This window comes from Cygnus atratus, chromosome 1, assembly GCF_013377495.2.
Source record: "Cygnus atratus isolate AKBS03 ecotype Queensland, Australia chromosome 1, CAtr_DNAZoo_HiC_assembly, whole genome shotgun sequence".
NCBI classification, from domain to species: Eukaryota; Metazoa; Chordata; class Aves; order Anseriformes; family Anatidae; genus Cygnus; species Cygnus atratus.
Window position 1 is genome coordinate 130,090,858 of NC_066362.1, and position 144,179 is coordinate 130,235,036.

General features: G+C 39.0%; 1 protein-coding gene across 1 annotated transcript; it reads right to left on the reverse strand.

Annotated features, from left to right (window-relative positions):
• Window positions 1-829: 829 nt before the first annotated feature.
• FRMPD4 (FERM and PDZ domain containing 4) lies at window positions 830-121,626 on the reverse strand. Its single transcript, XM_035542213.1, has 16 exons — window positions 121,574-121,626; window positions 72,288-72,448; window positions 69,876-69,978; window positions 32,515-32,560; window positions 23,475-23,579; window positions 22,177-22,284; window positions 18,916-19,047; window positions 16,661-16,780; window positions 15,801-15,937; window positions 14,529-14,655; window positions 10,873-10,962; window positions 10,116-10,298; window positions 6,654-6,792; window positions 5,004-6,065; window positions 3,413-4,684; window positions 830-2,175 (listed from the first exon to the last, which is right to left on the reverse strand). Exons 1-16 carry the CDS (start codon window positions 121,609-121,611, stop codon window positions 830-832), a joined length of 5,169 nt encoding a protein of 1,722 aa, XP_035398106.1. The 5' UTR covers window positions 121,612-121,626.
• Window positions 121,627-144,179: the final 22,553 nt, after the last annotated feature.

Here is a 144,179-nt window from a genome sequence, read left to right on the forward strand (position 1 = left end):
CCAGGGAAAGGAATGTGTAGACCCGTCCTATACGTTCTGACCTGATAAGTATGGCATCGAATTCTCATTTCAGAGAACATCACCACTCTGGTTTCTATGTCCTCAGTCTGTCTTCCACAGTTACCTTCACTGTCTGAAATGCGACACTGTAATGTTCAATACATCAGGTACCTTCTAAAGTTGGTATTTTTAATACTTTTTTTTAAATATAGAACTTCCTAGAAAAGAAGAATCAGGTAATTCAGGCAATATGAACAAAAGAGTCATTTATTATATATATATTCTCTAGTAAGTTATAATAGTCTCTTGGATTTTAAATGTCTTTTTGCTATTTTCAATGCTTAAAAATTATAATTTTAAAACATTAAATATTGTATTATATACATTATGATTTCATTTCTCATTTCTAAACATGGAGCATTCTCCAAGTGAAAACTTGGATGAAACAGAAAACAACTTCATTGACATTAACAGGCTTTAAAAGTTCACTTCATACAACCATAGATTTGACTATATGAAAAATAGCCAAATGTCAATTTGCTCCTGTATGGTTTTTTTTTTTCTTTGTCTTTCCGGTCTTGGGGAGAGGGCTTTTTTTGGCTTTTGTTTTTGTATAAACGAAAGGACAGATCTGGTCAGTACTGTTGTCAGTGTTCAGTATTTTATCTTTTTTTTTTTTTTAAATCTCATACTTATTTTATATAAAATAACAAAATATACAGAGAGAGTTGAGTTTGTTACATTAGTTCATACACATACAGTAAATAAAAGTGTTTTTTTTTTTAATGTATGGCTTTGCAAAGGTAGATTATGAAGTGACTTTTGTATTTTATTTGTTTAAAAGCATTTTAAGAGAACGTGTTAGTGTGCTTACAATAGCGGCCATGGTAGTCGAATGTCGAGCCAAGAGTTTAATGCTAGGATCACTGGAGGTCTTGCCTGATACTGCTTCTGCAGCCTTCAGAAGACAAATGTAGTTTATTACAACCTCATCTATCTTAGCTATAATTTCCTGCTGCTGTGTTTCAGAGTTCATGACTTTAACTAAACGCATGCAGGCTTCTGTTAAGCAACAGAGTACTTGAAAGCTGGAAGTCATAGCTAAAAGCATTTCCTCAGGGCTTTTATCAGCCATGGCCATTTTCCTGCAGGCACTTCCCAACTGTCTTGATTCCATAGATAACAGTTGTTTGTACTTAGAAAGTTTAAGGTCATATGTTTCTGGATGTAAATCTTCTCTCTTGCCCATACTTGCTCGGACCAGTGACAGTAGCTCACTGGCATCCTTTTGCGCTGCAATAAATCCATCAGGCATTGCATACGTCTTCTCTTTCATCACATTTATTTGTGTAATTCGTGCATCAAAGGCCACATCATTGAGATTCACATCAATCTGGCCACCTTGGATGTCAGCACTGCTCTTCTCATGTGCATTAACTGCCTCACCTTGCAGGGTCTCAGCAGCTTTCGTGGACTCCAAGACTTTCTGCTCATTTTCATTGGAAAAAGATTGACTGACTGGTTCTGCGAGCTCGCACGGGTTCTGCGGTTCGAAGAGACATGAGAGCTGATGGCCATCTCCATCATCTTCATCATCATCGCTTCCTCTGCTTAGGAAACAGTAGCTAAAGGGGCCACGACACCTCCAGGCGCTGGTGTCCAGCTTCCGCAAAGGCAACGTTCGACACTGCTTGGAGTCCTTCTGATTGACTCCTGTGCCTGAACACCTCTTACTGTCTTTCCTATCAGTGCTGACATACACACAACTCTGGGAGTAACTTTTTGACAGCTTTTTGCCCAGGGAGAGCTCCACCCTTCTTTCTGACTTGGATTCATCCCTTGGGGTGGTGTCCAGACATTTCAAGCTGGCTGCGGCTGCCTTCCTTTCAAACAGCATCTCAATGTCTGCAGATCCTCCAATGATGCTGCTGCTGCGTCTCAGCACTTTCCTGTTGTGCGGCATCCTGAGGCTTCCTCCTATCATGTCATATGGCCGTAAACTAACTGTTGCCCCACAAACCTGATTTACTTTGGGAATGTCACAAGAGTCTTGATTTTGACTTGGCACCTTTGATTCTGATAGCATGGATGATAGCATGATGGAGTCAGCTAGAGGCTGTCTAGGAAAAGCTGTAGGCATGCCTCCTTGTCTTCCCTTTTCAGGCTCTGTGAAAGCTACACTAGGGGTAGTAGAAGAGCAGACAGAAGAATTAAGCATCACCCTGACAATATTCACAGACTAAACTTTTATATATCTGTAATACTCAGGGCAAATGGATTCCTAGTATATTCCAGAGGTCTCCATTCCTCAAAATATTTCACACACAAAATACTCAACATTGCTAGCTCCTCATGTCTTTTGTATTTCACTATGATGCTTTTTAAAATCTATCAACAAATTATAACTTTTGAATAATAAACTGTTCCACTACAGAACACGTTGAAATAAAGGAATAGAAAATCATCTATAAAACTTCCTAAATGCCCCGCCCCCAAGTATGTGGATTGGATGTTTACTATAAAATAATTAGATGAATATTTTCAGATTAAAATACCTTCTTTATCTATGCCTGAGAGAGTATGGAAAGATGCATTCATGGTAATTTTGTTTTGGTTATGTGGTTGTTTGTTTGTTTTTCTCATTCTTTCTCCTAGTCTGCTCCACTTTCAGATTTTCATGCATTGCCACACTACTGGGACATGTGTGTTGCTACCCAGGAAGAATGAAATGTTTAAAACCAATCGAAAGCATTTCCAATGCTATCTCTGAAAAACTGTGCATTTTTTTGAACAGAAAGTTCACAAAGTCACTTGAAACTGGAACTTCAAAATGTGGTAATGATTCTATATGTAAATTATTCTTAAAGGAAACACCTACAATCAGATGGTGAAGTAAAAACATATAGTGACATTTTCTCACCTTTACATTTAGAGCTTTTTATTCATAGTGGCATGTTTTTGACAATCTGCTAAAATAGCATAAAATATATAATAAATGAAGCACTTTTTTTTTTCTCTCCATCATTAATATACCTTCTTAAGTCATCTTATGATCTAAAAAGAATCCTGGAACTCAAATGGCTATGAACTTTGGAGAGGCTTCCAAAGTTTACTTTCTCCCCTAGGCCTCTCCATCAATGTCCCCCAAATATTAGATCTAAAACACAGGAGACTTTTTTTTGTTAAACTGTAATGAGAGATCTTCCAAAAAAAAAAAATTTTGTAAGCAGCTCCCAAGAACATCTCAACACAAAGAAGTAAAATGAATAGATACACTAAGGTCTAATCCCACGGCCTGCTGTAGATTGATGATGTGCTTTCATGTAAAGAGAATGCAAACTTCATACCTAGCCTTCAACCTTAACATGCAACTTTAAAAACAAACATAAGAAACACTTTATTACTGATGTACCTGTAGTTTCTTTTATCTTGGGGATCCGATGACATCCTTCTCTCAAAGTGCCAAACAGTGGTTCAGCATTAATTGCTGAATGCACGACAGGCACCGTCATCCTGTGACACACAGCTTCTGGCTGCTGATGCAGGTCTTTGTATGTTGTTCCATGGTTTGGAAGAATGGCAGCTCTTTCATCTGCTGGAATATAGGCAATGCCCTTCATTGATGGGTCAGAGATAATGTGCTTAACGTCAGAGGTACAAAGAGGAGATTCAACAGGGGTAGCACATGTGCTACTGCCCGTGCTGCATCCTGCATCCACTGAAGAGCACTGAGAGCTTTGCAGTGAGAAATGGCCTTCACTTTGCAGAGATGACATGCGCTTAGCCAAATGATATTCACAAAGTCTAGCCACACTCTGCTCAGCTTCTGGAAGCTTTGAAGGATGGTCATCTGCAGATAAATCGGTATCTTCTGCATCATTTAGGTCTTTGGCTGAAGACACAGGAGTCATATCTGACAAAAAGTTTTCACCTTGTCCAAGCCCTGAAGTATCATCCTGATCCACCTCAGGATCTACTTCATCCTTACAGTCAGTTTCTGTTTTGCCAAGGACAGGAACTCTTGGAAATGTCTTCCCGTTCACTGTTTCTGGGCTTGGCTTATCTGCTGCCCCATCATCGGCAGCATACCATCTTTGGCGAAAGGCAGTTCTCTCCACATTAAAAGTGCTTAGGCGTTGACTGTCTCTTGCTGAAAGAGTTCCAAATTTAGCTTTTAGGTCTTCATCAGCCTCTGCTTTTTTAGTTCCCTGTTGCTTTTTCACAGTAGCATTGCCATCAGAAGGTGCTTTTACTTCGCTGTCTGTCATCTTAGTTTTCCTTTTACTAGTGCAAGAATATACCAAGGATCCCATGTGCAATTTGCTAAAATAATCAGTGACAGATTTTGTTTCCATGGTCTCTGGCTCCATTTCCATGTTATCTGAATGAAGAATCTGCTTCGAAGGCACAACTTTTGACTGTAGCTCCGCAGCCTGACGACCAGACAAAGGCTGAGAGGATTTCATGCCTGGCACTCCAGCCTGACTCTTAGCGATGGGAAATTCAGTCTGCTCTTCCACAAGGGGTTGGTAGCCTTCGCTTGTGGTCAAAAACATGCGTGCAGTGTTTTCTGTCTGTTTCTGTGCTGCAGCTAATTCAGAACTTTCAGTCATTTCAGAGGAATTTGTTTCATTGCCAGAATCTGAAGATGACTCAGGGCTATATGCTCGCAAGATAGCTACACCTGCAAGCCACAAAAAATGAGAGTCAATCAATGACAGCAGCTGAAGCACCTGGACAAGTGACAAGCAAAGGCATGTGTTAGAGACAAAAATATCTTTTGTAAGAATAATCTGACTTTATTGCACAGTTCCCGGGACAGGTAGCTTAATAACATTACAGTAGTTCCATTACATAATATGGAATATGATGTATGGAAAATGATGGCAAAAAAAAGCAAAACAACAAAAAACAAAACCCCCTCACAAAATGGAGTATTTCCAAAGCTAAATGGATGAGATGGAATGATTTTCAATGAATAAATGTAACTATGGTGAAAGAACCTGAGTTGTCATTCGTCTGCTGTTCCTCTGAAGCAGCCAAAGCTTCTAGTGCTTGAAGTGTAGAGACTACAGCATCATCTAGCCCCTTTTCACACTTCCCCTCTGTATTAGTAGGGACAGCATCGATAAGCGACACTGGAATATCATCACTGCCTAGATTACTGGCTTGCTCCTTGTCGTCTCTAGGCTGTGTTGCTTGATTCTGAGAGTCTTCCTCATCTGAACTGTCCCTGAAGCCAGGTGGAGGAGCAGCAATGGCCATGTTTAAGGTATGCAATAGGAAATCATCTTCATTATCATCACCTTCTGGAGGTGGAAGTGAAGTCAAATCAATAATGTCATCACTAGAACCAGAAAGGCTGAGAAGAGCAGGCCTATCGATTTCTCCTACCATAATGTCTTCTTCACAGCTTACTTCATCTTCATCTTCAGCATCATCTGTGTTTTCTGCATAACAAATATCATGCAGCAAAGGCTCTTCTATTCCTTCCGCAGCTCCAAATATTTTACCATCATTTATGGTTGCGTAAACAGAATTTGTAGCAAACTGAATGCTTTCAGCATCTGGTGACAACTCCAGACCTTTAATGTCATTGGCATTACTAATATAAATGGCTCTTTGTTTTTCTAGTACTTCTGGACTTTCATCCAAAAGCCTTTCATAGCCAAGAGTCTGAGGATTGATACCATCCAAGTTGTGATCTCCAAATATAAAGGAAACTTTTGCTCCCCTGGGAGAATCCTGTGCTTTCTTGCCAGATTCCAAACCTGAGAGTGACAGCAGTGAAGACTGATTAAAATTTCTGCTTTCTTCTGCTTCAGTGGGGTCACTTTGCTTGGCCAGATGCTGATCAAATCCACCTGAATTATAGGTATTTTCTATGTACAGATGCCTGTGCTCTTTTTGACATAACAGACTTTCAGAAACATCTACAGTCTTCTGTTTAGGATCAGCAAAGGACATTTGAGTCTCTTGATCTCCTTCAGCCAGGAAAGTGGTAGTTTTTGGTACACAATTCCACTCAGAAGCAAGGAGACTATGCTTCCCTCTATTTTCAATTCCTGTAACACAGGGAAATAAAAAAAAACATTATGAAATCACAGATTCATATAATCACAAGTTCATGCAATTTTTTAAACAATATCTTGTTAATATTGAGCAATGAACCCTCTGAATAGGACAGCTGGGTCATCAAACGCTTCAGAAAAGCATTTTCAAGCTTACCTCTGCTCTGAATTAAACAGCTGTTGATTTAATAACCTAAAGTTTAACCGACACTTTTGTACTTTAGTGCAAAACCAAACCACAGCTAGGTACAAATGCTATTCCAAAAATAGTAACAGAAAATCAAATTCCCAGCTGGTTTCCACAACACCATATGTATTCTTATACAAGATATATGCGTATAACGTAATAACACTCATAGGGAACATGCATCTGTTTCAATACAGTTATGAAAGAAATTCAAGCTATCAAAGGCTGAATATTAGAACATTATAAAGCTGAATTGGTATACCGTAGAGCCAAGTCTAAGCCAGCAATAAAATCTCATTTGGCATAGCCTTGTATTTATCTGGAGATGCACTGGGGCTTAAGCTGGCTTCTGCTTTACACCTGTGACCATCAATAACATACTGTGCAATGAATACCTGTTTCTCTGCTCCCTGTATTTTTCTTGTTGGCCATGTTGAATATTGAACGCCTTGAGTCGACCAGCAGTCTATAGTACCCAGCTGTTAGGCAAGCAAGATTCATTGCATCTGATGACTCCATCAGTAGAGTAATAGGCTAAGAAGAATACAACCAAGTCTTGGTTAAGGCTGTTACTTCTCTACTTGTTTACCTCCTGACAATACAACTACATGGAATCAAAAGGAATTACATCAGAAATGCCACACTGAAAAATATACATGAGAACTTATTTTCCTCACTACCAACATCAAGCAATATCAAACATTTTCAGGGGGTATCTTATTAAAATATATAAATAACTGAAAGGAGGGTGCAGGGAGGAAAAAGCCAGGCTCTTTTCAGTGATGCCCAGGGCTAACAGAAGAGGCAATGGGCACAAGCTGAAATACATCAGGCAGCACTTTGGTGCTGTGTGGCTGACTGATCACTGGCACACGTTGAAGGCTCTCTCCTTGGAGACATTCAGAAGCTGCCTGGATGTGGTCCTAGGCAACCTTCTCTAGGTGGCCTGGCAGGGGGCTTGGACCAGATGAGGTCCAGAAGTCCCGTCCCTTTCTACCTCAAGAATTCTGTGATTTACAAGATTAGAGTTGGAATAAGAAGTCCAACTGGGCATTTTTAAGGGCTGAGTTTGTTCTCTTTCTGAAAGAAGCTAATTACTTTAAGACTCTTGCTCCATCTTTCTCTTGCATAGATACATATATATATTTTTTCTCCTAAGCACTGTTTACTGCTACTCTGAAACTGCCAAGGGCTAAAACTCTGGTACATTAGGTGCTGGAGTCTTACAGTAGTATGGGAATCATTGCAGCTTGCCAGAAAATGAAGTGCCCTAAGCTCATGTAAAGAAGTAAAATAGGAAGCAAACAGGGACGGAAAAAGTTCAGGTTGAAAAAATACAGCAGTGAGGATAAAGCTATCATTACACAGCAGCAGCAGGGAATATTAAAATGAGAGCTTAAAAGATTTCAGTATTTGTGGCCTGGCATTGCTTAAAAGACGTGATGAAAAAATGAATAGACAAACAGAAACAGAGAACAGAGAGAGATCCTCAGAAGAGAAATCAGCACAGAAACCAAACTCAAAGCCTTTAAAGAGAACAGTTAGACTTAACAGAAAAATGCCATAGTTCTGAAAAGCTGTCTTGCAGGCTAGAGAGCATTGAATGTAAGAAATCCATGTGAAACACACTTTCTTTTATTTCCTTTTGCTTTGCCACACTATACAAATTCCTTTGCCTAAAACTTTTGTTCATGTCTCTGTAGCTTATAACAGCAAAAGCTGCTCTCCTCAAATTCATTTTAAGGTGGCTAGCCTCTAGAGCTCCCAAAGAGGAAAAAAAAAATTACCAAGTCCTTACCATGATACATAGATAGAATTTACACCATAGACAACCTATCTGGTCATTCACGTAGTTTGTAGTGACTTATAGCCACGTGGACATTTGTGACCTGAAGGCAACTGACTGTGGTGGAAATTGTGGCCAAAACATAATTTATGTTCATAGCTTACTACCAACCTCAAAACTGTTGTATGAACAGTTTTCGGCAACATGTAAAAGTCTATGCACTTTTTTCTTTAAAGTATTTTATGCTATATATAAAATACTCATCCTCAGTATGAGGTTCTACTCAACACATGCTTCTTTCTAAAGGATTCAGAGATATAAAAATAATTATAAATTATTAATTCTACAATGAATTACTTAATCTTTGTTCTTTTGAGTCACAAATAAAAAATAGCATCGAAATGCCATGTTGATGTCAAATTTTTCTGCGATGATAGACAGAAATGGACAATTTCCAAAGAAGTCTCAGATTGCTGAAAACAGTGCTGTGAACTACTGTTAATCTGATGAACAGTCTCGTGACAGCTAAATTTTACTGGCTGCATCTCCCAAGTGATTTATGCTTGCGAAGATATCAAAAAGAACCAAAAATAAAAGAAGAACACTGGCTTCTTATTCATTCATTTGTTACAAAAATGGCACTTATTGGCATATTCAGAATCTAGATATAGGAACCTGCTACCTTACGATACGCCTGTGTTTGCCCACATCTCCAACATCTCCACAAGAAACTGTGACAGTCCATACTTGTGCCCCACATAGAAGTTTTTTGTTGTTGTTGTTGTTTGTTTGTTTGTTTTGTTTTGTTAAAGTCATTCCACAGCCTTCTAGCTTTGTAATTTTAATGTTAGGCACCCTGTATTTAAGACTGAATGTGTTGAAAGGCAAAAAGATAGGGATATACATGGTTTGCAGTAAGTCAGTAACAGTATTATAAAACAAAACAACATAAGACCATGGTAATATAAAATATCATGACATACAGTGCTGCATTTTACATTCAAGTAGATGGGAAGTATTTAATTTCTGGATTACTTTCTCCATCAGAAAAAAGAGGATAACAACTTTCTCACAAGAGGGCTACAAGTTTAGCACAGTAATACAAGTAAAGTAGACTGAAATGCTCAGATTGCTAAAATGCTGTATTCACCAACCTGTACATTTTTTGTGATATTGCTGTCAAAGGGCACCTAGATTAATTTACAGCAATGTTTTTTTTCATTAACTTAAATACAAGGAAACACTTTCAGGTCAATAAGCCTAAAGCATTCAAAGCAAAAGTTTAGTAAAATATCCCTTGTGTATGTTTTGTTGTTGTTTATTTATTTTTTAATGTACATCTGTGTAAGCAACAAGAACTGTTAGGCTCCATTTATTTTAATAGTATATTTAAGTTTCAAGTATAAGGAGAACTCTTCCTTTGATCTCTGATTGTCCTGATTAATGTCCTAGACAGTCTCTGAAGCCTTTCACTTTAAAATCTGATAGGAAACACACCAAGAAGAACCAGGATAATATAATGTATAAAACTCCATTCATTGCCCCCCAGATGCCACAGACGCAAAGTGTTAAGCAGGATAAAAGAGAAATTAAATTACTATAGGTAGAAGAAGAGCATACAATAATACATGATATGGGACAAGGAACTTAACTGGAATTATAAGGTCTAAGAAAAAAAAAAAAGCCTTTTAACAGGTTATTTCACTGGTAAGAACTATATGGTTACTTGCAGTGTCCTTTGCGGATAAAACACTGGGCTACTTGAGACACTGATCTGATAGAACTGGCAATTCTCTAACAGTAATAACATTGTCTATTATACCAAAAGTGGCTTATAGGAGCTCAAGGAACTTCAAAAGAAGGCCAATTTCATCATCAACCTCTTCTCACCATGGAAATCAAGGGACACAACAACAAAGCAAATTGCCAGAGCTAAAAATGCACTTCCAACAACATATCATTGTCATGAAAACATTTGGAACAGTTAGCATAGTTTGACCAAATATTTAAATAAAAAGGCAAAAACATTATTTAAAGACATTGCATCATTGCAGATCAACAAAAAACTTACTTTTACATCTAAGACATGTAGCTCAACTCTAACACTGCTTTCATCTTCTGTAAACATCTCAATCCTGTTCACATGGCTGAAGTCTGCCAGGAGAGCTACCAGGTTTGTTTTGGTGTTTATCACATGACTGATGCCATACCGTGGCCCTACTAACAATGTCACTTCTGAACGCTTTTCTCCCTGCTTTAGCATAAAAAGGGGAAGAAAAAAAAAAGTAAAACCCATGAGAAACACTGCACAGTCACTGCCTTCTTTCATCTCCATGAAGCTTCATCTGCATTATTAAAGATTATCACATTTTTCTGAGAAGGTGAAATATAGAAGAGCATACTAGTTTGATAATTAATTACAAAAAGTAAAGGAATTTGATCATGGATATTGGCTGTACTGCAGTTTTTAGATGGATAGATGGGTGGACAGATGGATGGATGGATGCTTCCTTTAAAAGAAAGTATTTTTCATCAAGAGTTTTCCAGAGTAATAATTTAAGTATTCTTCAGTTAATTGGATGGCACTATTTGCCAAATAGATGCTACCTATCTCCAAACCCTCAGTAAGTATTCAAATTACACTAGGAATGTTATTTTCAAGATGAAAAGAAACTAAAAGTGATTTGGTTCAATTTAACAACTATTTTTTTTAAGTGTGTGAATAGAACTTAAACTTCTAAAGAAAATGTTACGGTCCAGTTTTTGCAAACAGACACTTGGATAAAACCATCAAGAAAAGAGAGAAACTTTTTCAAGAGAATTATTACCACTAGTGTTGCCTTGAAAACACGCCCTCCATACAAGCGTAGATCACTGAGGAACTTTAGATAGTGCACCTTGGCTTGCAGAGCAGATAGCTGAAGAAAGAGAAACAGGGGTAAGATATAGTGGTAGAAATCAACATGTTACTAATTTTATTTAAAAAAATAAAAGGTATTCATTTGGTGTAAAGAAAATGGACTGCAATAAGAGCTCATCAGAGTCTGAAACCAAATCATCAAATGCTTGACTTTCAGATGAGGACAAACAGTTTCATTCTTAAAATTCGAATTGTGCTTGTTTAGTCAAATGCACTGAGAATTTGGGTATGGGCTATATCAGGGCACTGCAAGAACATTGTAACTGCTCCAATGAAGGGAAAATGTTAAACTACTCAAATTAGACATCTGTTCATTGAGGGATTTCAAGGATAGTCAACAGCTTTCAATTCATAATCACCATCAGTTCTTAAACATTTATGGACCAATACAGAGAAAGAGAACAAAGAATTTCATTTTGTCAGCTATGTGCATTACATTTTGCAAGGTACTTGCAGCATATGGCATATTATTCTGCCTCATTACTACAACTCCCATTTTTTAAAATAAAATTCCTCTACTATATTTAGTAGGGAATAAATCTGGAAGCCAAATACAGTACATAAATACATATGATTGTATCATGCAACCCAATCCATAATTTATCTCATTTTTCCCCTACCTTAAAATACCTACTTAAAAACATCAAGATTGGACATATTTTATGAGATTGAATGGAACCAAGAAACAGTTCATTTCACCCAAAAAATCTGAAGCCAGAACTTACACCTCCCTTGTGTAAATCTTTGAGTGTGGACTTTATCGAGCTCATCCCATTTACTATTCTCTCTTCAGCCACTAGATTTCTAGTTCAAAAACTTACTTGATCTTGAACAGCATTTTAAGAGCCCCTAAACTAACGTTTTCCTAGACTCTAAGGAGGAAATGAATCCAAAGCAGAGAGCCAAGAGGGAATGAAGTCCCCTTCCTTTAAGTAGGTGTTAAGTTGGATATAGAAATACACAGGACTTATAAAAAAGGAAGGATCCTAAGAGTGACGGCCTTCCCTTCACAGGAAGGGATACAAGCTCCAGAGGCTTGTCCTGGCTTAGTACCTAGAGGTGAGACAGAAGGTGACGATGAGCTCTGATGCTTTGTTTCTGATGACTGCCTGATAAAAAAGCAGGCAGGCACACAATGAGTTTCCAAAGCTCAAATCACAAAGAATAAAGCAAAAATCATGGAATCACAGAATCATTTAGGTTGGAAAAGACCTCTAACATTGTATAGTCCAACCTTTAACCTAGCACTGCCAAGTACACCATTAAACAATATCCCTAAGCTCTACATCTACACGTTTTTTGAAGACCTCCAGAGATGGTGACTCAACTACTCCCCTGGGAAACCTGTTCCAATATTTCACACCCCTTCCAGTGAAGATATTTGTCCTAATAACCAACCTAAACCTCTCCTGTTGCAACGTAAGGCCATTTCCTCTTATCACTTGGTGCTTGGGAGAAGAGACCAATCCTCACCTCACTATAGCCTCCTTTAAGGTAATTGTAGAGCATGATAAGGTCTCCCCTGAGCCTTCTTTTCTCCAAGCTAAACAACCCCAGCTCCCTCAGACACTCCTTGTAAGACTTGTTCTCTAGACCCTTCACCAGCTTCATTGCCCTTCTCTGGACATGCTCCAGCACCTAGATGTCCTTCTTGTAGTAAGGGGCCCAAAACTGAACGCAGTAGTTGATGTGCAGCCTCACCAGAGCTGAGTAGAGAGGGACAGGCACTTCCTTACTTCTGCTGGCCACACTATTTCTGATACAAGCCAGGATCCTGTTGGCCTTCTTGGCCACCTGAGCACACCGTTGGCTCATAACCAGCCAGATATTGACCAATACCCCCAAGTCTCTTTCTGCCGGGCAGCTTTCCAGCCACTCTTCCCCGAGTCTGTAGCGCTGATTGGGGTTTTTGTGCCCCAAGTGGAGGACCTGGTACTTAGCCTTGTTAACTTCATAGAGTTGACCTTGGCCCATCGGTCCAGCCTATCCAGATCCCTCTGCAGAGCCTTAGTACCCTCAAGAACATCAACACTTGCACCTAACTTGGTGTCATCTGCAAACTTACTGAGGGCACACTCAATACCCTTGTCCAGATCATTGATAAAGATATTGAAGAGAACTGTCCCCAGTACTGAACCCTGGGGGACACCACTAGTGACTGGCCTCCAGCTGGATTTAACTCCATTCACCACAACTCTTTGGACCCAGCCACCCAGCCAGTTTTTAACCTAACAAAGTGTACACCTTTCCAAGCCATGAGCAGCCAGTTTCTGCAGGAGAATGCTGTGGGAAACACTGTCAAAAACCTTACTGAAGTACAGGTAGATCACATCCACATCCTTTCCCTCATCCACTGAGCATGTCACCTTAACAAAGTCTGCTGCGGAAAGGCATTGTTGCAACCTCTGTTCTAACCAAGAATCAATACCGAATGCCCCTGCCATCACCTGTGATTCCTTCAGCAGTGATAGCTTCCAAAATAAAACCTAAGTTACGCTACTATGATAAATAGTAAGTAATTGGCATTATTCAGGTTTAGCTTCAGCACTGCTGGAGACAAGCAGTACTTCAGTCAAAAAGGTGTCCCCTTCCCCTGAGCATTCCAGGTCAAACACACAGACCTACATTCACAATCATGACAGGACCTGAAACTCACCTCCTCCAAGCAGGATTTTTGCTGATCCCAATGAACCTTAGCTCAGGCACCTTAGTCCTGGGCTTTTCCCATTTGGAAAAAAAAGTGTCATGAACCAGGATTCAGCTAATTTTATGTCTCAGCTACTCACTCTTAGGTTCTGTTTACTGTCAATGGAGAGAAATGGGCATTTCTAGGACAAGTCATCTGACCTATTTTTGGCATCTAATATGGGATGGGATGAATTGTTCCCTAGAAGTGCCTGTTTCTCTCTGTTGACTACAAAGAGAGACTAGATGACTTACATAAAAAAAAACACTCATTATGGTGTCTAAAACCAGACACAACTGTATGCACGCAACAATGCTGTGTGCATTTCTCAGGGACATTGTCTTCTACATTTCTTTCCATCCGAACTGAAAGCTTAGTGCTAAGAAAAGCATTTTACAACAGCAAGGAGGATCAGTTACTATAAGGAACATTATCTATCCAATTAGGCCTTGGACAGTGAAATGTCTCTATCTACAGCTTAATGGAAAACAATCCTGAAAAACAGCATTTACATCAGGCCCATAGGTTAATATAGTTCAGACCAGAGCATCAGAGAGGAAACAATAACTTTCTAACAAGTCTGCCATTAATATGAAGCGCTAAATGAATTAAAAAATATGTATCTTTATAATATCTGAAATACTAATAACCACCTTTCTGGCATTCACAAGTTAAGAAGATAGTTTAGTTGGGATATAATTAATTATTTTATTTGTTCTTGGCTATGTTGTACTGATCACCAGAAGTTAAATTGTCTATATTCTCTGAAAATATAATGGCTAGGTATTTCTCCAAAGAATTAATTTAAAATGTTTCCCATGCATGCCACCCTTTCTGTTCTTTAAAACATATTTTCTATTAAGATGCAAATGTAATACCTTTTTACCCGGAGGAACTACGTTTTGATTTGCTTTGACAAGGTGCGAAAGTGCTTTCTTTATGTTCTTTTCTTTCATGCTTTGCAGCACAGCAGATGGAAGAAAAGTCTCTAATCCCCATTCTTTTCTGCAATAAAAGGCATATATTTAATTTCACATTCCTGTGATGATTATTTATCTAAAGACTGGTGACTATGATGCCAAGTGAATGAACTCCTACAAACAGAGAAAAAGTTGATAAAGTCCAGAGTTTTGCAATAACGCATCATTTTCTATATTCGAACTATATGAAGAACTATTTTCTATATTTGAACTATATTCGTACTTATGAAGAAGATGCTTTAAAACTATATTCAATCATTTCTTCTATCTCTTCCAACATACTACACAGCAAAGAAGTTTAAAGTGTGTATGTTTAAAATTTAGGCTTGTTAATCCCCACCTAATTACACAGGCAAGCACCAATATAGAATTAAATTTGCAGAAGATTTAACAACATAATATCAGATTAAATTTTATTTTCTAATTTTTTTTAGGACATGCAAACCAGCCAATGATTGCCTTCGTAACTTTGCCAACCCGACAACCTGTTCCCCTCCTTTTACCCAAAGTACTTTTCTTCTTGATGCACCCTTTTTGACAGAAGACTGACTCTTCGCTTGTAATTTTTTTTTCTTGTTGATTAGGATAAAATATAACAACATAGAAAAAGCTGTTTTTTTGTTTGTTTGTTTTTGCTTTGTTTGTTTTTTTTTTTTTTTTTTTTAATCCTAGCAGATATACACAATGCTGCATTTTGGATTTTTAATTTTCCTTGCAGTTACATATATATGTTGTCTAACCTCTCCTAGAAAATCATACGGACAACATAAAACAGGTGCTTACTAGATTCTTCTGTACCTAAGAAATCTTTTAAAAGGAATCTTAGACCCTATGGTATTCTGAACCAATAAATCAACTGAATCTTATTATAATCATCTCTACTAAAACCCTAGGATTTAGGATATATAGACTTAGATCTGATCATTGAAAGCAAGAGAATTAATCTTATTTACATTTATAGCCTATTTCACATGCCTAAACACATGACCAAAAGGTAAATGTATTGTCCATACTTAAAGTTCTTAGCTCACCTGAATAAATTTCAAGTCACAAATAATGAAACTAAAGCTGGTGCACACATATAGGCATATTAAAGAACCGACCTTAAAGAATCTATAAGCTTATCCAAATCTTTCACTTTTTAAAGAACACGCTGAATCCTCAACTTACTCTATGTATTTGAGGGAGATTTTCTGAGTTTGCTTGGTGGTCACAGTTGCAATATACATCTGTAGTGCAGCCAACCGCAGGGCAATGTCGTATTTCAGTTCTGGTCCAAATCTTTCCTGAACCACATCATTACAGCTCTGCCAAAGAACCAGTAGAGGGAGTTTCAAGTTCAAAAATCTTGTACTAAAATTATATATATATATATATATATTTTTTTTAATGACCATTGTGTGAAGAGTAACCCTGAACCCAGAAACAGGACCATGTTGAAAGTAGAACTGCTGCTCTCAGAGATGTCAGATGCTCACCAGGATATGGGTACTTCTGGAGAACACAAGGACTTCTGCCAAGAGCAGAAGGCATGAACATTTTGATCTAAGCTCTCTCTCCCTTCATCCTTTCCGAGGAAAACAGTAATCCTCTTTCATGAGCGCTGGGAGGGTACTAGGCTATCTGGACTCAGGACAGCAGAACTCTGCCTGGTGGGATGCCCAGGAGGAGAATCACATTGTTCTCACATCAGTTTTCTCATCCATTTTACTGGAAGTCCCTTTACAGACATCATTTCTGCCTGATATTACAGTACCAGAATTAAGTATAAGCCATTATTTTGGCTTCACTGTTTTGTAAAGCCAAATATATTTTGGAAAGGCATCAAAGCATCACTATTTGGCAGGACTTATGAAGGAAGGGAACTTTGCAGATGATAAAGATTTGCACATTCCCCAAGTGCACTGGCTTTATGCAGCAGAAATAAAACCCAGGACTTACTGTGGCCATACTTTTCTATCTGTGTATATACTGAATGCAACCAGCTTTTTATTCTCCATTTTGCTAACAATGGCCATGCTTTCACTTACCTGTACATAGAGATATTCAAACGCAACTGGATCTCTTCTTAAAAGATCAATGGGATCCTTTGGGACAAAGCTAATCCTGAAAAGACATCTCATCTTATGTGAGCTTGGTCTCTGGGTCACCTAGGATAGTGCAATAATTATATCAGAGCATAGCAAACCTGTTTGTGCAAGAGTCCGTTGTCTCAGGCATTGATCCTGCTCCAGAGATACATGGTAACAAGGGAAGTAATTCTTTCTAACAAAGTGCTTTTCTGTGGGCTCCTTAGTATGTATTGCACATAAGAACATCATATATATAGTCTTGTGGAAAGAATTCTAGACTTACATAGGCATGACTGCCCAATATAACTCATTCTCAAAGCAGAGGAATTCATTCATTCAAACCCAGAGAGAAAGGACGGAAAAAACAGACCTTAATGGAAACCATTCAAGTGAAATACAAAGTGAGTTGTACTTCCGCAGGACCAAAAGACGTGTAAGCTAGAAGGGTGGTAAGGCTTCTGGGGAGAGGTCACATTTTGCTTCTTAGTTTGATTGAGAATACCGATGAAGTACAGCTTGGCAGCTATTATTCTCACTTTCCCTTCATTGCTTCAATAAATTAGACAATTTGCCAGAAATTGTGTCTTTTCAGTTTTCCTGGTTTGTTCTGGATTAAGACACCTACCCCTAGACTTCTGACCAAGATAGACTTCTCCCAATACTTTAAAAGATCAAAAAGACTTCTTTGCTTGTTGGTCAGCAAAACACTTCGCTAAGAACATAACACAGTAATCTGGGTATTTTCACAAGGGACCGACACAGAGTGAATAAATAATTGGATGAAAGAGTAACAATCCAATAACTATTGTAAGTCATGGTCAGCAGCAATGTTATAATAGCAAATTAAAGAATTGCTGATTTTACAGGAACTTCAAAGAAGAAATTAATGTAGTTTATGTAGTTTATTCAATTAGGCTAATGTAATTAGACAGTTAGTGTACTTTATAATCAACATCTTGAATTGATAAGATTATACTTACAAAAATCTCCAGTGGAGTCTCTGTCTTGAACGAACAATTTTCAGAATGTATTTTTATCTCACATTCTTTTTGACCCCATTCCTAAGTATCTAGGCATACTCTGTATGTATAAATAAAAGCTCAAGATGGGATTTTCAAAAGCTCTCTGTGTTGGTTTGTTCTGATCCCTCTGATTTCAATGGGAATTTTATCAATTACTTCAAAGAGAGACAGCTAGGCCAGGAGAGCCAGCACTGAATATTCCTGGATATTGTGCATTCATTGGGAAGCTTGCACCCACACAATAGGAACGTTAACATGGCAAAGTCAAATGCTTAAAAGTTGGAAAATACTAGAAAGACCACTACTGAGTAAACTTATTTCCTTCATATCACTACTCAGACTTGAGTTACATGAGCAAGGGAATTCTGGCATTTGTATTAAATTACTGTTCCCCTTCTCATTTAAAAATATATTTGTACTTCTTTGAAAATTTAGGTAAAATGTGAAAAAAAAAATCACACCACAAAACCACAAATATTCTCCTGAAACACAGAAATAGCATGGAAAATTTCTGGCTAAACAGCTTGGTAAAAAGGATAAGCACCTAAAATCAGGGTTGTCTGCTAGGACTTGTGAAACAACCTTACCTCTAATCAGAACTGGCTTGTCAGCAGCCTGATTTGCCTCCCTGATCTAACAAAGAAAGTCCTAACAGCATTTTCTGGGTCACAATTCATCATCATAGAAGTGAGATAATGTATCACTGCATAAACAAGCCAAACTTGGCTTCATCAGAAAGAGTATCATTTCCTGTTATCTTGATACAGATCTGTATAATCAGATGGGAATCAAAAATCAAAATGTATTTTTAAAAGGAATTTTGACAGACTGGGGTTCTCTGAACTGTTATGATGGATTTCCCAGCTGTTGAGAATGTTCATTAACTGCACCACGTATGATATGAAAAATGGATTTGATAAACATTTTCTAGCTTTAAGTCTGATTTATAATGAACTTTAAAATACTTCTTAATGGCCCAGTGAAGCAATAAAATGTGATGTCTATACAACAGAAGAACAATTATTCTGTGAGAACTTGATTTTTACAACCACATCTAAATACTGCTACTATTTGATAGACTGTATCAAACTATAAATCTTGCAGTTAATTCACTTGACTAACTAGAAGGATGGACAATTTACTGATTAACCAGTCTCATTAATATTTGTTTTCACATATAATTACACAAACCTGAGTTAGAGTCTCCTGTTCATGTAGCAAAAGGAGTTTTGTTCCAGATCCTTCAACCCTCTGCTCCAGCATCAGTGAAAAGTGTTCAATACACTTGATGGAAAGCTTTTCTTGCAGTGTTAAGATGACATCCTAATTAACAAAGGATTTATAAAATGTGCTTTAATTTATGAAAGCTTGGGACCGAGTTCTTCGCTGCCACGCATGCTGCACGTGCACAGCGCAGGGTGGAAGCCCACTGGTTAAAGGGGAGGATGGTTGCGTTTCATGCATGTTCTGTAAAAGTATACAGGACAACACACACATTCACATGGGAAAAATCAGTGCCTTTATATTCAAACATCTCTGAGATGGTATCAGACATGCATGTGAAAAATACATACGTACTGTGAATGGATATCTTTCTATGCAGCTTAGCATGCAAATTATATATACTTGTGTGGCCCTTAAATTATCTCTCTCAGTCTCTCTGCAAATAAAACCCCTCCATGCAAAAATGAGAGAGGGTCTTGCTACTCTTCTCTTTACTTATTTTTGGGTCAGGTCCACCAAAGATACAAAAAGAATTTTAAGTTCAACATAAAAATTAAATGAATGGCCATTTTTTTTTCTTTGAAGTTCACTTACAGATACTTGTGTTTAATGAACATACTTGAGTTTAAAACACTAAGAGGAAAGTCAACAATGATGATACCTGTGCCAAGCAGCAGCTCTAAATTTGGGGATCCGTTACATTTATAGTATAAAACCCATTTCTAAAGATTTTAAAAATATTTTTTCACATTGGTTTATGTCTAAGGGTAATCAGCTTGAGAACAACTGTTTCTAAAATAACAACTAAACAAATCTCAAAAAAACATTCAACCAATCTGTACTTTACTTTCATACAATGCTTTGTAAATATACTGAGTATTATCTTCTGGCAAGGTATTTCTTGCTTTAGTGACTGTAGTAACAAAAAGAAATATACAATAACCCATCACTTAAAAATAGTTTCACGTTATCTTTGTGAAAGATTAAAGCATTTCTATTCATTTAAGAGATTTTTAGATATACGTAAGCATCCAGATGGATAGGACTCACTAAGGAGATCATGATGAATTGTAATCCAAGTGTTTTAACATAATTTAGGAAGATTAATTGATCAATTACAGTGTGTTTATGGAAAATCAACACCAAATTGGTGGAAGGATGAAAAATGTATGTAGGAGGATGGGGCCAATTCTGTATGCTGTAAAGAATAAAAGACAGTATTAATGCACTGCAAGCAACCACTCTAAATAATGGAGGTTAATATTACATTGTTTTGACTAATGGGGAATTTATTGCTTATACATTAAATCTACTTTTATTTACACTCCTAAACTATGCTCAAAGACAAGGGACATAACAGTAACAGGAAGAAACATAATATTGAAAGTAATATTGTAAAAGCAGGTAATAAGGCAATATAATGGCACTGTCTGCTGCAAGCTGTCTTTAAAATATGATGCTAAAGCACATAGGCACTGAATTACCAGACTGATTTTTTGCTAACCTGTCTAGTCTTATCTGATAACCTAGAATCAGCCCAGGTGTTGCCTGCCAGCAATAAGGAAAGTGAGGACTGCTGGTGAGCCACCAGTTGCACCTGCGTTGTTAAGTGGTGAGTTACTGGACTGCTAGGGGCAGGAAAAAATGCATTTGCCTTTACTCAAGTGGGGCATGTCTCCTTTACCTCAATTTCAGAAAAGCAGCAGAACCCACAACCACCCATCCATAATTAGCAATATGCACACACATTCTTGCAAGAACATGTAATATATAGCTGTACAGGCTATGGAAGATATAATTGCCTGAATTAAATGAAAAGAAAATTATTCCTACAAAAAGGCAGAATGACTAAGGTCAAAGCAGGCTCACAACATCATTACAGCTAATCGCTGAGCCCATGCGGGTATCTTTGCAAATGAGTGCAGGTTAGGTATGTGGTCTTACAGTACGTGACACAGCCATGACAGAACTACCAAAAACCCATGTAATGTGATTGCCAAAGACTGTTCTTCAGAGGCAAAATATCCTGGAACAGGTTGGTTGGTTTTATGCTCATAGAATAAAATATTGGAAAGTACGCTTGTGGGCCTTAGAAGGGTACAGAAACCTCAGTATCTACATGAAGCATGTCTCCTAATTCTTCACCCAACCAAATTCTGAAACGGGCTGAAGAATGTCAGTATCTTACAGCTGTACAGTGGAGGCTGTTATCCATTCCTTGGATTTCAACTACACCTTAGGGATAGACATGAACTATAAACAAACTTGCAGCCCACTCTTACATGTAACCTCAATATCTATTTTGCCCTTTCACCTGCAGACTGGAATAAATGTCCCTGTGTTGACCTTAGTAAATTGCTTTCCTTGCAGTTCCAATTGATTAGGCATACTGTATAATCAATCACAGTGAGAAGAAAAGCAGCCTTTCCTCAAATGTGCATAGCTTTATAATCCTTAAAAGCCAGAAAAAGTTGGCACTGCAGCTGAAAATTGCATTCCCAGCCTTTGCTGCTCATTCCCATCCAAACATCTCCCTCGTCTCAGTCTCACAAGATGCATGCTACCATGCAGTGACCTAGATTTGGTAACCGATCTGGGTTAAAACTAGCTCACCCAAACAAAATTCTTGAGAGAATAGTATCATGCCCAACAGTGCTAATCTTGCTGCTTACTATGCTACTCCAAGGCACTCACAGAGAGCGATGACTGGTTTAGGAACCTACATGAAAGAGTGTCACAGACACTCCCCAGCAGCCTTGACTGCATGCAAGGGCTTCACCACTTTCTTCTCTGTATGAAAAGTGTTATGGAAAGTATAGAGGACATTACACTGAGACGAGCAGTATATCACCGACATAACCCTACAAAATCCCATCCCAAATTCACTGGATGACAAGCTAGATGATATTGAATTAGCAACCAACATCTTAATCTGACTTTTGCTGACAAATCATACTCCTTTTTGGCAGTGTATCAAAACTGTAGGTCCATGTAATTTTAATTGGGTTCTAGTCACATTAAAATGATCACTTCTACTTTTTCTTCACTGACAATGCAACACATTTTTAACAGTAGAAAAATGGACCAAAACCTCACTATTTCTTAATCCAGCCCCAATTAAATACACCAGCAGTTTTGTTCTTAAAGCATTCAAAGTAAATTATAATTACTGAAGGTCTTGTTTAAGCAGCGTTCTTGGCATTGCATGCCAAGGTACGTCTAGCCTACCTTTATTGAAGTGCTGCAGTCAAAACGGAAAGATTTGGTTTGTCCATTTTCCAGATACACCTTCAGAACATTTGGCATGAAAAGAAGTGAATTGTCCTTAACTGTTTCCTGCCAAGCAAATTAGTGAATCATATTACAACACGTAAGAAAGGAAATCAAACTGCTGTTCTATAAAAAAGGACATAATTCATATGTAAAGGTAACAACTGAAGATGAATTTATTGGCTTAAACTAATAGCAGAATTAGCAATGTCCTGCAAGCGTGTAGTCATACTTGTTACAGCTGTACTTTATAGGTCTCATTCCTGGAAAAAGATAATTGTTCACTTACATTTTATGCCTGACTTGGAATATTATCTTTTCCTAAGTACTGTTTCTCTGACAATAAATGCTACCTCTGATGTCGAAATATTTTCAACGAAACAGAAAAATACATTACTGTTTCTCTGAATACAGTGAGCCATTTAGTGCCTTTACAAAACAGGAACTGCAGATTCATTAGAAAAAATTACAAAAAAAGATGTTTTGCATTCTCTTTATAGATGGATAGTAAGTGCCTATGTCTGTCATCACTTAAGAGGAGTAACATACAATACTGCTACTTAATCATGACAACTCATAAGAAGGATGGTAAAATAAACATGAAAAAGGAACGGAAAAGGCTTTTTTTTTTTTTTTAAGCAAAAACTGCTTTTGAAAAAATGCAGTATCATTTTCAGTTTGGAATAGAGTTGGATAAAGACATCAGTGGGGAATGATGTTCAGTTAAATTATGAAAATGAGCCAGGAGTTCATGTCCGGGGAGGAGTTCAGTGCCTCTCAAAGGGAGGCTGACTGCCTGAGGGCCGGAAACAAGTTCAGGTAGGTAAAACAAATTTTAAAGAGGTTTGTAAGGTAGTGTTGATCCGTTTTCCTGAATAGTGTTAATGTGTTTTCCTGACATGCTGCTTTCCTTGAGTTTATGGTTTTCCTGTTATAAAATTGCCCTGGGAAAAAAACAAAAAACAAAAAAAGCAAGCATTATAAGGACTATAAAGAAAGACATATATGTGCTATCACCACAAAATGCCTTCACTATCATTTTAATTTTATTTTAAGAAGGGACATTTTTTTCACAATATTATGGGCACCATGGACTTTGAAAACAGACCTCCCTGAAACTTCAGAAACAGAAAAACCATTCCCTTCACAAGCCTTTCACTCCTGTTCCTACCATGTTCCTACCACTTTCCAGCCTTGTGGCATACTTTTGGATGAAATGCTCAGTCCTTCCTGAACGTAAATAGTTGAACACTCACCGACACCTGGCCATTGATTATTACTTCTTCTGAGAAGCGCACTTTGACAGGATTGGACTTCAATCTTGCCTTTTTTGCAGCACTAATAAAAGCTGATTTAGGAGACTGGAAGGGAAAATGATGACAAAATATATCACATACTTTCAAGTTAAAACCTTTTTCATTTTTTCACATTTTTGATACATTGGGAACTCCATGCATATAGCAACACTTTGCAGACTGTTCACTGAAGAATGGAAATGCAGTTGAACCATAATGCTTCTCGAGATAATACATATGTACATACATACAAGGAGTCAGTGACATACTTCATGTTCTGAAAGTTATCCTACAGTCAGACTGGAGAGATGAGAAGGGCTCTCAGTGCACATTCAAATTCCGTGTAGTGCTCTCATGATGATTGCTGTGAACCAAACTAACTTTCTTCTTTGACCTGACTTTAATTTACTACATTGGAATCACCTGAGATCCAAGTGTTCAGCCCTTGGAAAAAAAAATATCTCCGCATGGGAGGAGTTTGACTAAGAACTGGGCTAGCAGAGCCATTTTTTGTATATTTACAGTAAAAAGGATTTTTGTTTTCAGCAATAGAATCAAAGCAGTTTTATTCTCAGGTCAGTTATGAATACGGGCCTTCTGGCATTGCCCAACTCCATTACCATCGTAATGGGCAACGGAAGAAATTCTAGCTTGGCTGAAAATCACTGCGTTCCTTGGCACCAGGTTTTGGTGTATTTGTTTCAGTAAGATATGAATTAGGTGTTTCAAAATCTTTTTCTGAACTTCTGAGGAGTGGCCTTATTAGTTCTGGATACTGGAAATACTAACTCAATACTAACTATGAAAAACTAGTGCAGGCATTAGTGGTGATGATCCTGGAATAACTTCCTATTATCAATGTAACATGACAGCAGTTCTTGTAAACATAGAAAGTCTCGTCACCATCATTCAAATTTTGACTTGACTAGCAATCTGCAGGAGTGATTGAGTAGTTCAAGGCCCCTTGCTCTTCTCATCCCTTATCTCTGCTGAAACTGCTGAAAAAGTTTTGTTGTTGTTGTTGTTATGAAGAAGCCGTTTGTCTAGAAACTGTCAGGAAGAAGTCTTTAGCTTATTTCTGTATGCCACTGATGTTAGCTACTACCATAGGCTCAGTATCAGCCATTGAACAAGCAATGAAAGATGCTACATTCTCCCACGAAATATCAGAGCCATCCAATAATTCCTGGAGTGCAAAACAGAACCAGGAATAAAATGAACAGTTCTTCATTTTTACTGTTCATTTTTACTTACCTCTTCTTTAATAACTATGACCATACATGTTTTTATCCAGCAAGAGTAAATGACAGAAAATTCAACCCCAATATCAAACCAAGTTCAGTTTCCAAAACCAGTGCTAAAAATGCAGGACACCAGAAGATTAGAAACACAAACAGGAGAAAAAAAAAAAGTTAAAAAAGTTTAAAAAAGCTAATGCTTCAGGATGGGGGGGGCAAAAAAAACACACAATACACTTCTTCAACAAGAAGGGACAACACAAATGCTGAAGTAGAGTGCATACATATTGTACTTTAAAGATGAATTCCTAGAAAGACACAGTATACAGTAATACCATGATTAATATAATTGTACACACGCCTTGCCTGATTTCCCTCCCTCCCATACAGTCCCTTTCAGTGTGTAAGGGGGATATTCTACATGGCGTCCAAGTAATGGACTGCACCCTGTCCATTCCTGCTGTCATGGGACAGTACGGCTATCGGAGTGGGCTGACTGGCTCTCCCTTGCAAGGGCAAGGGAAAAATGAGTGGCTTTCACTTGCTGGTCTTACTGGAAGGGGCTTTTTACAGCTGTTCACTCTTATTGCAGATGAGTCACTAGCCTGGCTTCTCTTTACAGGCAGACTGACAAATTTTCTTCCAGATTCTGGCAGGGTTATTCCCATAAAGCAAATACGGCAAACCAGTACATGGTGTTGTCATCCTTTCCTCTACAACCTCACTTGCCGGGTGCCCACACACTTACATTATTGCAAAATTGTGATAGCCCAAAAGGACCGAAAGGTTTAAACATACGTGCATTCCAGGCCATGAGGTTTAATGTACACTATTGCACAGCCAGGGGAGTGCATCATGGCTGGGTATGAAATGTGCAGCTTTTCTCCCTTCTCAATTATGCTCCTATTTCCTTCTTCACACGGAAAAGGGGCTGGGACTCAGGCCCTTTCTGGGTAAGCTTGAAAGCTGGTTGCTTGCTAAAAACCTTTGGATGGTGTAAGAAAAGCTCAAACAGCTGTGCCAAGTACTTAGGGGAGTGTGGGGGGCATTCTGTGTTAGTTAGAGGTTTGTGTAGTATTACATCTTTTGCATTTAATTACACAATCTCATTGTCTCTGCATCAACTTGGCATTTGACATTTTCTCTTTGAGAAAGGAAGCATTTCTAAAAAGTGAGACAAATACCTAGGAAAACATTTCCTTTTGATTATTGAAACTTGCTTGTCTAACAAAACATCAGCAAAATAGTGTGCTGCTCTATTATATTTTAATGCCTTTGGATTTGTTGGTGAAGAATGCTATCAATTAATGATTCTCACAGTGCCATGTTCATTTGTTTCTGATACCGTCTTTTAGCCAAATGGAAGCCATTATCCTCAGTTAATGACCTTAAGCAGGAGGTGTTTACACTAATGCATAACATTTATCACTGCAAATAAAGTATTTGCATTGTCACAGACAAAAACAGCTTAATTAGAGTGACTTTTGCAAAATGAGGGGACACATTTTAACAAGGAGTCAAAATACTTCAAAAAAGACAAACTTCACAATATGTAACCTAAGCAGCGTTTCCTGTAAAAAGTTCAAATTTATCACAAATTTCAATAATTTTTACTTGTTTACACAGAGCTCAGCAAAAATTCAGCTGATCATTTCAACACTCTTTAGAGAAACTGCTAACGAGAGACGAAGCACTGCATAGAGGTTTGCTTTCAGGAAATGATAGTGAAGACTGAGAGCCTCCTTTAAATGCTGCTTACTTGGGAGAACAATGTATGGGTATCCCATCAGCAGGGTCAAAACATGAGAGATTACTATAACAAGAGCAGACTTTCTGGAAAGTTTTTTTAAATTCTTTTTAATTTTTTTTTTATTTTTCAGAATTCAAAATTAGATCTTATATTTGACAGCAGCATTATAGCAGGTCATTTTTGGAGAGCTGTTTGCAACAACACCCTTCATTTTGAGGGAAACTGTTTTTCAATGAAAATAAGAATGTCTAGTATTTTGTTCACTTTTGCAGGTAAACTGTAATTTGGGGAAGATTCCAGGTGAAATAGTCTTTATTTGCTGAAAAAGCCCCTTTGAGTGCTCTTGCTGGTAAAGGTGCTGCAACAATGAAACCTTTACTCATGCTCAAGAAATAGAAGGATTGAGCACTTAGAAGGGGATAGTGTAGTACTGAGCTACCATAAAGAAATCAACAAGGCAGCAGCATGGGGCAGTCCTAAAGGTGAAGGGAAAACCTGCTTCTTGACAATGAGTGTCAAATCAGACATTCAAATCAGAAATAAGGTAGTTTTAAATAGCCGCAGACTACATACACAATCAATTTTAAGCTTGTTACCTAAAATTAGTCACTAGTTTAATATGAAATACTGTATTTGTTAGGAAATGGGGAAAAATTGCATGACTGCAAAAATGTGTTGACTTTTTGGTCCATCCCTAAAGGCAATTATGTGACAAAAATTAGCAAGCAAATAGTATGTGAATAAGAGGAAGTATTAAATTTATTAAGTGGAACAGTACATAATGCCCAAAGGCAAACTAAAAACCACCATTCATGGCTGTGAGGAAGGCTGAAACAACAACACTTGCTCACAAGAGTATTGTAGAAGAGCAGATAGGGACATGTATGTAACAATGTTGAGAAGTTTTACTATGTAGTAATTTGTTATCACCACAGGCCACTGACAGATCACCATCAGGAGTATTTCTTTGTTAAACTCTAGGCACAAATTCAATTGCTGAAATAATGGTCAGATTTGGGTTCTTTCTTTAAAAAATGTTGTTGTTATTATTCCTAAACAATGTGATCTACCAGGGACAATCATATTTTACCATTTGCATTATTTACATTTTACTATTGTTTGATGATAATCACCATCTGATCTTTAGTCTCATACAGTTGTAACATATAACTGCAATGTAGAGATCAGCCAAATCTTACTTTAATCTAGTCATTGCAAAAATTCAACCAGCTACATCTACATTAAATGTCAGCCTGGGTTTCTCTGTCCCAAATTCCATGGGTAAAACCACAGATCTGATTCAGGCTTTGTGAACATGTAGACATCAAAACTCATTTCATGACTAGACGGGCCTGAACCACCTATTTCTGCATTTACAAAATGTGGAGATCCTCTGAGAAATTCCCTCCACTGGCCTTTTTGGATACTGCCCTACAATTCTTCAAGGAGAAAGACCTTTGGGAATGAAAGAAGCCTTCACACCATACAAACCCAAGCATTAAAAAAAGACAAAGTGCTTGATAATGCACCAGAGATGGTAGAAAGGCATAATGAAGAGGGAAAAGAGACCTAATGGCAACTGTGGGGGAGAAAGACAGGAAGAAAGAACTAGAAGGAGAAAGGGGTGGACAGACTGAGGAGGGAAGGGGCTTTCATTTTGCTGAAACAACATGGAAGTTCACACAGAATTTTCTCATAGTCTTCACTGCTAAGCAGACTGCATATTTTGTACAACTACACTCCATAAAAAATCATATAGCCATAGAAGAGGCCTTCTGGAAGAAAGGACAGAAGCAATAGTGCCCACAGGGATTTATGCTACACAAACGTGAAAGATGAAAAGGTTGTGCAGCACAGTTCTCACATGAGAAGAGTCTAGTTCAAACAACAAAGGTGTTGGGAAGTGGCCATGTATCAGTATCAGTGGCCTGTACATACAGGAGTCAACACAGTGATAGTGGTTGTCAGTAGCCACACCATGATCCTTTGAGTGTAGAGTTAAAGATATGTATGGAACTGACTATACTAAAAAAGCTCATATGGAAGATATACACTAGCTCAGGTATTAAGGATGACTGTGAAAAATGCTATTATGTGAACATTAAAAAAAAGAGTCATCATTTTTACACTGTCTTCACAACTTTAAGTAGTCAAGTATTGTCCTGTTCAACATGCTCACATCCGTCTTCTAAATGCTTCCTAAAACTACACCTTGGTATTCTTTCTCACTTTAGATTTTGAAGTCTTTGGGACAGACCTGTTTCTCTTTTATACCCTTCTTTGCAGCAACGATAGTAGATATGGTAGTTGTTCCTATTACACGACTCCATATGGCAAAGCAGCATGAAAAGTACTGTGAGACTCAATAAGATGTTGCCACAATCATTACAAGTCAGAAATAAGTGTTATTGACATTTTTTCTGTAAACATTTTGTCTCAGACATGTAACTATGTTATAAAAAGAAGCATCTCTTTCAAACAAAAGTAAAACCAAAAAAAATCCCCAAATCTTATCCTTTTCTCGTTCCAGAACTTATGCACAGTAAAGTTGTCATAGACTTCAGTTGTGCCTGGACTGTATCCAAGAAATTTAAGAGATTAATCATGAAAGCAACCTATCAGATTATCTGTAGGCATAAAATCTGAAGAGATAACAAAACAGGCAAGTTATTTGTTTTGAGTAATGCTTAAAACTTAATAAACCACCAATCAGAACAGTCCACTTACAGAATAAAATTGTCAGAAATGATAATCAAATGTCATAATTTCAAAAATCTAAACTTTAAACTGCTTCAACTGCTTCATCTGTTCAGCCACCTTCTTATGAGCAGCAGTGATATTAACATAGGAGAGATTTGTAGATTGTTGGAAGAAACAAGGAACAACTAATGCCTTGGTTTGGTCATAATTAAATTAAATTTTAAAGAGTTTAAGCATTAAACAAAACTGAATGCACTTAAGCAAAATGATCTGCAAAAGCTTTCAAAAAGAACTAAGTGAGCTACAGAGTACTATAAATCTAAATTACTTCTACTTTCACCTGCAGTCATAAAGAATGGTTACTTGAAAGTATGAAAACAAAACACTCTAAATAGCGCAAATAAAAACAATTAAGAAACAGCACTCCTGTAATCCATCTTGGCAGATAGTTTTCATGCAATGATAGAAACAAAAAGGTTCATCATCATGAAGAGAGTTAGTTGAAATGTTTCTAAAGATGTATTTCTGCCAAGAATGGGGAAGAGGTTCAGTCTTTATTTAAAAATTCTTACTTTTCCTTTGTCTGGTTTCTACTTCATCTTTCCAGTTTTATGGGCAAAAGAGTAAAAGGAAAAAGGGAGGGAGAAAAAATTAAAGAAAAGGGGAAAACAACTTTTATCATAATTTTTGAAGACATAAATATTGTTTCCAAACTGTGAGACAAAATATATTTGCCAAAGGACCCACTGCACCCGCTACATCTGCTTCCTGCACAGAAGACCACAACAGGTAAGCAACCAGAGTACAGCAGTACTTAGGATGGAGAACCTAATGATGAACATCACATAACAGGCTCAGGCACTACTAAAGGTGACATTGAGGCAGTATGACGTCCAGCATGAGCCAGATACTCAGGGTGACTCAAGAGTCCTCAGCAAACTTTGGAGCCTTGTATAAACTGACCCTGTACTGCTTCAGAGGTCAAACTTGGCTGGACACACTGGCAGCATCTCAGCTGGTCCCAATCCCACAGCACACTTTCATTTCCACTGCAAGATAACTTTGGCTTAAAAGTGGTGAGGGAAAGATGCTACGAACCAACGTGGCCCTGGTCTGGACATGTAGGAAAACACAATAGGTGTGGGGAAAAATGAAGATCTGCCTGGTGCAACAGTCCTGCAGCTGAGGATAACACCCACTAAGACCGTGCCGTTGAAGCATCCCGACTTTGAAATAAAAATGAATCAATTAAAGCCAGCACTGATATGAATACATCTGCTGTTCTGTGGGCATTCTCAGGGAGACAATCTTCATACCTACATGAGATAAAACTTCCATCACCCCCAAAAACACGAGTGCCTCATCTGCAGAGGTAGAGCTGTGGGACTCTAACAGACCTACCAGAGAGGGGCAACACAACTACATTTATAAGCTGGGCACATGAACCCAAATGGCTGACACAACAGCAAATGTCATTCAGTGGCTTAGTGACATCTGGAGGAGGCTTAGTTATTGATTAGCATAAGGTGCTATGTATGAGAGGAGCAAATTCAGCCTTGTCAGTCCTCAAACAGGGCTTGGACTCAAAGAGATGGGAAGATATCAGGTCATGATGTAAGTTCTTCTCCAGGTCAAATGCTGGAAGAAGACTGCACCTTCTCCACTGAACATGGAGTGCACAGTTCATTTAGGTTTCAACTTCCATTACATTCACTACATACGGGCTTGCCCTCACACGAGCATCACAGCAACAGGCCACAACACCTCAAAGGTATACTGTCCACTTTTAAGGGCTACATATAACCAGCACTAAATCATAAGCCTTTTTGTCACCAGACATTTAAAGAAAAGAATGAAACCTGTCAACAGATAAAATAAGACAACCTGTATAAAAAAGGGAAGTGCGTGAGGATTTTTTCCCCCTGTATTATATACATTCCCCATAATCAAAACAACTGGCTGTAATCCAGCTAGCTTTAAAAAGTTACATTCCTTATTTAGCCAGGCAACACTGCTAGTGATCTTACTGCAGTGCAGCAGCCCCTGCCTTGTTTTGCTGGGGAGCATGTGCTTTTTCCCCACAATTTAGCTGCTGTGTGGACTGGCTTCTTGAAAGTGAAGCAATGACGATATGACCTCCTCTAAACTAGTCAGAAAGGCTAACCAGTATTACAGGAGCCACACAGCAGTGATCAAATTGCATTTCTAAGATGTATGTTTTGGCAGTTTCATCAGATAAATTTGTTTTCATACTTTTCTGTCAAATCTGTTATTCTTGGGGAAAGGGATGCAATTATCGCTTATTAATCAAAACGCTTGTGCATCAGGCTAGCAAAAAGGGAAGTGACTAGACCTGTTGAATTTGAAATCACTCCTGATCCATGGTTGAGCCCCCACTGTGGTCTACAAGGTGTGTGTGATTGTGCATGGATGTATGAAGGGAAGAGAGAGAGGTGCTCCATCACCTGACTTAGCTTCACTCCTTTTTCATCTGACCTTCTTCAACGATGGGTTTGAGCTGAAGGACCATAAACCCACTTCCACAAACCATTAAGTGAGGTGCAAAGGCACGTCCCATCAGCCAGCTGAGAGGTGGGCTGCAACTGCTCCCAGTCCCTTCCAGCCAGCCTCATGTGATTGCCTTTCTGCCTCTCTTCTCCCCTCATCTCCACACACTCTGCCCTGGAGATGCATGCAGATACCTCCCTTGCACAAGGTATAACCAGTTTGATACTGAAGTGCAAGTCTGTGGAACTGAGGCAGAATTACAAAAAGAACAGGAGCTGCAACAGGTTTAGAAGAGGGGCAGCCCTGTGCTGCACCTCCCCTGTCCCTCGCTCCACTGGTGGGGACTCCTCGGCCCTAGACAAAGCCCTGCCTGAGCTCTGCCCATTGCTGCAGGCACCACCTTCCACCAGCCAACAGCCAAAGGCAGCGCCGTGCCCACTCCCCACTTCCGTGTCAGGCTCATGAGGGATGAGCAGTTTCCATTTGACAGAGACAGAAGCAATGCGGCGGAGGGGACTTGGCCCAGGCCATCTCCCAAACCTCAGAAGGTGCTGGAAGCAGAACTCAGCATCCCCCTCTGTGCATTCTCCTGGCAGGAGTTTAACAATGCTGTTACTATTTAACTTGCTAATATATTCTGCGGTATGCAGTAATGCAGTCCGAAACACCACCTTTAAGAGACACAGCCCTTATCTCACTTATTTCTTTTTATTGCACAGATGAGGTAAAGACAGACAGAATATAGGCAGAGAAAAAGCTGCTATGTTGCTAGGAAACTAATTCAGAAAACACTACAGATACTTACAGGGTAAGGTTGAACAACAGTAAGGAGGATTGATTCTTTGCAGCTTCTATAAAAAGAAAAAAGAAGTAAAATCAAGTAGAGGTTCATACATTTATGCACTACACATAACCAGCTTATCTTTCTAATGGAGAAAACTGCATTAATATGGCAAAATGTTTATTACAATCACATATCAGAGAATTACAGCGATGAATACCAAAATAACAATGAATATTAAAAATAACTTTTTTTCTAATATAACAAACTGAATTAACTTAATTTTGCAGCTCATACTATAAAATATTTGCTCCATTAGAGACCTGCATACTCCAATGATGACTTTCCCTAATAAGAATGGAATAACATTTGATTAATTCTATCAATGCGGTATCTATAGACTACACATTTATTTTGCCTACTTTACAAACAAAATTAATTTTTTATATCATCTAGCTCTTGTACACTTAATGCAAAATTTATCTGAAGATAGCTGTGTTTTCAGAACAAGAATGAGGACAAAATTTAGCCCCAGACTCTTCTCTAGCTCACCTTTAAAATCAGTAGATGAAGATTAGTATTTGGTGAATATCTCAGTTAGAATTTTTAGTTTTTTTTATAAAATTGCTAAATAAAGGTTCTTCTTTAAAATTGAACAGCTCTTATTTAGGAAGAAATGAGTGAATGGAGAAGAAATCAGCAGCTCTCAACCCCTTCCCCCCCCCCCCCCCCCCCAAGAGAATAAATTATTAGGAAACTTGATAAGATCAAATGGTCTAGACAAATGACAAATAAATACATATTTTGTCTATTGACGGGCAGTTCAGACTCATGGATAACGGGGGAAAAGTAAGGGCAAAGTGGAATAATGGGGAAAAAATGCCAATCACAGTCAATATCTATTGTGTTACATCATTGGACAGAGGGCTTCTGAGGGCAATATTAGCTGTGAAAAAGTCGGGTGCCATTTTGTTGAGATGGAGTTGATTTTCTGTTAGTTTTACTACTTTCAAACACAATTAATTGCTTATTTATGTGACTTATTGCTTGGCTAACTGAAGTACAACTGATCTGGCATGCCTGAACTGTTCAACAGTACAAACTAAAATAAATCACACTACATTGGTCTTACTCAGTGTCACCTTATACTGTATATTCACACCATTGATGTGCCATTTAAAAGGCAAAAAGCAAGGAAAATGGAGGAGAATCTACAAGCCCAGTTAAAAAACTGGTCTGGAAAAGGGGCATACTTGATAAAGCCGTCTCAACTCTGAAAGCCAAGTGAGATAGCAAATTCTACCTCTGTCAAAGCCATCAGTCATGCGAGCAGCAAAGTTTGACCAAATATCCCCTAACTAAAGTAAAATTTCTAAAGCTTCAATTTTTACTCCTCTTATTAGATATTTGTATCACTGCATGAAAAGAGTATAGAAAGGCTTTTCTAAAGAATGTATTGAAAGTTTGGGTTGCCTTTCTGTGCTCAGAACAACAGAAATAAAATCAGGTTACAAAGTTAAAATACTATACTGAGGAGCTACATGTGGTGAAAATTGAATAATCTGACACAAAATAAAATTATTTTGTCCCCTTTATATATAATCATAAATACTTTAAGGAATTTCCCACGATTAATTTTCATTTTAATAAAACATTCCAAAGTTAAGCTCCAGAAATGACTTATTCAATCATGAAACAGCTTTTATTTACAGTGTTCATATTTGTGAACATTTACATTCTGTTTTTAAGATCTGTAAGCTACTGATAGCAGTTTTGGAAATCTCTGCAATTATTCTTTATCATTCTCTGTTGTTATTCTTGAAGATTTTATAGCTCATAGTCTAAAAGTAGCAATCTCCATTCTGTTTTGCTTAACAACAGGATTCCCTCTACTTTCTTCTGTTCTACCTACCATACTTTTGGGATTCTGAAAATACGTTATAAGAAATGTAATTTATTTCACAAATCTCACAGTTCCATCTATACTGTCCACTTCTATCCAATTTGTCACTGCCATATTAATCTAGGCATATGTGTAGATGTTAAAGTACAGAGGGTTGTTAGCTACAGGATAAACCACATCCCTGGGATAAGTACTCCATGCCCAACTGTCCTCTTCAATTACTTTCAACACACTGATTTATGTTTCTCATGAAAAGCGAGATTACTTGCATGCACTACCTCCTGCTGATCAGTTAGTTACCCTAGAGAGTCACCTTTATGAAAGAAAATCGACTTCTAATGAAAATGTTTTTCAGCTGTTCATTACTCTTGGATCAAACCAAGTGCCAGTGTAGGCAACATTCAGCCTAGACTAACAAGGTTTTTAAGCCAACGGGTCATCATATTAAAATTTATTTTGGGTATAAGACTTGCTTACAGGTCCCACTTGCACTAGGAGGATGCTAGACCTCAGAACATTCACTCAACATTTGAGTCTATAATAAGGCCATTCAGAGTATCTGGAATCATGTATGTTACATATACACAAAGCAGCTGTCAAGCACCATTTATAGCCCTTTCATCATCAGACAAAACTTTTTATATAAAACACATATAACATACAAAACACAGCACAGTTACAAGATAAATACATATTTAATCTGCAGCATTTTGATCTTCAGTACTCAGCCATGACTACACCACCCATTCTAAAACCTTCTAAACACATGATAACAAAACTTCACATCACTTTCTACTTCCATTATTGTTAGAAAATCATATATACCTAAATGATAATCCTTGCATTGCACCGGAGACTCTCCATTGTGACACATATTGTTTCTAACACAACACGGGAAAAACGATGGAACCAGTGACCATGTACTGTGCTCTGTAAGTTTTACAGCTTAAATGTATGTGTATATATGTATGTTCATATTAACAGCAGAACACACAAACAGCTTAGACTAAATTACATAAACCAGGTATATCACCACACTTAAGCTACTTCTTCTAAGCAACTTCGGAAAGATAGTGGTAAAAACTAAAGGAACAACTGCAGTCTTACTTCCTCTCTGAATTGGCTTTTTCGCTTTCAACAATCTGACTAAAGTAAAAGAAAATAGATATGCATATATTTAACCTAATTATTATTTTTTTAAAATTCAGACTCTTGTCTACATATTGTTTTCGAAGCCAAACCTTACTCAAGACCAATGATATGCAATTCCAAGCTTTCACAAGACCTGTGGACTTTCTGGGTGCCCTACTATCTGACCAGCTAACAATGCAAAAATAAATTACCATCGTGTTTCTTTCATTTCCTGATGTTAGAATCAAATGGTGAGAACAAGGCTAAAATATCAAAATTGCAAAGGGAATTTCAGTGATTCATCTATTTGTGCTTTCCAGGGCCCTGCACAATGATTGTATTTGTCCATTCTGCCTACTCCTTACAGATACTTAGGCTGCAACACGGAGAGAATATAGATGGTTTGAGAAACAAATTACAGCACATTATAAAGGTTAAAGTTGTATTACTAAGTATCAGGCATCTCAGACTACATGAGGCGTTAACATTCTGCTACAATACCAGCCATTGACTTTGACATTGAACTTGCAGGTGGAAATTACCGTCTCTCTTCTGCTTCCCTTTGAGCTTGAAGTGGGGAAGGAGAGTGGGAAGGAGGGGGGCGAAGGAAGTGTGGGGAGAGTGGGGAAATTCCCAGTATCTGAACCATATGGAACAAGTGTTTCTGTTCTTTGCATGTGTCCTGCAGCAAATATTGCATATGAGCATACATAGGGCATACATTAACTGTATTCACTCTTAAGAAATGAGAATGGAAAATTATTGCTTACACTAATCTAAAAAGCTTTTAGTAATTTTACATATTAGGGGTATACCAGGTTTCTCTCCCAGTGAAGATGTACACAATAGAAACTGACATATAATAAATAGTATAATTTACAGGGAATGTAATTTAAGAAAAAATCTAAAACTTGTTTTGAAATGCTATCCTTTTTCTTTTCTATTTCTGGACCCTCCGCTGTGCTTTGGGTCTTACTATTGATGAGAAAGGTCTGAATTTCACAATTATGGAGTAGGATGCCGTGATTTGCAGTATGTTTCACACTATGTTTTTAAAGTAAGGAAAGGGATGCAAGGAAGTCAAAAACTAACTACAGAATGTGTCAGGCTACCTGAAATACCATACTCAAAGCTAAGGAAAGTAGAACTTATCTCAACGTAGTATCTAGGCTAGAGAAGAATTTTTCAGCATTTGAATGTCTTTCATTATTTTGAAGACTAAGGCAGTAATAATGAACAAAAGACTTTTCATGAGAAAACTGAAGTCACTCTATTGTAGTACATTAGGAATGATTTCAAAAGGATCATTTTGATTTGAGCTGTATATACATTTTTACATAAAACCTGTTCTCTTTACAGTAGTTATCTTCACCTGAGGGAGCTCCAAATTTCACTTCTCCAGACTTCTGTCATGTGTAATGGCGCCTGTGGAAAAGAAGTTTGCCAGAGGTATGCCTGAATTTACCTCCAGGGCTAGAGATTTCTACTGGAGGGAACTTGGTGGGACAGAGTAGACTTGTCTTAGCCTTGTGCTTCTTCATTCTTTGCTTTTATCGCAAAGCCCCCCCAGTGTGCCTCCAGGTCATTCAGTGGTGCCAAACCCCCTGGGTGGTCTGGGGAACCTTGTCAAGTTGGGGAACAAACTTGTATTCATTGAAACCCATGAAACAACACAGAGGAATGGAGGAAAGAGGCTTTAAGAAGAAGATAATGCCCTTCCTGAGGCTATTTTTTGTCACAGGAGAGGCAGCATTGTGCAAACATAAACACACAGGCAAACATAGAACTCCTCCAGCAAACATCATGGTGTGTATGGTTCTTCTCTCTCCATTTCCGAAGGCAACACAGCAGCATGCAAACTACAGGCAACGTTTCCATGATTCAACAGCTTCTAATTAAGAAGTACAATTAAAAAAACAAAACAAAACAAAACAAAAACTGTACTACTGTGGGAAGACTGCTTCTGGCCTCTGGATTACATGAACCCATAGGTGAACGCTATTTAGTAGCAGGTGAAGAATCTGACCTCTCAAACCCTAAGCAGATGGTATTTTCCAGACAAATTTTATGAGTGACAATGGGATTTCAGTCTGTGGCCACCCAGCTGGCTGCACTGACCTCTGGGGAGTCTCTCTTAAGACCCTGTACACAGCTAGAGATAGGCATTGCTGCCATCATGAAGGCAAGGCAGGGTGTGCCATGCATGGCATTGCATCTCCAACTCCATCTCAGAGAACAATTGCAGGAGTGCAGCAGGCAAGAAAAGTAGCAAGAGGCTCATGAAGTTATGTGTGCTACCATAAAGGATGAGGTGTGGAGTTCAAGTTTGGGGAGGTAGGGTAATGCTGCATGGTGTATGGATAGAGGAGATGGGACATGAAGCCAATGTCTTGCTTTGAGGGTGGGAGTGGCCACATGGGGAACAACACAGGAAGTGGATGGGAGCATCAGGTTAGACTCTTTTCTCCAGGGACGACAGTCTACAGAAGTGAAGACCATGGTGTTCAGGTCTTATTTCTGGAGATAGGAAGAGTGCATTGCAGTCCCTGATTTCAGAAAGCAGAGGGATCATGCTCACATTTGGAAAGCTGGCAGCGGCATCTTCCGCCACTGTTAATGGTAGTACCTGCCCTTAGCCTCACAGTCAATGCAGGGAAATACTCTTGACAATCAAGCAATATCAACTTGTGAACTCTTGAATCCTGTGGTTTAATTTGAATAACTCTGCTGCTTCACAAAATCCTTAAAAATTAAGTCTGCCATTAAATGTGTGAGGACTTTCAGTGCCAGAAGTGATCCACACAAGGATCTGGGAATTTTACAGGATTCCAGTTTGAGTGTCTGATCCCTAAAAACTGCAAGAAATGAATGCTTGAAATGAAGATTGCTGTATAAAGTAAAAAAAAAAAAAAAAAAAAAAAAAAGATATAAGCACAGGATTATTCCTGCACTGCAAGATCAAACAGCAGCAGAAACTCAGCTGAGAGAAAAGATACTCTGATTCTAACAGAAATAACTTCAATAATAGCATACAGAAAATTACTGTCAAAGCAAATTGCATTTTATATAAATGTTCTTTCTTTTAAAGGTCTGGCATGGTGTGAAAGTCAACCTTTAAAATTGTCACAGTCTGCAGCTGGCACTAATTGGAACCCTTGTTGGCTGTCTCCATAAGGGGCCAAAAAGCAAGCGTGTCTGCAGGCTGAATTATGCTCGCTGTCTCTGACAGAAGTGGTCCCTTCAGATCAGGGCTGTGGCACGCTGATGGGGTTTCATACAGGAGATGCCATTTTAGATGCCTCTGCTGTAAAGGCTTCAAGAATAAAAAAGACTCCTGCTCTCTAAGGTTGTTCATCTGCCAAGCTTTCACATGTACCAAATTCACTGTTTTCTCCTTTATTAGCACTGTGGCAAGGAAAACCCTGTGAAGAGGAAGTTCTTGAATTTCAGTGATCTATGAAGACCTATACACAAATCTAGCCAAAATACTCCTCCCATCCACAAACAGCCAAAGTCATCTAGTTGCTAATATTCTCAACTATAAGGTTATAATTTTTGTAACTGAGTCACCAAAATGTTAGTCAAACAGTAAATACCTGTGTACACTGTATGAGACTGCCATGGTAAAACTGCTTGGAAATTGAAACAGCAGCACTACAGTGCTGTCTAACTACTGAGTAATGCCACTTGCAATTCTTTACCAGACAGTGCCTCACCTGCTCCTTCTTATTACACCAGTCTTCAATTAATTCTGGAGTGCAACTCTGAATATCAGCAATACGCAGAAAACCCTACAGTGACTGGGCCTTCCTTAGGCAGCTGTTTTCCTAGTTGGATAGAGACAAGACTGTCTCACTCAGGCCCTGACCTTGAGGTGGAGTAGAGAACTTATTAGGAGTTATCAGCTCTGCAGTTTGCTACTCCAACAGAATAATTATTTGCTTATTTTGGCCACTGGAAAAAGAGGGAGCCAGATGGGCATGTATGCATATCTGATGGAAGGAGACTTTTACCAAGTCAGACTGTTAGCATGTTACCACCACACGACCATAGCATAAATTACTTTATGCAGCATGAAAATGTTATACTGCCAAGGAGAAAAACACAGAGCTTAGTCCCCTATTAATTAATTGTTCAGCTGTCCTCTTCTAATTAGACTTTCTGCACATTAGTTTTAAAGGATCAAAGACAGATAAAGTGGGATAATATTGGTCTCTCAGGTCACTCACCCAGGCCAATGTTTCAGTGCTAGTTTTCCTAAACATTAACTGCCAAAGTAGCTTTGAGGAAAAGTTAATTCTCAAAGTGCAATAAACACAGCACAATATAAACCAGCCCCAGGATGGCTCATGTTTATGAGACATCTTTAGGAATGATGTTATGGAGTTAATAAACAATACTTTCAAAGTAAAATATTTACAGAATGGGGTGGTCTCACTACAGAGAGAGATGCACGGCTGCCCACTGCACTCAGGTACATTACATCCATGTAGTTGATTTGGTGACATTTATCCTTTGCAGTAATATACTTACGGAGGACTTCCAGGAACTTGGGCTTTACTGAAACACTGAGGTTGCACAGCAAAATGCACAGAACGATAAATTCTAACCATTCAACAAAATCCAAACCAATGCTGATGTGAAAGATATATGCTCTGAAACAATGGCATGAGCTCATATACTGATTCTCCAGTGCAGCCACCAGGGATGTAGCAATGATTACAAAATCTAGTCCAATTGTTCTGCCATTTTCTAATTTCAGCTTCCAAAACTGGAGCCATCATGAATTTGTAACATGGTCACAGCAAAATCTAATTTGAAAAATGTTAAATATAATCAGAACAGTCTTCTAATTTTCTAAACTTTTGTAAATACATCTGAATGCTCCACTGGAACCAGAATTCATTTACCCGGGACAGAGAAAGAAAAATGCTGGAACACCTTGAGTGCTTTTCTTATGGATCCCAGATGTTCCTCTACTTTATCTGAACTAGATTAAGGGGGCTTTCTAGTGTGGTACAGAATTTTCAGCAGTTGATTATACATTTCGATCCAGTCACACAGGCATTTGAATTTCTACTTCAACAGTGGAAACAGATGAAATAATGAAAGTTAAAGGACTGAAGGAAATGATGAGGTAACTTTCCAAGCCATGAAAATTGGTGTTATTCCATTCACTTATCACAGTGCAAAAGAGAGGTTAACAATTTGGTCTAGCAATTGAAAATGATGTTTCAGAGAGAAAATCTAATTCATATAATTCACATAAAGAAGCCTTGTTGGTTCCATTTTTCTTTTTATCTTTCAGAGATGCAATGTAAATTCACACTTAGGAGATTAATTCTCTTTTCAAATAATTTTATTTTTAATGTTTCCTTTAGCAGACAGTATGTTATAAACAATCATCCCTTGATTTTATTTTTTTTCCCTCTAGTCTCACTAAAGTGGACCTCTCATGCTCCATGGGAAGGGAAAGTTTTGATTTCATCGATGCTAGGCTACTTCTCTTCATTACAGGTGTCAGAGCAGCATGCTTAAGATGAGGACATCTTGACAATGGAAACAAAGAATAAAAGAGAAATAACAATTTTCTCAATAGTCACATAAAATGGGAAAAAAATCAGTAGCAAAAGACCAGCAGTTCTGGTCATCGTTTGACAATACACTAAATGAGACTTTCTGTGCCTGATTGAAAAAAATGTGGCCACTTGGTACACATATCTGGACACTGCGTGTGTGAACACTGTCTATCAGTTCCGGCAGATTCAGAAACTCCGATAGCTCAAACTTCAAATAAAGAAGGTATAGTCTTTCAGCAAATACCATAAAGTTAGCAAAGAAGCCAACAAAAGCTTCATGGCACATCTAACAGCTAATTTCACAGAAATGCTACTATATGTACAGGTTATACTCACTTTGAAACTCCACTGGTGATCAAATGAGCAAAGTGCAGCTCTGCTACCATTAACCATGAAACCAAACCTAGACTGACAAGTGGCTGCTTATGGCCACAATGACATGAATGGATATGCAGACAAGTCACTTGCTCTCATCAGTCACATCATCTTATGGAACCAGGCAAAGCAGTGCTGCTGCCTTCAACAACAAAACCCTGCCTTGAGTGGAGAACTTCTTTGCCTACCAAGTCTTGACAAAAGTTAAGCAGTTCATTTACTGATATTAATATAATGCAAATATTATTTTATGATTGCTTCTACTCTCTCAGCAGTCTCCCTCTATTCTGATTTTGTCAGTAGTGGACATATTTCATACAGAGGGTAGACTTATAGTATATCCTGATGCAGCATTTTGCATAGTGAAGTCCTGGTCAATGATACTAAGAGCTCAAAAAAAAAAAAAAAAAAAAGTAATTCATTAAAATACATTGTCTAATGCCAAACCCTTCAAATAAAAATTACAGTGATGAATTTAAATAAATAATGGTATAAACTTGTTGATCCTTGCTGAGAAACAAAGAAATCATGCACTCTAAAAACATGTTGCAAAAAGAATTTGGAAATGAGGAAATGAAATAAAAGACAGTTGAAGATGTCAGAAACTGAAGAGAAGTGACACCTATATCAATAAGAATGCAAAATAGATCTATATGAATTACATATTAAAGAGGAGGAAAGATCACGAAAAATAAGAATAAAATCTTAAAGATATTTTTATTATGTGACAGATTAACCATAGTCTTTTATGATCTGAGCTGCATTTTCACTTGTAGTGAAAGCAACAGAAATCATGATAGCTGCTATTCATAATCTGTACTGCAATGGTATTTTCACTTTCAGTTTAGGGCATTGTGTATGTAGTAATGAAAGGTCAGGTATTCATACACATCCTTCATCCCTGCAGCTATTCTATTTTTTGTTTTCCTTAATGCTTTTCACAAAGCAGAACATCAATTTTGCTGATTAAATGTTAACCTGAATCTATTAAGTGCTTTAAGAGCATCTTGTTTTAGAGAGTTATCTGAGTTTTTATTAATAATACGTAATATTTACATAGGACTCCTTTGTGTCAGATGTCTTTCACAAACATTATCTTAGCTCTAAGTAATCCAGCCAATAAAGAAGAAGAAATTAAGAAGAGGAAGATGCATTCAGAAATGAGATAAAGCTCTTCAATTATGAGGAACAAGCACTGTATGACATATTGTTCTCCATTCAATATTATTGTCTTTATTATTCTTCCTTAAGAAAAACACATTAATTCAAAGAGTAAATGGTATTTTTCTTTCAGATGCCTGAACACTATCATTGTGGCTTTTAACTCTTATCTGCTTTTTGAGAACCAGACTATATGATGCAATCTAAGAGCATCTTTTTTCTTTGCTATGTTACAAATTATTATGTTTTAAATAATTAAAGATTGATGGTGATAGTTTTAAGAATAATTGTTCTGACAGAACAGGATTCATTTAATTCCTCATTAAGAAAAGTTTCAGTGGTCAGTGGCTGTTTTTCATGGGTTTTATTACTATTCCTTTATCTGCAAGGTTAGACAATTGATGGTTGCTGAGCTGCAGAGACTAATGCAGAATGATTTTTGCTTACTGAGTCTGGAATAGAAAAATTGGTTGGTCAGATGCCAAAGACATATCCATGTGCCACTGAAGCAGCATAAATCATGGCGAATGTGATTTTATAATGATTTGGACAGGCAGCAAAAGAGCCTACTCTTCTGAAGCTACCATGCACATTACAGAGTAATTCACACAGCAGTAGCCCTGATGTGCAAACCGCTTGACTGTATTTGTGTCCTCACACATTATTTAATATATAGGCTCTGATATGAGGAGAAACTGAGTCAAAATTGTTGACAACCAGTTAACTACTTGTTTTATTAAATTGTAGTATTTATTGAAAAGTACTGCCATGATTATATCTGAAATACCCAGAATGTGTAAAATTCAAAGGTTCTCTCCTCTTTTAAACAAACAAACAAACAAACAAAAAACAAAAACAGGACCATTTATTTATTTATTGTGTTACAATCAATAAGACATGGCTTTAAAAATCTGTTTAAGCTCTGTCTAACCTTTCAAAATCATGTTGTTGATTTTCAGTTGATACATCTAAATATTTGTGTTGGTTAATTTAATAAAAAATTTACACTATTATACTCTTCATTTTTTCACCTTTTGTGTCGCAAGAACTACATAATTAGTTTTATACTTTCCTTGGAGCAAAGGATCACTAATAAAAGTCTCACTGAAAAGTTAAAAGCGAATGTACACTGCACATGAAAGGGGTCCTTAGGATAACTTAAATTACACATGAGCAGAAATCCTTCCAAGATAATGGCAAAAAATACTGCAAAATATAATGGGGGAAGGAATGTTTGAAATGGGGAGAAGAAAATTACACTGCAAACGCAAACCAAGCGTAGAATAATGAATAGTTGCATTCTTATATCCACACAGAAAATGAAGACATAATAATTGCAGTGCAGTTTGGACACACCAATGCTAGCTTTCGTCTAGATGCTATGGGTTACAACAGCAGTAACAACATGATGCCACTCTTTTCAGTATTGTTCTGCTCCTCAAGAAAACACCCACGCTTGCAGAGCCAAGCCTATGCTTCTTTACCCGCACTAGCCAGACCAAAGTCGATGCGGGATACGCCACGCACACATGCTGCATTCAGGTCAGCCCCAGCCCACCGCCACTGCAGCACTGCCAAGCTCTGCACTAGAGCGAAAAAGTGAAAATGAACCACTTTCATCACTGTCCTCTCTTGTTCCTTAGAAGCTATGGCTAACAGTCAGGGCTGGATAGAAGGACATTAAAACATCTCTCTGCTCTTTAGGAAAGCGGTGAGGGGGAGGAGGGAAGCTGTTTGTGGAGGAAGAGAGGAGGCGAAGACGTAACTTGCCACAGAGCTGTAGACAGAAGGTGGTAGGAGGGAAGATGGATATTGGCATAGGGAAAAAGAAAAAAGGACTGAACTCATGCAATTTGCTAAATGAGTTTTATAGCTATTTTCATAATAATTTTTCGTATACTTGTATTTTTCAGCAAGATTTTGTGGCTAATCAAATACTAGTTGCTTTTAAATATGAACACATATTTATTGCCCTGAAGAGAGTTATATTTAAAAATCACCCGACAAAGATTATTTGCTATATGAAGGCACTACACCCTTCATCATCGTGATGGTAGCAGCACAAATCGAAAAGCTAGCACAGGAGCTATCCCTACTGCAGTGTGGTCTGTGTCCGCAACCTCCCTTTGCTACTGGGCTCCAGCCTCTGCTTCTTCTGTAGGATGGTAAATCACCCCTGTGAATAGAACAGCACTGTTTTTTCCAAGCAGCAGAGTGAAATTTATGACAATCCTAATACTAGATTTATAGAAGCATAATTTATCTCGCAATGAAATGAACTCTGCGATTTTGCCCTTTCAGTTGTGGAATCAGTGTGGGGGAAATGAAAGCAGAGCCCTCTCTCATCCCAGCATGGTCCATGGTGCCTCTGCCTTTTTGGCCTGGATCAACAAAATACGGAGTAATACATATAATTTCCCAAATGAATGTTAATGCTGATGAAGATTAAGAACTACTATTGCCAGAACTTTTTTTTAGTCCAGTACCAGTAGCCAATACAATGACACCGACATTGTCCTTATGGGTCCCACCCCATCATTTCACAGAGCAAACACTTAGCTTTCTGAGGGGATACAGAGGTAGTATTAGTCTGCTAGACTAATTTATTAAAGAAGGAGGAGAATTGCCTTTTCTATCTGCAGACCTAAATGTACTTATATTACTTGTAACGTAATTCATCTAATCACGGCAATACTGGGCACCACTGACATCCAGGGAGGAAGCAACAAAAGGCAAATAACCTGACAGGGAAACTATCTCAGGAAAAAGCAAATGCTGCATTTTCTGCTCAGGCAAACTCCAAGAACATCCTAACAGCACAATTTCAGTTCCAGCCTCTCACCCTCCTTTTTTCCTATTATTCTCTTAGCTTCATGCAATAAGTGAGGGTTATTTGGAGAAATTTACTCCACCCAAGAAAAAAAAAATTGTTCAGGGATATATACTCCTTTATCAACATTATGGACTGAACAAAAACAAAATTAGAAACAGACCTTTGCTTTCTGAATCTCAAATAAACAGGAACCAGATGCATAAAAGAGGGAGAGGTTAACAACATATCTGCTGAAGAAAGACTTCGTTTAAAAGTATGTTTTTGTCCTCTGGGATAACAGATCTTGTGTGTACTCACCACTAATCTTGTTCATAAAGGTTTTCACTCCCTGGTTGAAACAACTGCAAAGAGCAAAACATTTCTCCTAATGTCATTTTATCCTTTTCTAACACATAGGGGGAACAGTGAAATCTTAGATCTAGTCACAAGATGCAGATTGGTGAATGTGTTAGTTTATTACATGTATAAGGTAACTATGTATTTTTGAAAGCGGTTTGAGGCTTCATACCTCACAAGCGCCATGGAAAGTGCTATATAAAATAATTCATACGGGTAACTGAATCAACAGATTTGTGTAGGGCTGCCTTGCTATATCTTCAGAGCTGACAGTAAAATAGTAGATGTCCTTATTTCAAAACAGATTTAAAATTATGAAGCCAATCACCAAAATCTCCCACACGGAACTTAAAGGGCTCAATAATTTTGTCTGTATAATGAAACAAGATCCCACGGATGGCTGAACCTTTTCCATAGTAATTGCTTCTCTCAGAGGAATTTCCTCACATCAGAGTCAGATTCTCTCAGAGACAAAGGTAGTTCCTGTTATCTCTTCTAGGCTTTAAATTAAATGTAGAACTCTCTGCCTGTTTCACAATTTCGCAGGAGGCCAAGCAGGAAAAGAGAACCTGAGCTTCATAACCAGCGACCTCCCCTGCTGAAGCTGAAGACTACTGCCATGGGAAGTTTGCCTCAAGCCAGAGGCAACATCACCACATTCCTGGATATGAAATTATGTAATTTCATTTGAAACTTACTTCAACCTGCCTTGCTGGCTGTATGCAGAATGGATAGAATGGATATGTATCTTGAAAAATATTCAGGATTTAAGACAAACAGAGCCTGAGCATTTTTTTTTCTGTAGTTCTCAGGAAATGCTGGAAAGAGGGCTGCATTTCAATCTTATTTATCTGGGTTAGGCACTTTACGAAGCAACGTCTACAGACTCTATGACCTTCCCTTAGATATGCATGCTATCCACGTTCTTTGACAACCTTAGTAATTTATTTCATCAGGAAAACAGGATGAAAAGCATTGGCACCTGGTTAAAACACTTCCCCAGAAGCTGGAGATCTGGCATTTATGTACCCTGCGGATGGAGATGGCTCTTCCCTTTCCCACATGCATGCTGATGCTCCTGTGCAGGAGGCAGGACCAGCTGGAACGACAAAGAGGGGCTCAGGGCTGACAGTGCTGGTGGGAGCCTGCCTCACCCCGGCACAGGCAGCCCCCTGGAAGGCCACAGCCTTTGCTCCCAGCAAAACCACAATTATTTGACACAAAACACTTCAGTGGGCAGAATCTTCTTATACCAGCTCTAAGCATGAGCTGTGACAAAAAAGGAGTGAGGGCATGCCATGGCTGCTGCCTTCGGCTGCCATTTTGCATCACCCTGTCAGTAACCATTGTCTCTGAGCAGAGCCAGTGCTCTGCACACTGCTGGGACAGAGCATCATGAATTGCTAACGCACAGAGGTGAGAGACTGCAGCTGAGATGTGCAATCCAGCCTGCACAGCCCAAGCTGTGGGCACTCCTACTAAGAGGGATTCAGCAGCGAGATAGGCCTCCAGCAGCGAGATAGGCCTCCAGTGACCTCATGGCATGAAGTAGCATGGCTTAAAGTATTCTCTAGACACTTCCTGGAATCAGAGGGACAGCTGCCAATAGTTTCTTCCATCTTCAGAATGCCTACAGACAACCAGCCTGGGCTAGAGGCCCAACTTTAAGGAGCTTGAGTTTGTGGAGGCGGGTTTTTACTCAGGTACATGAGCAATTTTATTGTTGAAAAATTACCCTAGCCCATGACACATACCAGTAGTCCATGAGGATGCTGTGTGGGCTGCACACAGGGCTGAGGCACCAAACCCCACCTGCCTGACTGTGGACATGGCAGGACTGGCTCTTGTAGTACGAACCAACTGAAGTGTGCTGCATACACACATCTCCCATATAAACAGACAAAATAACTTCAGTGACTCAGCAAAAAAATGAGATAGTAAGGGTTTTCTTATATAAAATAACTCCTATAAAGGACAACCTTAAGTGCTCACAGCTCTCTTCTCTTGGGTGCATGTTGCATTCTCTTCTTGAACAGCTTGTTCTGTTATTACAGTGTTAGTACTTTGAGGACTTTCATTTAAAGCTAGTTGAAAGTCATTAGGCACCACAGATATTCCTCACTTTAGCTGCAATCATGAGATAAGCAAAACAGCTTCGAAAGTCTTATCTTGTTCATTTGTACATGCTGACAACGATCTATCCGCTCAAGAATAAATTCATTGTTCCAAGGACACACATTAAAATTCAGTCCACGGAAGAGACTTAACAGAAGATGTAGCATGCAAAGGATATAAGTTTTTAAAGGCTATATGTCAAACAGCAAGATTAAAAAAGACTTGTCAAAATTTAGTCTGACAGAAATCAGCATAACATCCCTCATGTTCCAATGGACATAATATTCTTCATTATGTAGTCACACAGTAATTTTTCTGGGCAACCTGGAGACTTCTCTGGAGCCTAATTAGACTGCAAATGTGATTTTAAAAAAGAAAATTAAACCATTATTTCAAAATTTCATTTACCGCTGATGCAAAGCGGTAGATTATGAGTATTGGCTGGCAGTTTCTTTACATTTACAGGTCAGTAGTTTTTCACATGTGTAAGCAAAAACAGTTGTTGTCAGAGTCCACCCTCATGCATAATTTTGGCTTGTAGGCTGAATCTGTTAGCTAAAAGTAGATCAGAGGAAGAAAAAGATCTGAACACCTAAGTCACAGAACACTGATAGTGCATTTTTATCACCTGCAAGCCAGACTAGATACAAAACTGGTCATGTGCCTTTCACTAATTCCTTCTGTTCTGTATAGCAAGGGAATGATAGAAAAAAAAGAGTTCAACTTTATTGATCTGTGATTCTACAGAAAATGATCCCATTATTAAAAACCTCTTTTAAATCTTGTAATCCTCCCACCTTCTTTTTTTCATTTTTAAGGTGTTTTTCTTTCCCTAATTTCAGTTCTATCCTGACTTTTTGCATTTCAGTGATGCTAAAGGATAACCTCAGTGCATGAGCTCTTAGTCTACGAAGAATCAACAGCGACAAAAAAGGAAAGAGGCAGAGGAGTGAGGTATCCTTATAGAATCAGATTCTCAAAGTTAATCACTAAAAAACGGGAACAAGAGAGATCAGAGAGCCCTGGGGGGATTTATTTTGTTTGCTTTCCTCCTTCCACCCTCTCCCCAGCTGCACCTTCCCAGGAAAATTTCAAAGTTCATACCTTCCCCATGGCTTTTCCAAAGATCCAATTTCCAGAAGGGAAGCTTCAGGAAGGTCACCTGTGAAAGGGCTCTTTGCCCCTCAAAATACTGAAGTTCAGCATTTGAACCACGTCCTAACCACAAGCATTTTTAAAGGCAGTTAGAAACAATGCACTTTCCTCATTCTTTGCTTCATCCTGTGAGACCAAATGTCTCACTTTTGCTTAGCTGCTCTACATGCTGCTGTTGCCAAAATCGTTAACCTATTTATTCAGCCTGATGCACCTGAATGTTTTGCAAAGCACTGTAGTGGCAAATGGACTTTTCACTTCACTTGCAGTGCTGCTCATGCCTTTCTGGAAGCCAGGGCAGTTCCCTGTCTGAGAAGAGCCATTCCTTTCCTGGCCCTGGGCAAAAAAAAATCCAATGTCCCAAAGACAATGCATGTTTTGGTGGATTACAGGCAAATTCATTGGTTACACACAGCCAGCCAGTGGAAGTGTTTATGGGTCCCTACAGGAAGCTACAGCTGTGCTCTGCTGCCTTTAGACCTGCCACCCTTCTCATCTCCGTGCAGTCACACCAGGAGCGAGGGCAGAAAAGACTGCTCCTCTCCAACCCGCCGTCCTTGCTCTCCCGAGTCCTGGGTGGGGAAATGTTCCAGCTCCTTCCCATGCCACCTAATGCCAGTCTATCTACTGAGAAGTAATTTAGAAAATTATAATACTCTGGAAAAACAGCTAAGTCCCTTTCTGTGATAAGGGTGAGATCTGAATACAGAAGTCATTACTAAGCACTACAGAGGGGAACATGGAAGAGAAAGGGGGAGATGACAAGTTAATTATTTCCATTTGAAGGATCCATATATATCGATATATGCATATATATAATATATATACACACACACACACATACATATATGGATTAAGGAGATCTTTGATTACATGTGCAGCCAATGAAGGGAAGATAGTGTTGTAAGTCACAGTGTGTTGGAGAAAAAAGAAGAAAACTGGAACCTGTAAGAAGATGTGTTACTTTTGAAGGGAAAAGCAAAAAAGACCACAAGTTACCAATAGTACTCAGCACTCTTATGGTATGTGTAGAAAAACAAAGAAAGGAAAAGAGAGGTTTAAGTGTTTTCTACTTAAAAGGGTTGTAGAAATAAATCTTCCCCAAGAGAGAATATTATGTAAACAAATCATCGTGTGTTCTCTCTGACCTTTCTCAGAAACAACTGGAGCTGGTCCTATCAGATACAAAATGCTGAAATAAATGGACTTTGGATCTGATTTGGTCTGGTGATTCCTAAATTGTTGTATTCCCCTTCCAAGCAATTAATTTGTTTCATAAAAGCTTGTGATAATGCTCATGTTCAGAGGTTACACAGTACTGACATTTTTGGTTGACATTTGCTTTTTATCAAAGTTTTCCTGAACTTCAGCATTCATCGCTGAAGTATTTGTTACATGGAATGTAACTGTAAGTCCTAAATATAATAAACTTGCTCCACATAACATGCTTAGTTCAGGAAAGAAGATAATTTAACTGGAAAACACATTACATATATGTATTATATGTACGTATTATATATGAGAAGGGTGTTATCAAATTACCACATATTTTAACTTATTTCGGCTCTTTTTTAAGAGGTCAGAAGTTGAAGTACATTTCTGATTTGGCTTTTTTTTTCAGCTCTAACACTGTGCTCTGAGGAATGGAAAATTAAACCAACTAATCTAGGGAAAGTGAAAACAGCTGACAAGTAACGAAATTTGATTTCAAAAACTTTCCCATAATAATAATAATTATTATTCTTGCAAAGAAGAAATGTACTTCTTACAACCCATTAAGTATATGGTTAAACTACATGTGCCAATTGTGAGGAAGAAGATGAAGCTATAAATAGCTGCAGAGATGTGCAAAAGGCGGCTCTCCTGGGCATGGTCTCCCTTTCTCTAACTTCTTTGCATGGTACGACAGCCTCAGGAAAAAGATCATGAACTGATTTATATAAGAAAATTTATCTCAATACTGTCAAACTCACACGTTAAATAATGGTGTATTAAAGCCTACTATGATTTAAAAGCTGTGACTCCAGCTATGATAAACAGTGCATCTTTCGTTTTCTCATTTTTATTTTTTTTTCCAAAGATCATGTTTTTATGCTCTTTCTGCAAGCAACAGGACTGGTCTCTCACACTTAAAAAAGACTGGGATTTTCATCCAATTGTATGAACGACAATACTCGTAACAAAATTACCTAATGGTTTAACTTGGACTCAAAAGAGAAGTATTGGTAAAAGACCTCCAAGTGCTATAGCAACTGCTGTATAAAGATAGTCACTATTTTTTTTCTCTTGTAGCTAGAAAGCAAAGTTCAATGCTGCTATTGCAAGCTACAACAGACATCCGCTGTGCTCCATAATCCTCTGCATCCTGGGCCAGATATGCTGATGTGAAATCAGTGCAGAGTGATGCCTTGAAAAAATGGTAGTGAGTGCACAGATCATCCTACTGAGGCATAAAACTACCATAAAACTTTTTTAAACGTGCACTTGGTTTCATTTATTTACAACTGTCACTTATTTTGATTTATACAGATTCATAAAAACTAACAAACTAAAAACTCTTCCAGTGTCTTGCCCTGTCTTTGTTTTGCAATAAATAGCATCAATATTTGCCTTAAAAATAGGTTAGGCATACTTGGTATATCTAATTTTCACCCTATGTTTTATGAAGCTCTTGGTAGACACCTGATTTCAGACAAGGGAGAATGATGGGAAAGTGTAGGGAGGCAATTATGGAGAGAGAATTTTCACCTTATGTTTTATGAAGCTCTTCGTAGACACCTGATTTCAGACAAGGGAGAATGATGGGAAAGTGTAGAGAGGCAATTATGGAGAGAGAAAGGGATCTGCAGTGGTTGGCACTGGTATCCACCGGGAATGCCATGTCACAAAAACATTCCATGAATTACCCTAGATCAAATAGGCAAATGCTTTCTTAAAGCATGTTATACCATTTGACAGCTACATCTTTCATAAATTGGTACAGTAACTACGAGCAATCCATGGGGCAATCCATAAACAGCCTGATCCAAATCCCCCTGAAATCAATTAAAATATTTCCACTGTCTTGAGCAGGCTCTGGATCAGACCCATTTTGCTGAAGGATGAACATCACTCCATAGTTCCCAAGAAGGCTAAGAACAGGTGTAAAAGCAACACCTTCCTTGTCCCTTTCAAGAGATCTTTATCAAATATTTTCCTTTACAAACACTTAAAGAAGTAGGTACTTCTTACCAGACAGCAAAAAATAAATAAAAAATTCTAGAAACAGGCAGTATACATTTTAGTATTTTAAGGTTATAGACACATCATTTATAGATTCAACGTATAGAATATTAATAATATTGCATACTTAGAGCTGTCCTTAAAAAATACAATGGGCATTATTCTTTGTGCCCATAAAAACAAATCCACCATCTATCTCAGATAAATAAAAATAACTAATTTACAAAACTGTAGAATTGCTTTCTTTGCACTTGACTGTTTAATGGGCAGGAGTTATAATAAATAAATAAATAAATCAGGCACTGGAAAGACAATCAAACAGGACTGTCACTACCATTGTACCACGTTTAAGAATTGTAAAATGCTGTATTTTGTTACTGTATTCACAATAAAAACAGCATTGTTAAACAGCTATTGTAACATATGCCTTTTTGACCAAAAGGCCACTGATGTTTATCTTTATAAATTAAGCTGGACATAAAAATCCATATTTATAATGATATTACCTTCTTTGAAATAACAAAGCAATTCATTGCTCCTGCACTATGAGCAGCAACTGGTATCCTACCGGGAAATTTATATCATGCTGCCTCATGCATCAGATATCGAAGCCTTTTTTTTTTTTTTCTCATTGTTAGTGACATATATGCAAAAGCACTGTAATTATTCTGAAGCAGCAACTGAAGGAAAAACTCTCATGGAGACACTGCTAATCTGTCATGAAAAGAGTACTGTGAAGACAGCAGGCAATTCAAAATCCCAATATTTTTTGCTTGAGACAATTTAACTGTTCAGAAGCATCTATCAAACACTTATACAAGCACGCATTGGAATAGTTTTTTGAAGTTTACTATTTACTCAATAGACTATCAATTCCGTGAAATATATGAAGTGTATCATACAAACACACTCTAAAATTGTGCAGTAAAATAGCTAGTCAAAGTACCTACTGTACACTGCATTTTGGTAAAATGTTGTCTTTCTAATGAAGACATTAAGAGAAATTAATCCTTACCATAAATAAATTGTTGCTTGACTACAAACTAAATGTTAGATCAATAAATCCTATCAAATTAAGGCACATATGCCATAATCTTCACTAAACACGACATGTTATCAGCCATTGGGAATGAGGCATAGGGGTCTCATACACACAGAGAGACTCTTCATGCTGGTAAACTCAAAACTGGTGGGATTTTGGAGTGGTTTGTAACTGCAGATTATCAGTCATATCACAGCAAAAGACATAGGTTTTGGAGATACTTACTACTTCCAAGATCTTAAGACCAAAATGCAGCTTACACCTGACTTCCCACAAAACACAAGCTCCCCCACTATCCACAGATGACAAGCGTTTTGTGAAGGTCTCAACGTCTGCTCGAGCCACTGCTCATCTTTCCAAACAGATACAAGATCTTCACTTAAAGACTTGAAATAACGGTGAGCGACCACAATTCTCCATAGGCTGTGCTAGTGAGTGCTTACGTCTTCCTCACCCCCTGTGTGCTTTCTCTCATCTCCCTCAGTTTTCCTAGCTGAAGCTTCTTAGGGATGGGATGTACTTTTGTACTAAGGTTATGCAGTGCCTGCTATCCAAGTTCTTCCTCATTCAGATGTTCATATACAGATAAAGCCATCTGCAATAAGCTAACTGGGTTGAACTTCTTATATCTCTCATAAAAGGGACGACTTCTGGCTCATTTTTGCCACTCTTCCCAAACTACCTCCAATTACTAGTATACTTTCAGGAGCAGACAGCACTGCAGACCTTCTACGGTTATATATAAAGTTTATATTGCCTCCCTACTCCCACTTGATATTCTTTTCCTTTTTATATCACTTTTATAATCATTCTGTTACTACAATGTACTGCTCTGAAAGGTCAGATCCAATGAATTATTTAATGCATTCGCAAGCTGAGGCACAAAATGTTTAACTGCCTCTAGAAGTTTTAGCCTAGGCTGATTTTCAATTCTGTAGCCAAGGGGACCAAGACAGGAATGTTCACGTTAAAGACTTTTAATCCACTTGTTCCCAGCAACAGGCACATCCATCCTGTTCTTCACCTTGACCAGGCTTCTCCTGAAGCAAATCTTTAACCTGACAGAGGCCATATTCAACACACTGTGCTGGGAAATAGCACCTGCCTTGCAACACCAGCACGTGACTTCCAAAGCCCCTGTCCCTAAACGTCTGAACTTCTGGAATTTGGCTACACCAACTATTGCCATGTGACAGTGGTGCAGTCAGTGAAAGGTAGGAAGATCCACTGTTAGGTTACTGCACGCTGCATGCACAGTTAATTATATGATGGCAGACACTACATGATTTCTTTGAGGCTGCTCCAGCAAATACAATGCATCATCAACAGCTTGCAAGGAAGTCAGTATAAAAAGACTGGACCATGAAGGACTACTGGACCTCAGCCAAAAGGCACTGAGGACAGCAAGACTGCCTCAGAGAGGCACGCACCAAGTATCTAATCTTGATGCTCTATATGTAACTTCCTTCCACAATCTCTTTATTCAAGTCCCCTTTCCCACACTTGGTTTCTCTTCTCTGATCCTATAATCCCATTCACCAAAAGTCCCTCTGTACCCTCCCCATGCAGCGTCTCAGCTCAGGGACTAGAGACCGGGATCTCACAGCTCCCAGTCTTCAGGATAGAGAATGTGGCTCTCAACTGTTGTGTATCCTCAACAGTATTTCTGTTCCACCTGGAACAATGCATGACAAAACACTGAAATGCTTAGTTTGTCAGCCCAAAGTGTCAGCTTTGCTTTGGATCAGGCCGACCTCCAGCTCTGCCTCCCAGGAGCTGTAGCTCCAGCTGTTGCTACCTGACTTCCAAAATCTCATGACACCCACAACCTCTCCTGGGGCCCACTGCTGTCAAGGAGATCTTGGTTCTGCACTCCCTGCAGGAAATGCCACTGATATCTAAAGGAAAGTGTCCATGAAACCCCATTATGTTACATCCCAAAGGGATTAAATTGACTGTATTAGGTGTCTAGAAAAATGTAAGCAGTATGCATACACCTATCCATAGCTAATCTGTATATGCTATGAACAATAATATTCTTAAAAAAAAAAAAACAAGGAAAGGAAAAAAGACAGTAATATTCAGAGAATTATAATGGTTTTATAAAACAAAAACAACAAAAACACTTATGTTCACATCATTATAGTAACATGTATCTTCCTCATAAAACAGAAATGAGACATGAGTTTCTAATACTGGAGAGGACCACAATGACATTTCAGAACTGGCACTTTTTATTTGTCACTTCTAGGCAGAGATAGAGGAAATATTTCAAATAATTGTTTTTAAACTCTCTAACACAACTTTTCTTGTAACAGGCTGTGCAAACCATATAAAATGTCATGATCTGGTTTTGGTTTAAATGAGCTGCAGAGCTTCAGGTTCTTATTTCTAAGGAATACTCACATTCCAAATCCATTATAATAAAGCTTCATGTATCACATTCCTCTCTGTCTGCACATAAATACAATTATATGCAAATGCATATACACAAACATGGAAGGCATAGGATGCATAAGACATACTGTATACTCTATATTATTTGTCCAATAAACAACCCTAAGACATTAGCAAACTGTATCCTGAATATAATCTATATACTTCAGACCATAAATAATATACTCCTCTTTTCCCAAACAAACAATTGTTCCAAAAGAGCGTGTTGAGTTTTCTTTAACTCTCATATGTCAATATGTAGTATATTTCCTTCCTTAAACCCATGGCAATTTATATGAAATATTAATGAATACTGCAAGATTGCTGGACACTGTAACATGATTATAATTGATGTAGAACATTAAAAAAAGTTTCAATGCTTCTGAAGGAGAAAAAATTCTGTCTTTACTAAGACATTTATTTTCATATTTAATTAAAAGCTTTGAATGAAAACAGAATTTCAGATAAAATGCAGAACAAAGGGGTATTTTTAGTTGCAAAATCATAATTTACTTGTAAAAATGAGTAGTACAGAGAATGATACATGATAAAAAAAAATAAAAAGAAACCAGACTGCAAACTTAATAAGTAGTTTTAATTTTTTGTTTATTTTTTTCCTTTTAGGTCTCAGGCACACTGTGACGATGCACAGAAAACAATACTGAGCAGAAATACAACGTATGGAATGAAAATCTCAGTACAATGATTAAACCTCATGACTCCTACAATTTTTATGAAATACAGATAACCTCAAGGATTTTAAACTGCTACAGCAACCAAGTTTCCTCTCTAGAAGAACTGTCATTTTGCGTATTATTTTCTGAGTAACAGACCTGTTGAAAAGCTGAAGTGATCATCGTAAAATGGCCAAGCTCTACGATACACGATGACAAGACCTTTGCCTCTCTTGGAGTCTTATTTAATTCACAAACTGGACAAATTTGGTTTTAACTAAACCTCCAACCAAGCTGAATTACTTTATTTAACAATAAAGACACTAGACTAGAGGGATTCTCCCTTATGCAGAAGGTAAAATACATTAAGCTTTAGGCTGCATGAAGAGAAATAAAAGCTCGCAGAACAATTAACATTTCAGCACATATGATGTAAGAGACATGCCTTTTGGGGGAGCCAAGGCTGATAGCATTCTGGGTTTATTTCTGCAGTTTATTTTGGTATTTTGACATTCTTACTTTTTGTTTTCTCAGTTTCTCAGAACCAGTTTCTCTTGGTTTCTCAGACTAAGTCAAAATAAGATTAAGAGTGACAACCTTTGGAAATCACCTGCTGTGAAACACACGTGATTAATCTTTTCCTATTACTGTTGCTGCTTCCAAGAACTATGTGAAGACTTGGATGTTTCAAGTCAAGCAAAAAATCAAACAGATAACAGTATCTTTGGGGAAAAGCCTAAATAAAAAGATAAAACTGAAGCTAAAATCTTCTTTTAGACTATTTTTCATGTGTTGCTTGTAATGAATCACAGCTGATCAACTGTTGTATCAGAAGTCAAACAAAGCAGAGGTGACTGATAAATCCCTCAGAAATCTACTAAATTAAAGTGCCTTTAAAAGTATTCAGTATTTTTTTAAGGTGAATTTATCTTTAGCTATTTTTATTTACTATGATTTTTTATCTCATATCCTTTGTCTAATAAAAAATTGTTTTTTTCCTTTGACCTTCCACTATTGCCCACAGTCATCCCAGTCAGTGGTAACAGTTAACCAAAGAATCTCATGCTGGGGACTAATGAACCAGAATATATAAAACTGTTCTCCTTTCCTGTTAACTAACCTTCTGATTGGGCATATCAGATAAACTTAGATGTAGATACTCAATCTTGGCAGTTTTGAGAGACCTCCTTGGTTGTACTATTGCTAAGTTAAAAATCTGATCTAAATATGTGTTCTAAGTTTTCTAGTTGATGAACCAACACAGGAGTCCCTGCAACATTTTTATTCCAACTCCATTATACTATCAACTGCTAAGAGACACTCTGAGTCAAAAAATTCTTCTTATTGGAGGGGAGCAGGAAAGAGAAAGGACTGTCACCTGTTAATGACAACAATCTTACGCCTTTTGATTTTAATTCTCGGTATTTTTGAAAAAGTTTCCAATAAAATTTAAGCCCTGTCTACACAAAAAGATTCATAAAAATTTGAGGGCAACTTCGCTGAGAGCCAGATCCACTTTTCTTACAACACAATTAAGTCTAGACATCTCATTCCCTTTGAATCAAAAAGAAGTTTGGATTGGGAGAGTTTTATCAGAATAGTATTCATCCCCATACTTCTCATCTCTACTATTTCTCTGATTTTCCATAGATAAACCACAAGTTATTAGTGTCAAGTACTGTCACCCGCACATGCCTTTAGCTGACTGAAAAGCAACATTACTGTCAGAGCAAGGATGTGAAATGGAAGTTTAGAGATAGTCAGTGTACCTGGACCCTAATGTCATGTGGGATGGCCACCTTCTGTGTACACAGCTTCAGGAGGTGCCTGAAATTTCATTTTACTTCATACATGAAGTATAGTCTGAGAGGTAAGTAGGATTATGATACTAAAAACTAACTCTAAGAGTCAAGAAGCCAGAAAGAAACAGCATTGACATGCCAATGATGGAGAAAGGTCTTCCCATCTTCAGGAACTCTACTGAGGTTTTCATTACACAATGCATAAAAATTATACCATTATGCCAATAGAGCATGAGCTACTGTGGACCCTGCTCTCAGTAGGGTTTTACCCATTTTCCAGTTAGACACTCTCCCGATCTCCTTCCCACCCCAGACAGTAGTACTTCCACCTTGATAAGGAGAAAAGTGCTTCCTTAACTCCAAAAACAGGATTGCAACACCACTCAATGTGCTAGCTCCCCATATTATCTCAGCAGCCCCAAGGAGAAGTGCTTAAGACCTCCATTAATTAATCTTTTCCAATTGCATCATGGTTCAAGATTTTTTAAAAGCTATTCATTTTTTGCTTTTCTTCCCTGTCCATTTTCTCTGTGCTATAAAAAAAAGACATAGTCACCACACTAACAGTTATGCTAGCTTTATTTTCTCCAATTTGACAAACAAATGAGTTTTTGTAAAATGCACAAAAGCCTTCAAATACAGACATTGCCAGGAGCTTCTACAGAACTATCAGCTAAAGACTAAAGGTATTTCAAATTCATGAAACTACACAAGACATTGCAAGTCAACCACAGTCTTTCCACCCTTCTCTCACAATAGTTTAAATTACCTTTTACATTTCCTATGAGCACTGGTGCATATAAAACAGCATTCCTTAAATGGGAGATTAAAATCTTTCTACTTTTCCTTGATACAAGGAGCCTGTAGCAGACACAACCTTCCAAGGGTCGACTTACAGAACCATCAAAACATCACATTCGCGTCACAGCTCTTGACATCAGCTTTGCTGTCTTTCTGTCAGAAACAGCATTTAAAGTACAGCATTTGGGTGTGATTCATAGTAACTACAAGCCTTCTGCTTAGTACTGCTATCTCACTTTCAGTCTTTCAAAGGAACATTTCTCTGTCATCCTGTAGCTACTTAGACAACAGATGAAACAGTTAAATTCCAGGGCCAACTGCCCAGCACTGTCTCAGCTTAAAAGGGAATGCTGATGCCACCACTGTCCACATTTCAGTGAGGAAAATGGATCAGAATTGCTGAAAATCCTAATGTGGCAATTCCCAGATGTAGCCAAGATCTTGTGTCCAAATATAAATAGCCAGAATACAGCTTCTGCTTGCAGACAAAAAAATTTGGAAATGCCCTCTGTGTAATACAAGCATTCAAAAAGCATCACACACCTTATACAACCCAACTAATGTCTTCTTGACAATGACAATGTTTTCCATTACTATAGCTTCACTAGCTGATTTCTCCGTGCTGAATCAGTCAGTAAGAGACTGGCAGGATAAGGGAGTTATAAACTTCTTGTTGAGGGCTGCTACACTGTTCTGGAAGGACAAAGATGCTCAGAGCATGCAGTGGTAAAGGTACCTCTGTCATCTTAATACTTTACAATCACTCCGTTCTGGAAGCCCAAGATGCACAGCACAATGCTCTCCCCTCAGCCCGTATTGCTTCCCTGAAACCAGAAACTGTTCTGCACAGACTGACATTTCCCAAGCAAGATCCCGAAGCTGTCTCTGTCTTGTCTTCCTCCTTGTTTTTTGCTTTCTGCTGATTAAACTGCTCCACATCACAGTGCTTGTCTTGTATAGGTGTAGCTGTCCTGTGGTAATGTGCTCAAGGCATCCACACAGGACACAGAATATTCAAGTACCAACAGCAGGGTGTGGAGGGCTGTCTTGTCCAACATAGTCTTTCATGATTTGGAAATGGTGTCCAAAGAAGAGGTGGATAGTGGCGTCAGGAAAGAGAAATGCCTCTTCACTCCCCAAACACAAGACATGAGATTTTTAGGTACTTCCTCCTACCTACCCAAAAAGAAGTGCATGATGCACAGGGCTTGCAGCCACACCACAGAGAAGGATAAATATCTATTACAGAGCATGCAACATAGAGGAAATCCATCATGTGGAAGGGTTAATTCATAATAAAATAAAAGCTGGGTATTCATTTGCATGCCTTTACATTCAAGCAATTACTTTGAAACTTTCACATCGCTGCTTTAAAGTAAATCATGGCTTCAGAGTAAATCCTCCATGCAGACAAGCATTTTCATTGTATGAGAAGCAGTAAGCCTGCTTGTCAGAACAAGTTAGTGATGGCAACATTTCTTGGTTCCTATCTGAAAAAGGAATTTTCTACAGCTGCTTGTGTGTTGGGCACAGCTGTTCCGTATCTCTGTCTGTACCCTTGAGTTCAGTTCCCATAAAATAACTTGCTATGGAACAGCTGACCTGAAATTCACCATGGGTGACCCCAAAAGACAACAGAGTAAGATGATAACATAACACTTCCACTGGATGACACATCAAGCATTGGCATTTCAAAAAGAACACAAATTTGCTAACTGTAGGGGGTATCTATCCACTTTGGTGAACATGAAAAGGATCTTATAAATTAAGTTTTGAGCATGCCAAAACTTCAAATTATTGAGCCCAAGTCTGTCTAAATCACATCAGGTAACCTTCTGATAAGAACACAGCAACAATATGAGACTGTATGCTTTTACAAATACAATGTATTTAAAAGAAAATTTCCATAGTTGGTATTGATTTTAACAATGACAAGTAATATCTCTCTACAGCTCTTACTTCAGCTTAACTCTCACAGGCCTTTGACAAGGTGGACAAGTGCTTTTGAAACCATATTACACATCAATAATTAAAAGAGATCTGATCTACAGAGAACTGATTCAGTTCTCAATATATTAGCTCAAGTACCAGAAGCATCTCATCACGGCAGCCAAGAAAACAGGCAAAGTAGAGAATGCTAAATCTGCACTGTCACAATTAGATTGCAGCAGCTGATTTAAAGTACTTGTACTATTTCTATATTACATTGTGGAAACATCTCAAAAGGTAGAAGATATATATCCAACAATACCCCTTGAGTCAGTCAGGAACTGAGTTCTTATATCCTGACTTCCAGCACTATGCTTGGGCCAGCTGATTAGAGGTACCTAATTTAAATGCCCTGGTGGAAAACTTATCTCCATTGATGTCACTTGTAAAACTCCCATCAACTAGAGAGAATTTGGGCCAAAATTTTGTCCCACTCTTCAGCATTACGTATCTGAAAATCAAAACATTAGTCATACATAGTGCCAAGGCTTGAAGCAAAATGGGTATAGCCTCTGGATTTATGTACTGAACTGGGTGTATAATGGAGTACCTTCAGATGAAAATGTCTGCATGGTTGGTTTTTCAGGAAAAGCATGTTTTAAGATTCTTGGTTGCTAAGCAGTATCATAGCTAATAGCTTAATATGCTTGATTTTTGCTCCATGATGTTGATGAAGAAAGAACGTCTTTGATATTAAGTTCACCAAAATTGCTTAATACAATGTATGAAATAGTCTAAGGCTGGAGACAGAAATTACATTTGAAAACTCATCCTTACAGCTGCTGTGAAAAGATGATGTTGACAGGCACTGCTACTGAGCTCATTTTTGCACTTACATTTAACGATGATGGTACAGAGAAGGCAGACTGGTACCCTGACACACAGGGAGTCAAATGGCAGCAACAGAATCCTCATCCACTCCATGACAGTGTTGAGAAGGGCCAGTATTGATTAAATTCATGTTGGTACTTAAAATGCAACACACAGCCTAAAATCCTGGAGGGTTCTTTCTCTCAAGTCATGTGGCAATACAAAATTAAAACAGAAATGTTACTGTACAGTTGAAAGAATTCTCTAGATCCCCATGATGAAAACATGCCATGACATTACCTTGCCAAAGCAAGAGATATTTCATAAAGTTTTTTTAGTTACGTCTCTTAAATAGAAAATAGAGCCAACAAGAAAGAAAAGCCCTTAATGAATTTCATCTTTTTCTGTTCTAGCTTTGCAATTAGTCTTTTGGTGGAATTCCACAGGAAGTCAAACACTAATTTACTGCAGCTACAGTTTCAAGAAATGGAATTAATCTATCCTAATTTAGCAACCTAGAAGTCAGGTTTCTATTCTAAGATGGTTTTCTGTGCTCCTTTTTAGTCAATGCATAAATAAAGATTTCTGCAACAGAGCAGTTTATTCTAAAACAAGACAAGTATTTTGGGCAGATCACCCTCTTCAGGTGCCAGTCTTTGCATACAGGGCGCCTAGAAAACTACTTTAACTGAAGCATGAATAAAGTACCACTAATGTACCCTATTTGAAATTTGTTCTATAGGGTAAACAGTATATCCGTCTGTCACTTAAAAAATCAGTGAAATATCTTGCTAAATCTTACCTATATTGGGATCCTTGTAGACTAATGCATACTTAGTACAATCTAGGATTAACTAATAAGATATTCATATTATAGAAAATAAATATAACTGTATTATAAGGTAAATTACTACTTAGGCATATTTCTTCGCGTTTTAAAAGAAAGTTTGGTATGTTCTACTGATTCTTAACTACAAAGATACAAATTTAAATTTAACCAATGAGAATGAAATAAATCTATCCCTGAGTAAGCAATTAATTGATACAGTACCTTAACATAGAATCACAGAATGCTTTGGGTTGGAAGAGACCTTAAAAATCACCTAATTACAACCCTACTGCCACGGGCAGGGAAACTTTCCACTAGACCAGGTTGTTCAAAGCTCCATCCAACCTGGCCTTAAATACTTCCAGGGATGGGGCATTCACAGCTTCTCAGGGCAACACGTCCCAGTGCCTCACTGCCTTCTGAGTGAAGAATTTTGTCCTAATATCTAATCTAAATCTACCGTCTTTTAGTTTAAAGCCATTACCCCTCACGCTATCACTACACTCCCTGACAAAGAGTACCTCCCCAGCTTTCCTGTGGGCCCCCTTTAGGTACTCAATGTCACTGTCCATGTCACCAAAGATATAGTGCCGGTCCAAATACCAACTCCTGAGGAACACAGCTTATCACTGATCTCCATCTGGATATTAAGTCCTTGTCTGCAACTCTTTGAGTGCAAGCATTTCTTACCCAACAAGTGGTCCAATTGTCAAATCCACATCTCTCCAGTTTAGAGACAAGGATATCATGCGGGACCACAAGTCCAGGTAGATGATGTCAGTTGCTCTTCCCCTGTGCACCAGTGCTGTAACCCCATTGTAGAAGGCCACCAGATCTGTCAGGCATGATCTGCCCTTAGTGAAAACATGTTGACTGTCACCAGTCACCTCCTTTTTTTCCATGTGCCTTAGCAGAGTTTCCAGGAAGATCCGCTCCATGATCTTGCCAGGCACAGAGGTGAGCCTAACTAGCCTGTAGTTCCCTGGGTCTTTTTTTTTTTCCCTTTTTAAAAATGGGGATTATGATTCCCTTCTCCCAGTTGGTGATAACTTCACTGGACTACCAGAACTTCTCAAATATAATGGATAGTTGCTTAGAAACTTCATCCACCAGTTCCCTAAGGACCCATGGATGTGTCTCATCAGGTCCCATGGACTTGTGCACCTTCAGGTTCTTTAGAAGGTCTTCAATCTGATCTTCTCCTACAGTGGGTGGTTCATCATTCTCCCAGTTCCTGCCTTTGCCTTTTGAGGCCCGGGCTATGTGTCTGGAGTTCTCGTCGTATATACCTTATAATATGTCAGTTTTGCATTGTTGCTCACCTTCAAATACTTAAAAAAATCCTACATAGTGCAATAACTAATGACAATGACTAATGTTACCTCAAAGTACTAATTTTTAAGTATGTATGAAAAGCTTTAAGTCACAATAAAATATTTGGCAATAAAATAAAAACAAGTAGCTCTTGCTACAATTTTCAACATGCTTCAAATACATCTCTTTCTTTAGTATTCTGTTCACTTGCTTCTTGCCTTGATTTTAACAATACATTTAGAAAACTTGACTTGTTTCTCCTCTTTTTTCCAACTTCAATAACTTTCTGTCTTGAATGAAACACTTCTAGAATAAAACCGTAAGTGACTCTCATAAAAGTGACCTCTCTTTGTAAGGTAAACCATAAACACAACTTCTGGGTTTCTGCTTGAAAATAGCTCAGGAGAGCATAATATGGTGCAAAAGCCATTGAACATTACCCATAAATAATGAGTGCTTATGTATTTTGTCTGCAAACCACACTGCATTCATCCCTCTGCAACCTTGGCTTTCAAAGGACAACTTGAACGCTAATTAAATGTTGCCACTAAAGAAGGACCAAAGGAATTAGATGGATGAGAATGATCTACAGGGGATAGTTATAATGAAAATCCCTGATAATCTCCAGTTCTCAGACTTCCTAGGATAACAATACTATCCTTCAATTCTTAAAAAATAAATAAAAATTAATAATAGTTCACCACATTGTTGCCCAGTACCCCTGGAGTCTGCAGAGGTGGTTTTAATACAGTTTTCTACTTAAGGAAGCCTATTTTCAGTAATAAAAGGTTAGAAAGAACACACGCAATTAAAATATTAAAATGCAATGAAGAAACAATGTGAAAATTTATGTACTATGTGTTCCCTTTATCTTCTTGAATTTTCATGTAGAAAAATTGTTCTATAAAAAGTGTTTCCTTAAAAGACTGGCTTAGTCATTTTTAACCCTGTAGAAGTGAAAAGTACACTATGAATTTTGCAGCTGTTAAGACGAGGGATGAAGAAACCAAAATCATCTGAAAAAAATGGGTCCTACTTATTTTGTGAATAATTTAGAAACAAAGCAAATTTATTAATTAGGGACATGCTCTTTCCTAATGAAAAAAAAAGGTTTAATGGACACTTTTCAGATATTCTCCTTGGTGGAAATTCTGAATCTTGTGCGATTTTTTGGATTTAAAATGGAGCAGAATTTTTCTTTTCCATTTTCTTTTCTTTCCATAGCTTGACTTTTTGTAAGTAAATTTCACAACACTGTTTTCTTGGAAAACAATTAAATATTTCATTAGACTGTTTAACATACAATGTTGAACTAACACCTAACATTTGTATATACTTTTGCTTGAAATTTTTGAGTCCCGCTGAGCTTGATAAAACATGATGATCATCTAGTTATGAAATATGTCTTTCTTCAAAAGCATTTTTCTCCTCCGTTTGACATGCTGTTATCTTTATATCTCTATTTTGAAAGTAGATTTTTTTCTTTCTCTCTGTGATTATAAAGACAAATCATTTTTTGACTTAACAAAAGCTTTGAGAGAAAGCTGCATAAAAAAAGTCACAGAATTTCACATCATGAATGTAAAATGTACCTTATTATACCTAATCAGCAGTAGACCATGCAATCACCCCCCCCAAAAAAAAAGAAAAAGTGTTGGAATATCAGTTTTTCATTGATTAGCTGCAGTGGCCAAGAGATGGTACAACATAAGACCCTGAGGGAAATGAGGGAGTCTAAGCTAGAGTGGCTTTAACCTGATGGAACTCTGAAGGGCAAAAGCTCAGTGAGGGTGGCTGATCTTCATGGAGAGCCTCCTTCAAGTGCCAGAATGGTCCGCTCTGATCTGCAAGAAAGTGGGCAGACATAGGACACCAGCATGGCTCCACAGGGAACTCTTGACTGAGATCCCCCACAAAACAGAAGGGTGCAGAAGATGGAAATGGCTACATATGAGAAACTGAGAAGCATTACCTGGCTAGGCAGAGATGGAGCTAGCAGAGTGGATGGCTGATGCCACCTTACCTCAGCTCACACTGAAACCAGCACAGGATGTGAATGTTAACAAGAAGATCTTCTACAAGTACATCAGCAATGAAGGAGAAGCCAAGGGAAATATGAACTTGCTGCTGAATGGGGTGGGAAACCTAATGAAGGACACTGAAAATGCTGTGGTACTTGATGCTTTCTTTGTTTGCATCTTTACTGGCAAGTCTGCTTTCAAGCCACCCTTGTCCCTGTGCTTAGTGGCAGAATTCAGGGGACACAGGCACTACTCATCACAGAAGAAGACTGAATTAGGGATTGCTTAGGCAAAAGGAACACTCACAACTCCATGGGCCTGGATGGCATGTATCTAAGGCTGCTGAGGGAGTTGGCTCACGTCTTGGAAAAGCTGCTCTCTATCATCTCTGAAAAGTCATGTTGTTCAGGGGAGGTTCCTAATGATTAGAAAAAGGAGTATCTTGCTTATCTTAAAAAAGAAAGGGGAAGTTTAGGAAATTCTGGGTCAGTGAAGCTCACTTCACTTCAGTCCCGGGAAAATTATCAAACAAATCCTCCTCAAAGCCATTTCCAAGCAAAAGGACAAGAAGGTAACTGGAAGCAGCCAGAATGGCTTTAGAAGGTGTAAATTATCCCTGACCAACGTGATTGCCTCCAGGGATGAGTTGACTGTCCATGGTGACAAAGGGAAAAGCAATGAATGTTGCTTACTTTGACTTCAGGAAGGCTTTTGACAGTCTCCCATAGTATCCTTGTAGCCAAATTGAGGAAATAATCATAGACTCTTATAATGGCTCAGGTTGGAAGAGACCTTAAACATCCTCTAGTTCCAACCCCCCTGCCATGGGCAGGGACGCCACCCACAAGATCAGGTTGCTCAGGGCCTCATCCAACCTGGTCTTGAACACCTCCAGGGATGGGGCATCCACAACCTCTCTGGGCAACCTGTTCCAGTGCCTCAAGAGATAAGATCTAGATAGGTATTGTGTACAGAAAACTGTCTGGACAGGAGTAGCTGATACATCTGAGGGCAGGCTATTATTCAGGTGGACTTAGTCTAGAGGACTGGGCTGACAGAATCTTTACAAGATTCATCAGGACAAGTGCCAAGTCTGGCATGTGGGATGAATGAACCTCATACAACAGTGCAGGCTAAGGCCTGACTGGGCCAGGCAGCAGCTCCACAAAAAATGATGCGAGGGTCCTGCTGGTCAATAACTTGAACATGACCCTACGGTGTCCTCTTTCAGGGGTGAAGTGGACAGTGGGATGCACAAACATGAGCAGAGCCATCAGGTTGAGGGAACTGATTACTCCTTTTCCTCACAAAGCTGTATATTTACCATTCTTTCCAGTTTTGGCTCACACACATTCACTGACAAAGCTGGAGAAACTCCAGTGGAGGGCCTCTAAGATAGCTGTAAGGCTTATGCACAAGACTTATATGAGACTAAGGAAAGAGGATTTTTTATCCTGAGGAGACCAAGGGCGGAATCTGTCTTCCACTACCTAATAGGTGGTTACAGAGAGGGCAGAGGCAGACTCTCCTCAGAGGTGGGCAGGTAAGGGACAAGAGGCAAAGGTCACAAGTTGCACCAAAGGAAATTCCAGTTGGATATAAGGAATAAAATTGTTCATGATGCTACTGTTTACACACTGTCCAGTATGGTTGTGAAACCTGCATCTTAGGAGATAAACTTGACTGGACAGGTGCTGAGAAGCCATGTCCAACTTTGACACTAGCTCTGCTTTGAGCAGGAGATTCTGAGGTGACCTTCAGAAATCCCTTCCATTTAATTTTTTAAGTGGTGTTGTTATTATGGCCATTGCCTCCTCCATGCACCTAAAACACACTCATTGCTGATTACAGATACATTTACATTACTACCATCTGGAAAACAAGACTTCAAAATTGCTTTCATCCACATTGAAAACTGAAAGCATACATTGCTTTCAGAGTTGCAGATGTATCTTACCCATATGAAAATCTTTTGTTACATAGAAGGGATTCATTACTTCATTGGTGTAAAGAATTGCTTCTGCTTTGATGTCAGGACTCTACAGTGACAGTTTCTCATCATCCCAGGTGTCCCCACTGGCATGAAAAGAAAGCTCTTCATTTCAGATGCTGTAATATACAACCCCAATACATTTCACTCTGAGTCTAAACAAAGAACGAGGCTCTCACAAAATCCCAACTGCAGACAGATTTTGAGAGCTGAGGCAGAATTACAATGTAAGAAAAGAGTTACCAAAGATTCCCCTGGAATGCAACAACACTTCATTTAAGACACTACCTATGGAGTCAACATAATTAGGAAGGGCTACATTCTTATTCAGTTTCCCATCTGAGGGCAGACAGAGAATCAGCCACACAATAAACCGAGTATTTTTCAGCTGTAATCAGTCTATTTTCCTTGTTTTTATTACTATATATTGCTGGCAGCAGAGAAATGAGTTGGAGATCCTAATTCTGATTACTTGCGTATCACGGGAAAAATGAAGACTGCAGTATGATCACTTTATGAAGAAACAACGACATCAAAAATGAGTTTAAGACCCATTTGTGAAGCTTATGCTGATGTTCAATACAGAGCATAGGACAAATTTAATAGGGATCAGATTGTTCCTGCAGTTCATGAGGTGTCTTTATCACACATGCAAAAAAACAAACAACAAAAAACAACAAGCATTGAAGTTCCTACCTGAGGTGCTATGCTACTGTTAGCTGACTTTCAGGTTTATGCTTTTTTTAAAACCTGAAAACATATGGTATTTTGACCACAACCACCTAACAGAGATAAAGGCATGTGTTGCTTGCACCTTTATTGCTGTGGTGAAGAGGCTTTTGTACCATTTCTGTACCTCCCTTCCCCAGCAACTGAGCATCCATTCACTCAAATTGTGATCTGCAAGGGGAATACAACTATGATGGCAGTTCCTCCATTTCTGGAAGCAAATGCAACTTTTCAAAATTATATGCGTAACACTGATAATACTGAAAATTACCAGTCCTGGGGAGAGGTAAAACTCCTCAGTTAAAACTTGAATATTGCCCAGGAATCAAACTAGACCTACCAATTCAGAGTATGCACCAAGAGGAAAAATCTAGAAACCAAACTTGTGTCCAGCAACCTAGCTCCTGAAATTTACAGTAAGCATTCTTATATTTAATTTTGCAATTACCATTCTTTTTTTTTTTTCCTATGCAATGTGCTAATGTCTTGCTACTCAAAATGCAAAGTTTGTCAAGCACATCACGTCATTTTCTCCACCTTGAGCATTTGTCTCCTTCCTTCCTTTCTTCCTTTCTTTCTGTTCTATTACAAATATTGACACTTTTCCTTTTCTGTACTCTCCAGCCACTCATTTCTCTTGTTTTCTGCCTCATATCTACAGCCCCCTGCCTGCTCTCCTCATACAACTCACCTACTTGCAATCTACCCAAGCCACTCTTAGTGCTTCCCTACTACTATCTCTGCTCTTAAAATTGCCCCAACACATTTTCTTTCTTCTTTACATACAACAGACCTGAATCAACTTTCTACATGTAAAAAAAGCAACAGAGTAATAGTGACTGGAGCTACCTTGCTCCAGAAATAATCTTTTCAACAACACATACCAAAAAGAAATGCTAGGAGAATACTATTCCTCTTTGGATATCCATGTATTTTGGAGCTGTTCCAATATCTTACTATATTTTTGCAGCTACCCAGAGGACGTTTCATTTCAATTCTAAAATATTTCACCATTCTTCATTATGACCAAAATAATATTATTTTCTCATTTTTCCACCTTGAGAAGGCTGTATTATCAAATGACCGCACAGGAAATAAGCCATTGGGTTCATAGTTTAAGTGACAGGACATCAAATACCTGACAAGGTCGATGACTCTCTCCCTTGGAGCAGTGCTGACTGGCTCATCATTAATCATTATGATCTGGTCCCCTGGTATAAGCTTTCCTTCAGAGGGGCCGCCTGCAGACATATGAAAAAAAGCACAGGTTAGTAAACCATTTGAACTGCATAGGCACACTCTCTTGTTCATATACTATGAGTGTTTTTATTCCAGCTAATAGCATGTTTAACACTAGCTCTTTTTCTGACATTACCAGTACTTCCTCACCACGAAAATCTTGAAAGCAGGTGGCTTAGCAATTTCTACTAAAGTTACTGAAGTTAAGTTCCAAAACCACATTTAGGCACCTAAAAATAAGGGCTTGATTTTCTGGAGGACCAAAAGGACGCACAGATAGTGACCTAATTCACCCTTAAAGGTGTGATCAATCATACTTTATTCATCCCTGATCAATGTTTGTCTGACTTTTCTGTAAGACCACCCCTGACAAAGACTCTCTTTTCCGTAAATATATGATGTTGTTTAACTACTGTTAAGATCAGGAAGTCTTTTTTCCCTGATGTCTTCACCAGATCTTCCTTGTTGCGATACATTATTTCTTGTCCCAGCTAAAGTGGCACTGGAGAACTAGTCCTTGTTCTACAGTCCTGATAGTCCCTCTTCTCATGAAAAATCACTTACATGTTTGAAAGTCATTCTCAGATCTCTCCTCTGACTTTTCTGTTCTGGGCAAAACAAACCTGTTTCCTTCGATCTTAAGACAGTATGTTTCCACACCTCCATTCTTTGAATCCCTTTTCCTCTGCATTCCTTGGTGAACAGAAGTTTTATGTAATGTGTTGAAAAGCCTTGGCACTCTCAGACGCAGATATTTAGGATAAGTCTAACTAGGCGATCATATAAATATATATATATATATATATATATATATATGTGCCTATGTGCTTTGGATTCTGACACTACTAAAATGCATATTAAGTTTATGTTTTATAAAATGCATATAATATTTTGCTTCTCAGCACGATTACATGCCCAGAAGAGGGTATGACAGCACAACTCTTAATCAAAAGATATATCCTCTCTATTCTTTTGCCTTTAAGCTTTGCATTGATGATACATACTGAAAAAAAAAAAAAGAAAAAAAAGAAGACACATTCTTAAAAGAAAATGTCTCAGTATCAGAAACAATTCATTTAGTGATTAGGCTAATGCTGTTCCTCTCCATTATCTGGTTCGAAGACTGGTTCTTCAGTTATATATTCAGCATAAATGGAAACAAATCCATGTAGGAGAATGTTATCCTGAACTCATCTTTCCTCCTATTCACTTGGAATACAACATAATAAACACTTTTCCCAAACTGAAGTGTAATATAAAATTATATTAATAATGCTAACTTGGGAGGAGAGAACTGTCTGTCTAGTTCAAATATTAGTTACAACACTTGCTTCATCTGAAAGCAATACAAATACAATCAATGCACACACGTGGGTAAATGACATCAGAACTTCATGCAGTCGATTTTGCCTTTCTCCTGCTCTCTCTGGGAGTTCTGCAGAATGTATTGAACTGGAGCAAAGTCAAATCCGCGTCCTTGGCTCCAAGGCAATTTATGTAACAACTGAACTTTTAAGCATAAAACCCACTATTCAGGAGACTGAGCAGTCCCATACATGCAAAAATACCAAGAGCCTCTATAATTTTCACTCCAGTTAGGACATTTTGCAGATATATTTTGATCTTGGTTTTTGCCACTTGATTAAACAGAACCACCCATTAAAAAAAAGGGGGGGAGGGGAGCAGTAGCATCCTCTTTTTCAAAAACAAATATTATAGTTAGAACTCAAATCTCTCCTCCAGAAGCTGATGATAGAATGAAAAACATGTAAGTTTTAATCTTATACCTCCTGAAATCTGTATACCTCCTGAAAACACTGATTCAATGACAATGACGGTGAGATCAAACCAATATAAACATAGCAGCAAGAAGGCCTTCTTCCCTTGAATGAAGTGGATCAACTGTTTTTTTCAGGTAAACAATAGTAATGGCTCAGAGCAACAACATAAAACTGGCTTTTTGTTAACATGTTTACACAGGGTTCTAAAAGGAAGGAAACTACTCTGTAATACAAGGCTTAAAATCCTACCGAGTATTTTTGATTACTTTGTCTGCCTAAATATTTTAACAGTACTTACATTCGTAAATGTATTTCATCTCAGTAGATTAAGTCCTCAGTCAGTATAAGTACATGTACAGAATAATTTTTGATATTCTCAAATAATTTCACTCCATTTGAAGTAAACGAGAGAAGTCAATACAATTTTTTTAGTAATAACACTACAACTATTCTCTCATTTGGCAATCCAGCCAGTATGCGATACTGAGACGTGCCAAGTCTGCTTTTGGGGTCAGGTGAGGAAAACATACCTGGTGTTACTGAGCGTACAACAACTGGCTTTTCACTACCAGCCACAAAACCAAATCCTAGCACAGGATCCCTCCTCATTTCCACTTTCCGAGGGGCTGGAGGGGTTATTTGGCAGCTCTCTATTCGAGGGTCTTCAAATGTGGCTGATTGTGTCATGTGACTGTGAAAAAATAAAAAAGATGAAAAAGAGGAAAAAAATCATTAAAATATGGTTTTGGTGTATCTACTTGAGCCAAGCAATTTCTGCTACGAAATGAGATGAATACCTGAAATGGTCTCACTGTAAGAACTAAACCACCATCAACTTAATAATTTTCTATTAGATTTTCTTATACATGAAGTAATACCGCTGTTGACAGGTCTCTAATGCTAATCAATAGGATCAACCTATAAAGAGGTCCCTCTTTGACAGCATACATTTAATCATACTGCATATATGAAAGAAAAATAACCCAACAATAACAGCTTTGTCATCCGTACTTGAATTTTTCATCCTTCATTTGTTGGAAGGGAAGAATAATAAAGTGACCTACTCATAATGTAAAACACACCGATTAGACTCTGGCAGCCTTTTGCAAAATAAAGAAGGCACACATTTAAATTTGTTTTTCTAAGATACTAAGTTTCAGAGCTCAGCCCTCTCAGACTACATAAAGCAAAGGTAACAACACTATATTTGCTACTTGAGTAAACTCTCCAGTGTCACTCCAAACTGTTCCAGGGGAAAAAAAAAACTAAGATTAAGATAATAAAATTAAGATATTAGGAAAATCTTTTTATTAGCAATTTTAGCAATTACTAAAATACCTTAATTTCAGCTTAAATGTTATAGTGAAGTTTACTTGTTGCACCTAGAAGACAAAATTCTCATGTCTGGAGGGAAAGTTTTTGATTTCTCAAGAAGAACATAAAAAAGAAGAAAGCTATCCAATATGACATATCCATGGAAGAGGTCATGGTTTAAAAGTATAGAGACTTCTAAATTAACATTAATATACGCTACTGCATGCAGACTGAACTGTCCATTGCTTTGCACAGGACTATACCAGTGTCTGGATCTCCCTCCTGAATCACTGCTACCAATCCCCAGTGCTGATTACAGTGGCAGCCAGACTGCTCCAGTCTCAAACGCTTCAAAATGTCATTAATTGAGCTCAGGTGCTTCAAGAAACCTAGGAAGACATTCATGCTTCCTCATAAGCCTCTGCTGGCAGACTTGCCTTGAGAGAGCTGACAAACTGGCACCACCACAGACAGGCGACACCTGGTCAGCTTAGCATGAAGATAGACTTCATCTCATAGCATCAGGCATCTCAAGCATCAGCTTGCAGTCTTTGACAGAGCTCAAGAGACAGACAGGTGCCCAACCCAAAAAAGCTGTGAAGGACATCAGAGAGGCATATGCCTCTGCATCAGTAGACCATATCATCAGTTTGAAAGTTGGCCCAATAAATAAATACTAATATGGAAATCAAGTCATTTTTCTGTGCAACTGTCAATCTTACATATAACATGTTAACACATGAGAATTAGGGAATTAGGGATGCTCTCATCTCCTTTCTCTTTCCCATCTTCAAAAACAATTCCCCAGCAACTCCAGACATGCGGTCCTTAAGGAGAAAGATGTCATTTATAGATCTGTTTTCAGCATCAGTGGCATGCAAAAACTTCTCCGATTTTTTCCCAACATATACACCTTGGGCATGACATGAATTTCCATTCCTTCCATGGTCTTCTATTACTGATACACAAAACAGCAGAAAGATCTCAGTAAACTCTTAGTGTGAGTTTTATTCCTGTGACTAGATGTTTCTAGGGCTTTTCTTCAAAGAAACCATCTATCCCTACCACTAGATTCAGTCTGCCTAAAAGTAAAATGCTGCTTTTTAATACATATCAGAGGTAGCAGAAGCTACTTCCTCACAAAAATAGGAGAGAGAATATCTCTGCACTATTCTAGCATCTGTGTAATGTTAAATCAGTAAGGAATATATATTTTCTTTTCGGATGTAGAAAATCTCATCTGATACTTCAATTCTCCTCTCCCTTCTGCTCTTCCAGTTTTAGGTCTTTTTCTATTATGTTCATTCAAAAGAACTGTTAGAAAATGCAGATAGTTTTATACACTTCTTCTGTGACATTACCTTCTGTGAAATTACCTTCAGAATGCACAGCCACCCTCCACCCCATCAATTCTTGTCATAATTTGGGCTTCTAGATACTCAAACATTTTGTCTTTGATGTGGGAGACTTTCTGAGGTGTCACTGGTATTTCAAAAACTACCTATTTAAACTTGTGAACTTATTTTTTAGGTGACAGCCTTACCAAACTTCCCACAAAGTTAAAACGTTCTATTTAATTACTTCTTCCTAATAGCTGTTTCCATTTTGGTAATTGGGGCGCTATGATCTGACACTGTTTCCAGAGAGGAAATGCAGTATTTACAAGCCAGTTGAAAATACTGCTTTAAGCATTTGAGAACTACTTTCCTGCTATTGCACATCCTTTCTTTTCAAGCACTTGTTTAGTCTGGTTTGAAAACTAAACCAGGGAGAGAAAAAGAAACAAGAGCTACACTTCAGATGAAAAATTCCAGGAACCGACATAAGATCTGCTCAAAGAGCAGCTCTGCTGTTGGATGCCTTGCGCCAGCCACTGCATTGCCTCGTACTGCTGCAGCACCGTATCAGTTATTCAAAGCCTAAGCAAGAGGATCAGCAAGGAACAGTCTATCAGGATTCTGAGTGGCGCAGCGGGCTTTATTGATTTTTAAGGTTATCCACCTTCAAATACGTCAACAAAAAAGGCTCTGCATCTTGTGCTTCCACAGCTTGCTGCACCGGATGTTCTTGTATCACTCAGTGCGTTGGAAGTGGATTTCAAGAGAGCACTAAGATAAACGAATATGATCTTAGATCAGATGAATACTCAAAGCTTTGTGGGATGGTAGGCTGACAAACCTTTTCCTCCTGTGGCTAGTTTATTACTGAGATGCCATTTGTAGTACCATATTGGAGATATTTGATCTCTGTCTTAGCTACGGAACATACTGACTCCTGAAGTAAAGAATTAATATTCTTAGAGTTCCAAACCAGAATCTAGTGAAGACTCAAAACCAGCACCTTTGGGAACCTTACACAGAGCATCACTTAAACAGTTAAAGATCTTATAAGAATACCTCCAACACTGCAAAACTTCCATTTGTTTCAAACAGTAGAAATATATTTAGATGGCACTGTACCTAGATCATAACTCAGGATTTTTTTTTCTGAAGGTAAAACGAAAGAAAAGAAAAAAGGCTGGGATTTTAAGTATGAGCTCTTCTTTCCCTATACACAAACACAAGCTACACTAAGATCATCTTTTCAAAAAAGAAACTTATTTCCTACCATTTTCAATGACTGAGATGGGTTCCTGATTTGTAAAAGGCTACCTTCTCTGATATACTCTTATTGTGAACAGTGAGAGACAGCTGCCTTTATTAAGGAGAGTAATTCTTAGAGAATTCCTTGAACAGAAATTTTATATATTCCTAGAGATAAGCTACCAGCTATGGAAAAAAAAAAAAAAGAGTAAAAAAACCTACCAGCTATAGCAAAAAGTGTAATTCCAAGTACTCATACTCAAAAACTCTCTGCAGCACCTATTCCACTCAAAGGAAAGAGAATGTATCTTTTGCATAAAATTGATGCGCATACACCCACAAAGGGATGTACAGCGAGTGAAAGAGAAAGAAAAGTAGCAAAGAAGAAAGTCTTAGGAAACATTGATCAGCTGGCACAAGGCAGCCAGCAACTACAAACACAATGCAGCTGCCTAGAACATTATGTGGAGCCTAATGTAACAACTGCATATCTGAATTCATGCTCAGCAAAATTTGAGGTATGGTTTAAGGCTGGCACTTTGCTTCTTTGGATCATTAGCTTCATAATGGTTAACTTGTTAATGCTTCCTTTGGAAATCATGTCAGTATTTTCCTCATTCAAAGTACACCATGAATAACCCAAGCAATATCTAAACAAAGACTGCAATTACAACGAGAGCTTGATTTTAATAATGCATATTAATACTTAAAAGCCAAGTATCTTAGCACAATGCTTTTCAACTTTTGGATTTTCTTGTGTCATTCCCTGATATTTGGGGATTAAGTGGGCTAATTCTCAGAGTTTTGTACATGGCTGCTAGGAAAAGCCTGTCCTCAGCAGGCTGAAATATGTTATGCAGGAGTTGGCTTCTCCACAGGAAAATGCTTACGAGTCTAAGTATGCTACAAATCTGAAAACTACGACAAGAAGCCAGTGACCTTGATTATGAGATTATTCTGGAAATATGTAACCAAGACACCTGAACTACTTTAGCTCCATTCTGCAATGACATCCGAAAGAGCATAGAAGGTGGTACCTCAACACGAGTCTAATATAGCTGCATGTTCACAAACACTACATCATCTTAACCATAATAAAAGAGTTGTTGCATCATATCATTACAGCATGGAAACAGACTGCATCATTTTGGTGTTTTATTTTGTATTTCCATATTACAGCTTGCTTCTGTTACTTCAGAGGTTAACACCAGTTCTCACTTCAAGGGTTTCAACCATTAGCTTTGAAATGTCTCTGCTATACAGGTTGATGTAACTACAAAATAGACTCTCGTTTGACTAGAGGCAGGGCAGCTGTAATCCTGGTCAATAATGAAGAAGAATCTGTGGAAATGTCAAGCCACTCATGGACTGACGAGTGGAAGATGGCTAGGAGGACAGAGATAAGGACTTTTTAAAGAAAGGTTTAATTCAGAAATAACAGAAACACTTAAAACTGTTGAGTACTGTTAAAAGCCTGTCTCATTAACTAGGAGGACGTGGAAGATCTGTTTTGTGGAGTACAGTTGTGATTTTCACAGGGACCAATGAAATAAGACAACAAGTGAACCTTAATTTGCAACTGTCCACCTGAATCCCTGAGATCACAGGACTGCCCACCCTGCCCCCAAACTACCTCTTGGTTCTTACCCTATTCAGAGCTTCAGGTTGTATGCTTAAAATTTCCTTTGCAACTGGGAGTTGCAAGTTCAGCTGCAGGTAAAATGGCTTGAGTCTTCAGACAACATTATAGAAACTGATAATAGCAGGAGCCTATTTTATCATTTTCCCCATGATTTGGAAAGACTATTAAAACAGGGAAATTGTTATAGGTGAGCACTTATCAAATACACAAACTCTGCAGGAGACAATAAATTGATCTTCAATGATTTATCTCAGCTAGTAGCTAAATATGAAAAATAATCTTTTCTTTCCTGTTTCCTCAGGTTCCTGGCACCTCTCAGTATGTCCCAAGTTAATTTATTTTCTCCAAGAAATCCCACAAGAATTATTAAGAACTAGTACATGTGTCAAAATCATCCATCAAGTGTATCTGTTTTCTACTTGGAACTGACACTTTAGAAAAGAAGTGCCCAAACAGTTATTGTATTGTTCAGCAAAATTGCTGCTCCTACAGAGAATCTGGTGGCTTGGCAAACTCTTCTTTTGCTCCATTTTTGCAGCAAACTGAGTAGTCACTCACAGCTCGAAAGTGCTTTTTAGATATATTCAACAGACAGAAGTTGAATTTTGAGCTGTTCAGAAAGGAGCTAACTTTTGACATATCAACAAAACAACTCTACATTCCCTACATTTTCACTGGTTTTGTGCAGGTGTGTATGTTGAGAAGTCAATATCACAGGCACAAAATATAACTGGGAGATTTATCAGATTATTTTTTTTTTCTGTTTAGGACTGTTTTTCTGCCCTGGCGTCAATTTTATTTTTTCATAAGCATCTTCAGCAGTTAAATCCTCTAAAGTCAGGTCATTTTATAGCACCCTAGAAAATGTTGGCATATGCCATCTGGATGAACATATGGTAAAAATGTAATTAGAAAGAAAAAGGTTTGCCCGTTTCAGAAGAAGTTGGTGACAGCATTTTGATAAAATTGGATACAGGGAAATCTGACACGTAAAAAATTTCAGAATCCACTCTTCCTTCACTGCTGGGCATGATGTGCAATCTAAAGCAAGACAGAATGAAGCAAAATCACAGTGAATAAAACTGACATGAATACAAATTTACAGGGATATAAAGATTTATGCTCAGCTTCAGGCAGACACTGTGAGAAATACGCAAAGTATATTTTACAATGACAATTAGCACTTCATATTAAAGGATATTACATGTGCAGTATGTGAATTCTTCTGCTGTGCATATACCACATATGAATGCTACTTACTGGGAAGAAAACAAAATTATTTACTTCAATCTCACAAAGACATGGAAATAAGCCTCAAGCCCCAGCTGCAAGCTAGCAGTGGCGTTATTTTGAGTTTTGTACCTACAGATTGCCAGAGAGGCGTGGTCTGATTTTTTTTTTCTTTTTTTTTTGCTTTCTCTCAAGATGGCCACAAGCATTTCTAAAGCTCCTTTCACCACGAGTTCTGAGTTTCCTGCCTGCTGTAGTGGGATAAGGCTTTTGAGGCAGCAGCCAAATAGCAGAAATCACACAAAAACATCTCAGTGAAAATTGGCCATGGCCAAGGAAGGGCCGCAGAGGATGGCAAGGAAAGATATGAAAGAAACTGCAGAGAAGAGTTACGGATATCACAAGATGAGGTACAGAACAACAACAAAAAAAAGAACACTCTCCAATGAGGAAAAAAATAATAAAAAGGCTTTTAACACTTGATTACATTAGAAAAAAATCTTAACATTCTTTCACAAAGGGAGACAATAGGAGCTCCCAGCAACACTGGCCACATGGATGCTGGAATTGCCTGCTCTGTAGGCAGAGCATGATGCCAGCCTCTGCTTTCCTTGCTGCCTGAAATGCAAAGCCAACATCTCTGCACCAGTGCTGAGTATATCTAAACTGCACCCATACACATACGGCATGAAACACATGCTTACAGCCTGCCTTGATATGTAATTATGCTGCTATACTCTGCACCGAATGACATTTCTGCATCCAGTTTTTCTCCCAGCAACTTCTTCCACCAGAGCGAAGCTTCCTTCAGCAGAGAGGCTCTCAGACTGAATGGAAGGAGATTCAGGGGCCACCTCTGTGGGATTAATCAGGCTTTCATAGCCAAAGTAAGCTCACAAATTATTCATAAGCACTAAACTGGGTGGCCAAAACTGTGGCTGAAGAGCCAACTGAAAGTAACTCCAGGGCAAGCCCCATGCTGGGGCTACGTGGGCACAGGGCAATCGTACCGCAGGAGGACACAAGGCAGCACATATGGATGGGGTGACCATCAGCGGGGTGTGCCGAGGGCCCCAAATGCACCACCAACTCAGCCTCACCTTTTCCGAGAACAGAGATTTATCCTCTCCCCCCACCCCAGCCCCAAGTCACTGGCATGTGCCTCCTGGAAGGAGCCTTTCTGCACGGCGGCTGTGGTGCACACAGCACCAGCTCGTGGTGCAGCTCAGGGGGGCAGGAGGCTTGCTCACCTGCCTGGCCGAGGTCCTTCAAGAAAGAAACCATGTGAGCTGTGCTTGTTAGAAATGAGAATTACTGGCACTCTTCCAAGAAAGCACTTTCTCACACCTGCTGGAGTAGGTCCAGAAATACACCTAGGTTTTTTCCACGAAAGGCGTTTTTCTTTATGTGAGTGGAGAGACTCCATTTAGAACAGCAAACTACACCGAGGTCTTTAAAGATGAACCAAAATGTAGCTTTTCATTATTTTCTACGCATGCATCAATAAACCCTCTTACAACTAAAGGCATAGCGAGGGGAAAAGAAGATTTACTGAACTGCAAATACACAAATTAATTTGGACTGAAAGTGTCCTCTGGAAAACAGAATGAACAATTCCTATTTGTCCTGCTTTTGGCAGGTTTCACCCTAAGTAGATGAACAGTAATCTGTGGGCTCCTGCCTAGCCGAGCTCTGCAGCAAACAGCATGGACCTACGCCGAGCGCCGCAGGCGTTTCTCATTCATCAGGGAGAGGAACTGCGATCCCCAGCTCAACGTGAACAATTTGCCTAACTGAAATGTTAAAAAAAGAAAGGGGAGGAGAAGCACCCTGAAAATAGCTTTTCGTGTGCTGATTAGATTAGGAAAGCTCCTGACTAAAAGAAAACTGGTCTGGTTAATTGCTGATGAAATTAGACTTGCTCTGACATGCACATGTCAGTCTCCATAAACCCTAAGTGAGGGTGCCCTGATAACATGGTAAAATGACAGACTCCAGATTTAGATGTGCCCGCTGTAACCCCTGGTACAGCTGGGCTTAGCACGAATACACAGCTGAAATACCAAAGCGTGCTTCAACACCCTTGTAACCCCCTAACTCCTCTTTACCTGCACCCAGGTGTGGTAAAACAACATGAAAAACAACGTGAAAGGCTGGCAGTGTGGGAATAACTGATAAACCCCACCAGTGAACCCCGGGAAGCAAATCACAAAGAGGAAACGCACTCATTAATTCTGTAATCACTTTTTTCTCCTTTTAAAAAGGAAAGGAAGGAGAAAGTATCCAATGCTGCTCTAACCCTATTCCATCCTCCAAAAGACCTTGCAAGGAGGTGATCTTTTCAGACACTGAAAGCTTCAGGTCCTTCAGATGAAAAGAAGCAGAAAAGTCCTGAGCCAAGGGAGCTAGCAGAAAGTGACTAACCAAAATCTTTTTTTAATCAATCACTGTTTGCAACTATGACAGCACCATATGGAGTGAAGGCTAGCAGCAACTCAGTACAGTTATGAGTGTATATAGGTAAGCACTTTCAACAGAAATAAAACCTATTTGTTTATCCTATGAACTTAATCTTCCTCATTCCTTCAGCAACTGAACTGATGAGCAGGTCACAGAAAAAGCTCTGGATTATCTACTCATTTCCTTTCTTTTCCAGTACACATTTGTAAGGTTTTTGAACCAAAGCAGTCCCTTTCAATAGTATCACAAACCGATTGTTTTATCTACTGCATTTCCAGCAAAACATAGCCTTTCTCAGGTGAAAACCAAGCTCCAGCTGTAAGCAGCCATCGGGTGAAAGTAGCCACATACAAGTTAGTCGCATCTGTAGACAGCATGTGGGTACTCAGAACTGCAGCTGTTTAGTTTGTCCACAACCATATATTTAAAGGTTCATGGATATAAACTACTATATCATGATGGGTATATCATGGGTACCACTCTCTGCTCTCGCAAACAGGTTGAAGGCCTGACTTCAGCAAAGAGCAGCCCTGTTAGAAAAGCGAGCATCATTCAGGTGCACACAGAGGGAGGTAATCCTTAAGTCAGTACAAGAAGCTGTCTCCAGTTTCATATGCAGTGTATGAATTCACTTCCCCGGACAGCCAAGCACAGAGGAGCTTAGAAAGTTACTGTGTTTTTGTGAAGAAGTCCAACTACTACACTGAAGCAAAGAGTGCAAAAAAGCTTATCATTCTCTGACTACCAGAGATAAATGACTTTATGTAAAGCAACCAAGGTGCACAGAACGAATTTGAAAGTTTTTCATAACTCCAAAAACCTCCAAACCAAGTCTTCATGTTTTGTAACACAGTCTGTCTTCACGGTCAATCTTCAAAGCAAATCTAATGGAGTAACAACTCTGGAGAAGGCCTCCAGGACAGAGGGGAAGAAGAGAAGTGATCTCCTCCGTCCCCCTTTCTTTTAACAACATACAAATAGAGAGGATTACTCTTCTTGACTGCTAATTTGGTAGTGTGCCATTGCAACTCCTCGGCAAATGCAAAATGAGAAAGTGAACTTAATTGAAATAATCTAGAAAGACAGATTGCACTGATGGGAGGTGAGGCTGCCAGATAGAGCTGTCATGTGAAAATTAAACTTGAGATACAGAAAGAAAAAAATCAGGTATATTTGATCTTTTTTTCCCTGTTAAGTTATTCCCTATACCTGAGCGCAACATGGCTGAATGATTTTTTGGGGCCTACTTTTTCCTTTCAAAGTAAATAACTCACCTTTCTAAATGAGAGCACTCCTAGCTCCACAGGCTATTTTATAGACCTTAAAATTAGGGGTGCTGGTGATCATATTTCAACTTCATTACATCCAAGGAGCTTTCGCTAATGTCTGTGGGTAATTTCTATTTACCTGTGTATAAGAACAAGTGCCCAACTACTAATCCATTAAATTTGACAGTGTGTATATAAACTTTATTAAAGATGGCATGCAAGTTAAAGATCAGACTACTGATGTACATGATGTACAAGAAACATTGCCTCCTTGCATTCATAACTGCCAGCTAGTTCATTCAAAAAACAAAGGAGCTGAAATGCAAAAGTAGCTGTTTCAAAACGGACCCCTTGGGTGGGTTAAAGGGGGTTGACACCTACCTATTCAGAAGAAGCCGGTTCAGACAGAAACCCCCCGCTTACAGTTACAGAAAAAGGTGGAACACAATTGTCGTTTACTGTGGCCTTGAACATGGATAAACAAATAAAAAGGAAATGGTAATGGAAGTTTCAGTCATGCTGGTCAGAACATCAAATGTTCTTGTTCACCTCGAGAAGTCCTAATTCATTGTAAATGGAAAGAAAATAGACACTGGACAGTAGAAACTCTTATAAGGCAGGAAAATGAAATGTGCTGGAATTGGAGTTCAGACCCTGTGGAATGAAGGTCCATGGATGTCTTGGTGAAACATTGATATCAAAGTGTAAGAAAGTGAAAGAAGATGCTACATTAGGGACTACAAAAGGAGAAGAGTGTGTACGCAAGCAAGGCTGGATGCTAGGATGTCTTTGCACCAGGAAAGTCTCTCAGAAGGCAGTGGCTGAATTGTATAACAGACTAAAAAGCACTGACCAAAAATCTGACATGCGAACCAGGAATTTAATGATCCAGTTAATTATCAACCAATATCTAACCCAACTTTAATAATATTACTACTACACCTCATATATATGAGATGACTGATACGTTTTTATATAAATATTTAGTATGTCATCTGCCATCGTAGCCAAACTTTTTGTTCACTTTAGCAATTTCTAACAGGAATTATAATTTTAGGTGAAGTATCTGTGAAGCTTAGTAAGCTGGGGTGGTGCTCTCTTCCCACAGAGGAAAACAAACCTTTACCACTTCTAAAAGAAAACTAGAAATGAATAGGCACCATGAGCTGTATAACTCTTGTCTACACAGCAACACCCACAGAGCAGTGTCATCAGCAGAGCAAAATGGTAAATCCAGAGAAAAAAGGTATTTTGAGACATATTCTCTCTTAACACTGCATGTTACTCTACTACTATTTGTCACCTATCATAAATACATATTTTTTATTTTTTAATGAGAAATTTGCTATTATGAGAAGGTGGTAACAAATTACTTAATTAAAGAGGAATTAAATTTATTCTACAATATATGCAGCACATATTGCTTCATGATTTTCTCTTTTTCCTATAGAAAATAATACAGAGGGAAGTTTTACAAGGTTTCTAAATAGGCATTTAATTTTGATGAGGCAGAAATATGAAGATTTCAATACAGCATTTTTGCATTTTAAAAAGAGCACATAAATCTCAAGTTTAATTATCACCACATTGTAATTGGCACAATCTTATGAAAAATGCAGTCTTTTTACATGTAATAAACCCTTAACAAAGACTGTAAGACAGTTAAGTGGCATAAATATGCTTAATGTCAGAGCTTTCCACAATTAATTCTACTGATAGACAATTAACTCCTACAAGCTTCACCTTTAAACTCTGATCAACATCTTTAAGTAATCTATAAAAACAACATGCCATTCTGCACAGCCTTGAAAACTCACTTGTCCCTTGAATTGCAGCTGAGGGCACCACAAAAGGAGTTACGGTCACAACCAGCCCCATCGGGTCTGACGGGAGCATAAATAGCGAGTGCAACCAAAGTCAGTGTTACTGACACCTGCAACAGCTCCAGCACTCCAGAAGACCTGCCCCTCCTGTACAACAGTGAGAAGTTGTCATAAACACCTATCATATTTACATTTTTCAGCTAATTCCATACAACAATCCTTACTTTGCGGTTCAGAACAATTCTGCAGGTTGTTTGCTTATTAATGAAGTAACAAACATATCACTCTCTCCTGGAAGCTAAAAGCTGTTGGCCTCTGCAAAGTGGAATCCCATGAAAAAAATAATTAAAGGCCTTTAAAGTTTCAGAACTGACATGGTACAAGAAGTATTTTGGAATATTCATTTTTCAAGGACTGGTACATTTCTAACACTAAATACAGTGCTGGAACTAAGAGTTTAGAGACTCAAACTTCAGGATAACCAAGTAGGATTAAAACAAAATATTGGTACTGGTACTGCCCATATTTTCGATTCACTGCAATACAAGATGAAACTGGAATCTCTTGTTGTATATATGCTGGTCGGATCAGGCAGACCTTAAAGAAACTTTACAGTTGGCCAGAGCAGGCCAGTCTCAAAGAAAATAAGCCATAATGTTCTGAACTACGTTCATTTCTTATTTATATTCTCGAAGTTAAGAACAAGTTGGGGTTTGAGCCATCTGCTATGCATATGAACATGTTGAGCTTGTCGGTGTCGGTCATCTTCAGGCTCAGCCTGTTCTGGGCTCAGGCTTAAAGGGAAGGAATGCTGTACATTCATCAAGTTTGTTTGCTTGCTTGCTTGCTTTTTAAACAAAACCAAAACAGAACAGAAAATAACAGTGCTGAAATTCATACTTGTTTAAACATCACCCGTGACATGATCTGACTACATAGTAGTAGCTAAATTTAGGTCAATACTAGCTCCCCATTAAGCTGCAGTCATTATCATCAGGATAAATCAATTTCATAGGAAACGTTCCAGTGAAGAAGTCCCCAATTTACTATGTCTCAATTAAGCAGGGTATTCTATAATAACATTTTTTAGTTATATTGCATTTCCTGGCCCAAATCACTTTAATTTTCACATAGCATCACTGAACCATCATGGCCTTTAAAACACAGGGCAGAAGTTAAATTGCATGGCATATCATGAGAAAAAAAGAGGGGAACCTCTGCACAATTGAAACAGTTGAACCTTCAACTCTTCACAAAATATATTGTGGCCTCATTTCTATGTCTACACAAAGCACGTTGAACTTTGGTTTTAAATGTCCACTACAAACATAAATGTAAGGAGCATTTTCATCAAGGAATGAAAAACTGAGCCAAATCTGCCTGCTGCTACAGGGGACCAGAGGCCCCTATTTTTGTTTTACAAGGCATATGAACTGATGTCAGAACAGTCTAACATGCTTGATCCAAAATGACAGTCAGCCTGGATGGGTATCCCCATCCAGAGCTCAGCCACCGCTCTGAGGTCCTAATGCCTTCACATCAGCCAGCAGCACCACTCTTGGGACTCCATGTCCCGAGCAGCATCCATTGACCAACATCTTCTCTAACAAAACTAACTTTGCGGTGCTCACCTCTGCCTTCAGCTTTCATATGTTAAAAACCATGAACTTGGCAACTAGAAGAGGAAAAATTCCTCATGGACCCAATCATACAAGGAATGATTATTATTGAAAAAGGAACATGCTGAATAAGGACAGTGGCACAGAGTAACAACCTAATACTATCTGTTAAGGGAGTCAAACTGCAAGACAAACCTTCAGGTATGTGCGGAGGAAAGCAAGTTTCACACACACGCCTTTAAAAAAATTATATATTTCCGCATATATATGGAAATAATATCTTTACTACCATCTCCAGAAATCATGTAGTCTTTGGTGTGCCAAGGCATAACAAGTGAAAATAGGAAATCAGTTTCTGGACATTTAGTAGACTCATTTTTAATAGAAGAGGTCAGCATATGTAGGAAGCATATATTCCTAAAAAGAAAAACACCCTTTCACATCCTTAGTTACTCAGACAACCAACCGTTATATTTTCAGATCACATGAAATCTATAAATGGAACCAATTTTCATCTTAATCATATACCATTTTTATTTAACAAAATATGTAAATCAAATTGTTATTATTCCAGAAATCAAGAACTTGGATTAATTAGAGATGTTAATCTCAGTTATGATAAGTGTTTTACCTTCAAAAACTATATAATTCACATTTGGGGGTTGAGGAAGAAAACAGCATCTGTCACCTCTGCAAAAAAAAAATTACTCCGTAAGTCCTGTTTTGAAACATTATGCACAGCTTCACAGGAGTTACACATTCTCACAGTTGTTTTAAAACAACTGGAACTAAAAAAGGCAAAGCTGACTATGTTACATTCTAAAATTAACTAAAACATCTGACAAGAGAAAATAACAAGTCTTCTCCAGCGATGGATAAGTAATCTACTACTCACTGTTGTATCAACATTTCCTTAAACATCAGTAACTGCTGTTGAAAATGTTTTACAATTTCAATCAGATTCATATCCTTGTAGAACATGGCTTACAATATATTCTTTGTCATGGAAAAACTGAGATCCTCTAAAGCTTCGGTGATTCAGGGGACACTGACCATTAGAGTTTTGCCAAAGGTGAAATAGCAGAACAACAACAAAAAAATATGTATTTTAGAAAAAGTCCCATTTAAGCTTCTGCACCCACATTCTGCAGAGTTATGTGGCTTATTATATTGCCAGTTGTAAGAAGTATATTCCTACATCCTGATTTTGGTCTGATTCAAACACAGAAAGCATTTAAAAAAAAAAAAAAAAAAAGAAAAAAAAAGAAAAAAAATTACAACTGTAGAACAAATGGTAAATATCCTGCAATAAGTCTTTCTGCTATACTTCTTCAGTGAAATTTCTCCTCTTCTGTTTGCTGTCCTAAGAGAAAAGGATAGGAAAAAGAAACCGCTTTTAAAATAAACACCATACATTCTTCTCTTTAAAATATAGGTAGATACCCAGCAACAATTCAGAGTACCCTGGTGAGAAGATGAATCCCATCCTCATACTAATGTGATACGCTAGCACCATCTTGGAAAAAGAAAAAAAAAAAAGAAAGAAAAAAGAAAAAAGAAACAAACCACAGGCCATATATATAATCTCTGAAGAGTGATGGGAGAGGAAAAAAAAAAACAAAAAACAAACAAAACAACAACAACAGCAACCAAGGAACATGAGCAAACAAATCCGAGGTGGCTTTTCTCATGGTCAAACCATGGCAACAGAAGGAGGAATGGGAAGACAAGGAGAGCTGATAGAGATGAAATAACAGAAGCCACTTATCAGCAAAACTCTCAATTCCTTTTGATTGTATATAGCATGGGAAAAGTGTCACTACTGCCAAGAGGAAATTCACACTCAAACTTCTGGACTACTGGGAACACTCCATGTTAAACCCATTACATTACACAGTCTCAGCGTGGGGGAAAATTACAAGGAAGACTTTCTAGTAACCTCCATAACTTCCATAAACTCCTTTCAGCCTCTTCACAGAGACTGGCAATGAATGACTTGTTCTCCTAGCAGAATGTTTTCTTACAGCTTAGTACAAACATCAATCAACATTTAATTCCTTTCTGAGTCCACTGGCAGCCTGACTTATAGCAACACCTGAGTGAAACTCAGCTCAGGCAAGACAAAGGTGGTGTTTGTGGGAAGCAGGAAAACATTTGGAGGCCTTGGCAACCATTATTATCTCACCATCCATCAAATATTGCTGTCTTCAGTGTGTTAAATCATCCTGTGTTCCCTGTACTTCTAGTCAAACCGAAAGGATGCTTCTGTTCAACTTAAACATAGGTGAGGCACTGTAACTCACTGTATCAAGGCCGAAAAAACTTCAAGGGTTCTCCAGTACACAGATGCCCAGGTCCAGCCACTGCATACAGATCTTTGTGTACAGCCACTGGCACTACCCATCCTAACAACTACAGTGAGTATGCTGCACGGGAAATCGTCTAGAGTAGAGAGCTTAGATCCTTGGAGGAGAAGCCATCACTACTCCAACCCTACACCTGTGTACATGTTGCCAGATAAAATAAAAATGAGCACGAACTGAATGCTTTCTGGAAGAACAAAACCTGTTTCCTCCTCTTAGATTTCCTCACAGCAACAACTAATGGCAATCAGGAGATCGGGCTTTCGTTCCCATTTTCCATATCTTTTGTAAAATTGATGCTGGAGTATAGCTTCTGTATTGAACAGCTGGGCATAACCCTGCATTTTCTGTGCTGTTAGGGTAAAATGAATCCCTTAGACCAAAACAACATGGCACAATTCAGTTGGGAAAGTCTGCGCCTCCGGATCCCTTGTACTTTGCCTTTGTATGTGCCTTCCTTTCAGGACCTTCCTTCAGTCAAGACTACACTCTCAGGTTAATACTTAAGAGAAACCAAAATTAGTCATGCTGGAAGTAGTTAATTTGCTTTCTAAATCATGATTCAAATTCTATTTTACTGAAAGTTGAGGGAAATAAAGAAAAGGGTTAGAACAATTAACCCATTCTACCCATGTAAGACTCCTATAATGGCTTGATCAGACCCTTGGTGTTATAAAATATGGAGTGTTTGAGATTCAGAGCAGACAGCTCTCTGCAGCAAAATTAGCTATTCATCTCCATTCTTCTGTATATAAATGAGCAAACAAGTTACAGCCAAAGTGTCTGCCCGCATGGTCTGTTTAGTAATTCTGAATGCAGGACTATCCAGTGCACAGACACCCGGAATTAACGTTGAAAATACTCTGGCAGTCAGTTATTACTACTGATAAATATTAAATTGGATGACGGAATGTACTATAAAAACTGTGAAACTAAAGAAATAGAATGGCTGGGTTTTGAGCCAGAAAGACTTGTCCTTTAAAAGATAAAACCAGAATTCTTCAGTAGGTATAGATATGTAAATAGGTAATGATTGATCAGGAGAAACTTCAAAGCAGGGAAGCCTACAACTCCAAGAGATCTATCGTATAAACAGAATTCATTAATAAAGCCTATATTGTGTAATTCATGATGAAATCATGATGATGATGATGCCTTGTGGCTTGACCACCGAGCAACATAGGCAATATTTACTAATATGTGTAAAAATATGTGTAGATATGCTAAATGTCTGTTCTCCATTCAATATATCTCTATATTCTTAAAAATGTCTTATTTGGGTTTCTTATATACTATCAACCTTGTGTAAGTCCACTTTACACTTTGATTGGAAAGTGAGAGGGTTTGATGCAGTACTTAATTCTGCCTAATTTTGGGCTACACTGGGAAAGCTCAACTTTGGAACAAGAGCTAGGTGTTATGGTACGTGTTTCTGTACCAAAAAATATTGACATCACAGGCAACTGACCTAATCTCAAGTAAGAAACTGGCCTCCCATCCCAAATTGCTTAGTGTTAGAAGAATACAGAGGAGACTTATTTCATGGTATCCACAAAGGCCACGAACAACAAATGGAGATCCAACATGCTGCTATTAGAGTCACCTGCTCTCTACAAACTTCCACGTATTTCAGTTACACCATGAGCAGACAGACAGCATTACTGGAGTCCTGCAGGAAGCAATGAACTCATGCAGATGAGTCCAGAGCACCATGTCACTGTTTAAACTCAGCTGTCCAGAAGGTGACGTGGTAGACAGTTTCTCTGAGTGCAGCCTTAATCAGTTTTAAGGCCTAGGTACAGCATGCATTGCATGTAGAGTCAGTTTGAACCTGCAGTGCGTACAACATGGTGTTCTCTGAGCCCAAGCAGTGAATCTGACATAGTGTATATTTGATGTCCTTGGTTTTAGTAGCAAGCCTAGTAGGAGGCTAGGGCCTCAAGCTGTGAGGATGCACATTCATTGAGAAGAAGCTAGAAGACAAACAGCTTCTGACTTGCATGTCTTCTACTGGTGGAAAGCACAAACCTCTGAAATGTTTCTCATGTCTGTCTCAATGGACCATCAAAACGGGTTCCTCATCCTGAGCTCCAGGAGCAAACCTTGGCTGTGCCAGCAGCAACCACAGAAATATGCTTCACTGCATGTGCCTGTCCCTTGAGCAGGTACACAGGAAATCAGACCCAGGTCCAACAGTGCCTGCTTAATGTGCTTCTGGAGAGAGCTCAGATCCTTATGAACAAACCTCTTTACAGAAGTTGTATAAAGAATGACGTTGTTGCCTGTAACAGCTTCATCACCCTCTAACCAAGCTGGAAGGTATGCTGCTTGGCAGCACGGCTCTATTGTACCTATTTATTCAGGCAAGAATGGCATCTTTTGTTAGAGAATGGCAGTAACTGAAAAATAGTAAGAAGCTTCTGGGCACAAAAATACTTTGAGTACTAGTTTGCTTAATAACAAGTTATTAGATCAGTTTATGTAGCTGGAAAAACAGGCAGGCTTTCAACCAGAAGATTTGGTTGTCCAAAAGCTTAATTTTTTGTTCGTTTGCTTTTATGTTTTCCAAACTACCCCATCATCCCAATAATAGATACCACCTCTGCTGACAAGTACTGCCTCATTTCTATTTCTAGACTTACCACAGTTACAAAAACACTGCTCATACAAATTTATTCACTATTTTTCAGGGAGGGTTTTTCTGACTCATTGTTTTTAATATACTGGATACTGTATAGGCTTATCCTGCCTCATCTTAGATTGGATTAAATTCAACCATAAATACTGGAACACATCATCTGTAAAGTACTGCTTGGCTACTCTGTTCAGTAAATCAGCTACAAGCAGTGATAAATCATATATGGAAGGTGGATGAAGCTTTCCATATACCCCCCTCATTTTGAAGCTTCTGGATGGATGAAGTTTCTATACCCATTTGCTTTGCAACCCACGGTGCCAGAAATGATTTGGTTACTTGCACATACAAAATGTGTAAAATGCCACAACCTTGCTCACAACAATAGAACAATCAAAAGTAGACTGTCGTATTTTGGATCTCTTTAATGTCTTTAATATAATTGATAGGTAACCAGAAGGCATTTCTGCCTTAATGACTAGGGTTAATTTCCATCGAAAAATCCTGCTGATTTGCTCATGTTTATCAAAAGTATGTAATAACTAACTCATCATGAGACTAAATACACAGCCAACAAGTGCCTGCATACATTAGAGGAATTTCTAGTCTTTTAAGCAACTTTTAAGGAATAATTCATTATGACAATAAGGTGCCTAGCAAGGCACAATGGCACATAAATCAAGCTTGAGAACAAACCCATTCACTGTCTCTCTCTGCTGTTCAGATGATAAATCTCTCCTTTAAGTGTACCTGCCCCTGTCAGCACTGTTGTTCTTACCTGCCAAAGCCTGCCATTGACAGACATGTCTTTGTGGATGCCCACAGTGGCTCTGAGCTGCTGTGTAATTTTTAACCAATACAGAGCCTCAACCATGATGGTTACAATGTTACATGTCATACATTTTGTAAGACTCAATGACACCACAGTGCACCTTTTCAGGTCTACCCAGCATGTGTTTAAAGAAACCTTTATTGAGCCTTGGAAGGAAATAATGTCTTTCATATGGGTTCTCTAGGAAACAGAAACTCCCCTTTGGCAAAAAATAACTTTAGGGAGCTGGATTACCAACAAAAATGGATATTCGTATAGAATGAAAATTAAAAACAGAGTTTTACTAAGATAGAAGTGTTCTCCAAATAACTTACTCTTTTTCCATTCCCCAGGTATTTCTCAATAGATAACCAGTCTTGCTTTGGAAGTGGACTAAAAGCCTCCCAGTACCCCCCAACTCCCTGGTATGTATTTCCAGATGATATGCAAGCAATATTGGCCTGAGAACATTTCTGTCACTATGGAAATACTGATAAATTAATTATGCCAGAGGCTGTTCTCTGGCACTGAGAGCGAGCGGCACAGAACAGCCTGTGCCAACATTATTACTGCACTGTAGTTCTCACAGTAGTTATTCTCTTAGCCTCCACAGCAGAAGGTGCCATGTCCAAAAAGCCTTGTGGGGACAGACCATAGCTCATGCCAAGTCCCAGCCCATAGCCAAGAGTTATTTGGGAAAATGTTAAATGCACATATAAAAGCATGACAAGGATCATTGCAACAATTCAGCTGTATGGCCCCATCAACTTCTAGTCCCTGGGTAAATCATGTGGTACTGCTTAATTTACAGAGGCTTCCAACTTAATGGTGTCTAAAACAATAGGATATTGTTGAGAAAGACCGTAGCAGCTTTAGTACAAATTAACTGATAACAGCAATAAAGTTTTGATAACAGAAGTAAAACCTTTGGGGTTTTAAGCCTATCATCATCACGTGTCACATTCTACATACAACACTAGTGGAAGTATCACATGTAGGAAAACCTGTAAACATGGTCTGTTAAATACATCTAACAACAGTAAACCAATTTCCCATCAAAATATAGACAATTCCTTTAAGTGTAAATTCTGAACGGGAGACTTTACACTAACAGATTGCTGGAAGACAAGAAGGTGTAGCAGGAAAGTTACAGCATGTCTGTAACAAAAAAAAGTTATGGAGTGTCTGAGGCTGGTAGGGGTCTCTTGAGATCCTCTAGCTCAACCCCCTTCCCAAACAGGGTCACCTACCACAGGTTGTCCAGGACCATGTCCAGCTGAGTACCTCCAAGCAAGATTCCACAACCCCTCTAGGAAACCTGTTTCAGTGTTTGACCATTCTCACAAAAAAAAAAAAGTGTTTTCTTGTGTTCAGAAGGATTTCCTGATGTTTTAATTTGTGCCCATTTCATTTTGCCCTAAGTTCCTCATTGTTTCTCTCTCTCATCAGGTATGATAAGGTACATTGATAAGATCCCCCTCAGCCTTCTCTTCTCCAGGCTGAACAGTCTCAGCCTCTCCTCATATGATAGCCCATTAATCATCTTAGTGGACCCATTCTGGACTCACTCCAGTAAGTCCATGTCTCTCTTGTACTGGGGAGCCCAGCACTGTACCCAGCCTTCTGAATGTGTCCTCACCAGTGCCGAGGAGAGAAGAAGAATCAATTCCCTTAGCCTGCTGGCAACACTCTTTGCAATGCAGCCCACATTGCTGTTGCCTCCTTTGCCATGAGGCTCATTGTCATTGCAGGCTCATGGCCAGTTCGGTGTCTGTCAGGACCCTCAGGTCTTCTTCTGCCAAGCTGCTTTCCAACTTGTGCTGACACATGGAAATTGCTCCTCCCCATATGCAGGACTTTGCCTTTTCCTCTCATGATCTTCATGAAGCTGCTGTCTGTCCATTTCTCCATCCTGTTGGGGTTGCTCTATATGGCATCACTAGCATATCAACCACTCCTCCCAGTTCTGTATCATCTGCAATCTTGCTGAGTGTGCACTGTGTCTCATTATTTAGGTCATTAATGTAGATGTTATACCACATTGACCTCACAATATTGACCCTTGGGTACTACACTAGTGACTGACCTCCAACTGGACCTTGTCCCACAGATCACAACCCTCTGGGCTTATCTGTTCAGTCATTTTTCCATACACCACACTTATCTAACCCTTACTTCATCTGCTTGTCTATAAAAATATTATAGGAGACAGTGCTGAAACCCTCACTAATGTCAAAGTAAACAAAATACACTTTTCTCCTTTCATTCATCAAGCCAGTCATGTTGTTGCAGAAGTCTATCAGGTTATTTAAGTATGATTTCCCCTCCTTAAATCCATACCAACTACACTGGATCACCTTCTTGTCCTTTGTGTGTATGGAAACCATCTCCAGGATTAGTTACTCCATCAACTTCCCAGGGATTGAGGTGAAGCTGATTGACCTCAGATCCTGTTCCTTGCCCTTCAAGAAGATAGGAATGATATTTGTATTTCTCCCACTATCAGGAGCCTTCCCCAGTTTCCATTTCTTTCTTTCAAAGATGGTTGAGAGACCACACAACAGCATAAGCCAGTTTCCTCAGCACTCATGGGTGCAACCTATTAGGCCCCACGGACTTGCTTACATCTAGTTCAACAACACTGAAGTGTTCCCTAACCTGATTTTCTTCCACTACAAGCAAGTCTTCTTTGCTCAAGACTTTCCCTCTGGTCTCAAGGGGCTTGTGATTCCTAAAGGCCAGTCTTACCAAAAAGACTGAGGCAATGAAGGCATTGAGTACTTTGGCCTTGTTTGTGTCCTTTGATGGCAGAGGACTCACGTGGCCCAAATGGCCCACAATTTAGCAGTGGGCCCATGTCTTCCATACTCTTTCTTTTGCTGATGACATATTTGCAAAATCCTTTCTTGCTGCCCTTCACATCACTTGCCAGTTACAACTCCAGGCTGGCTTTGGCTTTCCTAATCCCATGCCTTCATTCTCAGACAGTGTCTCTATATTCCTCCTGGTCACTTGACCTGCTTCCACCTCCTGTACATTTCCTTTTTATGCTTGAGTTTAGTCAGAAGCTCCTTCTTCACATCCCAGCAGGCTGCCTGCTGCCTTTGCTTGATTTCCTGCTTGTTGAGATGAATCAAGTTAGCGCTTGAGGAAGGTAATCCCTGAAGATCAAACAGATCTCTTGGATTCCTCTCCAGGGCCATATTCCATGTGATTCTTCAAAATAGATCCCTAAAAAACCCAAAGTCTGCTTTCCACAAGTTCAAGGCTGTGATCCTGTTTTTTACCCTGCTCCCTCTTCTCAGGCTCCTGAACTCCACCATCTCATGGTCTCTGCAGCCAGGACTGTTCCTGACCTTCACATCCCAGCCCCACATTTCTTTGTAAATATGAGATCCAGCAAACAGCTCCTCTTGTTAGCTCCTTGATCACCTTTGTCACAAAGCTGTTGCTAATGCATATCAGCAGGTGTCAGGGTAGTTCAAATCCCCCACCAGGGCCAGGGCTTGTGAATGTGAAGCTACTTCCAGATGTGTAAAGAAGGCCTTATCTACTTCTTCCTGATCATGTGGCCTATAGCAGACACTTACTGCAGGATCACCCACATTGGTCTAACTGTCTATCCTGACCCACAAGCTCACAGCTGGCTCACCACCCATCCCCACAGCAGAGCTTTTTGCTTCCCAGCTGCTGTCTCACATAAAGGATGACTTCCTTCCCAGCTTGCCCTTCCCAAAGAACCTGTATCTATCCACTGCAGCACTCCAGCCATGTGAGCTATACCAACATGTCTCTGTGACCCCCATGAGGTTACAGCAACTGCACAAAGACACACACATATTCCTCCTATTTGTTTCCCATGCTGTGGGATTTAGTGTAGATACATTTCAGAGAGGCACCCAAGCATGCTGATTCCCAGAAAGGGCATGAGAGCTTTCCACATTACGGCTGTCCTGGAGGCACTTCCTTATTTACTTGCCTGTGCTTCAGGTGATTTACTTCAGCCTTGTGTTGGTGATTGCCATGTCCCTTCTGCTGCCATCACCCTGGGGCCTTGGCATGCCTACCACATCTACCACGTCCTGACTTGATTGTGTGAAGAATGACTCCTTCACCCATCCTTCCCTATTTTAAAGCTTTTCTTACTAGATTAGGCAGCCATTCTTTCCCTAAGCGTCTGCTACTATCCACTGTCCAGTGTTAGACAAAAGAATAGGGGCTGGATGGGCTTTGGTCTGAGCCAGCAAAGTTTTACTTATAATTAGACGCATGGATGAGCATTATGAAGAAGCAATTTTGGAAAAATTACTGTGCAAAACCAGAAGCTTATATTGCAAAAATATTTCTCATACTGAATTTTAAAATAACTAATTTATAACTCCAATTGATTACTTTTTCCTGTAAGGCTTTACTATGTATATGCTAAATATGGGGACAAGCAGATAAAGAATTCTCTCTACTGTTCTGTTAAATCCCTTTGAATAACCTATAAAGAATACACAGAGATTTCATGCTTCTGCTTGCAGGTGTTAGATGATAAAAGTACTGACGTTAAAATAAATAAATAAAAAATCTACTTGTTATTTCTGAATACAGCCTTACTGCAAATACAAAGCACTCTAGTATGTAATAAGGTTTTCATCTCTAACCTTAGATACGCGTTCCACAAGTGCCTTGCGTTACTCTGTATATGCCACATAAACGCAGCCTGAAATACTTGTATAAAATAAACAGATCAGAATGGAACAAACATAATACAGATTAAATACAAGACAGTGTATGAGCAAAGTGCTGCTGCAGTCGGTAGGCCAAACAATGCTTCAGGTTACGTTTATAGTTAACTGCCTCAGAAAAAGTCCATGCTTTTTGTATACATAAATGAGATACAGAATATATGACTTAATTTCTCAAGACACTATATCCCCTAAGGAGAGATAGGATGCTGGCAACAAAAAGTAATAGCATGTATAAGGGCTTTAGCAATTAGCAATATACTTGGACCCAGAAAAATGAGAAATAATAACTGTTATTATTATTATTAATGTTACCTGGAATAAGATATGCTTGACTACAGGTCAAGATTTTTCAGCTATCTGGGGATGAGTGCTTCTTTTCTTAGAACAAACACTAAACACTTCACACTTTCAGAAGCTCTGAACCTCCCTCTTTGAAGCTTTACAGCACACGTGCAAAATTAGTGGTTACCGAAAAAAAAACAAAAACACAAAAATAACTTAGCAAGTGTGGAAAATGAAGAAATAATAACACAGTGCAATGCACAACAAACAATACTGTACAAAACATAATGCTACAGAGTACTCAGAACATCACAGCTATGTTGTAATGCATAATTTCAAGGAGAAAGAGGTATGACAGTACAGGAAACAGCACTGCCATTTCTCAGTGCGGAGCTGTCTAACCTTAATAGGGTAAAGGCATTCAAAAGGCAGGCATCTTGAAACCCTATACAAAACGAGTGTTTTCATTCATTGTGAACCCAAAGCAAGAAGTTTGCCACACTCATTGCTCAAATCAGTTAACTGAGTGATATGCCTTCGGTTTTTGGTAAGTACACAGAACTGACTTTTGCTAGCGTCATGCCTGTGTATCACTGGAAGCCCAATGGTCACAGAACAACCAGATCCATTTGCACTGGAACACTCAAAAACCACTTTGACTGAGGTTGTTTTTCCACATTATGGCTTTCAGTAGCAACCTTTGTGGCATTAAGTCTGCTTTAAAAGATCAGAACAAAAGATACTATAAAAATCTTGAACAGCTTCTATCCCTACAGGCAGTCTCGCAAATCACAGGCAGGGAACCTGATTTTCCCCCATGCATTATGCCTCCTCCTGCCACATAAGCCCCTCTCTCTTCAAACTTTTAACTTCAGACTTCAGCAGGTAAGGAGAGTGGCAATTCATTTGACTAGATAAAAATCATCAAGACTGAACTGGGCATTGGGGCTTACCTTTTAAAAGGGACTCCAAATTATAGGGGATGATTAAATTCACTCTAAGATAGACCAACAATAAAATAGACCAATAAAACAGACTAACAGCCTAAAATGCCTATTTGGTACCAGCAAATACAGCCTCAAATAATTAGCTTGGATTTAGACATTTAGAGCTATGTGGGATGAGACCCCCCTCACTCAGGTATGCAAAATATTGCTCTGAACATTTTGAAACACTTCATAAAATTAAGAGTCAACTCCGGCAGGACTTCAGAAGGTCACACAGTATGGGCATACATACTACATACACGCTGCAGTGAAAAAGGTAAGGTGCAAAGCACAGCACAACCGCCTTCCTTAACAAGTCAGTGTTCAGACACATTAACTGTGAATTCTGTTCAAAATTTCTCTGAAGTATGTGGGGTCAAAAAGACTTACACAACATTTATTTGGATAAAAATATTTGGTAGCTATGTGGGGAATAAATGATTGAATTATAAGCAATTTTGCTTGAGAAACTAAAACCAAGGACTTTTAATGCAACTCAGTAGAAGGTTTATTAAAATAAACTATGGTCTGTTGCAAGGTAGTTAATTTTTATAGCTTTGTTTTAAACCTTTCAGACTTCTCTTGCCTTCACTTGAAAAGGTAGCTCCTGTTCCACTTCACTGCATGGAAAAATAATTTTTTCATCTCCAAAAAGAACTTTCAAAGAAATATGTTGAAGACCAAGTGGTTATTCTGTAACAACCAAGCTTTCTCTAGGGAAGAAACCCCACTGCATTTACACATTTGCTACATGTGTGCAGCACTGATTTCTTGATTTATCAGTGTCTGTAAAAAGTGACACAGCTGCTCTCTGCCTCCTAATATTCCCCATAGAGGAATACAAAGGAAAGAACAATCAAGATGCAACCCCCCCAGTTCCCTCATAAAACCGAAGTCCTGCAGAGCAATGAGCCAGTCTGGTCACAGCTCGAGCACTACAGTCCAGACAGAAGCTGGGGTGAGGTCAGCCCACTGGGACACACTCTTCCACCCTGAGGAGCACTAGACCCTCTGGTATCTCTTAATCCAGGAAATGTTTCAGAACTTGTTGCAAGCCATTTTTATCTGCTGTGGGGCTTGGTACAGATTTTGATCTTGATAAAGCACTGTACTAAGGATCAACAGGAGAAGAGCAAAAAATTCAAGGTCACCAGAGGAAAAAGTTATCTATGACTCAGACTGGATTCATGCCCACCCAGAAGAAGCTGTCTCAGGGACTGGGAAAAAAAAATCAGCCTTTTCTTCAGCTTCCTAGGCCATGGGCACCAAGCAAGCTCCTGCAGTACCTGAGGAGGACTGTTAACCTGCTCAGGATAAGGCTGTGCTGTAAAGTCCATCAGTTAAGAATATTACCCACAGGCAAGCTGAAGTCAGGCTAAATAACTACATAGTCCAGTCCTCCAGAAACTTTCTGATTAAAGGACCTGAAACCTGCCCGTGCTGATTTAGCATGGAGCTCCTGAAGTACAGTGGTAAGATGAAAGAAAGCTTACACTCGCCACTCCTATTGATTACAATACAGAGATATCACAGCATGGAAGTCTCTCTTTGTTTTAAACTGGCATTTGTCTTGGAGCAGCCAGCTCCCAAGAACAAATTTTGTTTTGACTCAGATACACATCTACTTTGCCAGGCTCTCAGCCCTGAGTCAAAAAGACATGCTTCTCTTAAGGTGCACATAGGTATGCTCCACACCCCTGTACGTATATATCCAGACTGAAAGCTGGACACGAACCATTCCTTCCTATCCTCCCAGTCACGTGAGTGAGTTTAAAAGCAGTCCAACTCCACAGCACCTGCAATCTATCTTCTCCCCATGCATTGCCATTTTTACGGTACTGCTTAGTATTTACCACAGAGATCTCTCCAGGCTTCGTGCAACTTCGTGATCTGTGGCAGGAGTTTCTGACTGGACCACACGCTGACAATCTGGAACAGACCACTGGCCATTTAAGGGAAAAACTGAAAACCTGTTCACTGATCCAAAATTATACGGATTGAAGATCTTGACTCAGGAGAAATGGCTTGTCAAAGTTTCCCGGCCCTCATATGAGTCTCAACCATGAACATGGTTTGATACAACCTCTCTTCCATTTCTTTTGCTGATGAGATCAAAACCATGAAATCTGTAGTCATTGAGACAAGGAGCCTTATTCAGTCCCAGTCTCTGCTTCAGTGAGCTTTTCATTCATGCTCATCGTGACAGAGAATATTGAGTGCTGGGTGATCTTGCACAGCAAACAGGAATTATGGGCTTACCTCACTAGGTAGAGGACAAAACTGGCAAACATGAAGGCATGAATCACTTTGAAAAACAGATGTAGTTTCCTGTCTTTAAACTGTTTTGTGAATTTAGATCTGAATGGGAGGGACATTTTCTGCAGAAAGTTAGTTTTGGAGTACTTTTTGTGCCAGTCAGGGAACAACCAGGAAGAGAAGAAACAGTAACACACATTATTTTATTAGAACCAAAATAGCAGCCAAGCTGAAAAAAACCACAACAATTATTCACAGAACAGAGCTGCAAGTTCTCATAGAGGCTGTTAACTCTAACAAAAAATATGAGAATCACCCATGCAGAGAAGACTACTACATCTCTAGAGAGTACTTCCATCAGAAGATAGGTCAGGCTAAAAATTAGAGTCCATCATTATGGACAACTATCCGTAAAAGTAGAGTTGAGTACCGAGATGTGAAAAGCCTGTAATCTATCCAGATTTCAGCCAGTGCTGCTTGGGTGCTGTGGGAAGCCTGGCTGCTGCATTGCAGAGCAAAGCACAGGTCTGATCTGCCCAGCTTCGCATCAGCCTAAACTTTGTGCTGCTGTGGCAGGATTTTTACTGGTGCCTGTGCAGGCTTGCCGAAGGCTGTCTGCGATGCATTGACCACAGCATTCACAGCAGCTATCGCTGTGACTGCAGTGCGGGCAGCGCATAGGCTGCTATGTCAGGGCAGGACCTGTCTTCCTGTATTATTTATAAAGTCCCTGACACAATGCAGGCAGTAACGGCAGCTGCTATCACACTGCAAACCTGCCATGTTTGCTGGGAAAAGGAGTTTGTTTCACAGTCCTAGCCCTACCAGATATCCTAGTGTGAAAAGCTGCCTGCTCAGCTTCACAGCAAACTTCCTAACAGATAAATAAATGCCAGCTGAACTGAATGAAAGTTTAGGAAGAATTCAGTTCACCACCAAATATCTGATTTTTGATTTATCTTTTTTAATCTCACAAGTAACAACTGAGACCTCAATTCAGTAAAATGAAGCCATAACACACTTAGCTAAAAGAAGTATATCAAGGTCCCCATAATGAACTCAGCAGGCCTAATTAAGTAGATTAGCTGCTCGATTATTTGCAGTTTGGTTCTGCTACGAAACTGAAAGGACATCCATTCACATTCGTATACATTTAAGTATGTTTGAGTGCAGAACTAAGCCATAAGTCTACAGGCAGCCAGCTTACAATTAACAAAACCCCAAATCACACTTTGACTATTATCTCTGATTAACAAGTAGAAACTTAAATGCCTCAGTGATAGCTATGGACAAGTATCACAATACCAAACCCTCTTCTACATTTAAACTAAGGAAGGATATTTTAAAGCTCAAGTGGCTGACAGAATAATGAAAACACAAAGAGGAAAAGAGAGGAATAAAATCAGCTGTTATTCTAGGAGTCATTAAACACTGCGATAGTGCAACACATGGGACAGGCAGTAAAATACAACAAGTGCTTCTGTGTCAACTCTGTTGGTGTAAATCAATGCAACTCTGCTGACATTAATGAAACTAAGATGACTTATGGCAGAGAACCTGGCTCTTTGTTTGCTATGATGACTAATGCTAAATTCAACAACATAATTTCTACAATTATAATTAAAGGTCTATAACAACATATAGTACAAATGTAGCCTATGCAGGAGAGTTGTATTGCATTCATCTTGTGGCCTCATATTGCCAATGGCACTGATATACATAATTAAAAAATGAATAATATCTCTGTGAAAGCTAGCAACACAGCATGAAGTGAATAATCTAGAACTACTGGCAGTCATATTTCAGGACTAATAAGTAATATTATTTTAAAAAACAATTTTTGGTCCAGTTGCCAAGAATTGAAATGTTTAACTCATCTGATCCCACTCCTGAACTCTCAAAAGGTTTAGTAATGTGGGCTATATAACTGCTTATAACACATGTATTTTGGGCATTCTGCAAGGTAAAATATTAACATTCATGTTGCAGAGCAAATGCTCCTATCCCTGGAGAATTTATGAGCAAAAAATGTTTAATAAACACCAGATAGCATCCAGACTAACATTTTAGGAAAGAAATCCTGCATAACTGCAGCAACAATTATTATGGGTCATAACTGGAACATGAGTCAATGTCACCATGTTACAGGAAAAAAAAAACACAACAGATGTAATTTGTTACTTGCGCCATCCTCCATCTTTCCACATTCCAACTCTTTGTCAGATTAATTCTTCTCCATCTTATCCTTCTCTTCTCCCATTTCCTAATGAATATCTTATACTCAAGCAATCCACATGTTCAGACATTCATTTCTCCTCAAATTTTATAATCCCTATGCTTCCCTAGTTTCCTCAACAGCTCTCAATTCTGATGACTAGCATTCATTATTGGGATACTTCTTTGTAGCCATGTAAATTTTGCACTACACGGATGCCCTTTTGGAGATTTCAGTTTCCACATTGTACTCAGCATGGCAATTTCTAAAATTTTCAGAAGGCCTTTAACTTGGGAGAGCTTCACAGCAACACCAGAAATGACATTCCTGGCTAAAAGGCAAAATGTGAGTGACCTTTCAAACATCTGCCTCAAGGACCAGGAACTAAGCTTTGGCAAAACAACTTCTGTTTTTCCAGGAAATGGCTGATGTTTTCCAAACTATCAATTAGATCTCAGAAAAGCTAAGGGGAACATAAATTTTCATCTTAGTCAATTAAAGCATAGTAAAGTTACAGATAACTAAAAAGGGTCCACAGAGGAGAGGTATTCAGCAGACTTTGTGAAAGGAATGAAACCAAGCAGAACCTGGTAATTTTATTCACTTTTTTTTTTTTTCTAAGACAACGTACATTTTCAAAAATCTCCATTGTTTGGAATAGATAATCCATAATTGCTGAAGATGAGAGAAAGCACATAAAAATAAAACTATTACAGTTCCTGAAGTACTTTTGATTGAATTGAAATGCAATAATAATGCAAAATAGAATACATACATCACTAATAAAAAGAAGTCCAAAACCTTTCTTCTAACTTGTGACATATTCTGCCACCATTTTTTCCTGAGTTTAATGCTTGTTCAAAACATTTGGAATTGCCACTTCCTGGAACTACATAGTAAACACAGTAACGTAAGGAAGCTTATGGAAGGTTGTTTTTTTTTTTTTTTAATTTCTAAATGGGTAGATTGGGGTTCAGAAAACCTACTATGAAAAACTACTGGCCACATCATGAGAAACAGTTGGCTCTAACTAATAGCTAGTGAGAAGTGACAAAATTACAGAGAGGACCATGAGGGTCGGTTGGATTTCACAGGCAGGTGAGGGGGAGAGGTGACCATGTCGGAGAGGAGCACTGAGGGCCCTTTAATGGGACTGTATTCATCACACTATATAAAGATGAGGATACCCAGAGGGCAGCATCAGAAATACCAAATTCATATACTGATGCCACCAGCATAGAACCAATGGGGGAGAGTAATTAGGAATGCACTGCTTAACTGGGAGGAAACAAGGAAAAGAAGAGATGAAGATAGATGAGGAAGAACAAGTGTGGGAAAATGGAGAGAAGAGGGTATCATAGCATGGCCTGGGTTGGAAGGGACCCTAAAGATCATCTAACTCCAACCCCCTTGCCATAGGCAAGGATACCACCCACTAGATGAGGCAGAACAAGGCCCCATCCAGCCTGGCCTTGACCACCTCCAGGGATGGGGCATCCACAGCTTCTCTGGGCAACCTGCTCCAGTGCCTCACTACCCTTACAAATCAAAAGGACTGGTTACGCAGAGGCAAACTGCAGGCCATGTCTGTCCAGTCAGGTCCTTTGCCTGAGCACCTGTCTCTGATTAAACTCAAATCCTGATTATTTTATATATGAGTGTGCTTCTACACTATGTATGAGTACGTGTGCAAGACAGACTCACAGTCAGAAACTAAGATTACCAACTTTCAGAACAAACCAGCTGGCAGGTAGAACAACAGGTCTGTGACCCAGCTGCCAAAGAGACCATAAGTCTGTGGCCAGACACTGGAGACCCTAAGAGGGGCTAAGAGTCATTGGAGACTAAGAGGAGCTATGACACCGGAGTGGCTAAAAGTCTGCTGGAGGGAGACCACATCTGTAGTGGGCTGTGTCTGTACAGGGCATATGTGTGTGCATGCATGGGGAAAATGTGCTCAGCCTCACTCTGAGGTGGACCTGGGGATGAGGGAACTGTAGTGGCCCAAAGCTATCAGGCAAAGATGGCAAGAATTCCTTTTGGTCAAGAGGGCCCCCAACTTGTTCTTTCTTAAAACATCTCTTATTTTTTACTGGTAGTATTTCAGTTCTGCTATTTTAATTGAAATAATAAAGTTTAAAATATATTGGATAAGAATGAAAAGTTTTTGAGAACTCATCAAGAGCATTGGTATTATTTATGTTAGGATAAGGAGATAAAAATGACACTGGCCCAGTTAGAAAAGAGGTCTGGTATGATACGTGAAATACACTCCAGAACATGATGACCATACATAGTCTGTTGTCATGCTCCAATACCACCAACTTGTTTGACCCTACTTTGCATCAAAGCCAGCAGTTACTTTCTGTATTTCCTAGAACTGTGCTCTAAGTGCAACTACTTGGGTAGTTGTAGGAAGTGCAGTAGGTCCCAAGCTGCAACATCTCATGTTGTTGATGAGCCTGTTCAAGGAAACCATTGTCTATAACAATAGCCAAGAAAAATATACTATTGATACTGAGCACTGAAATTAAAAGTCAAACTTTCAAAAAACAAACCCAAAAAACCAACCAAACAAAAAACAAACCACACACACAAAACAAACTAAACAAACACACTACCAGCACCCCTTAAGAAAAATGAACAAACAAAACTGTCTGAAGGTAACTTGTAGCATTAGATGAATTATTATTACACAGGATGCCTGAACTACGCAGATTTTGGCAACTTGTACTGTATACACATTAAATGAATTCAAATTGTTGTTTCTTGAGTCTCTGAAGAACCGTCAAACTAGCACATTTACAAAGCACTACCATTTGTATTATTGGCACTAAAAGTCTACTCACTTGAAAATGTCACAGCCCTTACATCATTTAATGTATTTACCATAGCTATGCAGAAGTTCACATGAGAAATTGAATTCCCTAAACGGCCTTCAAAAACGGTATCAGATATGAGCAATTTCTTTTTCATCTAGGTGGGCAGAAGAGGACAGCCAACATATCCTGATGAAATTAATAACTCATCCCTGTTCTTACTGGGCAACGGTATAAAACTCAAAACTGCCAGCAAGAAATACTGCTGATACATTGAACTTATCCTTATATTTGCAGCCCACTTCAGTGTTTTTCACTTTAATACGATTGATGATTATGCATGTTTTCCAGAAAAATAAAAACATTTTGTTGATACTATGTAAAAACAATTAAGGAAAAAAAAAATCCTACCTTATCTTTCAATGAAAATATTTTTTAAATAGAGTTATAATTTATCATTCTTTGATAGCATTTAGGAAACAGCATTTATACAGTAATCTAAAAGCCTAGTCAAATCATATCATCTCCCTCAATATCATCCTATTTAAGTACTTTCATTACCCATACGCTTTCTAAAAACACTGATCTTTATTTCACTTTTTATGTGGTAATCTAAATTGCCTTGAGTAATCTGTCTAACAGAGATAATTAAATGTGTTTCATTAATATCTGTAAAAGGTTCCAAGGGCATGCAGTGGATTAAAGTCTGTTTTGCAAACGTGTTGTTCAGATTTCATGGTCTACATGCTAAAGCAACAAGTAAAGTGCCACTTGACTCATACGAAAGCAGGAATGGAAGAGATGTGTTTTGCCATCACCTCTAATCCCTTGCTATTTCACACTGTGTCATATAGACTGTATCATATAACCTTCTTTAAATTGTAAACTCACTTTCAGATTATTCAACCCAGAGCTATGACTGAAAGGTTGGGAACAAACTCCATTGCTCTAATGTTTAAGGGTCTCCTATTTACAGTCTAAATTTATAGTCCCTTTAGTTCTTTGCCACAAACTATTTTTTGTTTTGAACAGTTCTCATTTCTGCATGGTGTTTATTCCCTCTCGATCTTACTTTTGCTCTATCAGACATAACTATGTCTTCTAGTCTCCTCTCACATACTGTTTTTCTCCTGCCCTAATCGTCTTAACAACATTTTCTGCATTTGTTACAGTTTGAATCCTCTGCTCTGAAACACGTCTAGCCACAATTAAAAATACTTTCCTACGTCTAAAATGGCATTTGCCATTGACACATCCAAATGGCAACACTTTGAGGTCTCTATGCTGATGATTCCTCTAATAAATTAATATTCCTTTCCTCCACCATTTTGAACACATACTTTTCATCATTAGGAAGATTTTGCTATTAAACCTCAAATGCATCTTTGAATTTTACTGTATTCATACATGTTCTCTAAACAGAGGTCCTTATTCCACTTTTGCTTATCCTTTACAAAGAGCTCCTTGCAAAGTGTTTTAACACTTTTTTGTAAGAAACATCTAAGGGCAAATCTCACTTCAGCTCTCTAGTTTCTGCTTTTCTAGAAGCTTTCTGTGTTGGTCAGTCCTTTTAACCTTTTCTTGCACATTCATTCCTTTTTTGCAATGTCTTCACTTATGATTCTATGATTCACTGATGTGAATTAGTTACTCAGCTAATCATGCCTCTCTTCCCCCAGTTTGAAGTTGCATGTATATCACTGTAAGACTTCAGACCTTATAAATCAGAATATAAGCCCATGTGATTAAAAATCTCTTCCTTAGGAACATAATATACTTTCTACAATTCTTTTCTTATTGTCAGCAGGAGTCATTGTACAAATGGAGGATATATATCTGTTTATTATACTCACTCACATCTGTATACCATCGTGCTGAAGCTTGAATCTGGAACTTCCATGAGGAATTAAACACTCCTTGCTTTCCCTGCCCCTCTCTCCAAGGTTCAGTGAGAATCACTTACCCCTTACTCTCACATAGATCTACATTTGACTTTCCAGCAAAAACAATTTGCAGAGTTAGAGCAAGCAGTAGCCTGTCTATAATGCAGCCATTAGACTATCTGCACCTGCTGTCTTGCACACATATATCAAAGTATTTTTAAACTAGAAAAGTCAGATGCCAGTAGCAGCTTAGCCATAGTAGCAGAGAGATCAGCCCAAGTTGTAAAACCTGCTTGAGAAGCAAAATAAATTTTCAGAAAGACCACACTGAGCTTTATGATACCCTGAGAATGGCAAGCAGTCCAAGTAACTTAAAAGTTCAGTAAGGCACGTCTATACCACACTGGGTCATCAGTGCAGATATATTAGATTTCTCTTCCGCGTAACAGATGCATTTCTGCCGTTACCTATGTAAATCTAGCCAAAGACTACATAAAATCACTTTTCTATCATTAATATTTACACAAAAACATCATTATGACTTTCAAATTTGGCACAGCACTTAGCCTGGCAACATGTGGATTCATTAGCTTTTTCATTTGTCACTGAACAGTAGTTAAGAAAAAAAAAATGCATGTAAGTCTTAGTTTTGACACTGATCTGGGGAGAGAAGGTGGCAGTAAATCCATTCTTGAACAATTCCTTTAATTTTACCATACCACAGCACTGTGATCAAAAATGACAATGCTGATATTGCCTTTCTAGCATCTGCTGATTAAGCCAATAAGCACATGAGGACCCCAGTTTTATGTGACAGCCTTCATTGGCTCATGTAGTATAAAAAAAAAAAACAACCATACCCCACCCAAACACTGTTTTTTCAAGCAAACTTATCTGGAGGTTCAACTGGTCAATTCTTTGGCTTTCAGCACAAAATCAAATCCAATTTCCAATTCCAGTAAGCTGTCTGGCCAGTTTGCTTGGTGCTGCCAGATCCTGAGCACATAGGCACGTGACATCCTTACTCTCTAAGCATGCTAAGGAAATGCCAGTTGATTCAGAGTACGCTTTGCCCAAGAAGCAGCTTATGGACAAGAAACAAGCTGACCCAGCCCAGCTTTCCATTCCGAGCAGCTCTACAGGATATCTTGTCCTGTCACTCTTCCTAATGGTGCCCAGACTTTCTGAGCATCACCGCGCGGGGCTCAATTGGCTATGCAAGTCACAGAGGCAACACTGACAAAGCAGCTGTGCATCTATTACACATCGTGTTCAGGTGATAGGGTTCCTCCTTCAGGATCTGTACTCCTGAAGGCTCATGCCATGAAAGCAGCTGGTCCTATGATCTGCCCATTAGCTTATGCTTGGCTTTAATTAATTCTTGTCTGGAAACTAACAGGACAGTTTTTAAACAGAGTTTGAGGATGCTGATGTTTGGATCCCTCTGACAGGGCGTTATTGTGTGCCTTTTGGAGACTCCTGGGCTGTCATGATGTGACACCCTGGGGAATGAAGTCCTTAGCTCAGCTACGACTTTTCAAGACCTAGTCATAATCCTGACCCATGCCTGAAGCTTGGAAAGCCCTATTTCTTATACCTATGTCTTAACTAAAAAGATTTCTGACTGGAAAGTTGTGACTTTTCAGTAGGCAAAAGCAGTGTCAAGCTAATTTTTTTTTTATGGATTCCTTTTCAAAGGTAGACCATTAGCTCATCCTTCCCTAGTAGGCTGTTGAAATGGTGCAACATGCATTTTAATAAGATGATGGCAACAAGAATCATGCAACAAAATCCCTGAATGTCATTACTATGAGCTGCCAGAATCAGTCCCCTCGTGGCCCAAAACAAAATGTCTTTTATCAGTATGGCTTTTTTCCAAGTCTCTGCTGTCCAGCCCAAGGCACTAACAGGATTAAACAAAAACAATAAGAACAGCAGCAAAAAGAAAATGCTGTACAAAAGGGATTATAAATGGGAAGAGAAGCAGAAAGTACCTCTTTAGACTCCAGATAAAACTGTGCTGTTCCCACCTGAGCAATCCCATGGACAGCTGTATGTAATACAGAACTCCTAAGAAACTGACTCCTGCATCTCCTAAGTTGTTTCTTAAGAAAGCTATCCCATATACCCCTGACCTTCTGATTTTACCCTATATTTCGTAATTATTTCACTACCTCTTCCTTCTACACCTGCTGGATACTTATGCCAGGAGATAACTTTAAAAGGGCTTCTGCATATTTGTATGGAGAATGAATGCAACCATGAACAGACAGGTTCCACACTACTTCCTTCAAAATGTGTTGCTCAGTATTCTCCTCCTTTAGAAACTCACCAGATGCAATGACTTTGGATATAACTGCAGTATTTATCATGAATCTATTAACAAAGGCTTTTCATTCCAATACGTGAAAAAAATCATCTCAATATCCAAAGAAAGATATCTTAACTTCATTTAAAGCCAAAAAATTGGATGTCAAACAACCAATAAAACTGAAGCCATGTCTTTTCATGAGAACACAGCTAAAACAACTGTTTGTTTGCACACAGAAAACTACTGAAGTGAATAGGATGCCAAAATCTTCAAAGAATGCATAGACTCCTGTAATCAAAACTAGACACCAAAATGCATTCAGACACGTTTGGCAAGTTCTGAATCCCACAGGAAAGATACAGTTGTGGGTCCATCTACCATGAGGTCTCCTAGGACACTTTCCAAGCACCAGGGCTGCTCTCCGCGAGTGGAAAGCCCATCCTACCCTAAAGAATAAAAACAACAGGATCCCCAAAACAACCTCAGATCAGTATGCACCAATGGAAGGACACAGCTTGCTGTCAACAGCTCTTGGGATTTTGAAATGTTGACGAAATATTCAGAGGGCAGAGGCACTACTGAGGCTACATCTGCCGACAGGATGAACAGCTGCAGATCATTTGCACATTGAAGGTAGCTCAGTTCCACTTTTCACAGGTGGACAGAAAAGAGTGACAGAAGATGTCCTCATAAATTTTATCTCATGGAAATTCAGCAAGGCCCAAAAATGTTGGGCAGAAGACCCGTAACTACAACATCCCTAACTATACTTAACACTTGCTGAGAAACTGAAGATAGTGATTAATGCTCAGAATTTAGGCAAGGTATCTCAGCTTTATGTAGCACTAAGACAATACCACTGTGATCAGAATAGGTCTTCTGCAACCAAATCAAAAGCCAATCTGAAAGCAGAAAAGGGAGAGGGAGAAGGACGATGCCACCAAAAGCTGAAAACTCCAAATGCCAGCAAATTTGCATCTCTGGCGTTTTTCACAACTATACATGAAAAGGTAAGAATAGAGTCAAACAGAAATACGTTTGGATTGATTAATCATAGAATCATATAATATCCCGAGCGTCTTTACCGAATATCAGTGTGTCTATTTGCACTACAACTTAATGTGTATATTACACATTAGAAATGTTACTTCATGGCTGAGCTGCAAATAACCACTTCTCCTCGTTACACTAACAGGCAGCATGAAGTTCACTTAAAAATTAAAATGGTGTTCTTTTCTGTTCAATTTTGTGAACGATGGCAATTTTTTTTCATGCTATTTGTATCATAACTAATATGCATCTCCAGGTTTTAATTATGAAACTCTAAATAAATCCCCTGAGCAAACACTTATTCCTATCTGTCTGCTGAGTTCCTACTTGTAATTCCAGCTAACTACTTCCTCTGTCAGGAAAACACTCCCTGAAGCCCCAAGATGCCACGCAAGTATTTCAATCTCCTTCGTTTTTGTATCCTGATGTTTGATACAGAAAATGTAAATTCATTTGGCTACTGCTGGACGAGTAAGAAACTTGAAATAATCTCTGCACTGTCAGCATGTCTCTACCTCGTGCGCTTAATCCCTGTTACCATGGCGATATTTAATTGAACAGCCTCACGGCTTGATTGGTTTATTTTAAATGGGAGTTTTTCTGGAGGACGGTGCAAGGTACCAGCGAACCTTAGATAAATGACTTTCAAAAAATTGCAGTGAGTCATGCTGTTGTCAGTGACGAGATTAATTTGAGTTCAGTTAAACCACCTCTTCACCTTAATCTTATATATGTATATGACAACATACATATGAGGATTTTTAGCGTTATATTTGGAAACTGAGTGTTTTGAGTATAATTAAGCAGTATTTCATTGTAAGAAGGGCAATTAAAAGCTAAATGAGAATTAAAATTCAGTGCGCTTTTGTTGGTAGTATCAAATTGTCTTACTAAAACAAATTACCTCGTTGTCCTACAATAGCAATACAGATAGGGACCTTTACAGTAGGCTTATATTTGATTTTCTTTACAGAAAATTGTAAATACATTAATGTGACAGAAATGAAACCAAAGGAAAAATACAGCTTCTTCATTGCTGGCTTTTATATACCTCAGCATGCAGTTCCTTAATATATTAATGACTGCTGGAAAGACATCATCATTACGATATTTCCCGGCAAGACATAACATACTAGATAACTTGTTTTAAAGTCTGTACATACACTGTGAAGTACTGGTCTACGTCAACTGCAGTATTTAAACAGCAGCAGCAAAATATTGTGGTAATTCTCACCCCCCTTTTTCTGCTCTATAACCAGCCTCCAGCAAATTTTCTTAATGCTGTAACTGAAGGCCTGGGGGAAATTTCACCCAGCCTTTACTGGGAAGGTCCCAGTTCCACTGCTATGTATAGGACAGCTTTACCTCGTTTATTTTTTTCAAGTTTGTGGCCACTTAGGCCACAATGTACAGCCTGCAGCATCATACTACATTTTCAGTGTTATGGAGGCTGCTTTCCATTCTTTATTTTCACAGACTACCAACTAATCTGGTTCTCCCTCACATGTAGAGACTCTGTGTTTGCATAATTGGGGATACCAGCATGTGGCCTGAGATGTGATCTACTAGTTTCTTAGAAAGCACTACCGCTCTCCCAATCACCTGTACAGCTTTGCAGAGCCAGAACTTAAGGCTTTTAATCTCAGTCCTGTGGGACCCTACTCAGTTTGACAAAAAAAAGTTTGGAAAGCAGACTCCAGCTGGGCCTATAATTCACATACAAACTGTTTACAAGAATTAATTTTACACACTCCTGGGAAGGGTAGCTTGGAGTACTGATGCAATGCTTCTGCAGATGCATTTGCATGCTGTAATGCACAGATGAGATGTTGTTATACCATGAGAAACATCTACCCAGAAGCATGCAAACTCAAAGAGCACTAAGAATTTAATCTTAGCTTTGTACATTGTGACCCTGGGTTAGGACACCCTGAGTTTTTTTTCTATACAAGTTCTACTCCAAAAGTTTTATTTTACTTCCTAATCCAGCTTCAAAAACACAAAAGTAACACTTTTCAGGATGCAATACTTCCCCTGATTTCATGGTGTCCCCATCCAGTTTGGGCTTGCAGAAGACACTGGGGACTAGATCAGAAACACGGAATACACATTATAGTTTAGGTAGCACTGACTGTGTGTTGTAATGGAGACCTGAAGTACACAATTCCCTGTACTCCACTTGGATACCATTACATTCAGGCTACCCAAGGTAAAGACTAGTGACTGGACAAAAGCTTCCTCTCCTTTAAGTAGTCCCACCTTCATGCATACCTTTTTGCGCAACTCTCCTCATCTTTTCAGTGAGAGGTATCCTCTTGGTTCAGCAAGTGATCACTGCAAACATGCAGAGGAGACTTGGAAAGGGCAAGCCCACGCACATGAAATGAGCTGCACTGCTGTGGCTGGGTCCCAAGCTACTGCACACGAACTGGTTTAGGTACAGCTGCCTTGCAGTGCAATGAAGCCTCCATTTCTCCTTGCTCTAGTTAAAATAAAATTACCCCACAGACCAGCATCTCCTTGCTATTATTCTGTCCATTATAGAAATGATTTATCCCAGTCAATATTAACATCATTTTGTCTGTCATATTTATGCCTGCCCTATTTATGACTAGAGCAACAGTTCTCCAGGAGGGAAGGGCAAATGTCAAATCACCATCTCTTTTCAGGAGGTTGAGCTGATTTAACAATACCTTCTCTTTCAGCATATGCCAGACCACTGACACAAACAGGTTGCTATATAATTTTCCTTCTTCTCTCCTTTCTAATTATTCAGGTTTGCTTTAAACAGTCATTTGTGGTTGTGCATCCCTGCTGCTGCTCATCTCTTCTCTCCCCACTCCCCCTTCCACCAAACAGTCCCGTCCTTGAGCAGGTCAAACCCTTAGCAACAGAAAGCAAATCTGTATGCAATCTGAAAGGAGCAGAGTAGCACTCTTTCTTTAATAGCACACTATTCATATCAACAGTCTGCATAAGTAACAAGAGAATGAAAAAAATAGAGAAAAAAATAAGAATCGCCATACCAATCAGACCTGTTGTCCGCCTGGTCCAGTGTGCTTTCTCTGACAGTACTCAGTACCCACTTGAGAGGAAGGTGCAAGAAACCTTGTAATTATAGAATAACCTGATTAATACAGGAAGTTTCGTCCTAGCCCTAGGCAGTCAGCAGCTGACTCACCCGCTTGTCTGAAACATAAGAATTTATATCTGCTCTAATTTTTTTTTTTTTAATCCTGTGTAATTTAACAGAGGAAGACTCATTACAAATGTACATTTCTAATCCTGTTTTGAATTCTACTAAGCATTTTAGGTTTTACTGTAACCTGTAGCTGGGAGTTATATTTGCTAATTATATAGGTTGCACTATTTTTATCATTGTTAAACTGACTGCCATTCAATCTCATTGGATGTCCCTTTTAAGGCTCTGGGAAGAAGTGGGCCAGAGAGTGCAATTCCACTGCCTGTTTACCAAGCCTCTCACCTGGGAGAGAAGATGCCCAGGGAGGCACCCTGCAGCCAGCCTTGGGCTTAAGGCATTATCCTGGGGTGCCAACTGCCCTCATTCATATCCCCAGTCTGAATAGGAAAGAGAAGGAAATGAACCCTCTTTTCGACACTCTGACTAAGTGTAAGTGCTCTTACACCTGGCTGAGGGAGGATGGAGCAGCAGCGATGCTGCTCATATTTTCTGTGAATGTCATGTAAATTCTCCAGCAAATCTAGTCCACATTTTTTCTGTACCTAGAGATGAAGGAATACAATGCATCCGCTAAAGTGCGATGTAACATCATACCTACAGGCTAGCAGGTGGCTCCTGTGGCTTCAAACTTCTATTATGGCCTTATGTACTAAGGTAATTTTAAAGAACAAAATAAGAGCAGCCTTTTCAAAATGCATGAAGATGAACAACGCTGTAACCACAATCAAGGCTTTCACTATACTTATATGCTCTGTGTTCAGAACCTTCCAACAGAGCAAATCCCAGAGAAATACTCTGAGAAAGGACTGACCTACCAATAGGCATATACAACCTGTAGAAAACACGGACAAGAAGGATAGGTTAGGACTAAAGATGCCAACAGAAATATTAGGGGAGAAAAAAACAGTTAAAAAAAAAAAAGCTGAATGGTCTCATCCCTCTTCTGTGCTTATTTATTTTGAAGTAAACTGATTAGCATGCTGTGAGCCTCATTTTTGCATCTGGTATAAATTAGTGGCCCTTAATAAGCAGGATGCTTGATTGCTTCACCATTAATATCATCAATGACTGTGTTCTGTCATTCCACACCGCAGGCCAGATATGAGAACTGCCTGTACAGGGAGCAGTGGTTGGCCAGACAGGATGCATGTAACACACACAGAAGAACTCCACCTTTCAGAAAACGAATGAATTTCCTCTTTGAAGCACAGCAAGATGTAATAGAGTTGGACAAAAACTCCTAAAAAAAACATGGGTAAGTATACGAGTACAGGAGAACATTCCCTCACGTCTTTACTGTCTTGTAAAGAAATATTGTGTGGTGCATGCGTTGCAGTATTAGGTTGTCGTGAACTGCACTAGCTACTAAAAACACAAACACACCACCTCTGTTTTACATATGGGACAAAAGCTGGCATTCAAGCATTTCATAGCAAGTATGACACTGCTGAAATAAGCCAGGCAAGAAAAAACAAAATGCAATGATTTAACAATCCAAAACTCACAGAGCTGACAATGTTATATGCAAGATAATGTATCTTAGGGAAAAAAAAGAATTAAGTTTGCAGATGCACCTGGAAGAAGCCTGGGAGAATTCAGCATTACTAAATACAAAAGCATCAGTGAAAAGCAACAGCAGGCACCCAAGATATCAAAATACATGCTGCCACGTTTCAACTGGTGTAGTAACCACATCATACTAACACAAGATTCAGAAAGACTTCCAATAAGCAGGTCTCTACCAGCCCTGCTGTGTTTTTCCAGGGACTGACCTGTGGTTTCAAGCCAAGCAGTAAGGCTGCAGGCTTTGACCTCTGCGTGTGCTGCCTTATATTTCATGCCCGGGGTCCCAGCAGTTTACTCAGTTTGTTCCAGACTGCACAGAAGTAAACTAATGTGCATGAAGTATAGATGGTCAGGGTCCTTGGAGCAAAATAGGGAGCAAACCAAACTGATAATGCAGACATACCCTGTCATTCTATCCAAGGCAATAGCAAGAGTTAAAGTAAACATGATCAATAGCATGTCCTGCAAACAAGGATATTGTAACATTCTGGCTTCTGAAAAATTATTTTAAAAGTATAAAACTAACTACATCTTACTGGAACTGCTCCTGCTTTGAGCCCACAAACAAAGCGCTACACTTTTCATTTAGTCTGATTTCACAGACTCAGGTCTTTATTTGGATGACAGAAGCCAGATCCAAAATCCACACAAATACCAAAGTACCTAATACCTTAGGAGTTAAATAGGAATAGGAATCAGAAGGGTGTGACTTACCACGGCAGCAAATGTTGCTTCAGCTTGCACCTTAGTGTGCCACTGTAGGACAGGTTAAGCCAACGCAATCTGTTGAAACCTTGTCCTCTCATCGATCAGGTATTTCACTGTGGCACCACCTGCCGTTAGCCATGCTCTGAGCAGGAGGTTGGAGCAGCTGACTTCCAGAGGTTTCTTCCATCCTCAACTACTCTGCAACTGCCTGACCATGTGGAAGAGTGGCTCAGGGAGTTAAACTGACATAAAATTCATTACTTTCTCTGGAGGATTTATTTTTTATTAGCTTTTGTCAGTTTATTTCCCTCTATCAACTCCCCTCTGGGTCTGTTGAGCATCAAGATTGACACAAGGAAAAGGGTGAAAATGTACAGGTCAGAAAGTCAGTAAGATCAAAGCAGTGGAACCTTGGGCAACCTGAAATCGCCATGAGGCTAAGCAAAATGGACAAAAACAACCAAAATATTCCTGCTTTGCATCGTATCTCCCTGAAACCTCCAATCACACCAAGTAAGTTTTAAGTTTTATTAAGATTCATGTTTGTATTCATATTAGCACTAAAGAAACTTCTCATTGTCATACATCATACAGTATATGTAATAAATGCTTAGAAAATAGGCCTTTGAAGCAGTTAAAATATACACTGCAAAGTGTTTTATATTAAAGGTCCAGCTTAATATAGCCTGGGTTGTACAGAAATGTGCTCACAGAATACCAGATGACGGCTGTCCTCCCATACTAAAATGTATTACTTATCTCATAAGGCTATTTCAAGTAAAAGTGGCAAGTTAAAAGGGAATGGGTGAAGTTCTGAAACTTTAATTTACTACGGCCTAAACTTAATAAAAGTACTTTATAGGTTTGCAAAATGACCCCAGTTGTGCCATCTGTACAGAAGAGATAATGAATTGATAGTGACATCTCAAAACATTTTGATAAAAGGCTCTTCTCACAGTTTTACCAAAGTGCTGCCTGGCACAGGAAGCTACCACTGATTAGTTTGGGCCATAGAGGCTTTCTTAGATTTGAAAGAAACCAAATTTGCTTCAGCAGAAAGAATAAACATCTCTTCACATTCACGCCTTAAAGCTTTTGCACTGACACTATATAATTACTTTTCATTTCACATAAAGATTCTCCTGGATTCTCTATTCCTCCCACAATTTCAAAATTACAATATGTCTGCTTGCAGTTGAATGGATACGTACATATGGCACTAAGTAAATTATTTAACTAAAAAACTGTTAATGTTGCTATGAATTATGTTATTTGCTTGTACTGAACTCATGTGCACATTTCATTGTGATAATACCTGGTTTATACATCTTTAATCAAAACCAAGCAAAGGATTTGAATTGCCTTTTCTCCTTTAGTGGGATGCAATTTGTTAATCTGTATGGCTATAAAAAGCCTTGGAGACAATATGATATGTTATCTTGCTGATCGCTCTTCTTCCTTTATTGACAGAACTGCCAATCATCATCTCACAATTTCACTCCTAAAATTCTGAGGCAAAAAAAGAAGGAAAAAAATCTTAATACTGTTTTCATTTACATGGTTTCGTTTAGTTTTAGCAAAAGCAGCTGTTTGGAAAGCCAAAGAGGGCTTTTCCTTGAACAAATAGTAGGCACTGAAAGGACAGCTCCTATTTTTCCAGATAGTATGACTTCATTATAGTTAGAATATATGCAGCCTTGCTAACAAAACTGTACATCAATTTTCAGTAGAGCCAACTGCAACACATCACTGTGAAGTAATTTAAGTAGGTACAAATCTGATGCCAAGCCTTCAAGTAGATCCCAAGAGACCCTGCAAGCCCCATAGATTCTTGGCTCTGTACAGGCTATATTTGGGAATTCTGGACACTACTAAAAGCAAGACTGTGACACAAAGAAATATATTACAGCATAGATACTAGGATTTTACATCCTTGGTTCCTTCCCTTGATATTAATGTTGAGAAAAAGGAAAGGAGGACATCCTCCTTTGCAAGGGGCCTACAGTACAGGAGTTATTTCTAGTTTCCTGGTCTTCCTAATGTCAGAAGGCAGAGCCATCTTCCAGAGAGACCTGGACAGGCTGGAAGGTTGGTCAAGCACGAACTGTATGAAGTTTCACAAAGACAAGGCCCTGCACCTGGGACAACATACCCACAGAGCCCAGGAGAGGCCAGGATCTGCGTGGCTGGGGAACAGCCCTGCTGAACAGAGCCTGGGGGCCATGGGGGACCACAAGCTGAACGGGGGTCAGCAGTGCACCACAGGAGGCAGGGACAAATTGGATACTGGGCTGCACTTGCAGGGACATTACCAGTGGAGACAGAAATGTGATTGTCCCACTCTACTCAACTCTTGTCAGGCCAGGGAGTACTGTGTCCAGGCCTGGTCCCCACAGTTCAGAAAATACACAGACAAACTGGAGAGGGTCCAAAGGAGGGCCACGAAGGTGATCAAAGGGCTGGAGAATCTGCCCTATGAGGAAAGACTGAAAGAGACAGGTCTTTTCACCCTGGAGAAAATAAGGCTTTAGGGGGACCTCATCACAATATTCAGTACTTAAAGGATGGCTACAAAGAGACAGAAGGTCTACCTTCAAGAGGAGCCACATGGAGAAGACAGGGAAATGGGCAAAAGCTGCACTGGGAGAGGCTTCACCTTGATATAAGAAATACACTTTTCAGTAAGAAAAACAAATGACTAGAAAAACCTCCGCAAGTACATGGGGGAATCCACATCACTGGAAGTTTTCAAGATGCAATTGGACTGAGTGTTAGCTGATCTCTTCTAGGCTCCTTTTTCCCATGAAAGGATGGACGCGGTGATCTTTTGAGGTCCATTCCCAACTGGGCTGTTCTGTGATTCTAACCCAGAGAGAGACACTTTTCCTAGAGACCAACTGTGTACAAAATATCCATCCTACAATTTATTTTTCTTTATACCTGAATGCACTTTGAGTAATGTTGTCATTGTCTAGGACATGCATGCTCCAGATGCAATTCCATACCTGTGCCTTACAACTCAAACCATCCCTCTGACTATCATACCCCAGCCTATTCTGCAGTGGGACGGCGTTCCCAGGCCATTATTTTGATTCTGTTAAACTTTGCAAAGAATTAAAAGTGGTATCTAAGAGCTCAATTCACCTATTATGCTAGGTGATCTTACAGAAAGGATGAGAAAGAAATATATAAAAACGTCAGAATATAGTAATATCAAGGGAGGCATGTAGGTATTTGCAAAGTAAGTAAGGATTTTAAGTGTGAACTAGGCCAAAATGGGATACCATGGAAATAAAAGAAATAGTCACAGGTGAGATGGAGGGAATAAACTTTCACACCCACAAACCTGACCTAGAACTAGGTTCAACAGGTTTAGGTAAAACCTATGCTACCAGTTAAACCTATTCTGCTTAGCAAAGAAGTGACAATTTAGGTACATGCACTTGTTACAATAACTCAGTTTTATACCTGTAGCTAGCTAGCAAAAGAAGGCTACCGGCCTTCGTTCTTAGAGCGAAGGTCGCCCAAGTGCAACCATAAGAAGATCCTTGCTCTCTCAAGGATCCTTGCACGTGAAGCTCAGGAAAGATTTACCACTAGAGTATGTTGTGTTTTTACAGCAACTAGTGTTTCTAAAACACTTGAAAAGTGTGAAAAAGCAGGACTCTCTACTTGTTAAATTTCTGAAATCGCACCATATTCTTTGTTCATGTAAGGTTTGTATTATACTACTTTTGTTAGGTATTTTAAGCATGAAACATATAACTAATCAAGTGATAGTTACCATCAAGCTTATAATTTTTGCCTGCCCATAGAGAATTCTGTGACTGTAAGAAGTGGGTTCAGAGGCAGAGCTTTTTGTTTGTCACCAAGATCATGGCCACCCTGAAAATGGACTACAGCAAACCTCACTTTGCTAAATCCATGATTTTTATTAAATTATTTTTGCAAACTAAGGCTAAGATCTTGTCAACTTATTTAGTTCTGTGATCTCTACCTGCTATCTCTACATGCAGAAAAAAATGGAAGGCCAGGGTCCCAAAGAGAATGGAGAGAAAGCACCTTATAAGAACACACACAAAACAAACAAACCAAAACAAACAGTAGACAAACAAACCAACAATAACAAAAACAAGCCTAACATTACTTAAGAGCTAATTTGGCATTGCTTGTTATGGCGCTTTCTTCTTAGATTAATTTTTCTGCTTTTAAGAGGGGGTTATAGCACTGTAACGTACTAAAAGGCAATCAAGAAAGTAAACAAACAAACCAAAAACAAAACAAATAATTATTATCTACTGCAGGTTAGAAAATGCTCCCAAATTACAAAATTAATGAGTACTAATGCACTGCATTCTGTAAGCCACAGCTGTTTATAGTTACACAAGTACAGCATCCCATTATGTGACCAGTGAGAAAAGAAGAGGAATGAAATGTGGTGGTGCCTGTCCTTAAAAACTGGATGTTATTGTTCAAATGAATCTCTGTCAGGCAGAGGAGAATATACTGACATTCTAAAGAAAGAATGGACACCCCTGAAGAGTAGTTTCTGATATTGAGAAAGACCTTCTGTACAGGAACTCCAGGCAGTTGCTAGTTACTGACATCTAGGTCTGCAGTTTTTACTGGTGCAGATACCTTCATTAACTAGAGTAACAGAAGCAACACAGTCCTATCAGCACAGTGCTTTTGAGGCTCACCAATACTTTTTGACAAGCCTAATCAGTTCAGGCAGAAAACCTATGCTAATATAGTTATATTGTGCCTGGCATTCAGCTTTGCATTGCCCAGCACTGCAGCCTGCGTCTTACAGACATGCAAAGAATGACAAATACTTGTTACAGGAAGAATGTGACATTTCAAAGTCAGCTGTGAGCCTTCATTAACCCAGACAACTTGTTCCAATCTAGACATGTCTGAAATCTCTCTAAACCCTGAAAGCCTTATCATGGTTGCCTTCAGGTTACCAAACTGCTACAAATCTTGCTTTGGTTTCGATAGCAAATGCCTCTAGGGAAGCCAAGGCATACACCCTGGGCAAATAGGGGATGAATACAAAGGGGATCTTACCCTGTGAAATGTTTTTTTGCAGATGAAGGATCTGCAGGGAATTTAGGGTTTTAATGGTCAATTTAAAATAAATCTGATCTTATTACTCTGTGTTAAAAGAAAGGTCTGTAATTCTCATCCAGGACATTTTAAAGCATCTGCAAGTTTCTAATCAGACCGATAAACATAAAAATGAAATAATTGGAAACAAATCAAACCAAACCAACCAACCAACCAAAAAAAACAGCCCTTCATGAGCAGAAACAAAATGCTGGACTTAAAATGATATATAAGCTAAAGCAACTAATGCTGCAATACTAAGCAATTGTTCTGCTAACTCACCACCACCCCTTCTTAGTGAAAAAGTTCCAAAGCCACATATGTACATTTGCTAGGATAACAAACCGTATTTTATCCAAGCCACTTAGGTAATTTTAAATAACAATTCTGCACAGTTTTCACTGGGAAAAGAAAACCCAGTTTTGGTTACAATCAAATTATTCACACGGACATCTGTTTTGCAAACCTTTAAATTCAGAGCCAAAGGACCATAGATAATGTAAGAATTAGAATACTAACTATACAGGATCAAAACAAGCACTTTCTCATTACTGGTATTATGAATATATTAAACAAGCTAAAAGAGCTCATATGGCAGAGATGGAGGAGAGTTGTTAATCCCAGACAGAATTGACCTTTCTCTTCATTCTTTAAACAAGGAAGTTTTACTTTCATGTTTTGTTAATGACATTTGTTGCAATTCCTCAACAAATTACAGGTCCTTATATTAGTGTTTGCTTTAGTAAATGAAATAACCAAGCACCACAACACTGCTTAATAAAGAACAAGGATCCATGAAGTCAAAGCTATCTGTGTGCAATCAAACAAAACAGTGAAACATAAACTGTGTAAGGCTGAAACAGGAGTTAGGATTCCAAGGAGATGCTGTTAGGAGCAGGGCTGCAGCACTGCGCTGTGGTGTGCACAGCTCGCACTACCCACTTACTTGATGAAGTAGTCTCTTCCATCTCTGTTTGCCGTCATCTCCCATCCATAAGGTGTTCCCTGGTTCAAGCTCCAGGTCCCCGAAGGATGAGACCAGCCTGAAGACTTGTTCCTGTGGCTGCAGTTTAGGGGGAGAGAAAAAACTGTGTGACTTGTCTGTTGTAAGTATTCTTAAATTTACTTATTTCACACCATTCACTTGGCTTCCAAATACTTTCAAAGTTGTGAAAGTTGTTTGTCTGTGACACAGACAAAATCTAGGCAAATGAAAACAGGTTAGTGCGCCTATTCTTCCAGTTAGTGGAATATTCCAGTGCAATATTCTTCCAGTTAGTGGAAAGATACACTGTCACTTCTAATGGTCTCCGAGCCCAAGCCTTTGGCACGGGAAATCTGGGACACTATCAGTCCCACATCCACAATCCTCATTTGCAATAGTTTCCAGCATGAAGGGTGAGGAGCAGTTTCATTCATTGCCATCTCATGTTCAAATGCCAGTTCTCAGTACAGTTTTAGCACAACAAGCAATGAAAAAAGCATTGCTGCGCATTGCACACATAGTGCACTAACTGGCGTGAGAAGGAACATCGACACTCATTCTCACTGCTAGCAAGCAATTCGTTGTTTCATGTCAGAATGAAAGACCATCACACTTCTGTGTATGGATGCTAAACTGATTCAACATGCAGATGTTGTTGCACTTGACTGCTATCCATCAATCTCTTCCTCCAGATAACTTCTAAAAGGCTGCACTATCTCTGAGCACAGTTACAAATCACTGCTCCAGCACTCTCTGCTACTATTCCCATTCCTGAGCACGAGCTAAGTCTCAAATAAAGACACAGCTTACAGAGTTCACTTAACTAAGAGAGATTCATCAGCTCTCCCAAATAAGAGTACCTACCCACAGGTCTGATACTTTTTGTGGAGTGTAATCTACTGTAATCACACACAAAAAAGATAGTTAGCAAGAATCCCCCATAGTTTCTCATAGGAAATCCAAACATTTGCACTGATATGTTGCTCCTCAGTTGCAGGAATTAAGCTAGATGTTACCACACATTCACACTTCTTCTGTGGGACTTACAGGTGCAGAAAGCGATAGGGCTTTCAGCAAAATTAACCAAGTCATGAATAGCTATGTACAATCCAAAAAAGAGAAAGAACAGGAAAAGGAGGTAGAGTAACCAAAGATGTTAAAGACCAACTGCAAGCACATCACACATGGGTAAGACAAATCAGCAAAGAACATCCAATATCACCTGAAATTTAGAAATGCAAAACATTTCTGAAGTACCTAAAGGTGGGTTAGAATTAGATGGTCTTTAAGGTTCCTTCCAACTAAAACCATTCTATGATTCTATGATAAAAAGACACAAAATAAGAGCATGTTTTGAAATAGTCACCTTCTCCCTCTATCTGCCTATTAAACATATTACTGCCTAGTTCTCCTGCATAGATTTATGTTAAGTTCAAATGCTAGCAGTGAACATATTACCTATTGTTTTAGATAGAGATGTAATAACTTCTTTCCTTCAGAGAAACAGAGAGTAATGCAACCTGGTGAACACTCTTCTGGAAGAACAGAATTGGTCTCTATGGACAACTCAACAATTCATTGCAAATTGCTAAACTCAACGAAGTTGTACACAGTTAATCTTTCCCAAAGGAGGAATGCATCATTAAAACCAACTAGCTATTTCCCCTCCCCCTTTATTTCAAGGATTAATCACTACTGAGAAAAGATACAGTGCTTCAAAACATAATTTACATGTAAAGTAGAGCATTACAATGAAGCGCTAGATATCATCTGATTTACCAATTACATTAAGCACTCTGTCTTCTAGGAGAAGAAAAAACATTTGTGTAAGCATATTCAAACACTAGTATTTGCCATAGGACAGGGCTTAAGTCTAAAATTTGAATACGCTAGAAATCTTAATAAAACTAGTTACTCGTGGCTAACAAAACACATAAATGCCAGATATGCTACATTCCCCCAGATAAATGCAACTAACCTATTCCTGATCAAAGGAATTAATTAAAAAAAGGCATCTGAGGAAAGAAAACAAGGTTTGAAAATAAGTATTTTCAGTGATTTCTCATACAGATTCATGGAAAGTTAAGCTTCAGCATTCATGTTTCTCTGACAGAGAAATACCTGACAGAGAGAGAAAGGGAACCACCCTATAATCTAAGAATGACAATTTATCTCTATAGACTTCAAACTGCACTTAACACCATTTTGGATCTTAAATACTGCAGCTGGCTTAAAAAAAAAAAAAAAGTAGAGAGCAATCTATTTTATCCAGATTATAAAGGCATATGCATACATTTAATACTTTTAATTTTACTTAGATACATTTCTCAACCCGTGTTAGTTTCTCCACCTGTAAAATGGGTACATGGACATTTAAATTCCCATGTAAAGCACATCGAACTTCTATTATGAGATAATGTGTAGGAGCCCCCGACAGCAATGATGATCAATCCTTTCTGCATTCAAATTAAGGGCCCATCTTTATATGGATAATAACATCAGTGGATTTTAAGGTAAATTTAATTCCCCTGAAAGCCTTCTTTGAGCCCCTAAACCATTATCAGTGCCAGAAGCGATCATAAAATGATGAATAATAACTGCCTTACTTAACTATACATATGTCTACATCAGCTGCAGTCCTCCAGTCTTTCTTATAATCAGTGGGAAAGTAACTAGCATTTGATTGTATGTATACACCTGTCTACTGTATACACCTAAGATGAGGTGTTAGACAAGTACAAATTCAGAGGTGGCTCCAGATGGGTGAAAAAAGAATACCCACCGAATATTTTCTACAGTAGTTTGCACAATTCAATAATAAACACTCATGTCATAACAAGATTTTTTTGCTCCTGCATAAATGCAGCTCAAAGGTGCTTAGCACCAGTGATTCCCAGTAGCCTGTACAGTCTCAAAAAAGGAGAGAACAAACTGCATTATTCAACCCATTTGTTGAATATTATTCCGCTTGTCTGCAAGGATTCTCTTCCATGGATGCTACTGGGGCAAAAGATGGCAAGGAAGAGATCAGTGACAGGAGGAATGTCAAAGTCTCTGTAGGAAACCACAAAACCACAAGCACGCCAGACATTTCACCTGGGAGAAGCATAAAGCCCTTTGGTCAGGCTTTAAGTCAGGAGGATGCCTCACGAGTGAGGGAGATCATCAGGCCATGGGAGGTGCCAGCAAAAACCCTACCTCCCTGCACGTGATCTTAGATAAGTCCCTGCACATGATTTCTGATCACCATTTGCCACAGGCAAAGGAAGAGGAGTACACTAAGACTGCCCAGGTCTCTGAAAGATCTGAACAATTCCCAAGAGCGGAAAGATAAAGAAATGTGACTTCTACTCTGGCAAGCCTGCCCAAGGAGCAAGCCCTGGCACTGCTGTAACTGACTGCTTGCTGTCTATTGCTGCCCCTGTTCCCTACAACCAAACCTGCTGCTGGGCATGTGGCACTGCAGAGCTCTTAGGTGCAGAACTTCATTGCGAAAGCCTAAGCCAGCATCATGCCAGCAGAGCTCTGAAAACAAGGCAGCATTAACTGTGATATCCCATCAGCCTTCTTTTGACAATCTCGCCGCAGACGTAGAAAAACAGATCCCTTCAAATTGCTTCACACTGAACAATCAATTCATTAAATCATGTAAGCGGCATGTAAGGAAGCAGCGTGCCGTGTGGAGGCAGCGTCTGACCGAGAATATAATAGCTGTGCCACAGTGAAGGTCTTAAGGTCAACCCTTTTTTCTGTCCTGTACTTGAGGCATGACTGAGAAATATGTTCGTATGTCAAGTCTTCTGTATTTGATGTCAGCAGCATGTGACTTATGCAATATGCAGAACATACTCAGCATTAACCACGGTGCAAGTGAAGGCCTGTAAATAGTACCCAGCTCTTCAAAGATCAAAACTAGATCAATTTGAGTTTTTAAAGCATACTAATTAGAGCCTAATGTTCAGCGCATTTTAGATAGCTTTAATGCTGAAATTGACAGCAGAAGGCAACACTACTCATTTTTAAGGCAAACAAAAAAAAATTAAATGTTTAAATTTTCTGTAAAATTGAATGAAAACAAACAAACAAACAAACTAGCACCTACAAATACAGACAACAAGCATGCAATTTTGCCCAGAATTTATTTTTTAAACCAGAAACTCCTCTCAGTAGGCCTTTGATATAGAAATCCTGACAGACTATTTATATCACCTCTATAACCCAAGTCTGTAAATTTTGTTGCAAATGTAATGCTTCCCTGAACTGGTGGAAACGAAGCTCTCAGGCTGCAATTTTCAAACAACAAAAAGTGATACTGACACCATTCCCACCCTCCCAGCATCAAGCAATCCTCCTTCACATCACAGTTACTCTTGTGCCAACACAAGTAAACTGGATCACCTTAAAACTAAATGCTAGTTTTTCATTGCAGCTCATTTTTGCTTACTCTATGGTCTCACAGATGGCCACACAACAGCAAACAAGACGGACAGAACAAAAACTGCCTGCTTCAAATATTCCTCAGGCAAAGAGAGTCAGACAGCACTTAACTAAAACTTTATTTAGTATACAGAGTCTACTGAAGGATAGAGCTCAGTACGTATGAATAGGTTGCCTACCCACCCCAAAGACAGACCATCAGGTTTATATCTACCCTTGTTTGAAGACAGGGGATACAAAAATTCTTGTTTCCTTACGAATGAAAATGGACACAGAGTTAGGATGTCTGTTTTATCACTGGAGTAGTCATCACTCCCTTGCCCAAGAACCCCAACTCTGCTGACAGATTTCAGACCACAATAAAAAGTAAAAGCAACCTTGACACCCTCCTTTTTTTTTTTTTCCTTTTCTTTTTTTTCCTCTAACGATATGAAGAAGGCAGAAACCTGGTTAACCTTGGTCATAGAGCGGCCTTCATTCTTGCTCCCTGCAAACTCAGGCAGCAGGCTATTCTTGCAGAACAATCCCCTACATAGGTCTGGATTGAGGAGTCCTTGCTGACTCCTTGGGATTGAAGTCCAAAGGAACCATATGGGGAAGCATATGGGGTTCACAAACCCTTCTTTCCCACCTTCACAGCCCAATCTTTTAGCTTCCTATTAGGACAGGGTGGAGAGTAGTTGTGAACCATCTGAATTGACTCCACATCCCAATTCCTCTTATGTAGGGCAGCCAAATCCTTTACTAGGCAGGAAGGGGAGGCATTTTATTTATTTGTTTGCTTTTAAGGCATGGTAGCTCTCATTCAACAATTTTAACTTTTCCTGATTGACACTTGCATAACAAAGGTATCGTGGACACTTGACACTTTCTGTTTGATTCCTAGAGTGGTGGTTTTCACAGACTTGGTCATTCTCATTGTCCTCCTCTGAAATTCCTCCAGTCCCGTGCCTGTGTTGAGACACAACCTTGGGCTTGCACTCAGGATTATGGCATACACGGATGGGCCACCTCTTTAGTTGAAACCTTGAAGTAGTTATCTCAAGAAGGAGTTGAAGAGCATCTCTGGCATGTAGGCTCTCAGAGAAGAGCTAGAGATTCAGTTCTATTCTAAAGTAGACATCTGAATTTGCAGTCTTTCTGCCTGTATTGACTAGATCTCCACTGACTGTAATTTGGAGCTTCAACACCTTACTCCACGAAGATACCAAATTTTGAATTTCAAGCATATGAATCTGGAGATGAATTCTACATCACCCACAGAAGAACCCTTTGTAATGCATGCTTAATCCCTATCTTTAAATTCCCATATAATAATAAATTGCAATTTTTATCATTTATTCCCCATTCGATACCCCTTTTCAAAATGTCTAAGTAACGCATCAAACCAAGTACAAACAACTTCCAAGCTCCTGGTATACAGTTCTAAGATAGAAAGTTTACACTGCATTTATCAAATGAGCTTTTCTAACCTTAAAATCTTTAGAGGTAAACACCATCTACCAATATTTTACCATTAGCTTATGTGATCTGATCTCTAACATCACTTATCAAATTGGGGCATATCTTCCAAAAAGTCCCCAACACAGAAGCTTTCTTTGGAAGCCCTCCTCCAACACATGGCTGCCAAAAGTACTTACGTTTCTTTTCTCTTCTGGACATATTTTCTCCAAACGTTGCTTTTAGTTAATGAGTATTTGTGAGCTCACAAGCTCCAGCAAAGGCTGAAGTTAGCCACAGAGTTTGTGATAGAAATCTTCATAACCATGTAAAATGTCTGTGTATGAAGCCATGCATAATCTCCTCAAATATAAATGATTTGAAATATTAATCATACATTTAATTTTTAGTAACTTTTAAAGCATTTACCTTGGATTTTCTCTGTTGGATCAATACAGTAGAAGGATTACATTCTAATTTTCTTTAAAGCAATCCCTTGAACAACACAGCTGTAACAGCAGTGCATGAGGAAAGCTACAGAACTTGTTATGAAGAATCAGAGTACAACACCGTGTTTACCACTTGGATATTTAATATGTTGGAAGCATCTCATTTAACATCTTGGTTGTTCTCATAGTGCTTGCTTACTTATAGCACTTCTTCATTCCTGATAGCACTATCTAGAGGGGGTCAGTGACTCATTCATGGCAGACCATCTAACACAAGTAACACAGGGTTCCTAATGGGCTAATATTGTTGATACATTGGCTTCCTTTATGTTACCATACTGAGAAAAACTCCTGAATTCTGAGTCTTGGAATGTACCCTGGCTTCATTTCAACTCCCTATTAGTACAAAAGACAGTTCCTCTGTCTCCCATGTACCAGTACAGAAGTCAGACTCTCTCCAATCCACTCTAAAAGGAAGACATCCTACACAAAAGTCACCCTGTACTTCCAAAAGTTGATTACAAGGGGAGCAAGGATCCACAGCAGCCCCCAGTAGGAAAGTCTAGCTGCAACCAACCCAAGGAGGTACCAAGAGGAACACCAGAGGCACATCATTTTGTATTATTATTTCCTAAAAGTAAGAACAAGCTTGTGCTTGCAACACAAGCAGAGTTCAATAACAGTATCTCTGTGATATTTAATCTTCTGCTGCCTCAGGAATAGAAGCCTGCTTTCTCAATCCAGTTCTCACCCACTCCTGTCCCAGAAGAATATAGCACTAAGCCTACCTCGTTCCCACCATTTTAATTTGAATGGAAAAAAAATAAAAAAAGAAGATAGAAATGAAGAAAGGAAAAAGTTTTAAAGACTTTGTAGCTATACTATCAAGAGCAGTCATCATACTCTGCTGTCAAAACACTCCTGAGAGGCAATGTACAATAGGACATAACGTAATGGACAATAATTCCCAATCCAAGATCAAGAACACTGAAAAGGTTGATGTCTGTGCAAAGACTGAGTCCTATAAGCCCTCATAGAAGGAGTTCTATCAGAGGGCACAACAGAAGACAATAAAATGCCCCAGACACACTTGATTGTATTAAAAAAAAAATCATATTGGACCTCCTACTACTAACTCATGTAAGTACAGGAGGGAACCCTAATGACTTCAGATACCCACAAACTAAGATACCCTTCATGATACCCTAAGATACAACCTGCATGTTTTCAAGTCTTTTGCTGGATTAGAAAGCAACAGGGTTTCAGTTCTCAATACAAATACGCAGTATTTTTGAATTCCTGGAAACTCTCTTCCAGTTAAAAGAAACCTGAGGGATACCACCCCAGAAGTAAGCTTAGAGTTTCAGGCTTTTAATTAAAACAAACATTAAAGGTAGAACCATTGTCCGAGGCTGCTGTTCTTATTTAACCACATGAACAAAATGCTAGTTTTTTTTTTTTTTTTTTTTTGCCATGCGACAATGGTCTGTCCCAATAATCCTACAACAAACAGCCATGCTCTGCACAAAGGCAAAATAATGTCACGATACATTTCAGGCTTGTCCTGAATTTCCATCCTGGATCATGCATAATCATATACGAAGTAAATGCTATTCCTGGAGGAAAAATAAATAAAAAGGCACCTCCTGCCTTCTCTGAATCTGGTCTTAATTAGTCCCTTCTTTTTCTTTATATCTTTATTTTTTTTCTAGTAAGGACAATGAATAAGCCAGGCTGCCTTGGACTGAATGTCCAGATATTGTCTCCCACTCTAAGTGCTGTTTTCTTAGCAAGAGGATCTAGACGGCAACTACTCCTCAGACTCTGAATAGAACAAATAACTCCTCACTCCTTCTCATCTTCCACCATGGACACTCTCAATTATTTACAGTTTCACAGAGTTCACTCATTCTTAGTCAAAACCAGCAACAATGTTCAGGGCTCCACTCAACCTTGAAATCCTTTGGTGGAAGAGAAAAAAGAAAACCACAAGTACAACTCGAAACTTCACAGTGAACTCCCCTCGGCCGGTTTACAATCCAGTAGAGATACCTTTGCAGAGAATCCTGTCAGCCTATTTTTTTCCACAGATCACACGAGCTTCCAGCTCCTCAGTGCCTAAAACTGAGATTTCTAAATGACAGTCTATACCAGGGTGGAGAATAGGAGGCACTCCAATGAATTCCTCCTCCGCCTGCCACTGCTACTGCTGCTGATCTAAGGCAGTGAGACAACGAGGGCCCAGGGCCACGCAACAGATCAGACCAGTGAGGAATCCCTTTCACCAGGGATCTCCTGGCTGCCATGGCAAAGACTCTGCTACTTCTGTCCTGACAGACAAGCAGTGAAACACAGTAGCTGCCCATCATCTGCTGGGGAAAAAAGGGGCAATTCCATGTGACCAGCAAAAAATTGTCCTTACCTGCTTCGCTTCTCTACAGGAAGAGTCGACACAGCTTCGACCATCAAGGGCATGGGGAAGTATCTGCTGGTGCATTTGCAAAGGTGTGCATGGGGAACAGAAAGCCAATGAGCACACAAGAGGAACAGACATAAACCTAAGGTGTTTGCTTGGGCATGTGAAGTTGATTATTCCTGGTAAAGGCTTCGGATTTAGTCACGACCAAACAGAATGAAACGGATATTCTGCTTGACATGGCAGCTTTGCAAAATACATCACTAATCCTAAAATCTGTAGGCTTGTGGTGAGCTATTCTGGGGGATTGTGGGCCTGTAGACAATGTCACGGTGAGGCACAAGGACTTCCTCACAGCCCATGTGTATCATTGTGTATAATCTAAACTAAAAACCTACCTATACATGGTGTTCACAATGACAACAAAAAATAACTCACCTTTGGGGCTACTATGCTATTCACGCTACTCTTTTCAGAAGCTCTCATCACTTCAGCATAATTTCCAGATTTCTGTCCGTTCTACCAGCAGGGCAGAGGGATGCAGAATAAAACCAGTAGCTATTCAAAATGTACACTGTACCCATTAGTTGATTGGCTATATGAAGAATGGCTCTTTGCAATCCAAAACTACAAGATAATGTTACTTCCTCACAAACTTTGCACTAATGGTCTACAAGTCGATCATTTTTACTTATTGATCTTCCATAATTCCTCTTTTGCGTTCCTCCATATGATCCACTTCATGTGACCAAAGCAGCAAGTACCCAAACAGTGCAATGAAGAAGTACATAGGGCACACAGTTTTGCCTTCAGCTAGGTAGACAGCTCCTCTGTATTGTGTGGGGCTCCTCAAGGAGCCACTGTAGTCCACTGTGGTCTCAGAACTAAAAATCTTATAGCAACATAAAATGGTTTGGGTTGGAAAGGACTTTAAAGACCACCTGGGTCCAACCCCCCTGCCATGGGCAGGGACACCTCCCACTAGACCAGGTTGCTCAAAGCCCCATCCAGCCTGGCCTTGAACACCTCCAGGGATGGGGCATCCACAGCTTCTCTGGGCAACCTGTTTCCTTGTCCTATCATTATACCTACTCATTTACCTGAGTAAAGAGTCCTTTTCCATCCTTTTTATACGACTCCTTTAAGTATTGAAAGGCCACAATAAGGTCTCCCTGGAGCCTTGTTTTCTCCAGGCTGAACACCCTAAGCTCTCTCAGCCTTTCTTCATAGGAGAGGTGCTCCAGCCCTCTGATCTTTGTAGCCCTAATATCATAGTTAGTATACTTCTATAGCAGACATCCAATATGTATATTCTCGTTTTCCATAAAATGTGATCTTCAGCATTTATCTCTGACAAATTGACAATTATTATCAGACAATGAATTATACTCTATTCTTTTTTTCACTTTAGAGTAGTTACCTCTACTCTCACTGAATCTTTGTTCTCTTACCAGTTTTCCAGTTAAAGTGCAATCACGACTCATTATCAAGTTAATAGCAAATAATACAGAAGTTTTGTCATTTCTACCTTATGGGGAAAAAAATATCCTAGGTCCTTGCAATACAAACGTTATCTAGCTTATTGATCGCATTGTTACTATTATTGAGAGTTTACGATAGTACAGACTAGAACACTTGAAATGCAATACTATAAAGTTAGATAATATTTTAGATGTAAATAACAATACATCTTATATTTTCTTACTACCTATTACATAGCTATTCATTTTATGCCATAAAATTTGACTGTGCACATTGCATTCTCAAAGGCAAAAAGGAATTTCAATTTGTACATACGTTATTTTTTAGTAGCATGAATTGGTATGGCTAACAAGACTCCCATTTTGACAGGAATATAACCTGTTTACTCTGAGTTGACAAATTTTGAGTAATCATACACCAGAAAAAGCAGCTCAGAAAACTTTCAGGCACTTTTTGGAGATGATTTCTATGGGATCTTCTTACTTCTTCAATGACATCAATCAAACTGGAGCATACAAGGGTCACTTGAAAATTCTTCGTGGAGTGCTCCTCCTATAATGTGACATTTTAGTCTGGAGTGCTACTCCTCTAATGTGACATTTTAGTCTGTAGGTTAAGTGAAGATTCATCTATCAGAAGGATGGATTGAGAAAGGAATGGTGAAAAAAATAAATAATGTCAGCCTATCTTAAACCCATTTTGTAAATGAAATTAAAACTATCCCCTTACTTTTGATTAAAATTGCCATTTAAATGATTTTCACTATCCAGAAATTAGTAAATAATAAGCATCGCTGTTCAGGGACTCCAGAAGCAGCTCCAAAATCCCAAAAGACTTTTCCTCAAAAGGCACATTCAATGACCTTGAAATGATACATAACCACTCACCACTGGCTTAGTTCATTTTCCAAAACCCCTTAAAATTATTATTTAGAAAAAAATATACATATGCATTTCACAGGAGCACAAGAAGGAATAAACCAACAAATACAGGACTTAGTCTTTAACAAAGCCACTCATCAGAAATCTCAAAACCAAAGTAACCAGCGTCTGTTAGATTTACGTCTATTTCAAAGACTATATATAAGTGAACAGTTGTAGTTCAATGTATTTTGTTCTGTGTTTTTAGATGAAAAAAGCCTCAATGTTCCACTTGGCATAAACCAAAATTCACAAAACTGAGAATATATGAACAAGTATTTATCCCCCTTGTAAAATACTAGCTCTACCATGTATTTTTCTAGACTACACTCCAGTTGAAAACTTACAAAAAACTTCAGAAAGAAGATAATAAAACCTTTGCCTGACAATCTGTTTACATTCTTAAATCATCTGCACAAAAACCTCAATGTTTTTATTTCCTTGTTTGTTTGTTTTTAACCAGCCAGGACTGCTTGTAAATTACCAAAAGTGGCTTGGTGAGCACTTCTGCCAGCTTCTTCAGTACCCCTGGATGAATCCTGTCTAGATTCATAGACTTATGAACATTCATACGATGCAGTAGATCACCTACTATTTCCCATTGGATTATAGGTGCTTCATTGTGTTCCCTGTTACCATCTTCCAACTCAGGGGGCTGGGTATCCTCAGAAAAATTGGTCTTACTAATAAAGAGTGAGACAAGAAAGGCATTAAGCACCTCAGTTGTAACCTCATCTTTCAACACTACATCTTTTGTCTCTGTTGTACTGTATTTCCAGCAGACATCTGAGAAGTTGAAGTCCCCCATGAGAACAAGGGCTTGCAATAGCGAGACTTCTCGTAATTACCTACAAAACTTCATCTACCTCTTCATCCTGGCTGAGTGGTCTATAACAGACTCCCACCATAACATCTACCTTATTGATTGGCCTATATGGTAACCTTTTGAGAAATAACACAATTAAAAAATATTTTGCATAATAGTCAAAAGTTAATGGTACACCAGTGTTAAGAAGCCTTTATCGAGATATGGAGTTATTCAAAGCTCTCCAGAAATAAACCTGATTATTAAACAAATTGTAAGGCAAATTTGAAGCAGTTGTATTCTCAGGAAGCTATCAACACTTCGTAAGTTCTGTTGCAGAATTATGCTGCAAACCAAGGTGCATGTAAGACCTTAACAAAACTGAAAGAGCAATTTTTTTCCCCTTTCACTTTTTTCTCCCTTAGTCTTAATGGCTTCACAAACTGGGAGCCAACAAAACTAAACCAAAATGTCACATTTCAAATTTGTCTAAAGGAGTTACCTACTTAAGCGTCAAATTCAACATTTGTGTATCAACAGAATGTAAGAGAAAAGGTGCCTAAAAACTAAGTCATGGAACTTATTGAACATTTGTGTGAAAGCTGTGAAGGTACAGTTCAAAACTGGAGAGAATTGATCTCAGAGCACTAGTCCATTCAACACATCTCAGGCATCCCAGAGGAGCTTAGAATGAGGTGGGCAAAACATCCATCTACAGGTAACACACTCAGTTTTCCATGCCATTTGGTCTAGACACAAACCTTTTCTCTTGTATTCTCCTCTCACTAACATGCATGTCAATAGAAGCTACATGCCTTGAAACTCCAAAGAAATCACAGATTTCTGTAGAAGGAGCTAAGAAATGGAAAGCTGCAAAGGAAAGACAGAAAGCAAAGAAAGAAACCATTCGCTTACCGCCCTGGTTTCTGTTGGGATAGAGTTAATTTTCTTCACCGTAGATGTTATGGTGCTGTTTTTTTATTATTTTTTTTTTTAAATTTTATTTAGGAGAAAAATAATGCTGATAACACACCAATATTTCGATTTTTGCAGACCAGCCCTTACACACAGCCAAGGCCTTTTCAGCTTCTCTTGCTGCCCTGCCAGCGAAGAGGCTGGGGGTGCACCAGGAGCTGAGGGGGACACAGCCAGGAGAGCTGGCCCAGGCTTGCCAGAGGGATTTCATATACCATGTGGCATCATGCAGAACAGTAAAACTGGGGGGAGTTGGCCAGGGGCAGGGGTACTGTTGCTTGGGGACTGGCTGGGCATCGATCAGTAGGTGATGAGTAATTGTGTTGTGTATCACTTGTTTTGTGTATTCTCTTCCCCTCTCCCCCCCCCCCCCCTTCTTTCCTATTAAACTGTCCTTATCTCAACACATAAGATAATTTTAGTCTTTTTTGCCCCAGTTTTCTCCCCCATCCTTCTTCTGGGGACGGGGGGAAGGACAGAGTGAAATGGCTGTGTGATGCTTAGTTGTCTGCAGAGCTAAACCCTAACACTTAAAACTGCTCTTGAGAAAGAAAAACAGAAAACAGGGTAAGCTCTAACATTTTATGAGACCCCCATCTGTCATAGCATACTCCAGACAGGTAGCACTAATGTCTTCCATCATTTTAAAATCTCTTTTTTTTTCCCCCAGTATTAATGGGTTACAATACACTGTAGTCAGGAAAAATCATCACTGAATTTTACTTTCAAGTTTGAGTCAGTAAAATCTCAGCACAACAGAGAATTAACAGTTTTCTCTTAAGCTCTTGCTGATGTCACTTCATTATCCAACCTCACTTTTTCTTGGCAGACAAAACACACAGTGTGATGTCACACTGGTTCTCATTCTGACTACAAAGGATAGAATTTGGCACAAAGCTGCTACAGAACAAGAAAATCAAGCATTGAATCAGTTTATCATTTCTTAAGATTGTCAATTTTGAATTTAAATCCACTTATTAGATACTTTATCAATCCAAATATTTAGATATTTTTTGGTTTATCAGCAATTCATACATTTCAGCTCTCAGGAAGAATACCATTCTGGACAGGAATCAGAGAAGGCAGCTTTTAAGTTATCATGAGTTAACAATAAAGGGACTGCGTCACTTAGAAAAGATAGAATTCTAATATTTTATCACTTCCCATTAAATGTATTAAACCGTTATATCATGTGATAGTCTGTAGCTGGAACAGAAGTGCTGGAGACGTTTTATCTATAAATACAACTAATTTTCTGGAGTGTACCGTTTTATGATTACAAAGACATTAAAAAGCTGAACTTTTCTGCCTATTTATGATATTAGCCCACAATTTACATAAAATATTAAATTATCTACAATAAGTAACATGAAAGTTAAAGGTATTAGAACTGACAATTCATCATTTTCCTTTCTAAAATGGGTTCAAATACATTTTTGTACCCTCTAGGTCCTAGAGGCTCAGAAAAATCCAGACTTCTTCCAACACCCTTGCTCCCAGGCTACCATCAATGAACAGCAGCATTTTATCCATGCTGTGGTGATCCAATATTCAAAGATCTACATAATCTTAGTTCATAGTAATATATATATTTTTTTCCTTTCTGTCCTTTGTCTTGTCAGCCCTTGGACACAGAAAGATGCAAAATGGGCATCTCACTGTGTTATTTTGATTTTGTGATTACCCAATCATGTGCAACAGAAGAGAATTCAAAGCGGTTATGCGTGGAGCTGCAGAAACAAGACTTTTAAAGAAATGATGAATGCTGCATTAACGAGAAACAAAAAGGTGTATTCTTAAGTGTACTCACATGGCTGCACTATTGTGTTTTGTTTGTCAGGATTAGCAGCAAGGCTTACGGTTTAACTTGAACATCATCTCTAATACCACCTGTCCAAAACAAATGGTCCCATTGCCCATTTTCATCTTAGACAATCAACAGCAAAAGCTATGGCTGAATAATAATGTAGTGTTCACACTGCATCAGCAGGATATTAACTTGTATGTGTCATAGGATCATAGGAGAAATCAGTTTGGAAGAGAGGGAAGAATATATATTACACGGCAAACTAAGTAGCCTGGAGTTAATCTTGTACAGTTGAATTCCATTACTCTATTCCATTTATCATTAAACAAAAGACAGAAATAGAGAAATTTGCTTACTCTATTCTTTGCTGTTCTTTGGCCTATATCCTTGTGCTTCTCATATCACTATTTCCTAAAGCAGTGATTTTTAAAGATAAAATCTGTGAGCTAAAAAATTAATGGAAAATGTATTTTTTCTCTAATTTGATTTATCATATGAATCACGCTCTGAAGGTAGATAGTACTTTTACAACCAGAAGAGAAAACTGTAAGATCTTGTTATATGAAAAGCTCTTAGAATTATAATACAGATTTAACCATCTAAACCACTCATATCGTATGATATTAAGCCATCTAGTTAAGACGGGTAAATGGACTAATAACTTTCTTGTGATAACAGGTTCTTGAAAAAGAAAATGACAGGGAAACAAACAAACAAAAAATCACCACCTATCCATTCTCCCTAAAAAACAACACAAAACCTACCACCACAACAAAATCAAACAAAACATAACCTAAATCTTTCCCCCTTTAGTTTACACCAATCCTTGGTTATAGACCTTGATAGCAATATGGGTATCTCTGCTTGGTAGGAATACATCCTAGCAAGCTGCATCTGCATTACCCCTGTGACAGCTACTAGAAAGTATCAAGAAATTCTCAAGCTATGTGCAGGGGATAGCTAAGAGAAAGCATTCAGGCAGAGGCACAACAGATTCAGCTAATGCACTGACAGCCACTGACAAGCAGGTCCCTAATGATCTTGCAGCAGAAAATAAAAGTTTCCCTGCAGTCAGAAAATTAGAGGGACTCTGAGACTTACAGAGGTTTAATACTGTTCCCTGACACCAGGTTGTAGTGCTGCTGGATGTTTTCCTACAGTAATAAAGATGAATCTGGTTGCAGCTTGTTGCTGCGTGTTCCAGCTGAGGTGTGCACCTACACACACATCTAGATGAAATTCAGCTCTTTGAAATTACGTATTCTCTACACTTGCAGCTCGTAGAGCTTGCTCATAACTGCGTGACCAACCACAATGAAATTAGGCACAGTATAATATAGGCAAATGTAAGCGAGAGCACACAGAGATACTGAAGTTTAATATCCAATGCGATTCTGAGATAACCTTTTGTTTTCAGTGTCTGAATAGAAACCGCTATTGCAAAGCTTTTTTTTTTTTTTTTTTTTTCAAAGCTTGCAAAGTTTTTTATTGCAAAGCTATTGCAAAGCTCATCTAGCCAGCTCTACCCTTCACTGTTTCCACTTTGCTGTTAAGGGCTCCATGCATGAAGGATGTTTAATCCACTTACCCTTTGACACACGCATTGTTCCAGCCACTGTTGTACTGTTTCCAAATAACTTCACAACATTATCTGCAAACTGGGTCCCCTCACACCTGTTCAGTATAACCTGTCTCAATCTCACCATCAGCTCCACCGTGCCTGGCTCTCAAGAGCCTTATCAGCAGAAAAGGTATTCCAAAACTCGCAAGGGATAGTCTTAAAGATCATTCAATGGGAATATCTGATATGCAAAACAAAACAGTGTTTTGCAAGTCATCTTCCTGACTTGCAAGAAAGAAAGAAAAAAGTGGAGGGGAATGTACAAATTCAGAAATACAATTGAGTAAAAACAAACAAACAAACAAAAAAACACATCACCACCACCAACAGCAAAAAAACAGCAACAACAAAAACTGGAAGCTTCACCAAGAGGGAGTAAAAACCACTCATCTGCTGCTGCTGCCCAGTGGCCCACAGCAGTGGCTAAAGTTCTCACAGCAGAAGGGCCACAAGTAGGGACGGCCCATGTCAGGCCAGAGGAAGCTCAAGGTGCTTGCAAGAGCCCATTTCACTAAGGGAAGAAGGAAAAATGGCCTCAAGAATGGCTGCTGTTGGACGGACCCAGGTGAGCTTGAGCCCAACCTCCACACCACGTCCCTTGCAGTGGGCCGCAGCACAACTGGTGGGAGAAGCAACCATCACTTCCAACCAGCTTTTCTCCCAGCTGTGGTTCTTAAACTACTTAATTGCCTCTTTTTTGGAAGCCATTAAGTAACAGATCATCCCTGCCATCCTTTTGTTTTTTTTCTTGCACAAATGTATCCTACTTGAGATGGCTGCTGTAGACAGAAACAAGAAAAACCTCACCAAGTTTGATTCCAGAGACGTGCAAGCAACAACCTCTTATTCTTTTGCTCTCCTGTCTTTCCAATCCTTTCCTCCCCCAGGTTTTCTGATGCCCTCTGAATTGCAGGATGCCCAAGACCCCACAGGACAGTCCAGGCTTCCAGAGCCTGCTTGGAGGTAGATAACACAGGCTGATGTTTTGGGAAGACCAGCCTTTGCTGGCAAGTGCAGGTCAACAGGCTGAAGGCCTGAGGTTTTTCTATCACCAAGGACCCTATTTTACTTCAGCAAGCTATTTTTATTTCTTCAGTGCATTAATTCTTTCACTCATTTTCTGAAACACAGAGCAGAATTTGACAGCTTGCTTACTGTAAAGACATTCAAAAATTTCATATGTGCTCGTAACAGCCTAGTTATTTATAAAATGGGAAAAAAAAGGTGCCTAGTAATGGTAATTCTTCACTGTTCCCACATTCTTCATGTTCCTGCAGAAATCCATTTGAAACTTTAGATGCTTCAACATCCTTAAAAACCTGCTTGCAATGATTTAGAAAGATAAATCTAAGTTTGAAGCAATCGAGGCCCAGGTTTTATTAACACATCACTAAGCGTAAGTAACTTGAGACTAAGGCATTTTAAAAACAAATTAGTTTATCAGCAAATACATTATTACTAAATGATTTAATTACGTTCGTCTCAAAGGTCATACCTTAACACGTTCAGATCTTCAATTTATCACCAATTCCACCAACAGAATAAATGTAGATATGTCAAGCTTTTAAGAATTAAAATTGTTAGTCTGACTTATGATTTAAATAAGAGGATTATATCCTGTTCTAATTACTAAAGATGCAGGGAAATTCAAATTCCATCTGAGGTGGAGGAAATTTTACTATTCACTTTCATGGGGACAGACTTTAACCCTGGAGTATGGACAAACCCTGGACAAACCCTATTACCTGTTGTACTGGTTTGGGCTGGGATAGAGTTAAATTTCTTCAGACTAAAAGAAGAAGGAATAATAACAATGATAATAGTGAAGAAGATTAACAGATTAACTCTATCCCAGCCCAAACCAGTACCCCTGCGTAAAACCTTACTGAAGTTGCTGAACTCTGCAGCACAATTGGTCTTTTCATTTTCCACAGCAGCTCTGTAGGAAGGCTTCTGAAGCTTGCTACAGGTACACGTGGTCAGATGGCAGGCACTGGAGTGCAGCGCATACCTGGAAACGTTGCTGCCCACGTTAGCATCCCACGCAGCATAAGATTAGTTACATGGAACTGACAGCACAAAGACACAATACAAGGTGATTTGGATGGTAAATATTTACAGAGTGTCAAGTTGAGTTGCAGCTGCATAACTGCTGCTGTGTAAAAACATAGTTGACTCAGAGTCCTGAAGCCATGAAGTTCATTTACTTTAGGTATAAAAAGGATGTTCATTCCTAAACAGGTAAGCAGCATACACCCGAGAAGATGTACCTTTTTTTCCTTCCTGAAAGTAAACGTTTCATACATTGTTCAGAAAATAAACTTGTTTTCTTAAAAGTCACCACAAGGCAATTTTTCCCTTTCATCAGCTTAGTCACGGCAGGCAGACACGTAGGCATGTTTGAAATGCAAGCAAGCAGCAAGCAATGTTTTTCAAACGGGTCCTTGTGATCTACTGTGGCATTAATAGGAACATTTTAATACCTACAAGTCTACAGGACATCATACGAGATTATACTCCTGCCAAAATATGTAAACATGATTTATTTATCCATCCCTCTTTCTGTCAAATATTAAGTTTGCACAATCATTTTTACTCTTTAAGCTTCTTATGACCAACTGATGATGAATAAGTGTATATAGCTACATATAAAAAGGAGAAAGGGCAGATATGCATACACACACACACGACGAATGAATGAAGTATTGCAAATACACATTTTGTAAAGTACTTTGCTCTCCCACCACATTTCAGTTTACCTATATGTTTATAGCTTTCCACTACTAGCATTCTTCTTCCCATCATCATTTTTGAGCTAAGACCTCTGATTTCATTGGAAGTTTGATGATCTTGTCTTTTGATTAAACTTCCAGAATCTTGCTTTTTTATTTTTTTTTTTTAAGCTAACTTAAATTCTGATATAAAAAGAAGTTTCCAGAACTCAAAGCAGAGAAAGAAATTTTTAATTATGAAAAGCCACTGCAGAAAATAAGACGTATAATGATTTTTAGCCAGTCCTACTAGCTGGAGATCTGACAAACTTTTAATTGCCCTTCTGTATTTATTCTTAACCACACTTAAAAAAAAAAATCTACTTTTATTGCCTCAAATCAAAAGTTAAAAAAAAAAAAAAGAAAGAATAAATTCTTCCACTTTTGTTTACCAGGGGACAGAAAATGACACATACTGTTTCTTTTCCTAAAAGGTGCAAAGGAATCTAGCAACAAGTTTAGCAGAAGGCATAACATTTTAAGTATATATTAGAAAGACATCATGATGCAGTAATATAACACCATTTACCTGGCAATGAAAAAATATATGGACAGAATCAAATTGAAAGGGAAACGGGCATATTAATAAGTCTGCACAACCTATTCTTTTTAGGGAATGTTGCTCAAGGCTCTACTTCTTCCAACGCACACATTTTAACCCACTGCGTAATTGAGTACCTTGCCGTCAAAGACTGCTTCCTAGTGTTATACATCAGGCTTCTCAACTACATGGTAGCAAAATCTGCCTTGAAGTACAAGCAAGCTCCACACACTAGTCATAACCCTGTCCCTTTGAAGTGGTAACTTTTTCTATATCTTACCCTTTAAAGTGCAACTTTTTAAAGAAACCATTTGTGACTTCATTTTGTAAACCCCCACAGACTCTCCTTCATGTCTCTGTAGCAAACTTCTTGCAGCTTCTCCCTCAAGTTCTTATTCAAAGCAATACCTTGATTTCTTTTCAGTCACCAAGGAAGAGGCTTTTAAGTCTCTCCTACACAGAACAAGATTCAAACAAAGAAAAACAGCTTGCGCTATGGGGCAGTGGCAACTTGATGTGATTGTCCCCAAGAAATAGTTTAAAATTTAGAACTTAAAATTTGATTCATTTCTCCCTCAGATTCAGACATGCTTTTTTATACCTCACTGGCCAATCTCACCAGTAATGCCAAAAGATTTTAAAAAGATATGATATGGAATGAGCATACAATTAAATAGCTGAAATGTAAGTGACATGCAAATTCTTCATTAAAGATTTAATTAAGTAGGAACATCATTTTGTAGCCAGGTCCTGTTTACTATCAACTTTCTGTTACTCCTGCATCCCATTGTCACATCTCTTGTAGAGCCCTGGGGACAAAAAGCACCACCCTTCTGACATAGGCAACTTTTGCAATCATGCCTTTAAAAAGTACCTCGATCTTCAGAATACACTTTTTTCTGATTGCTTTGAATGGCTGCAGAGCTGCAAAGCTTCTTCACTGCTATTTCTCCATACCCTGACCACCTCACACTTACCTTCTGATGCAGCCATGAGAAAACCCCATTCCCAACAGCTTGCCTGCAGGGAAAGTGAAGCATGATGATCCTCTAAACGGTTCCCCTCCTATTTCAACAGGCTGACCGAAAGCTTCCTCCCCTGCCATGAGCCCTACAGGGTTACAAAAACCATGGGAGGCAGAGGCTGAGCCCCCGCTGAGTGAGAGTGGAAAGGAAATGTTGTGGAGCAAGAGCTGGAAGCTTCAGTGTTGCCCTGCAAGTGCAAGAGCTTAATAAATACTTCAGCGACCTGATCCTTCCTCCACACAAAAGCCAAATACAAGTTGTACTTGGCAATGTTGGGATTAAATTAAACTGAAATGCCTCCCATCCAATTTTGGTCTCTGGGCCACCATTCTCTTAAGGACTATCGGGTTGGGCATTTCTCTGTTAGCATGGGGCAGCTGCTGAACTAACATGCTCATCGTCCCTGACATCTGGCCCTGAGCTCTAGATTAGCCTGAAGCCCCATTAGTAAGTTCTGAGCCCTCTTCGTGATGGCAAAAGCTGTTCCCTTGCCGCTTCCAGCTCTCAGGGCCTGGCTCCCTGAAGAAGCCATGAGGTGCCGCAGTCAGGCCTCGTGCGGCCTGGTGCGGCCTCTGCACAGCGACTGTCCTAAATCAATCACAAAACACGTCACCAGCAAAGAGATCAAACCTCCACATTGCTTGTTACCGCACATTTCCTTTTATCTGTTAAAAAGAAGATAATGCTCATTTCCCTTCAGCCTTGTCTCTCAGTTCCTACAGAGTTTATAAAACCCTGCTGTGATTTTCTTTTGTTGTTGCTGCTGTTGCATTTGCCTCCACCTTCCCCCCGCGAAAAAACCTCTGGGAAGCCAGCCATCAGCCTCTTCCAGGGCTGGCTTTTTATAACTGCTCTACTTCCTTTTATATTTGCTTCTGTGTGCGTGCCTGCGTGCGCGCCACCTGTATCTTCATTAATACTTACTGTCTGTTGAGGAGGAAAGTGCTTCCCAATTTACTGGCATATTTACTTCATGTGCTTTGCTGCACATGGAGTCATAAAACAGCGTCTTTCTCCATCCAAACAATGCAAACTTCATCTGACACCAAATTTCCCCTGCCGCCCCTCTACGTCTTCCATTACTTGCTCCGTGCACAAAACAATTTGCAACTGCACAGATGCGTAACACGGTGATCTTTGAATGTACTTCTTGGCTCCCTCGCTCACCTTCCTCTCCCTCCTCTGCCCTGCATCTTGGCTGTCACAACCCCGTAAGAACCGATGCTCTCCCTGCTCCTTCCTCCCCGACCGCAGCTGGCTCTGACAGCTGCGAGGACGCATGGAGAAGGGGAGAGGCAGGGAGCACAGGCAACCTCTGAGCCGCCCCTCCAACTGCAGGGAAGCACAATCCCTTCCCCTGAGAGGTGGCAGCACAGGGAAAACACACGTTAGTTCCAAGCTGCAACTCTTCCCCTAACATCGCCCAAGGCATTGAAGCTAAACACTTCCACTAAATACAGGCACAAGCCTGCAGGCACAGTCTTGCTCTGTTTCTGTGCTTTATGAAGCTCTTTTTTTTTCCTACTGCAATCTTGGCTGCTTTGATAATTTTCTCAGATGGTTTTATTTAAATTGATCTTTCCCCTCTCGCCACACTAATCGCATTTAGCTCTTGATCTCCCCCTACAGTGACTCCCCATGTGGCTGGAGCCAGGAACACTGCTTCTTCCCCTTTCACAGATACAGGTCACCACGATCCACATACCTGGGGGGGTCTCTGTGGACACTGTCTGTTTGCCTTCTCCGCTACTTCCCTCACACTTTACTCACACGCCTGTCACTGGTCTGATTTCCTCGCTGCTTCCACACTTCATGATTCCTTCTCCTGAATGCACTCATGAACCAAGTCAGTACCTGTCTTTCAAGCAACACCTTGAA

Bases quoted from the DNA above. Each gene is read 5' to 3' on its own strand.
- FRMPD4 (XM_035542213.1), bottom strand. From the start codon at position 121,611: ATGACGGCAAACAGAGATGGAAGAGACTACTTCATCAA. The intron at 16,781-18,915 runs GTTTGTGTAATT...GCACTATCCTAG, and splicing joins AACAGGAGACTCTAACTCAG to GTGACCCAGAGACCAAGCTC. The intron at 6,793-10,115 runs GTAAGTTTTTTG...TATTCTTCTTAG, and splicing joins TACATGTCTTAGATGTAAAA to CCTATTACTCTACTGATGGA.